This window comes from Lethenteron reissneri, chromosome 26 (genome assembly GCF_015708825.2).
Source record: "Lethenteron reissneri isolate LAM-NWPU_2019-01 chromosome 26, ASM1570882v1, whole genome shotgun sequence".
Taxonomy (NCBI): domain Eukaryota; kingdom Metazoa; phylum Chordata; class Hyperoartia; order Petromyzontiformes; family Petromyzontidae; genus Lethenteron; species Lethenteron reissneri.
Window position 1 is genome coordinate 8777311 of NC_083804.1, and position 112511 is coordinate 8889821.

At 50.9% G+C, this 112511-nt stretch overlaps 2 protein-coding genes across 2 annotated transcripts; one reads left to right on the top strand and one right to left on the bottom strand.

The window, feature by feature from the left end:
• Positions 1 to 42115: 42115 nt before the first annotated feature.
• Positions 42116 to 71551, top strand: LOC133347953 (fibroblast growth factor 4A-like). Its single transcript, XM_061560718.1, has 3 exons — positions 42116 to 42686; positions 54005 to 54108; positions 65206 to 71551. The coding sequence occupies exons 1-3, from the start codon at positions 42116 to 42118 to the stop codon at positions 65407 to 65409; spliced, it is 879 nt and encodes a 292-aa protein (XP_061416702.1). The 3' UTR covers positions 65410 to 71551.
• An 8093-nt stretch (positions 71552 to 79644) lies between these two features.
• On the bottom strand, positions 79645 to 97866 carry LOC133347605 (fibroblast growth factor 19-like). Its single transcript, XM_061560026.1, has 3 exons — positions 95843 to 97866; positions 86415 to 86518; positions 79645 to 83864 (listed from the first exon to the last, which is right to left on the bottom strand). Exons 1-3 carry the CDS (start codon positions 96198 to 96200, stop codon positions 83511 to 83513), a joined length of 816 nt encoding a protein of 271 aa, XP_061416010.1. The 5' UTR covers positions 96201 to 97866; the 3' UTR covers positions 79645 to 83510.
• Between the last annotated feature and the right edge of the window lie 14645 nt (positions 97867 to 112511).

Here is a 112511-nt window from a genome sequence, read left to right on the forward strand (position 1 = left end):
AAACCCACTCGTGCGGGCGGAGGTGGCTGTTCAAGAAGCACCGCTTGCTTGCTTCCACGGGGCTCGCTTCTCTGACGCACGGCAGATTCTTCACCTCGGAAAAGTGGTGATAGTGGCACAGGTAGACTAAGTTGTGGTGGGGAGGGCCCTCTGAAAAAAAATTTCCGGAGAAAAAAAGCAAATTTGATCTTAAATACCGCTGAGCTTTGAACCTGTCTGAGATGACCTTTCACCCCCTCACCCGCCCCACGTATGCAAGGCCGGTTGTTTCCGGATACTCCGGTTACCTCCCGCACGCAAAACACTCATTAAGAAGGATAAACGAACAGACGGACGCTCCGTACCCAAAAACATCTCTCTCTCTCGCTTTTGGCCCATCAGCCTGTGAGTGTTTGGGCCGCATGTTGGGAAAACTCTGGACGGGGTTTCAACATTCTAAATCTCATCAGCAGTCAGAAAGTTAGTTTTTGTTGTTGTTGGAAGTTTTCAAAATAACCTTTAAAAGGAATTGGCCAAACATCCCCGATTCTTGAATTCATCTTGAATGATGCTTTATTTAATGTCGTTGGACAAACATCTCGATGCAGCATCCGCCTGAAATCTAGTCTTGGGACTCCTGAGAGCAGATTTTGGCTAGCCATTGAACAAAGGCGGTCACCACATTGTGCGTGTTCACATGTGCCTTGTGGGGGCCGTTGGCTTCCGGGGTCCCTCCCGCCTGCATCCCCTATTCCGTTTACGTTACCCCACCTCCCTATTACCCGCTACGGTTTCGCCGGCATTCGAACGCGACGCCCCTACTATTACAGCCTCGCGCCGCGCTCCCACGCTGCGAGCATACGTGCGCACATCATCGTCAATCAAACGCCGTGCTCGCAGTATAGCCCTGTGCGGCACGTTACCAATGCGCATCCGTATCCGACACGTAACGAACGTATGCGCACTCCCACACACAGCTCTGCGCGGCACTCACTCAACACTGACCACTCGCGTTAGGATCGCGCACCTGTATTATACACGTCGTGAACGTGCGCGCACACACATACAGCTCCACACGCGATACCCACTCTTGCGCCGCTCTGCGCCGCGCTGGCCGCTCACGTTATGATCGCGCACCTGGGGTACGCCGATTACGCACGCCGAGAGCTTACGCATACACCGTGCCACACGCGTTCACACTTATAACACGAGATCACACGAGGCCACGATCAGCTATTAATGATTTATTATCCGCTACCTGGAACTAGATGTTAAATCAGTGAGTCGACGAGGCTGGCCTACGCTGATACCTCTATACCTATTCCCGATTTATCTGCTATGATTCTAATTCACCTTCTTACTCACTGTTAAGTGTCCACGGCGGTCCGCTGATCCTTGTGCTAACCGCGTGCCTCGGTGCGTCGCACGGACGTCCGGGTCGCTGGCTGGAGCTGCGTCTGGTCGCCTGGCGCTGGAGTAAGAGAGCGATTTCCCCTCTGCGCTCCCCATTTATCCTGATTCCCGGACCCCTACCCCCTTCCCACGCACCGTGCGCCTTCGCTATGCTAATTAATCCTTTGTCCGCGCGGCGTGAACTCCAAACAATGGCACGCGCCCCCCTCGCCCGGGCCAGGCAGCTCCGCGGTGCCTTTGTTCCGCTAATCAATGAGCGACCTGCACGGCGCAAATTCCAATCAATCCTTTTCTCACGCAGGCCCCCATCATCGACGTTCATGCGGCGGTGTCCATCATAAAGGCCCGTCGTGGGAAGCTGTGCATGGCTCCCCGCGCGCCTCCCCTCTCCCGATTATTTATACTAATAGCCTTATCCTTTAACTCCCCTAACAATGGTGCCTGCGTACCCGAGCGTAATTATGCCGTTCCTACGCTGCCGGTGCGGGGGTGCCTGATTATGCAGTTCAGATGCGCTGCGTGTTTTCTAATGATGCTCCTCCATCACAATGCTTATTCCCTCTGCCTGCCCCGTCGATACTGGCGTGTGTGGGGGGAAATGCGCCTCAACCGCGGTGGCCGAATGCCCCATGCCGCGACCACACCATATTAAGGCTGGTCGCAGCGCCGCGGTGCAACGTAGCACGGGGGAGGTCGTCCAATTCCCTGATCGCCGAAACCGTGAGAGTTAACCCCGATAAGGGTTTCTCGGATAAAAACCGGTCGGCCAGGTGACCTCCCCTCGGAGCTCTATGGGGGGGGGGGGGGGGAAATGAGTGCGGGTGTGTTCATGTGAGGTGAGGTGAGGGAGACAAGGGGTCGGCTCCGTTGCTTGGTGGTGGCGAGGTCGGGGATTTGGCGCCTGCCGAACGGCTTCGCGGCGGCGGCATCACATAGCCCCCCGAGGTGCCAGTCCCCGTCCCGGGTTGACTGGAGCACCTCGCTTGGGCCGCGCCCACGAGGAAACGTTGCGGGGTCCGGGGGATCCGTCCGGACCTGGTGGCTGGCCTCGGGGCGGGTGGTTCCGTCCTCTGTAGCTCCTGCGGCGGTCTCCTCCTCCACTCCAGCAGCTCTCCCCGTCCTCCGGCACCTGTGGGCTGGGGCACAAACTCAGCAGCGGAAGGGTTTAGCGGCCGTCGTCCGCGCCGTCTCCGGACTGGATCGGGGCGTCTCGGGGGCCCAGCGGGGCCCATGTAGTGTGCGAGGCCCCCCAACACGAGGGGTGCGGGTACTCCGGGATTTCGGGGCCTTCGGGTGACGGGGTTCTCTCTCGCCGGGGCCGCTTTCCATGGTTTTAAGCGGCGGACATTGACCACCGTCTCTCGACCCCTCTCCCCGCCATCAATTAGTACCGTCCAGGGGGAGATCTGTCGCACCACGGTCCAGGGTCCCCGCCAGTAGGTCGTCAGTTTCCCCACCTGCCCGGCCCCGACGCGAGGGGTGTGTAGCCACACCTTAGCGCCTGTCAGGAATAACGCTCTTCCTTCCGATATTAGGAAGCCACTGAAGCTATGCACTTTTAAAACTAGATTGAAAACTAATTTATTTAGAACTGCTTTTTTCTGTTTAGTTTGTTGTCCTTCCCGCGCATCTCCAATTAGCATGGTTGGCTAAGTACGGTGAGGAAGAAGTTCATCATACAGCTGTAGTGACATAGAACGGTCACTACTGTGTCGGCCCGTACGAGGGCTGGGGGCCCCAAAGGGGGTGCCTGGGGGGTCACGTGGTGGAAGGATCCGGACCTTCCCAGAGGTGGGGGAAGGGAGGCGTGGCCTGGGAAGTGAGGCGTGGCCTGGGAAGTGAGGCGTGGCCTGGGAAGGGAGGCGTGGCCTGGGCGGAGCCGGCCACGCCAGAGAGGAGATATAAGCGTGTTGTGAACGCAGAGCAGGGCTGTTGTACTGTACTCCGAAGTGAAGACACCATCGGTCGTCAAGTCCAGAGTCGTCGTCCTGGGCCAGGCAGGCCGTTGCCTGCCTGGTCCAGTCTGTGTCACGTTCCAGAGTGTTAGTGAGTTGAGGAAGGTGGTCACCACCTCGTGTACCGTGTTATATTAATTACCGTTTAATAAATAGTGTTGCCTCCAAACTGCGTGTGTGTGCACCTAATTCGAACCTACTACACAGCAATGGCTTGTGGACGCCTTAATCCAGCAGGGAATCTATCATGGCTGATGCGTGGTAGGTATTATCCTGCAGGGTTTCCAGTTTCTTCCGGCACGAAGTCAAACGCGCATTTAAAACGGAATGCACCAACCATATAGACGTAGTAGAGCCCTCGTGAAAACTAAAAAGAATCTTGAGGTTTTATTATGTATTTATTAATTCATTCATTCAGGTAAGGCTCACTGAGCAAAAGAGCAATTTTTCAGAAGCGACCTGGCCACATATAATAGCTCAACGAAGTGGCTTATCAGGTGGAAATGTACAGCAGCGTACTACTTTAAACTCGGCGGGGCTATCCCGGCTCTAATGGCAGCGCAGCACAGCTGTAGTTTCAACTGTCCACACTCCTTCTGTGGCACAGTTTATATTCGCCAGCACAAGTCTATCCCGTGACAACATTTGTCAATACGTGGGGTAGCACGTAACTTTGAACCCACCCAAATTCTCTCTCGTCCGTCCCGAACAAGGTCCAGTGTCCTCTTTGTCCGTCTGTTTGTCCCGAACAAGGTCCGTGAGGTTTTTTTTGCTTATCTGTTTGTATTTACCTACGATCAGCTTTTGGTCACTCTCATTGGGCCACGATGAAGCGCAACTTCGCATCGCGCCGGGCCTCCTCCCTCCCTGCGGTCGCATCCTGTGTCCAAGTGGCCGAGGACCAAGAGACGTCTCTGACAACCCTGGGCTTTGTTCGCTGAGAATGAAGTCAATCGCGTTTCCAAATAAAGGGCTCTCTCACAGCCTTCATAAGTGCAGCGTCTTTGTCCCCATTGTTGCGCTCCTTGACCTGGGTAGGACCTCGCCCAGGTTTCCTTCATCACAGGCAGCGATGCTGTTGCGCGCGTGAGTGTGCGTGGGGGTGTTTCTGCTGGTGGTGGCGGTACAATTTTTTTTGTTCCCGAGGCATGCTACGCTGACAGACCTTCTCTCCCCTCGGCTTTGAAGCCGACCTCGCCAATTATCGTGCTCCAGCCAGGTGTGCCAGGTGGCTTGAAATTGGCTTCAGAGTCGGGCTCTCCCCACGAATGCACTACCCCCACAACTCCCACACCCCTCCCCATCCCACCACCGCCCCCCCCCCCCCCCCCCACGTACTCCCCATGCTCGCCGCACACTAAACTAAAACTGAACGTTGCTTTTATTTCAGCAGGTAAGACCCGCTGAGCTACGTAGCTCTCTTTCAGAAGCGACCTGGCTCGCACAAATGATAGCTCAACGAAGTGGCTTCATGGTCACGTGGACATTTATAGCAGCGGCCAAATACTCTGAACGCGTGGTGCTGAGAGAGACACCGTAAACTCCAAACATACAGCAGCAGGCGTCAGGGTCGGCTGAGAACCCGCGACCTCCCGCATGCCAGGCGAGGTAGTTAACATCTCGCCACCACGGCCTATGACAGCGGAGAAGTTGGGGGTTAGCTGTCCGATGATGCACACACCACGTTTTGACGTCCGACGTTCCGCCCCCCCCCCCCCGCGTGCTGGGAGCTTCTTCGTTTCTCGGTTGCGACGCAAAAATCCATGGGGGGGGGGGGTGGGGTGGGGGAGTGCAGCTCGACCACGAAGAGCCATCCCCTCTGCGGATCCCACTTTATACGATCTTCTTATGATTTGCTGTTTATGATCGTGATGTACATGCACATATATACACAATATTTCCTATATAGCTACACACATATATACACAATATATACTATTCAGATACACACATATATACACAACTAGCGGGAAGTACCCGGCGTTGCCCGGGTCTTAAAAATATTTGAAAACTGGCTATTGTTTCTTACTTATACCCCACCGTTGGAGAGCCAAGCACGCGACCACACACAAACACACGATTTTTTTACTTTTATATATTTCGATATTTACGTTATAGATGCACACACGCGAGGTGGATCAATGGTGCAGTGATGAGCGCGCTGTACCGTGTGCTGAAGTATGGTCAGATATCCACCACGATCCGCACGGCGTTATGGGGGTGGCCCTCATCATGCAGCAGTGGGCTGACAAAAAGGCTTTGTGTAGACTTTTGAAAACGCGGCGCTTGGAAGACAGAACTCCGTAGGTCTTTGTAAGCTGCAGGTGCACGGACACGACGCTGTGCTGTCAGCTTTTAGGGTGGACTGATACCAACTAATAATCGGTGAAAACATTGAATGTGTCGTGCGTCGCGGCTGATTGCTGACCGTCGGCTGTCATTTTTTTCTAATAAAATCCTGACCTTTGACCTTTGTACCTGGTGGCTCAGAACAGAGCGAGCGGCTCAGCGATCGGAAATGGTTGCGAGCTCAAATCCTGCTTGAAGGTTGACTCAGCCCATCATCATCATCATCCCTTCATTCTGATGTCGATAAAATGAGGACCACTTTCGGGGGAAGTCACAAGCGGTTGTGCTACGGAGAGATCTTAGGAAGCCATTGGAGCTGTGCGATGAGAAATGCTTTTTGTTTTTTGTCCTTCCCCCCACACCTCCGATTACCACGGTTGGCTACGTACGGTGCCAAAGAAGTTCAACATACATACACGGCAACCCATAGACTCAACACTGCTACCCATAGAGTCCTCAACACCGCTACCCATAGACTCAACACTGCACCTCCGATTATCGCAATTCGCTATGTACGGTGCGAAATAATTGCAACGTACATACGTGGAGACATCTCTGCCATAGAAAGCGTGGAGTTTTACACCACTGGCCCGCGGGTCTGTAAGCAGGAGGTGAGCAGCGATGCCCCGATGCTCGGTTGAGCAGCAAAGTCTCGTTGACTCATTGTCTGCAGCGTCCGCAGGCAGCACTGAGGAGGGCCCATTAAGAGGGCCCTTTGGGACGGGTCCCTTGGGAGGGCCCATTGGTAGGGCACATTTGGAGGACACATTAGTAGGGCACATTGTGAGGGCACATTGTGAGGGCACATTGGGAGGGCCCATTGAGAGGGCACATTGGTAGGGCACATTGAGAGGGCACATTGGGAGGGCACATTGAGAGGGCACTTTGGGAGGGTGCATTGGGAGGGCACATTGGTAGAGCACATTGGTAGGGCCCATTGGGAGGGCACATTGTGAGAGCACATTGGTAGGGCCCATTGGGAGGGCACTTTGGGAGAGTACATTGGGAGGGCACATTGGGGGAGGGCCCCCCATCCCACGAGAGTGACGTCTCCTCTGATTCTCTCAATAGCCTCTTCCCGAACGAGGGAGGATGTGAGCTGCTTCACTCAGTTCATGAAGAAGCTCCCAGCACGTTCTGGAGTGAAACGTCGGGCATCGTGTATCGAACGCAACCCACATTGCGTTCGATACACTTCTGTACATACGGGCGTATGTTAGATTCGGATATGTGGAGCAAAAAAAACCACGTTTAATTACTTACTTCTCGGTGAATTAAAACGAAAAAGTTGGTTTGACCATCGTGCGACGACGGACTTCTCTTCATCAGCAGGGCGTGTGGGTCAGTGCAGCACCCCCAGCGTGTGATTGTGAGATCACCGGGAAGGGCCTCGGAAGTAGTTCTACGATATCTCCTTACGCGGGGTTGTTCTTCGACACACAGGGTGTATACACCGTATCTAACGCGCTGCTGCGCGCGAGGTTCCCAGCGAATAGTTCATCTTATAACGCGACTCCAACGGCGCGATTGGAAGAGACATTTTAAAAAAATCATAAACCAGCAAAAAAAACCGTCACAATTTATTTTGGAACCGAACACCCGCATGCAAGCAGAGGGAGTGCTCAACGGCATTTGGGACATCGCATCATCGCATCATGTACGACCCCCCCACCCGCCCCCCTACCACTCGTCTCCTCTCGCAGTCAAGACACAAAGTGTTCTGTTACAAAGCATCTGCAGATTAGCCTTCTGTCATCACTCACATCGCAAAATAAATTCTAGAGACAAAAGAACTCTATCCCTCCCCCTCCACATCGCCATCTCTCCTCTCTCTCTCTCCTGCCTGCCAGCCCCCACCACCTCTCTCTCCACTCTTACTCTGCTCTCTCAACTCGAAAGAACACGGGCAAGAATAATAATAAATGAAAGGAATGAGAATTAGAGAGGGGGGGGGGGGAATGTTTGGCTCGAATCCATCGCTGGTTACATTCCAAAAAATGTCATCATGATTTAAGCTGGCTGCCTTGCCCCAATGTAGCTCTATTGATTGCCGAATTCTTTAGAAACTCTGCGAACATGCAGACGCACATCCAATAATAATAATAAAAAACGATACTGGGACGAAGCCACATTAGGACTTTCTCATCAGCCCCTCTCTCTGGATCTCATCCCAGATCTCTGTGACTTCGTGCGTGCACGGGTCAAACGAGTTTGTGACACTTCGCTCTTGCAAGCGCTGTCATTGTCACCGGTCCCGTCGCTTGTAGTGTCCCCCCCCCCCCCCCCCCCAAATCGTGTTCTTCCTCCTCCTCGAGTGGTCGGGTGGTTCAAGGGTCATAGGTCAGAGAGACGCTGAGCCGGCATCGTCGAGATCTTCGGTTCAGCCGCCCAACCACCGCGATTGAACTGGGTTCTCAAGGGCAAGCGAGTTGATGGTTTCAGCCTGGTCACAAATTAATTAATTAATCAATGTACAAACAATCCCCATCACGTTGAATTTGAGCTTCGCTTTTTAACTGGCTACTTTTCTGCCGTGAGAATTTTACGAAAAAATACAAGTTTGACCGCCGCGTTATGAACGCCTTTCTGTGTGTGTGTAGTAGTAGTAGGGCGTACGGTAAAGCGTGGCAAGCCGATAGAAAGGACCTCACGAGCAGTTCCGAGATGTCTCCTTCCGCGGGACGTTCTCAAACGCGCAGGGCGAGGCGCTGTGTGTGCCGATGGCACGGCCGGAATAAAATATCGGGGGAGGGGGGCGGAACACAAAATCAATTCCAAACCCGGATTGCACATTGCGATTGACACACTCAGATTTCTGACAAATTGTTGCAATATTAAACGTAACTCAATTTTCGCGAATTTCCCAAAAAGAAACATCACATTTTGTAAAAAAAAACCCATCTGTGTTGACTCGTATTACATCTGCAATATACGTATCGTATTTGTCGACTCCGTAAAGTTGAAATTTGCAAGTTGACTCCAGTGGCGGCTGGTGATATTTATTTTTGGGGGGGCGCATTTTTAAAATTTTATTGAGGGGGGCAAATAAATATAAAGCAGTACCAAAAGCCATTTTGACTACTTGAATATAAATTTTGATGATCTTTATTTACATTTCAGACCAAAAGAAGTACCAAAAAGCATGTTTCCTACTTGAACATAAATGTTTCTCTTTTATATACATTTCAGACCAAAGTACCAAAAAGCATGTTTCCTACTTGAACATAAATGTTTCTCTTTTATATACATTTCAGACCAAAGTACCAAAAAGCATGTTTCCTACTTGAACATAAAAACGTTAGTTTCATGCTATTATCAATATGGCTGCGGCTACTTTCATGACGTTTGCATTTGTCAGAGAGATGTTTGAGGTCTCTTACCCCCGTCGTTGTCCACAAAACTTCAGTGCCGACACTTTGAAATAAAAGACAGGGAAAACAAAAAAGAGAATTGCTAACATCACATCCAGCCAGCCACCTCCGTTTCTCATAACAAGCGCGGGTGAAGCTTCGTGTGTAGCTTCGTCCTCTGTCACTGGCCTGCTGCTGGATTTGTAAATCGGGTTGGTCCGGTCCGAGATCCTTTATCTTTTTTATTTCTTCCAGCGAAAGCCTTGTGAAAGGGTTTTTTTGTAAATAAATTACAGAATTTGGATGAACTGCTGCCATTGTTTACACAAAAAATTTGATCAGCCTAGCAAGTGTCAAAGTGGTGTCGCCTTCGCACTCGCAGTAGTGGCCTACAGCGTAAATTTGAATGACAGGTGACGAGAACCAATCAGATTGGATAAAATAACATGTATCCAATTCTGATTGGCCAGGGACGCAACGACTTGCGCCCCGAGGAGAATCTTTAAGAAACCAATTAGAGACCAGCTTCAGGTCACATGCTGTCCGAAAATGTAAAGTCTCACATAGACATCCATTTGTCCGGCGCCCCGCATAAAACACATTGAAAAACATAGAAAATAGTTGACCGATTAAAGCCAGTTTTTATTAAATGCTGATGCTTTTCTTACTACCAGCCGGCACATCGTATGAAAAAAATATTTTATTTATGTATTTTTATATAAATTTTGTATATGTATATTTCTGGAATATTGATGGGGGCGGCGCCCCTGCGCCCTCTATTGACGAGCCGCCACTGGTTGACTCGTTGATTGACATTCAATAATGTCAAACCACAACGATCCATTCATAGCCCTCCCTCCCTCCCCCGCCACCCCTCCCCTTCCCCCCATCAATCTCTCTTCTCCAACCGATAAAGTAATCTCCGACTTGAACATTGACCACCGTCTCTATGCCTTTCACAGCCTGGAAACTCCCTCCCTTAAGCTATCCGTGCTGTCGACCCCCTTACTTCAGTGCAAGTTCAGGCTCCAAACCTCCGTGTCGTGTGTGTATCTGGAGGTGGGGTCACAGCGCTATATGCATTAACCTCGGGCGCTACGTTGGCGAGATGTGAACTTCCTACGCCTGGTATACAGGAGGTCGTGGGTACGATCCCGACCCTGACGCCTGCTGTATATTTGGAGTTTGCGTGTCTCTCTCCCCGTGGTCGTGGATTTTTCTCCTGGGTCCTCCGGTTTTTTCCCTCCAAAATTTAGAATCAACAACGACACGCGTTCAGAGTATTTGGTTGCGATACATTTCCACGTGATAAGCCACTTGGTTAAGTTATCATTTGTGGCCAAGCCACTTTTGAAAAAAAGCTATACAGCTCAGTGGGCCTTACCTGGTAAAATAAAACATGTTTTAGCTTTAATATAATTGTGCTATTGTATAGACTCGCATTGAAACTCACAGACTCGCATAGAGACCCACAGACTCGCATAGAGACCCACAGACCGACTCTCTTTGGATATACAATAAATGTGCCAGCTACTTATATACAGATTCTAAAGATGCGGTCGTATTTGCACGCCGTATAAATCTACATTGTGTCTGTAGCTTACACTGGTCAACACACTTTTTCTGGCATAAGGTATTCCAACGGTTATAAGGTAATTTTGGGGTGCGGATTCCAAATCTGGCATCAGTTTTCGTCTATCACATCAGGTTATTGAGATATCAAATATTGCATTTTCAATAAAAACTGCAGAAGAAAAATATTAAATAATGTGGATATCTACATAAAATTATATTATAAACACACTATCCTAAAAATACAGCACCATATTTTAACACTAAAGCAGTCACTGACTCGCAACAACTTGCAATCATAAGTGACAGAGTTAATTTCGGGTAAAATCAATGAAAATGGGTTATGCCGATAGCATAGAATGAGATGTGATAGAGCAAATCTGAGATCAGATTTGGAATCAGCACCCTGAAATTAGTCTAAACCAGCTGCAAAAGTCCAGGCCAAAAAAACATGTTTTTTTTTGTTGACCAGTGTTATCGTCTGTGCATACCCATAAACTTTACTTCATCGCAACGTTTTCCTCTGACCGTCAAAGCGATTCTTTTAATTATAACGATTCGTGAGCCAGGATTGGATTCAGGAATTCATTATTTTTAGTCAAATTTTTCTCCCTCTCCTAACCTCGGGTTTCTTCCCCCCCCCCCCATTCACAACCTTAAATGGAACAGAAGTATGTCATGTGCAGATGATTTACATGTATAAAAAATAAGAATCTACTCTAAAACACGATGCGATTCGACTCGAAGCGGAAACAGGCACGTCGGTCAATGCGTCGACGCGTCGTCGGGAACACGCCTCGCTGACGCCGCCCCGTCTAACACTTTTGCGAACATTCTCCACCTGAGTGCCTCCCTGAAGCAGAGGTCCTCGGCGTTGCGTTGGCCCAGAGCGAGGCGTCAAGCCAAGATTTCACCTTCCAGGGCCTTCGATCCAAACACGCAACGCGCAATTGCACGCACGGCGCTTTCCACGAAATCAACCATCACAACACCTTGCCGATGCCGTCGGTGAGCGTGAACCATCACCACGCGAACCCGGTCACCCTGAGCCAAAAAGCCGCTGCTGGCTTTTTGGCTCAGCCGTCACCGCGACACCGCGCTTTCGCATGGCCGCAGCTGCGGGCCGTCTGGAAGGCGCTTCCTTCCGATATTAGGAAGCCCACTGGGAAAAGCCGCGCGCTTTGAAATGTACATTGTAAACTCATTTTTTTAGGACCGCTTTTTTTAGCGTTTGCTTTGATCTCTTTTTCCACCGCACCTCCGAAAATCAGGGTTGGCTATGTATGGCGCGAAAGAATTTCAGCAAGCATTAGATACACGCATGCACCTACAATCATCCGGGTCAGAGCCTCAACCCATACATACATACAGTAGCTCGTCGCTCATCTCCTCCATCCCTCAACCGTGAAAAAAACCCTCGTGCCGCGCACTTAACAAAAGAACATCACTCGCCTCGTCTCTTTCTCTTTTGCCCCGTCACCTCATCGAAACTGCTTACGCAACGCACCTTTCTCCTCGCATCCCCGGCCTCGAGCGGCTGCGACTCTCCGCTGTCGGCTCACCTTGGCTCCCTGCTCCTCCCTACACTCGTGATCTCCTTCAGCCACGAATTCCACCGGGATCGCGGAGATCCTCGGGTTGTGCATTGCTCGCCGTCACGCGGTCGAGGCTTCACGCTCGGGGGTGGCGGTGACTTTTGCGAATTGCGGCACCAACAAATTCTGGAACTCGTTGCTCTTCGAGGTCAGCACCTCCAAGACGGTTACACATCTTCCCATCGCAGACTAAAAATAATATTTGCTTAACATGGCATTGTCTCTTTAGGTATTTTCAAACGTCTTTCTCACTTCTTCTTCTGTCCTTGGTTGATGTTAACTATGTCCGCCTTTTCATGCGTAGCGCCCTGAGAACCATTAGTTTAAAGACGCTTTATACATTGAAAGTAGTATTATTATTGCACAACTGCTAATTAGAAGAGCAGTGGTGTGCAGTCACGGCTCCGGGGGAAAAAACTCACAAGACTCCTTTGCTGCTGCTGCTGCTGCGGCTGTTGCTGCTGCTGTTGCTGCTGCTGCTGCTGATGCTGCGGCTGCTGATGCTGCGGCTGCTGCGGGCATTGGGAAGCCCATGGGCCCCCGCTGCCGCACGGCGGACTACGCGGGCAGAAGTCGTTCCCGTTCGTCAAGAACGAGAGTCGAGCGAATGATGATTTTTTTGCTGAAACACGGCTGCGGTGGGGCCTTTATTGAGAGGCATTTTTGAGTCCCGTGCAGAGAGGGGGTAAGGAGGGCACCGTGTAGTTAGTTGGTGGTGGTGTGCGGTGAGAGGAGGCGCGTGTCGAGGCCGTGACCTCGCACATAGCTCGGCTTTCGCGAGAATTTGACGCGCGCGCGTTGTGTGCGCGTGCGTTGTGTGTGTGCCCGCGTTGTGTGCGCGCATTGTGTACCCACGTGGGGTGCGCGCGTTGTGTGCACGCGCGTTGTGTACCCACGTGGTGTGCGCGCGGTGTGTGCACGTGCGTTGTGTGCGCACGTGGTGTGCGCGCGTTGTGTGCACGTGCGTTGTGTACCCACGTGGTGTGCGTGCGTTGTGTGCACGTGCGTTGTGTACCCACGTGGTGTGCGCGCGGTGTGTGCACGTGCGTTGTGTGCGCACGTGGTGTGCGCGCGTTGTGTGCACGTGCGTTGTGTACTCGCGTTCTGGGTGAACGCGGTTAGCGCGCTGCCCTACTAACCCGGGGTCCCGAGTTCGATTCCCGCTCAAGGTCAACCACCAGTGACGATTATCTGAACCCGGCCCTGAGCCTCCCCTAGGTCGACTAACCCTCAAATGAGTATCTGGTGCGGTGTGTAGTAAAACATCGCCACGAGGGATACAAAGGCGGCCTCGTGCGCCGTGCCGGCCTTCACATGTGCTCACTAAGCAATTGCCCCAACAGTCCGTTAAACAGGCTATAGTTGGGAATCTTTGTTGTTTTTGCGTGAGCGTATTTGTCTATGTTCGCGTGTTTGTGTGTGAGGAGCGGTGAGTGTAGCCGTGAGCGCACTGTGCTTGTGAACCAGGCACACTGCGTTAGATTCCTGGCCACAGCTCACAAACAATCAGTGGCGAGAGATATCTGAACCAGACCTGGGACTACCTAAGATTAGCTAGGCGCTATCCCTTCCCATATACCCTCTCGACAGAGACGTGAATTTGCTTGACAGGCAACGTGACTTTTTAGTATTAATGCTCAGAAAATTACGCGACACACCACGTGTACAATCATTAGTTTTCGTCACCGAGTTCAGAGGTCACCACCACCCGATTTGAGATCATCAGGTCGATGTGTGGCTGAAAATACTGGGAGTTGAACCCATGCGGCTCCAAGGTCAGTGCCTTGAACCGCCCTGAGTAACCCGGTCACTTCTAAACATACTTCTTTTGACCAATGTTTTCTAGAGTTTGGCTCCCTGAAGAACTCTCCGCAACTCCTTTATACAAACCAGGCGTCTGCAACATTTTAAATGTTTTTTGTCATCATGTCCACCCCTCTAATCCCAATTGGGCTGCTCCATCAGCATTTGTGGCAACCGTTTGATCCATTCGAGCTTAAGGCAAATGTATCTTTGCTCACAGCAAATGTGTTGTTGTTGTCATGACTGTTGTTGTTGAAAGATGGATAGCAGGTGGCAACACTGGGAGTGTATTCAAGAGAAACGCTGGACTGTGGGGTTTTATAGAAAGGTTTCCTTGCTGGAGCAGAGAGTGCGTGGACCGGCAGTAGAGTGAGATGAGAAGGGAGAGATAGGAGAGTGCGTGGAGGGGAGTGGAGTGAGATGAGAGGGGAGAGGCAGGAGAGTGCGTGGAGGGGAGTGGAGTGAGATGAGAGGGGAGAGGTAGGAGAGTGCGTGGAGGGGAGTGGAGTGAGATGAGAAGGGAGAGATAGGAGAGTGCGTGGAGGGGAGTAGAGTGAGATGAGAAGGGAGAGGCAGGAGAGTGCGTGGAGGGGGGTGGAGTGAGATGATAGGGGAGAGGTAGGAGAGTGCGTGGAGGGGAGTGGAGTGAGATGAGAGGGGAGAGGCAGGAGAGTGCGTGGAGGGGAGTGGAGTGAGATGAGAGGGGAGAGGTAGGAGAGTGCGTGGAGGGGAGTGGAGTGAGATGAGAAGGGAGAGATAGGAGAGTGCGTGGAGGGGAGTGGAGTGAGATGAGAGGGGAGAGGCAGGAGAGTGCGTGGAGGGGAGTGGAGTGAGATGAGAGGGGAGAGGCAGGAGAGTGCGTGGAGGGGAGTGGAGTGAGATGAGAGGGGAGAGGTAGGAGAGTGCGTGGAGGGGAGTGGAGTGAGATGAGAGGGGAGAGGCAGGAGAGTGCGTGGAGGGGAGTGGAGTGAGATGAGAGGGGAGAGGTCGGAGAGTGCGTGGAGGGGAGTGGAGTGAGATGAGAGGGGAGAGGTAGGAGAGTGCGTGGAGGGGAGTGGAGTGAGATGAGAAGGGAGAGATAGGAGAGTGCGTGGAGGGGAGTGGAGTGAGATGAGAAGGGAGAGGCAGGAGAGTGCATGGAGGGGAGTGGAGTGAGATGAGAGGGGAGAGGTAGGAGAGTGCGTGGACCGGCAGTAGAGTGAGATGAGAAGGGAGAGGTAGGAGAGTGCGTGGAGGGGAGTGGAGTGAGATGAGAGGGGAGAGGTAGGAGAGTGCGTGGAGGGGAGTGGAGTGAGATGAGAAGGGAGAGGTAGGAGAGTGCGTGGAGGGGAGTGGAGTGAGATGAGAAGGGAGAGATAGGAGAGTGCGTGGAGGGGAGTGGAGTGAGATGAGAAGGGAGAGATAGGAGAGTGCGTGGAGGGGAGTGGAGTGAGATGAGAAGGGAGAGATAGGAGAGTGCGTGGAGGGGAGTGGAGTGAGATGAGAAGGGAGAGATAGGAGAGTGCGTGGAGGGGAGTGGAGTGAGATGAGAAGGGAGAGATAGGAGAGTGCGTGGAGGGGAGTGGAGTGAGATGAGAGCGGAGAGGTAGGAGAGTACGTGGCGGGGAGTGGAGTGAGATGAGAGGGGAGAGGTAGGAGAGTACGTGGCGGGGAGTGGAGTGAGATGAGAGGGGAGAGGTAGGAGAGTGCGTGGAGGGGAGTGGAGAGATGAGAGGAGAGAAGTAGGAGAGTGCGTGGAGGGGAATGAAGTGAGATGAGAGGGGAGAGGAAAGAGAGTGTGTGGAGGGGAATGGAGAGGGATGAGAGGGGAGATGAAGGAGAGTACGTGGAGGGGAGTGGAGTGAGATGAGAGGGGAGACGTATACAGAGGGCGAATCTATGGAGGATATTTGAAGAGATGTTAAAATGTATCCCGACTTGGACTGAGGGTCTGTGGAGGGATCGAGTGTTGGGGGTCTCGTGGACGGCTGTGGGTGAGAAGTCTGGCAGAGGCATTGCGGATCATATGGAGTTTAAAGATAAGGATCCTATTTTTGTATGGGTTATCGTAGAAGAGAGAGTCGCAGTAGTTGGGTCGGGATGTGATGCTGATGGCGGCAATGAATTAGACCGAGGGTCCCGATAGCATTTGTGGTAAATAAACTAAACTATTAACATCGTATCTGCCCACACATGAAAGCTCAAAGAAGTGGCCGTTCGTGGTTCTTGTCACCCACCCCCTCGTGTGCTGCTCGCTAACAGCACTCTCCCCAACAGTCTGTTGAGGCTACACGGGGCATCTTTGTCTTTGCGTAGATTTGCCAGCATGCGTTGGGTTCCTGCCTATGGCCGCACGCGCGAAGCGTTGACTTGGGACTCACATAAAACGGTCCGAACATGTTCACGATGAAGGAGCGAGTAGACCCAGGGGAGAGAAAAATAATATATATTTTAGAGGTCATTTTGTTGTTGTTGTTGTTGCAGCGTGCGTTTCGGCTCACAGAGAGATTGCGGGACATTGAGTAAGGGTTGGGTGAGGTGGGTGGGGGGGGTGAGAGAGAAGAGGTGAAGGGGGGGGGGGGGATGGGTGCTCTCGTACATACACACACGTGACGGAGTGGCTGGGCTGGATGGTCGTACACGCACAGAGTGTAATCAAATACTGTGTCACGGTAGGTTGTCAAGCCTCGACCGTGGGTCTCCTCGGTTAACTCAGAAGTTATCGAGCGCGCGAGTGAGCGTCCAGCAGCTGGCGGCGTGATGATGAATTATCCCGCGAGCCGGTGGAGAGCGAGAGAGCGAGAGAGAGAGAGAAAGTGAGAGAGAGAGACACACACACAGAGAGAGAGGGGGAGAAAGAACGAGCGGAGAGAGAGGGGAGAGAAGAGAGAGAGACCGCGCCGAGTAAAATATCTCCTGCGGCACCGTGACCATTTCGCTCGCTCAAAGGATTCCTGCGTTTCGCGCGTGTGTGTAAAGTGTGTGAGTGACTGCGTGTGTGTGCGGTTTGCTAACAGCACTTGCCTCAACAATCTGTCAAGGCTATACGGGGGGATCTTTGTCTTTTGTGTGTGTGGTGAGCCGTGGCGCAGCGGTTAGCGCGCTGCGCTACGAACCCAGGGACCAGGGTTTGATTCCCGCTCAGGGTCAACACCAGTGACGATGATCTCAACCCGTCCTGGGCCTCCCCTAGATCGACTCAGCCTCAAATTAGTACCGGGTGCGGTGTGTAGTAAACATCGTCACAAGAGAGAAAAAAAAGCGGCCAGGGTGGTGCTGGCCACCCATCCCATCGTGTGCCGTGCCGTCGTGGTCGCGAACAGCACTTTCCCAAACAGTCTGTTAAAGGCTATACGGGAATCGTTGTCTTTGTTTGGGTCAGTGGGTCCGTGTCAGATGGGTATGCGTGTAGGTGTATGAGAGAGTGGGTGAGTGAGTGTGCGAGAGAGAGAGTGAATGCGTGTAGGTGTGGGAGTGTGTATGTGTGTGGCTGTGCAGGTGTGTGTGTCTAAGTGTGTGTGTGTGTTGAGATTGTGTATGACGGAGAGTGTGTGTGTAAGTGGGTGTGTGTGTGTGTGTTGAGATTGTGTATGACGGAGCGTGTGTGTGCAAGTGTTTGTTTGTGTTGAGATTGTGTATGACAGAGCGTGTGTGTGTAAGTGGGTGTGTGTGTGTTGAGATTGTGTATGACAGAGCGCGTGTGTGTCTCATTCAGCATCCACGGCACACGATCCGTATTTCGACAGAGGTGGCGTGGGCAGATCGCAGGAGCTCGGCTCGATGTCGTCGCCGCAAGATCTGTCCAGCAGTGGATTGACCATGGCCGATGTTGGTGGAAACACATTTCCTCCCTTCGCACATTTGAGTACATCCACGAGTGGACCCTTTTCTCGCCAACGACAGCCACCTTACCCATCAACCAAGACCCCCCTCCCTCTCCCCAACAACAACAACAATGACACCTCGCACACCAACTCAAGTCCCGATCCTCCCGTCCCCCTCCCCCCAAACCCCACCACCTTCTGCATTGGAGTCGCGCTGCTGTCACCATCCCAGAGTCTCACCCAGATCGGGAAGAACGACGGACAGTCATGAAGAAACCTCCTCGTTCGAGACCCAAACGGCATCGCAAGCACCTCCTCTCTCGCTTCGACATTCCGACTCGTCATCGTCGTCGAGGGCACCGGCTGTGGCACCATCAGCCGCAGCAGAAGATCAACGGCAGGCTGATGCCTAACGTCTCCCTTCGTGACTGACGGCAGTGCCGGATTATCGTAGGAACAAAAGTAGCCACACATGTAGCTACACAAGTAACAATGCGATTAGCTACACAAGCAGCTACACAAGCAGCTACATATGTCGCTACGGGCCCCGCACTTTTCAAGGGCCCCTCGCCAAATGCTTCCAAGCTATCAATTCGGGTTTCATTGATGCTGCACTTGCTCTGTTACTATAGTACTATACCGCCTTCAACTTTACGAACGACCGGGTGTTTAAGGTTAGCGAGTTGTCCTATTATCTGGCTGTATAGCAAATGAAAAAAGAATACAATTACTTTACTATGCAAGTTATACCGTTTTTTATTTATTTAGGGCCCCTTCATAACATATGCTACAGGTCCCGCGCTAACTTCATCCGGCACTGGAGTCATGGGCTCGAGGCGTGGCCACGAGTCGTGCGACTGCGGCCATGCGACCCGAGCTACGGGCCGATTAATCGATTTTAAATCGATTTCAAATCGATTACTCGATTTTAAATCGATTAATCGCAATTTGAAACGATGCGATTAGCAATTCGCAAAGGCTGCGATTTTTTGCGATTTGAAAAGTACTTTTACTTATTGGAATTGTTTTATTATTTTATTATTATAACTTTATTTATTTAACCTAACAATTGTTCTATGTTTGATTGTTCTATTTCAATTAAAACATTTTAATAAATGCATGTTGGAAGGAATTAATATATTTTAAGTTCTCATCCATGCATTAGAATATATAGAGCAGCTCATATTTTGATGGTATCATGTAGTAACGCTCCATCACATGTTTTAAATCTATCACACAGTGAATATTGAACTGAAGCTTGACTTACATGTTTTATCGCAAATCAAATCGCAATATCTGTCAGAAAAATCGCAACGAGATATTTTTTCCCCAAATCGTTGAGCCCTAGCGCAGAGTGCGCCGCTGTCTCCTGCGCTACATCAACGCAGGAGTTGCAACACACCACGAACTCCCTCCTCTCTCTCTCTCCTCTCTCTCTCCTTTCTCTCTCTCTCTCCCCTCTCTCACGAAGCCCTCTCGCCGTGGCTGGCAGCCTGCGGCATTGGCATCTCGCTCCCGAACATCTTGCTGCCAAACGCAAGAAGAGAAAAACCGGCGGCGACAACGCCACGAAAATTTGAGGCGTAGAAAAGAAACGAGGGAGAAGGGAGCGAGAGAGGAGAAGGGGGGGGGGGGTGTGGGGGGGAGGAGTGGTGGGGAGGGGTGGTGGGGTGGGGTGGTGGGGAGGTGTGGTGGGGAGGGGTGGTGGGGAGGGGTGGTGGAGAGGTTTAGTGGGGAGGGGTGGTGGGGAGGGGTGGTGGGGAGGTGTAGTGGTGGGGAGGTGTGGTGGGGTGGAGTGGTGGGGAGGGGTGGTGGGGAGGGGTGGTGGGGTGGTGGCGTGGGGAGGGGTGGTGGGGTGGTGGGGAGGGGTGGTGGGGTGGTGGGGAGGGGTGGTGGGGAGGTGTGGTGGGGAGGTGTGGTTGGGTGGGGTGGGGTGGTGCGGTGGGGAGGTGGGGTGGTGGGGTGGGGTGGTGCGGTGGAGAGGTGGGGTGGTGGGGTGGGGTGGTGCGGTGGGGTGGTGGGGTGGGGTGGTGGGGAGGGGTGGTGGGGTGGTGGGGAGGGGTGGTGGGGTGGTGGGGAGGGGTGGTGGGGAGGTGTGGTGGGGAGGTGTGGTTGGGTGGGGTGGGGTGGTGCGGTGGGGAGGTGGGGTGGTGGGGTGGGGTGGTGGGGTGGGGTGGTGGGGTGGGTGGTGGGTGGTTTAGAATGAATCTGTAATCGCGTGAGTCCAATGGAGCAGGGGGTGGTCTCTGTGATGTCGTCTCCAGAGAGAGGCTGTGAAGGTCTCCGTCACGGTTCTCGCAGGTCACGTGATGTACGTGACCTTCTCTGTGGAGTGCGTGGGGGGCGGGGTTGGTATTCTTGACCAATGTACTTCTCACACAAAGGCAAAAGTTATCTCGTAAAGAATAATATACTCTCGTGATTTTATTGTTATAAAAGGACAAAGATTCCCCCGTGTAGCCTTACAGATATTTTCGCACTCTCTCTCACACACACACAGCTAAATGAGCATCGTTATGACTTAAAGCCTGTTGAGACGTTTCACAAATATTCACAAATATCAATTGTCAAGATATATTTTAGTTTTTTAATTTTACAAGCATTCACACAGAGACAAATGCCCCTCGTTAAGACTGTATACCGTATACTGTTATTTGTTTTACACAAAGACAAATATCTCCCGTATAGCCTTAACAAACTGGAGGGGCAAGTGCTGTTAGCGAGAACCTATGAAGGTCAGAATGGCACACGAGGGGGTGGGTGGCCAACACCACGCCCGGCCGCCTTTGTCTCCCCCGTGACGATTATTTCACACACCGCACCAGGTACTCATTTGAGTCTGAGTCGACCTAGGGGAGGCGCAGTCCCGGTTTAAATAATCGTCACCGGTGTTGACCGTGAGTGGGAGTCGAACTCGGTCCGCTGGGCATGTAGCGCGGCGCGATAACCGTTGCAGTCGTGCTGATGACACAAACACACGAATACTTTTGATTTAAAGCTTTCGTGACTGCAGGGATTCATATTTTTTGGTTCTTTCGGTAAAGTCACGTAGAAGGGAAACAATAAAATAATAAAAATATAAAACATAAAACAATACATTTATTTTTTTATTGTTTCCCTTCTACGTGACTTTACCGAAAGAACCAAGAACACGAATTCTTGTTCTTTTGTAAAGTACGTACACGCCACAGGAAGACAACTCAAGAAGGTGAACTCTCGACTTGATTGCAGTGATTCCTCGCTCAGACTTGTTGGAGCAAGCGCTGCTCGCGAGCAACGCGGATGGAACGTTCTGCCAACGTTGGACCGACGTTGGCACATTTACAGGGATCACAATGCAGACAGCCGTCATTCATATGTGTCGGCCGTCTCTCTCTCTCTCTCTCTGTGTGCCCACTCGGGATGGGTTTATTTGTATTTGAAGTCAGGGGGTTGGTGAGCGAGTGAAGATGGGCTGTAGTAGAAGGGCGCCGGCGGGGGGAGGGGGAGATAGCGAGGACCGGAGTCTGGCAACCCCCGCTGTAGGGTCCGGCTAGTTAGGGTCTATAGGGGAGATTGGGGTCACGGGGCTTAACTCGGTGTTGGGTTGAGAGCGGGGGCAGGGATTGGGGAAGCGGAGAGGGGAGAGAGGTAGAGAGAGGGGGGGGGGGGGAGATTGAAGACAGGGGAGGGAGGGGGGGGAGGAGGGATGGAGATGTGAGAGAGAGGAGAGGGGGGAGAGACGGGGGGAGAGTCATCGCAGCTGCCAATCAGATCTGTGAGCACCTGTCCCCCTGGCTGATGTATGTGCACGCGTGGTGTGTGGCGCTTGTGTTTCAGACCTCAACCTCTCCTGCAGACCACGCGGAGAGGGAGAGGGGGGGAGAAGGGGGGGGGAGAGGGAGGGAGGGGGGGAGACGCGGGCAGATCGCGGGGAAAGCGAACACATTTGATTCGCAGTGCCGATGCTTGAGCGTTTATTTTGGACGAGAGGCGGTCGGATTTGGTTAATTTGGCATCGCTGCCGTGCCGAAGATGAAATCAGCTCGCACGAATTGTTACGGCGTGACACCGTGAGATAGAGTGGTAGCTCGGGGGTGGGAGGGCCTTCATCCAATAAGAGAGCATGGGTGGCATGGGCCCTGGCGATGCAAAGGAACACAACGGGAGCCCCCTGTCCAATCTCCCCCTCTCGTCGTAGCCCGACGCCTGGCGCAGTTGCGCCGCCTGCACCCTCGATGGCTACGCCACTGCGTTTTCTAACCGCTGAACGGCCGTTGAACGTTGTTCATTTTGTCACAATGCGATCGATGTTAAAGAAGAGGAGAGACGCGAGGACGGGGAGATAAGGCAGGACACGGGACAAGAGAGAGAGAAGGGAGAGGGTGAAAGAGTGGGAGGTGGGAGACGACGTAGAGGAATAGAGAGAGAGGGGGGGGGGGAGAGAGAGAGAGAGCCAGGCCACCAACGCTGTTTCCACCACCACCTTCCTCGCCCCAACCCACCCACTCACTCCCCAAACTCTCCCCTCCTCCTTGAGCACAACTCAACACCCGCCACCACCACCATCATCACCACAACCACCACCAGCGCCGAGCCTGCACCCCCCCCCCCCACTCGCCACCCATATCGCAGTCTCGTGCCTGACGCAGACAGAGACGACTCACTGGCGGGCCGCTGCGAGCATTGCGAACAGCGGCTGTCCTGCAAGAGACCCGTCCACGTATTTAGACACCCATAGACTTGTATATATATATTTAAAAAAGCTGAATAGATTTGTATTTAGAAGCCCCCGTAGACTTGCAACGAGATTCACGGATTGACATGGACACCAACCGTAGACTTATAATGAGAGTCACGGACAAAACGCTGATAGGCACAGACTTACAGTAATAAAGGCCAACGCACTTGCATTGTGACCCACAGACTGATACAGAGACCCGCAAATACACAATAACACCCCCATTTACGTCTCCCCTTTTTTAACGTCGTTTCGCAAATACGTTGCCACTTTATCATTATTATTAATACCACGACCCTGAGTTGCGTCGGCTCAACCCCACACTTACGTCGCTGACAGCATCATCGTCCCTCCTTTCTCGTATTCGTCGCCTCTCAGCCTTCGCCTCCACCACCACCACCACCTACCCTGTAAATCGCTTTGATCGACGTCGTTTCGATATACATCGTCGCACCTTTCAGGAACGAATCCCCGACGGAAGACCGGGGTGTTACTGTAAAATGATACACACGCACTGAGATCCACAGATTTTAGAGCACGAGACTGCTCTCAATTTCCACGTGATAAGCCACTTCGTTGAGCCATCATTTGTGGCTAGGTCGCTTCTGAAAAAAAGCTACTTAGCTCAGTGGGCCTGGTAAAATAAAATAAAATGTGTATCGTTTAGTTTTACATAACAAGCCGCATACTTACAGTGAGACCCAGAGATTTACACATCGGATAACCACATGTTGCAATGACACCTGCGGATATAGATCGAGACCATGGGACGTGCACAGACTGACACTCAAAGACTTACATGTATGAGCAATGAGACATGAGAATCATGTAGCGATGGTATGTATAGATGTTGAACTTCGTTTGCGCCGTACGTAGCCAATCGCGCTAATCGGAGGTACGGAGGGAGAACATCCCCACAAAGTGGTACTCATTTATCGACCTCGGAGGGAGGGAGGGAGTGATGATGCGCCGAGTCAACCCACACACACACGCACGTGCGCCAAACCTCGATTTGAACTCGGTGACCTTCCCGAACGCGAACCGTTATGTAACCAAGTCGACGACTCACGTATTTATATTGTTTTAATTACTAATACGGGCACGCACACACACACACGCGGACAAGGTGCGGTGTGCGTGGGAGGGAGGGGGGTCAAGAAATCCTGAAACTGATTCCCCCCTCCCACCCCGACTCAAGTCAGCGGGGTCAATGGTAAGAAAACATTTTTAAATTCACGTTTGTTATGACCGCGGGGGACCTCCACGTGACGGAGAGCCACGGCTTTGTCCAATCAGCCTCGCCACGTAAAAAAACACACCAAACCCCGAAGTCGCTCCCGCAGCTGTTAAGCAGCACGAGTCGCGGGACCCCTCCATGGACCCCCCCCCCGCTCCTCTCCCGCCCCCCGTGTTTACGTAGCTGTGCCGAGCTCGACGTGGGGGGGGGGGGGGACGCGGCGGCTCTGGACGGTGGGGGGGGGCGGGGTTGGGGGGTACGGATTTTTTCGTGTGAAACTTTTACAAACGCACGCGCGCGCGCGCACGTGCGCTCTCGATCCCTCGTGTACGTATCTCCCCATCACCTCCACTTTCCCCCTGATGCATCTCTTTGCCGGTGAGTTTCTTAGAAATCTGCGGAAGCGCCTCGTGTGCATCTCCCCATCACCTCAATGCATTTCTTGCCAGTGGGGTGCAGTATTTGTACTGATAGAAATACGCGGAAGCGCCTCCTGTCATATTCCCACCACGTCCACTCTCCACCTGATGCATCTCTTTGCCGGTGAGTTTTTTTGTTGTAGAAATCTGCGGAAGCGCTTCGAGTGAATCTCCCATCATCTTACTGCATCTCTCCCAATGCTAATTAAGCACTAATTAATTGCCCTCTTCTCCTATAGAGAGGGGGGGGGGGGTGCGGAGAGATGGTCGGTGAGCTTCAATCCACTGCCAAAGACACTCGGTCACTCACATTCACACCCTCCTTCCACTCCCATAGAGGTCTCCTATCACAGTGGCAGAGGAATTATGGGAAATATAATGGTAATTTTGCATGGGGTTAGTGTTCGTGAGGATGTAGGTTTTCTTTGAACCCATCTACGTGACTTTACCGAAAGAGCCAAATAATATGAATTCCTGCAGTCACGAAAGCTTTAAGTCAAGATTTAATTCCGCAGTCAAAATATTCGTCGTGAAATTATTAATCATCATTTGACGAGCCACTGCTGGATGAAGGCTTATTCTGCCAGGTAAGGCCCACTGAGCTATGTAACTCATTTTCCGAAACAATCTGGCCGCAATTTACTGCTCAACGAAGTGGCTTATCATCATGTGGACATTCATCGGGGGCGAGTAACACTGAAGGCACGTTGATCTTAATGTGGAGGGAAAACCCGGAGAACCCGGAGAAAACCCCTACGCCGATCACGGAGAGAGAGAGACACCGCAAACTCTAAATATAAAGGCATCGTCAAGGTCGGGGTCAAACCCACGACCTCCCGTATACCAGGCGAGGTAGTTAACATCTCGTCACCGTGGTGCCCCGCATAAACACATCGCTCGGCTGACACGGATATCTCCTACACTGACGGAGAATTGAGAATGGCTCACAGTGTTGGCTCCGTGCGGTGCGAACGAAGTTCAACGTAGGCACGCGCACGCGGCACGAGCAGGACACGCACCAGAGGACTCATTCATTTCACGAAGTACTCTTAGGTTTTTTCGGTAAAGTCACGTAGGTAAAAATAAATAATAAAAATAATAAAAATAATAGAAATAATAATAGAAATAAAATTATAAATCATAGTGATTTATAAATCATAGTGATTTATAATTTTATTTATAAATGTATTTCTATTATTATTTCTATTATTTTTATTTTTATTATTTATTTTTACCTACGTGACTTTACCGAAAAAACCTAAGAGTATGAATCCTTGCAGTCACGAAAGCTTCAAATCTAGAATTTCACGAAGTGTTCTGACCATCGACAAGGTCGCAATTCTTATCCCCATGTTGCTCGAATCATTGCACCGCTCTCTTCATCTGTCTCTTGAACATCGTTCCGTTTCTCGGGGGTTGTTTTCTTTGTCTTGGTCTTTTGTGAAAAGATGCTGCCCTCGATCGCCTTACCTGCATGCAAGCCGTTCTGTCTCGCTACTTCAAGCCCAAGCAAGATGTTCTTCCTCTCCCCATAACATAGATACACATCGAACGAGTCCACGTTCATCTCCGACCTGACACAGGACCAATGCCCGAAACGTCGCCTATTGTTCTTCTCCGGCCTGACGCAGGACATCGTCTTTTGCTTTTTTAGTTTTTTATCGCCGTCCAACTTATTTTCTTATTCACAGCAGTAAAAACAAAAGTCGGCGAGACTCTTAACTCGACAGGGCGGCGTCGGGGGTCTCTCGTGGGTGCTGACATCCTTCCTGGAAACTAAAAAATAAAATCCGAACGCAACCGGACGGGAACCCACGATCAGTGAGGCCGCCTCGTCTCGGGATTTTCGTTTTTGTAGCGGCGTTAGCAGGAATTTATCAGCCACGCAGGAGCGATTTAAAGGAAATTCGCCGGTGTAAAAAAAAAACATATGCAGATACATTAATTTACGTTGGACCACGTGACAATTGTCGCGGAGCCGTGGTGCCGTGGTGGTCGGCACACCGCACTATGAACCTGGCCGCCCTGAGTTTGAGTCCGGGCCCCAAGTAACGTCAGCGGCGAGTGACATCTGCACTAATCCAGGATGCACCCCCCCCCTCCTCCCCCGCCACACATCTCATCACCAACCCGCGCTGACCAACGTGCAGGAAATTTGGTCAAAACAGTCCCATGGTTAACGCTGCGTGGGGAGGGCGGTGGTGGTGGCTTCGCACGCGGCCTGCAATCCAGCACCGTGGAGGCAGCGAGGGCTTGGTGGATCATCGCATCAGATGATGTGGAACTCCCTTCCCGTGGCCATCGAGGTGCCATGTACCCTGGCTCACCAGGAGAATGCAGTGCAGCAATTGGAGAGGGGATTGAGCGTTGTCCCCTCGCACGCGTGGGGGCTTTCTCCGGGTGCTCTGGTTTTGTCCCGCGTGTCAAACATTGGTTTGAAAACATCTTAAAATAGAAACGCGACGCGGCGTGTCTCTCCCGAAAAAGGGATTCCTTGGACTCGGCGTGGCTTTTCTTGGATAAATAACTAATTCAAAATAATTCTAACACACGTAAATACATAATATTTGTACAAAAAAAGAGCAAGCTAAAAATGGCAGCACACGGTGTGGCCCAAGTCGCTGCTGGCGCCGTCCACGAGAGAGAGAGAGATCGTGGAGAAAGCGAGAGAGGGGGAGAGATCGAGCGGAGAGAGAGGGAGCGAGACTTTCGACTTTTGAACAACTTTTATTGCCGCCAGCAGCAACAGCACTGGAGGCGATTCCGATACGAAACACACAAAGTCACCAGCAAACAAGTAAACAAACACTATACATCCACGCGCTGTGGCGCTAAATGAGCCGAGCACAACACGAAATAAAAGTCACGTAGTGGTGGTGGTGGTGTTCATCGCGCACGCCACGGTGACGAGCGAGCGCTAAAGAAGGTGAACACGAGGGTGCCGTCCACGCTGGTACAGAGGAGGGCTTTCCGGCTCCCCAGCGTTCGAAGACGACGTGTGCATCACCGCCATGTGTGTGGTACGCGTGCTCCAGCCGGAGCCGCGCCTTGAGCAGGCCCCTGAGTGAGAGAGAGAGAGAGATGTAAAATGCCCGAGTGTCAGCCGTTTATTGCGACGTCTGCTTTCGTGGAATTGCGGACGGGGGCTTGTGATCTCAAGCGATTTGTGCGGAATGAGCGGTGGGCAGGGCAAGGCGAGCGAGAGAGAGAGAGAGAGAGAGACAAAGACGCGTGGTGTAAACGCGCGTTGATTGGCTGCGGCCACTGATGCTGCTGCTGATGATGATGATACCCGCGGCGCGCGCGAGCGAAAACAAACTCGGGGCGTGGGCGAATTGTCTCCTCGTGTGTTCACATTCAGAGTAGCTCGCTTTTCTAAAACGAAATCGATTGCTCGTACACGTGACGTTTTATCTACGGGACACCCCCCCCCCCCACACACCTTTTTTTGTGGCCATAATTCGGGTGTGAAGATTTTTTTTTAAACACCAACGAATGGACACCTGTTTGCAAAAGGCGTCAAGTCTGGAATACGTACATTGTGGTACAACATGCAAAACAAATACGCGTTGATAATTATCGATGCATTGTCATTGAAATCGATTAGCCGACAGCAGAGGCATTCTTTCTCGTGGCTTTGACTCACCATCAAGAGGCGAACAGTACAAGGGCGATGCAAACGCCAAAGCTAGAATAGCTCGCGTTAAGCAGTTATATATATATATTTGGGTCCCATAGATATGTGTGGTTAATGCAGAATTGATGCCTTGTAATAATAGGTGTCCACTTGGTGTTTGGACATCTTGACACCTCCTGCATTATTGCCAGACATAGCAAAGCCTTTATTTCTCTTTTAAATCAAGCTAAGTTTTCTTTGTGTGATACGAGTTGAACAATATTTCTTAAGAACCCTTGCTGGATTCGTTCTCTCCAATGTTGATGTCGTTGTCTTTGTTGTTGCTGAAGAAGAATAAGATGATCTTAGCAGTAGCTCTGTAATAGCCACTTCAGTGGGCCGTTCTCTAACAGGGGTTTTTTTTCGCAAAGCATAAGAGAAAAAAAGAAAACTGACGAAAAGAAGCGTGGAGAGATGCACGCTTGGAACCACGTTGAGAGACAGAAAGACGAGCACGTGGTTGAGAGAACACGAGGATGGAGAACGTGCGCAGGTGAGCTACATCATTCAAACTGTTTAAGAAGAGTGTGTGGGTTTTAGGCAGGATGCTTGGTGCCCTTCCCCTCACCTACGATTACCACGGTTGGCTACGAACGGTGCGAAAGAAGTTCAACATACTGACATACAAAGGCTAGAGACGTCGATGGTCAAATTGTATAGAATAATAGACAGTGTTGCAGCCAGGGAATGAGCTAAATAAATATGAACGTGAACACCGCCAAGGAGATGGAACGGTGGAATCAGTAAATGTACAAGGTGCTCGGTTGCATCATTACTTCGCAGGATTGTGACTTGCGGAGGCCTTCATCCAGCAGTGGATCTACCGTGGATGATGATGATGATTGTGACATAACGGCCATCACATCACAGGATAGCACCGCTCGCATTGAATAGGGTCAGGTCGGGTACGATGAGGTCAGGTGAGGTCGGAGAAGGTAGGGTCGCGTTGGGTCAGAATGGGTCATCAGATTTGGGCAAGGTCCGGTCGGCCAGTTCGGGTCAGGTTGCGTGGGGTGGTCTCTGGTCGGCTTGGGCAGAGTTACGGGGTGGAGTTGGGGTTGGGGGGGGGGGCTGGATACGAGAGAGGCTCAGATAGCCACAACAACAGGATATGGAATCTTGCGCCGAATGGAGAGAAGACCGAGGGCTGAGGTTCCATGGAACATCCCAGTGCTGTTTTGCTAAGCGGTGAGAACCGCCTGTGATGTGTAAGTACAGAGCACGTGTGTGTGCGCGTGCAATGTAAACATCCAGCACTGGGGGAGACAAAGGCGGCCGGGTGTGTGTGTGGGATCTGTTCACACACCCAATCGTGCGCCGTTCCGGCCTTAATAGGAGCTCGCCAGTGGCACTTGCCCTTGACACGCGGGGTCTTTGTTGTTGTCCCGTGTGTGTGTGGGTACCTGGGTGTTTTGTGCCACCAAACACTCCACCCCCTTAACTCTCCATTGTTGATGGGGCAGTTGTGGAGAGAGTGGAGAGTTGTCCCATACGTGGGTAGTGTGCTCATGACTAGCTCCGATTTTGCAGCAGAGTTCTCACTACGAATCAGTCGAGCGCCTTATCTTTTCAGCGGCTGCGTAACGCAGTGTGGGAGCTACCTGGTCTATCGCTTCACACGAAGCTCCGGGTCTTCTCGGCCGCGGTCATGCCCTCCCTTCTCTATGCTTGAAAAATGTGGGCCCCACCCCTTATTGAACATCTTCGCCGGTTAGACACATTTAGACTGGCCTGCTTACGAGCCATCCTGGGTTTAACCAGGCTGGATTGTGTGAGGAGCTCAGAAATCATTGAAAGATCTGGACAAAGTCCCATCGGTGAGCTTCTCCGGCAGGCAATGCTACGTTGGTTGGGTCATGTAGCCCACATGCCCAGCTACCGCATGCCTAAACATCTTTTGTTCGGCCGGATAGAGGAAGCTAAACGGGCGAGGCATGGACTAGAGAAGAGATGGAGTGATGTGGTACAGGAGGATGTGGAGCTGAGTGGACTTGCCGATGACTGGTACCAGCGATGATGTTGAGGAGGCTCGTGAAGGACGCTGCTACTGGGCAGTTGGAGTCAGTCGCCCTCCAGCAACAACGGAGGGCAGAGCAGCGACGCTCACAACAACGAGCGGAGTGTCGGGTAGCTAAAACACAGCAAGTTGGCACAATAGGGGGCACACGTGGTGCATCGGTCAGTCATCTCAGTTGGTCAACCCTTGGCACCTGAGTCTGTCCCGTGACGTCCTGCCAGCGTGCGATCGATACTTCACGTGGCCTCAAAGTGCACATAGCTTGGCACGAGCGCCGTGTTGACGTCACTCAGCCTTACATGAGTAGCTGGTGCGGTGTGTAAACATCGCCACTTGGGAGACAAAGGTGGCCGGGCGTGGTTCTGAACACCCCCACCCCCTCGTGTGCCACAGCGCCGGCCTTCAGAGGTGCTACTCAACGATAGCACTTGCCCCAGCATAAAAAATTACAATAGGTTTTTACCCTTTCTGGAAATAAAACTGTTTTATTTGCCATAGAGGGTTAAAACATATTCTTATTTTATTTGCCAGACAGGGTGAAACCTCGACTTAAAGCTTTCGTGACTGCAGGAATTAATATTCTTTGGGTCTCTCAGTAAAATCACGTAGATAGGTTCAAATAAAATAATGTATTGTTTTTTCAAACGGTCGCACTTGCCCCAACAGTCTGTTATGAAGGCCATTACGGGGCGACCTTTGCCTATGGGGGGGGGTTGAAGGAGATTGCACCGTTGTTTAAACCACCGCGCGCAGGAGATAGGATCGTCACCGACCAAACATCAGGTTCGTGGAGTGCGCGCAACCGTTGCGCCGCTTGTGACAGGCATCCCTCGAGTGTAGGAGGGATGTGACCTTCCTGGACAAACATAACAATTACACTTGACAATCAGGCGAGGCCGTTTCTGGGTAGAGATCCCTTCGCGAGATTGCGTTCATATATATTTTTTTTACCGGAAAGTGGGACACATGTTCACACGTCCGTCAAAAGCCACGGTTCGTGGGCTGTGTCACACATTACAGCGCTCAATGCTATTTGCACAGCGATAAGGGGGTTATCTCCGCAGATATTTACTCAGCAATGAGGGCCCCATCGCGTCGTGAATTCTCTCTTTCCTGTGCCAAACTTTTCATTCCGTAAGCAAAAAAAACACCCACCCCCCCATACCACCTCCCCCCCCCACACGCCCCACCCCTCCATCCCCTGTCCCACCACCTCCCACCCTCACCGTCATTGTGTTTACGCTCCTCGAGGTGGAATGAGGGACGTTCCACTTTGCTGAAATGTCAGCCGTGCATCAATGGCTCTGGGTCCTGTTGCGGCAGTGCAGTGGCTAGCGCGCTGCGCTATGAACCCGGAGACCCGAGTTCGATTCCCGCTCACGGCCAACACCGGTGACGATTTTCTGCGCCAGACCCGGGCCTCCACTAGGTCGACTTAGCCTGAAATGAGTAGCTGGTGCGGGGAGACAAAGGCGGTCGGGGGTGGTGCTGGCCACACAACCCCTTCGTGTGCCGTGCCGGCCTTCATAGGTGCTCGCTAACAGCACTTGCCCCAACAGTCTGCTAGCTAACAGCACTTGCCCCAACAGTCTGTTACAGGCTACACGGGGGGTCTTTGGTTGCTAGAGGTGGTGGTGGTCGGGGCGTGGGGGGTGCGTGGGGGGGCGTGGGGGTGCGTGGGGGGGCGTAGGGGGGGGCAGTCTCCCGCCGGTGTCGTGGGTCCCGAGTTACTGTCAGGCTGCGTGATCGTCGTGATTAGAGAGGCGGCCGTCTATCATCGTGTCAACATTGACCATTCGTCATCGCGGTCACGTGCAGATATGATCGCTTCGTCTTCAGGCGCGTGATTAATCATCACTAAGCGATTTGATCAATCGGCAAATGGTACATAATCATTATCATCACCACCATCATCACCACCATCATCATCAGCATCATCGTCTTAATACGATATAGTTCATGGGCCGCAGCAGAAATCGGTAATCACTCAGTAGTACCCATCTAATTATACAGCTCATGACGGTGAATTTATGGGTTTACTACATGGTCCAGAGTTGGAGGTTGCACGACCCCAATCGCACAGGCGGTGCATTATCTCCCATGTATCTCTTGTAGCTCTACAATTATCTGTGTATCTCTACGAGTCTCTGTGTATCTCGATGAGTCTCCATGAATCTCTATGTGTCTCTGTGGGTTTACTACATGGTCCAGAGTTGGGGGTTGCACGACCCCAATCGCACAGCCGGTGCATTCCTAAACGAGATGTCCGCATCGACCTGACGATGTTTACATTGCAACGGCAGACGTAGCAGACGTCGCATTCGCTCTGCAGTAACGTCATGGACGTGACTGTAATGATATGGAGAATGTGCAGCCCCCCTTTGTCAATCCACTGCCCATGACTGGTTTGTCCGAAACGCTCCCCGATCTCCAACCGCCCCCCCCCCCCCCCCCTGAGCAGCAATTTGTTACAACTTAAAGGAGAACAACTTCAGGAGCAGCGATTTATGTATATGTCCAATAAGAGCGAATTACTTTATAAGACAACTAATTAAAAATTATTATTACATAATTAACTGTTATCGGCCAAGTGAGATATCCGCTCTTGGCTCATGCATTAATAAGTGCAATTGTGATTAAATATAACCAGCCGCAATTGTGATCGCGGGATAAGATACATTATCCAATTACGGCAGCATTGTTAGTAGCTACGATCAGCAATGGTTGTGATGATATGATTACGATAGTGATAAACTTATTACAAATAATCATCATCAAAGATCACAAAGCATCATCACGCAATATGGTACACCATAATCATGCAATAATCTAAAGAGTTCGTTCAGTCAATAGCATCGCCATCATCAAACAACGTAAGCATCATCATGGCCACATCGTCAACTTGCTTTTAAGGGATTACATCTTGAATCATTGCCTCACTTGATGCAGCTAATCCGGCTGTGACGGTCCCACCTGATGACGGAGACTTGTGTTGCCTCCGAAACGTCGTGATTTTTTATTTTATTTTATTTTTATTAATTTTGATGTTTTACCTACACGGTGACTTTACCGAAAAAACCTAAGAACGCGAGAGTGTCGTCATCATCGTCTTCGTTCTAACATTGCCTGCTCAATCATCATCATCATCATCATGAAATATGTTCAACTTCCACTTAATATTCATCATACAACAACGTCGTCATCATCATCGCCATTACGTTTCGCGATCAACCATCGGCACTACACATGTTCGTCATCAAATATGATCAAACGTCGTTATCGTCGACGTGAAATATCATCATCAGCATCAGCAGCAGCCGGGGCTGTTCATTGACCCTGGGTGTAAATGTATTTTGTTGTTGTAGTAGTAGGTTTTTACCCTTTAAACTGGTACAAAACTGACACCTTTATACAAGGCATCATGTTTGCAATAACCGCAACACAAGTAGTCAAAATGCAAACAAAAAACAACAACTCTGATGATGATTTTTTGTTTGCATTTTGACTACTTGTGTTGTGATTATTGCAAACATGATGCCTTGTATTAAGGTGTCAGTTTTGTACCAGTTCAAAGGGTAAAAACCTACTACTATATTTTGCCACTGATAAAGGAGATGTCTCATAGTGTATTTTGTTGTTGTTGTTGTTGTTGTCGAATGACGCGCGACGCCGATGGAGCCATTGGAGCAACATTGCAATTGTTGTGAAAACAAAAACCCGCGCCTAGATGTGTGAAATGTGTCTGTGTTGGGCAACTAAAATAGAACAAGGTGCGTGGTTCGATAAATAAAGAAACCCCCGAGACAATTGACACAAACTTGCCAGCTTAAAATATTCACGCAAGAAGAACTAAATACATATACTCTTTGGTTCTTTCGGTAAAGTCACGTAGGTAGAAAAAAATAATAGATCACGACGTTTCGATCGCAACGCAAGCAAAGCAATCGTCATCAGACGTCGTCAGACGATTGCTTGCGTTGCGATCGAAGCGTCGTGATCTATTATTTTTTTCTACCTACGTGACTTTCCTGCGATCACGAAAGCTTCAAATTAAGATTACATAAATATATTTATCAAATTTAACACGCGTAGGCAGGTCACTGCGATTGCTCGGTAAGCCCCACATCCAGCAATAGATCGTGCATGGCTGCTGCTGCTGCCACTGCTACTGCTGATGATGATAAAACATCCTACGGGCGGGGGGAGCGGTGGCGCGGTGGTTAGCGCGCAGCATGCGCTGTGAAACTCGACCGGCTCGCGTTTAATTGTCAGCCACGGTCAAAATCAGTGACGAGCGCTATCTGAGCCCCCCCACCCCACCATCGCCTCCCGCCCCCATTCCACCCACGCCTTCGCCAAGCCCAATCCGTAGCCACCACAGCGCGTTGGCGAACGAAACGAGGCCCCCGTAACGTGACCTGGCCGTGGGGAGGTTTTCATCCAGCAGCGAATTAAAATGATCAACGCGTGCATTTTTACAACTGGCCGGGCCGAGACCCTTGTCGTGTTACCGGCGCGTTGTTTGTGGACGTTCGAACGGAGCAGCGTCTGTCAGTGCGGGGTGAGATGTACAGTGTCCGCACCAACACATTCCTACAATTCCTCCCGCTCTCGGCACCGATAGCCGTAGCCGAGTGTGAGTGAACGGAAATCTAAGAGCCACTCCACCCCGTGTCTCCTCCACGTGTGAACACGGGCCAAGTCCGTCGGCCTATGAGGGTGGTTTTGCGGACCCACGTTCATGCAGCGACAACCACAAAAAAGAACAACCTGTGGAATGAAATAAAAACTCAACGCATTCGCACAACAACGCTGTGGCGTTGAAAAAAACACGATATTATATATACAACGGGCACTCGCCCGTCTTCGTCGTCAATGTGCTACGAAGAAGGGGCATTTCCCAAAACATCTTCGATAAAAAAAATGTAAGGCCTCAATGTTAATGACAATTTTTTTTTTAAAACGGCACCTGTGCACCTGTGCTGCCATCGCAGTAGCAGCAGTAGCAGCAGCAGCGTCACGGAATAATTTGTTAAAATTATCCATCGGCAACGTTCTGTTTACGCAAGCGCACTCTGGACCGGCTTTGACCTTCTTGGGTGTCATCGGCAGAGTCAGACTTGATGAACCCAGAGACAATGATGTATTTACATGGGGAGACAGGATGGAGTTCTGCTTATGTATGCGGGGTGTATTTTGACCCAAAATGCACCACGACAGCGCATAACGAGTTCTTGTACCGGCGCGTGTCACTCAGATGGGGAGCGGTGGTGTAGTGGTTAGCTGCGCTATGAACCCGGCCACCCGGGTTCGATTCCCGCTCACGGCCACCACCAGTGACGATTATCTGAACCGGTCCTGGGCCTGCCCTAGGTCAACTCAGCCTCAAATGAGTACCTGGTGCGGTGCGTAATAAACATCGCCACTGGGGAGACAAAGGCGGTCGGGCGTGGTGCTGGCCACCCACCCCCTCGTGTGCCGTGCCGGCCTTCATAGGTGCTCGCTAACAGCACTTGCCCCAACAATCGATGAAGGCTATACGGGGGATCTTTGTCTTTGTGCCACTCGTTTGGCGCAGTAGAGGGGTCCAACTGGGTGCATCTGCCAGTCATCTCAGTCAGCCAACCGACGGCACCGCCTGGCTCTGTCCCGTGACCTCCCTGTCGGCAGCGGAGCTTTCGACACTTCGCCGTGACCTCAAAAGTGCCACCTAGCCTGGCACAGGCGGCGCCGCGGTGACCTCGGAGTCACTTTTAGTGGCGAGTTGCGGGTATTGGTGTGAGGTTGCCACCCGTCCCGAGTTTTCTCGGGATCGTCCTCCTGTTGAGTTGAGGCAGCTGCCGCCGCCGCTGCTGCCCTCCGGGAAATGTGTCCGTCTTGCCGTGGGGAGACACGACACGTGGCGGCGGCTGCTTCATAGTGACGACGACGACGATGACGACACCGCTCAAGACGACGGCGTTGTTGTTGCCGCATCGCCCGGGTTATAAGACGCTTGGGAAAGTGAGAGTGGCACCGCAGACGTGTGGCCCGGGCTGCCAAGTCCCGCCGATCAGGTCTCGCACAAAGACTTGCCGGATTATAAGACGCACGCCCAACTTTAGTTTAAGTTACAGCGGTTGGGGGGGAGGGTGAAAGTGCGTCGAATCGTGAAAAAAAACGGTGTATCTCCTCACTCAGTTCACAAAGCCTGTTAGAACATCATTAGAATAAACATCACTCAGAACGCGAGCTATTCCAGAGCATCATTAGAAAAAACGTCATTCACTCAGATGTTTTGAGCCTTCTAGACATCACTAGAACTTACATCAGTCGCGCTCACTCGGCTCTCTGGCCCTTCTGAAGCACCATGTTTTTGGTTTTAAATCACGGAACCCACTCACTCTTTAAATCACGTAATCCACTCACTCTTTAAATCACGTAATCCACTCACTCTTTAAATCACGGAACCCACCACACTCCGTACGGTTGTTGGTGGATTGGCAATGCACGTGTGTGGTAGAGTGTGGCGGTTATCGCGTTGCGCTACGAACCTGGCCACCCGGGTTCGATTTCCCGCTCACGGTCAACACCAAGTGACGATTATCTGAACCGGTCCTGGACCTCCCCTAGGTCGACTCAGCCTCAAAATAAGTACCCGGTGCGATGTGTAAACATCGCCGCTAGGGAGACAAAGGCGGCCGGGCGTGGTGTTGGCCACCCACCCCCTCGTGTGCCGTGCCGGCCTTTATAGGTGCTCGCTAACAGCACTTGCCCCTACAGTCTGTTAAGGCTATATGGGGGATCTTTGTCTTTGTAACTCCCACCTCTTAAAAAAAAACCGTCTGGCCAGCTTGTAAGAGTAGGCCAAATACCCACTAGAGGGCGGGGTGGGGGGAGGGCTCTCAAGAACTCCCTCTGACCCTAATCCTTCCGCCAGCGGTGACGTGAGCGAGCAGTTGCAGGCGCTGCGCCTTTGCCATTGTCCTGACTCAGGGCAGGTTGGTCTCGCGCGCGCGTGCACGAATCAGACGCGACCGAGTGTTTTGAGGAATTTCTGAACGATACCACTCGGCCAAAACACACACACACACACGGAGGAGAGAATACGTTCTCTGTAAAAAATAAATCATCTCTCTTCCGACGGCACGTCTCGATATGGTTTGTACTCGAGCGCTGTTGCCCTTGCTGGGCGTAGGGGGCTCATCCATAAGCTGGGTCGACGGTGGCCGTCAAAGCAGAGATAAGACGCCCGAGAAGGGAGACGGAGCGACGGAATCAGCTCTGTGCGGATAGGATTGTGACATCGCGAGTCTTTGAGAAATGTCAGTGGCTCGAACGTGGCTGAAGAGGACGACGACGACGACGTTGATGATGATGATGATGATTACAGGGATGCGTACTTGACTTCCCGGAGCTTCCCATCATCCAGACAGGACTGGCGAAGGCACATTGTCTCGTCTGGTGTCTCATTATCGTCAGCAGCAGCAGCAGCAGCGTCGTCACCACCATTGTTATTGTTACGCGACCGACATCGACCCGGAGGGTTTGTGTCGCCCCGGGGAAGACTGACAGATCGCCCAGGACAGCTGCTGCCAAACTTAATTTAGAGGGCGATCCTGAGAAAACCAGGACAGGTGGCAACCCACGTCTGATCTAGAGACAAAGATCATCCGTATAGCCTTTGACAGACTGTTGGGCCAAGTGCTTTTCGCGAGCGCCAAATTGAGGCCGGAAACGGCGCACAAAAGGGTGGTGGGGCCAGACCCATAACACCCGGTCGTCTTTGTTTCCCTAGTGGCGATATTTACACACCGCACGAGGTACTCATTTGAGGCTGAGTCGGCGACCAGGACCGGTTCAGATAATCGTTGCTGATGTTGGCCGTGAGCTCGAATCGAACTCGGTTCGCCGGATTCGTAGCGCAGCACGCTAACAAAGATCCCCCGTATAGCCTTAACAGACTGTTGGGGCAAGTGCTGTTAGCGAGCACCTATGAAGGCAGGAACGGTACACGAGCGGGTGGGTGACCAGCACCACGCCCGACCGCCTTTGTCCCCCTAGTGGCGATGTTTACTACACAACGCACTAGGTACACGTGCTAACACACACACACACACCTGCACACCTGCACACACATACACGCGCTAACACACACACACACATGCACACCGGTACACACATACACGCGCTAACACACACACGTACCAGTACACACACACACACCTACACACCTGCACACACATACACACGCTAACACACACACACACCTACACACCTGCACACACATACACGCGCTAACACACAAATACACCTGCACACCGGTACACACATGCACACGCTAACACACACCTGCACATCAGTACACACACACACACACACCTACACACACACACCTGCACACACATACACACGCTGACACGCACATACACACACCTGCACACCAGTACACAAATGCACACGCTAACACACACACACACATCTGCACACCGGCACACACATACACACGCTAACACACACACCTGCACACACATACACGCGCTCATTGCGCGTTTGCGTAGAGCCATGATCCTATCCCTTCGCTGCCCCTGAGCCAGAGGCGACAATTTCCACATTCGTATGGCCGGGGCCCGGCCCCTCACCCACTGTGCAGGGAGGATAGGGGCCAACCGCCGAACGAGCGGCAAAGCGAACGACTTGTTGTTGTTGTTTCCACAGGGACAGCGGTAACCCCTCGAGAAAGTGGAAACCCCAGTTTAAAATTCCCAGGCGCCCTCCCCCCGTTTGCCGCACGCTTACACCCAGCTTCCTGGTAGACCCCCGTTTCCTAAGGCTCCTCGCCCTCGTAACAGCCCACGTCTCTCGCTGTAGCCCACGTCTGTCGCTGTAGCCCACGTCTCTCGCTGTAGCCCACGTCTCTCTGTGTAGCCTACGTCTCTCTGTGTAGAGCACGTCTCTCGCTGTAGCCCACGTCTCTCTGTGTAGCCCACGTCTTTCGCTGTAGCCCATGTCTCTCGCTGTAGCCAACGTCTCTCTGTGTAGAGCACGTCTCTCGCTGTAGCCCACGTCTCTCTGTGTAGCCTACGTCTTTCTGTGTAGAGCACGTCTCTCGCTGTAGCCCACGTCTCTCTGTGTAGCCCACGTCTTTCGCTGTAGCCCATGTCTCTCGCTGTAGCCAACGTCTCTCTGTGTAGAGCACGTATCTCGCTGTAGCCCACGTCTCTCTGTGTAGCCTACGTCTTTCTGTGTAGAGCACGTCTCTCGCTGTAGCCCATGTCTCTCGCTGTAGCCCACGTCTCTCTGTGTAGCCCACGTCTTTCGCTGTAGCCCATGTCTCTCGCTGTAGCCAACGTCTCTCTGTGTAGAGCACGTCTCTCGCTGTAGCCCACGTCTCTCTCTCTCTCTGTACCCTCCGTGTGGAGCCGGAAAAGCCCCTCTCTGTACCAGCGTGGACGGCACCCTCGTGTTCACCTTCTAAATCGCTCGCTCGTCACCGTGGCGTGCGCGATGAACAGCTCCACCACCACGTGGCTTTTATTTCGTGTTGTGCGCGCTGCATTTAGCGCCACAGCGCGTTGATTTATATCGTTTATTTGTTTGCTGGTGACTTTGTGTATTTCATATCGGAATCGCCTCCAGTGCTGTTGCTGCTGGCGGCAATAAAAGTTGTTTAAAAGTCAAAAAGTCTGTGGCCCACGTCTTTCTGTACCCACGTGCCGCTCCCTTGGGGTTGGTGTAGGCTTCATTATTATTTTTAGTCAAATTGTTTTTTTAAAATATATATAGGAATCTTCTTCCCTTCACTAACTTCCTGCTGCTGACTGACACACGCCCTCGGAAAGAGAGGCGACAAGTCTTTCCCACACCAGATGGAACAGATGAGGAGGCGCGCCCTCGTGACGCGTGCCCGTGGTTGTCTTGCCGTGTGTGGGGAGCGGTGGCGCAGCGGTTAGCGCTGCGCTACGAACCCGCCTACTCGAGTTCGATTCCCGCTCGCGGGACAACATCGGTGACGAGTGTCTGAACCGGTCCTGGGCCTCCCCTAGGTCGACGCAGCCTCAAATTAGTTGCTGGTGCGATGTGTAAAAAAGACAAAGGCGGTCGGGCGTGGTGCTGGCCACCCACCCCCTCGTGTGCAGTTCCGGCCTTCATAGGTGCTCGCTAACAGCACTTGCCCCAACAGTCTGTTAAGGTTATACGGAGAGGGGAGGGATCTGTGTCTTTGTCTTTGTCTTGCATTGTGGGGAGCGGTATTGTAGTGGGAGTTAGCGCTCTGCGCTCACTTAACCCGACGGCCTACGAAAACCGAGTTCGATTCCCACTCACAGCTAACGTTTGGACGAAGAGCTTTGCAGCTCACCGGATTCCTCCAGGATAAATAAATAGTCTCATTCTGACGTCGGTGACAAATATCTGAAGCGGTCCTGAGCCACCCCCTCCGCCACCCCCCCTATGCCGACTTCGCCTTAAAAGAGCTGTAGCTGATGCGGTGTGTAAAATAATCCGCATGTGGGAAGACAAAGGTGGCCGAGCGTGGTGTTTACCCTCCCCCCCCTCCACCTCGTGCCGTGTGGGCCATCATAGCTGCTCGCCAACAGCGCTTGTCCCAAAACGTCTGTCCAGGCTGTATGGGGGGGGGGGGGGATCTTTGCCAATCGTGTAATTGTTGCTGGGATGCGGTGCCGGTCCCACCAACCCAGTCGTGCGCCGTGCCAGCCTTAATAGGGGCTCGCTAACAGCACTTGCCCCAACACTCCTATAAAGCCCATAAGGGTATCTGTGCATATATGTGCCTACGTCTGTAGGGAGGTGTGAGATGAGTGGCTGCGTGTCTGTCGCGGCTTTCGCGAATGGGCAGGTGGCTGTAGCATTCGCTGCTGCGTGTCTCAGTCCCTGCTGAGTGTCTCTGTCTCTGCTGCGTGTCTCAGTCTCTGCTGGGTGTCTTTGCTGGGTGTCTCTGTCTCTGCTGGGTGTCTCTGTCTCTGCTGCGTGTCTCAGTCTCTGCTGGGTGTCTCTGCTGGGTGTCTCTGTCTCTGCTGGGTGTCTCTGCTGCGTGTCTCTGTCTCTGCTGGGTGTCTCTGCTGCGTGTCTCAGTCTCTGCTGGGTGTCTCTGCTGGGTGTCTCTGCTGGGTGTCTGTCTCTGCTGGGTGTCTCTGCTGGGTGTCTCTGTCTCTGCTGGGTGTCTCTGCTGGGTGTCTCTGTCTCTGCTGGGTGTCTCTGCTGCGTGTCTCAGTCTCTGCTGGGTGTCTCTGCTGGGTGTCTCTGCTGGGTGTCTGTCTCTGCTGGGTGTCTCTGCTGGGTGTCTCTGTCTCTGCTGGGTGTCTCTGCTGGGTGTCTCTGTCTCTGCTGGGTGTCTCTGCTGGGTGTCTCTGCTGGGTGTCTCTGCTGGGTGTCTCTGTCTCTGCTGGGTGTCTCTGCTGGGTGTCTCTGTCTCTGCTGGGTGTCTCTGCTGGGTGTCTCTGCTGGGTGTCTCTGTCTCTGCTGGGTGTCTCTGCTGGGTGTCTCTGTCTCTGCTGGGTGTCTCTGCTGGGTGTCTCTGTCTCTGCTGGATGTCTCTGCTGGGTGTCTCTGCTGGGTGTCTCTGCTGGGTGTCTCTGTCTCTGCTGGGTGTCTCTGCTGGGTGTCTCTGTCTCTGCTGGGTGTCTCTGCTGGGTGTCTCTGTCTCTGCTGGGTGTCTCTGCTGGGTGTCTCTGTCTCTGCTGGGAATGGCGCAGACAAGAAGGTGGGGTTCACAGGGCGGCGGTGATATTGGATGTGGGTGGTGACGAGGCTTAGAGGAGTGGAGAGGGAGGAGGAGGGATGGATAAGTGGAGGAGGATGGATAGAGAAGTGGAGGGGGAGGAGGAGGGATGGAGCAGTGGAGAGGGAGGAGGAGTAGGAGGTGGGATGGAGCAGTAGAGAGGGAGGAGGAGGAGTAGGAGGAGGAGTAGGAGGAGGAGCAGGAGGAGGGAGTGTTGGTGCGCAGGGGAGTAATGATTCAGGACGAGCACCCGGCTGAGTGAGTCAGGTGGGCGGGTCACGGTGATGCGTCAGGCGGCAGGGAGGGGGGCCTCGTGCTTGTGGCATCGGGTTGGATCGAGTAAGTCGTGGTGGCTGGCCTGGTAAGGGAGGAGTGGGGGATGATAGGTGGGTGGGTGGGTGGGGGAGGGGTGGGGGCGTGTTGCTCGTGGGGGGTCGGGTCGCGGGGAGCTGGGGGGGTAGGGCGGAGAGAGGCCACGTGCAAAGCCGCTTTCGCTTGCACAAAAGTTATGCGGGCGCTCGTAGCGAGCGATCTGCCGTTACTGCGGCAGGTACCTTCCCTTCCGCTGCTGCTGCCGCTGGCGCTGCTCCTTAGCCTGCTCGCCTCAACCCCTTCTGCGGCACCGGCAGCGCTCGCCTCGTCCTCATCATCATCCTCCTCGTCATCATCATCCTCATCATCATCATCCTCCTCGTCATCATCATCCTCAGCGGCGGCGGTCGCAGCCGCGGGACAATTGGCTGCAGCGGTGGCAGCAGCGGCCGCGGTGGCCGGAGGACACGCGGCGTCGGACATCTCACAGTCGGACACGGCCTTCTCGACGCACGACCATCATCACCACCACCACCATCATCATCAGCAGCAGCAGCACGCGGACCGCAGGTCCTGGGATACGCTGCTGTCGAGGTCCCGCCAAGGCCGACCGCCGAGCACGGACTCCCTAGCTCGAACCCAGGACAGCGACTACCTGATCGGCATCCGCAGGCTGCGTCGCCTCTACTGCAACATCGGCATCGGATTCCATCTGCAGATTCAGTCGGACGGGAGAGTGACGGGCGAGCACGGCGAGAATCAATACAGTAAGGTCGCCGGCACACGCGGTGGCGATGGGACGGAGCGGCCTGTCTGTCGGTGGTTGCGCTCGTTGTCTGTTAAGGAGTCGCGATAGTCGTGAATTATTCACGTCGGGGCGAGCCTGCAGAACGAAACGCTCCGTCTCAAGCGATGATTCCAGGAGGATTACCCCCGCTGACTTGCGTCTTGGTGTTGTGATGCGCCGGTCTTGTGTTGGGTGCCTGTGTGCGCGTGTGTGTGCGCGCATGTGCGCGTCTTACACGGCATCCTGTATCAAGTCGCACGTGACAGAGCCACTGCCGTGTGTTGTGTAATGGTCTTGTTGTGAGCTTGCATTTGTGAATTAATCGTCATCGTCGTCATCATCGTCGTCGGCAGTCGTTGAGGTCAGATATGACTCAACCACGATTTTGCGTTGTCGATGTTGCGTGTTTTTTAATTCAATGTCATCGTCAGATACGACCTATCGATCATATATCAACTGCCGCGTGATGTGCTGTGCTGCGTTGGTCTCGTGCGTTTGTGAATTCGCCGTTGTCGTCATCATCGCCGTCAGATATGATCTATCCACTGCTGGATGAACACCCCCCCACACCACCGCTACCACCAAGGCGCGTGCAGCAGTCACCGCGGGGAATGCGTCGAGAGCTTTGATCGCGAATCGTGCCGCTCGACTTCAACGCCGCGTTTTGATTTGTCGCGATAACGCGCGGCATTGTACGATCGGTCGATAATGCGGCGATGAGCGCGCACACACACGCGCACACGTTAGCGTTATTTATTCATTTACGTGCCGTAGAGGAAAGGCACCCGTAGCCGAAACGTCGCCTCTTGTGCACTTGTTCTGCCGCGCTCCTCTTGACGAACGCGTCGAGGTTTCTCCGCGCGGAGTGCGCCTCCCCAGGTAGCCCCCCTCCCGGGTAGCCCCCCTCCGGGTAGCCCCCCCCCCCCCGGGTAGCCCCCCCCCCCCCCCGCTGTTCCGCACACACGCGGCGTGATGCGGACATTCCATCGAGCACCTGCGCACGAGCTGTTCTCATCGTTCCTTCTGCCCCCCCCTCTTTATCTGTCTCTCTGTGTTGCGCCCGTTTTCACACAAAAACAAAGACAACGACCCCTCCCCGTGTAGCCTTAACAGGCTGTTGGGGGCAAGAGCTGTTAGCGAGCACCTATGAAGGCCGGCACAGCACACGAGGGGGTGGGTGGCCAGCACCACGCCCGGCCGCCTTTGTTTACACACGGCACCGGGTTACTCATTTGAGGCCGAGTCTACCTAGGTGGGGAGGCCCTGGACCACCTTCAGATAATCGCCACCGGGTGTTGGCCGTGAGCAGGAATCGAACTCGGGTGGCCAGTTTCGCAGCGTGGCGCGCTAACCGCTACTACCCCACCGCTCCCCACGCGCACACACGCACGCACGCACACATGCACGCACACACGCACACATGCACGCACACACGCACGCACACACGCACACACGCACACACGCACGCACACATGCACGCACACACGCACACACGCACGCACGCACACACGCACGCACACACGCACACATGCACGCACACACGCACGCACACACGCACACACGCACGCACACACGCACACACGCACGCACACACGCACGCACGCACTCGCTCGCTCGCTCCTATCACGCAATCTCTTGCTTTGGGTTGCCACCACGTCCGTTCGTCACGGAACATCGTCATTTCTTCGAGCGAACGCGTCTTGCCCAAACCCCACTTTACGTTTTTTCTATATTTTGAATTCTTTCGTCGATGTTTTTTTTTTTGTGCGCTCAGGGTTTTTGGGGATTTCTGGTTCATGAGCGATGGTAAGAAATGCACGCCCGGTGCGGAGTGAGTGGTATTCTGGTGAGAATGTGTGCAAAATGTTGCACGCGTGCGACTGGAGAATCAGACATGCAGCCGAGTTTCATCAGCAGTCAGGCAGCCGAGTTAAGTCACGAACCACTGTGAGTCAGCCAGTCAACTAGTCAACTGCCACTCAGCCAGCCACTTACTCATTCAACTAGCGAGCTAGTTAACGAGTCAGCTAACCACCCAGTCCAGTCACTCCATCGGTCAATCAGCCAAGCAGACGCTCAGCCACTCAGCCAGCAATAATGAATTACCCACTCAGCCAGTCACTTAGCCAGCTCAAAATTCATCCAGCCATCTTCTTGGTTCTTTCGGTAAAGCCACGTAGACTTTACCGAAAGAACCAAGAAGATGAATCCCTGCAGTCACGAAAGCTTTAAATCGAAATTCATTCAGCCAGTCAGACACTCAATCACCCACTCATCGATCCAGCCAGATAACAAGTTGGTTAGCCACTCATTCAGTCACCCAACCAGCCCCCTAACCAGCAATCCAGCCAGCTAAGCAAGTCACTCCGTTCGGCCACCCACTAAAGCAGCCAAGCAGCTCCAACTCCCGTTCAGCGAAACGCCCTGCGCTTTCTACAGGGCGTTCCTATTAAGGCAGAGGTCCACCTCGTCGCGTAACAAAGTCTCGTGTGCCCTGTTGCTCCTGCGGCTACGAACTCCAAACCACGGCTCATCCAACGTTACCCTGCCCCCCACCTCAATACAAATGCGCCGGTTGTGGGCGCACCTGTAATTGACCGACTCTCAGAGAGAGTCGCTGAACGGATCCACTGCTGGCAACAGAATCTCTCTTGGTTGCTCTTCATAGGCCTTACGAAATGAAGATCCTCTTCGATCATTAACTCATGAAACTCATTAACCGTGTGGGTCAACCCGGGACACACAGCCGAGGTGTGGAGCTACAAGATCAGAGCTGCTTGAGAAGAAGTGTAATAGATGAGGGGTGGGAGGGGGGAGTTTGTGGATCACGAAGAGACCAGAAATGGAGGAGCCGCGACATTTGTCAGGAGGATAACCCTATCCGTACGAATTTATGACGGTAAAAAATGTTTTCTATCCCACGTGAGTTGTGTTTCCGTCACTCGCAGTGCCAGGACCCTGCTGCCAAATAGGCCCTGAGACTCATCGAGACTTCCACGGTTAATTAAATGACTCTTGATGGATTGCTGAGTGTGTATGCGCGCGCGCTCGCAAAGATTGGAATTGCCATCATTGTCATCAATTAGCAGCGACAGAATAACCACCATCATCATCAGCAGCAGCAGCAGCGGAATTATAATCACAACGCTCTAGGCTGGGTCAGTCTAAAGTTTATTTTATTGTAATCGCATCTCTTGCTAGACACCAACGACTATGCTCTCCCCATCAGTGAACAAATTAATTGCCCCCCACCCACCCCCGCCACCACAGCGGACTGTGACGCTGAAGCCAATAGAAAGCGGGTGACGGCTGCTGCTGGCCAATGGAGATGCGCTCTCGTCATATAAAGATAAAAAGATTCCGCGTGTTTGCCTTGCAAACTGGTTCGGGGGCAAGTGCTGTGAGCGAGCACACATTAAGGCCGGGCATTGCACTCGAAGTGTTGTGTTCTGGCCAAACACCACGCCCGGCCGCCTTTGTCTCCCCAGTGCTGATATTGCTGTTGCGTCAAGGTGCACCGTACACACGTGCACGTCTTCCACGTGCCTTTTCCCCACGCCGCGTGGGTCATGGGAGTTGTTTGACCATGCTTCACCACCCAGGTCAATGGTAGTTGACTGAAGGGGGCACCCAGAACCAGTTCAGATATCACTCGCCACTGTTGTTAGCCACGACTGGGAATCGAACTCAGGTCGCCGGATTCATTAGCCGGTGTGCTAGCCATAGTGCCACTCACTGCTCCACCAGGTTACGTACATCCAGATTGTTATCACCAAGCGATGGCCCCAATCGAGAGGGAAGTTACTTCTGCAAGGGAGACCTGGTTTTAAATAAGTAGATTTAAACAGCATAGATTTAAATTGAGACCCACATACTTACATAGAGATCCATATAATTCTACAGGCTCACAGACTTATATACAGACGCATAGACTTGCTGTACATAATAGAGACCAAAGACCTGGGTGGACTCAATGTGAAATAAATTTGGAAAAAAGTGCAGAAAGCCTCACTGCTAAAATAAGAATAGGATGTGCTGTTATGTTCCAGAACTCGTGGAGGAAATTCCACATTCCTATGGAGGGGCCCAGTTTTATCCACAAAGATTCCATATTTAAAGAATCCTGAATGGATGATGAGCTGAATTGACCTCTGACCAGGATGTGAATTCATGACTTCATGATTGTGGTTTGAGGATGATGATGATGATGATGGCTTAGGGACGCCGTCGTCCAGCAGTGGATAGACTAAGACTGATAATGATGATGATGCTGAAGCCTTCATCCAGCATTCAACAGACCACGTGTGACAGTGATCATCATAATCATGATGTTGATGATGGCGATGAAAGGCTTTAATACAGCAGTGGGTAAAGCTGCTGCTGATGATGGCTATGATGTTGATGGTATGAGGAGGTCTTCGTCGAAAATGAATGATGATGATGATGATGATACTCATGGTGATAATGATGGTGATGGCATGGGGAGTGTTACTCGTGATGATACGTATGATGATGATAATGATGGTGATGGCATGGGGAGGCGTTAATCGACAACAACAACGATGATGATGATGATGATGGCACGGCGAGAGCTTCGTAGTCGATGGACAATCGTCACGATGAGCGGTGCCGATGGTGGCCGGTATCGACTGAACATTCAAAAAATACAATTATTGGGTCTTTCGGTAAAGTCACGTAGATAGGTTCAAAGAAAATAACAAAAAAAGCGACGACGTTTCGTTCGCAGAGCCGCTTGTGTTGCGATCGAAACGTGACTTTACCGAAAGACCCAAATAATAAGAATCCTGCAGTCACGAAAGCTTTAAGTCAGGAAGATTTTAGTCGAAAGATTCAAATCCCCACGGGAGACGCATTCGAGCGCCTTTATTGCATCCGCCGGTTGTCTTAATTTAAGATGTGGCAACAACAAAACGCCAAACCGATCTGACTCTAAAGGCATTGGCTGTGACATCGTGAGGAATTGGCCAGGTGCACGTGGCGCCTGATGCGCGAGACCGTCAGCTGCCGGCGCGCGACAGCCCGCGCCTTTGTGACGGCGCGCTTGCCGCCAAGGGGCGGGAGAAGTGGACGTCTTCATCGCCAGACGTGGCTCTGCCTTCGCGCCCTGTTGTGCGGCGGTGTGGCAAAACATGCGGATTTTGTTGTTGTTGTTCTACAACGGAAGCAAAGTGGTGTCTCCAGGGTCTCGGCGTGGGGACACCAATAGACCCCGCGCGCGCGCAAAGAAAAATTCCCCCAAGGTGTTCAATTTGGGTTTCCGCACTCGATGTTGGCTCAGCTCCAGCTGTTGAGAATTAAAATATCGGTTCGAGTGTCGTGCCCCACGAACCTCGCGCGTGGACCAGGGGGTCACTTGAAGAAGAAGAAGAAGAAGGGATCTCGGCGGTAGCTCTGCAGTGGCCACTTCTGTGGGCCCGCTATGTGTCGTGACGACGCGACGCAGACTGCGCATTCGGAATGACATTGTACAGGTGGCAGGGGGGGGGAGGGCCAAAACCCACAAACGATACGTAATTAAATAAGCAGACCAGTAGTTACGTAAACAAACTCAATGTCTGGGCACTTTGACAAGCCAACGGCGCTGGCTGTGAGCTGGTGAAATGAACTCATAAACGTTTTATTTATTTGTCGCGAATTGCTCACCTTTGCACTCCTATCGTTGTTTTGTATTGTTTCCTGTTGTATTTTGATGACCCGCCCCTTACTGGACATCTGTGAAAAGAGCTTCATAGCTTATCGGATTTTTACATGATAAGATACATATTCTGATTCTGCTTTGGTGCCACCGTTGCTGCTGCCGGTCAGTGGCATCGACGGGGGCAGTCAGCAGGTGACCCTGTGCTGAAACTATAAGACGATTTAAAATAAGTAATATTTAGAAAAACTTTTTTCTAAACACGCTTTTATGAAATGTACTAGTAATGGAAGAACTCCACGACTCCAGGAAGTGGCCCCGAAGCTTGCCATAACGTAAGGGACCGTGGCCAATTACAGCCAACGTCAGTTGACCGTGGACAATTAGACCCAAGCCGAAAATCATAAATTAAAAGAATGTTCAAAAATATATATTTGTATTTTTTATGATAGAATATAGTATTGACATTAGAATTACATAAGTATATCAAGTTTGCAGTCGATACCACATTGGGAAGTGGGTTAAAATTGAGTTGCAAGATTTGAGGATACAACAACGACAACAACAACAGGCAGAGTGAGTTAAATGAAAGCGTGTAAAACACATTTATTTGACCAGGTAAGGACAACTGAGCTATATAGCTCTTTTAAACAAGTGACCTGGCGACAAATGAGAGCTCAACCAAGTGGCTAGTCATCACGTGGACATTTATAGCAGACCAAATTACCCTCAACGCATTTTGATTCTAAATGTGGAGGGGGGGGAACCGGAGGAGCCGGAGAACAGTTCACGCGACCACGGAGAGAGAGACGCCGCAAACTCCAAATAGACAGCAGCAGGCGTCAGGGTCGGGATCGAACCCACGACCTCCTGCATACCAAGCGAGGTAGCTAACATCTCACCACCCGCGGCGCCCCACCGTTTAGTCCGCTCCGCGGCTGCAGGTGGGACCGCCTTTTATCTTCCACACCGCGAGATAAATAATCCACCGAGCACCTGCCGCACATGAACCGATTTCATCGCTCCATCTCCTTTGTGGTGGTAATCCATTATCCAGCTGCCACGACCCCTTACTCGCCACGTGTCCTCCTCTTCTCGGTCCACTTCTCGCTGACCATTTCAATGACGTCATGCAGCTTGCGTCCATTCTCTCGGTTCACGCGTTCCCCAATTTGGCTCCCGGTGTAAAGCCCAAGCAGCGCTGTCCCTGGGGTACGACGATTGGGGGCGACCGCCCCGGGCCCCGCACTATATGGCGGGGGGGGCGGGGGGGGGCGTGGGGGGGGCGGGCTTCATCGTCACGGTGTCAGATGGAACTCTTTCGGTTTAGTTTGAAGGCGATGGGGGTGGGGTGGGGGCACACGATGGGATTTGCCCCGGACCCCGGACCCCCTATGGACGGCCCCTGAGTCCAAGCGTTATTTTCTCCACCGCTTCTTTTCGCACCTTTTCAGAGGTTTGCCGCGACGGCCGTGCGACGATTCTCCGTGGTCCGGGAGTTTTGCGGGGAAGCGAGAAGCCGGGAGAGGCTTCGGCTTGTTCACGATGAGGGCCGCCCGACGTCCGACGTTTCGCTCTTGCGAGCGTCTGCAGGACTACATAGAAGCAGGGGCTTAATTTCAGCTGGGTCTGTCCGGGTTTGGCGGACCCGATTATATTATTGCCGCACGCGGCACACCACATCCATCACACCTGCTGTGCTGACCGTGCATGCCTTGACACGTCACACCTACTCCACTCTACCGCTGATCAGAAACAAACGATGTCCTGGTAATCCCAATAACAATAGCACTAGAATGCCCTTCATGTAACAAAGAGAAGCTCGTTTTAGGAGGGTTCTGCTTCAGTTTGGATGTTTGGTCATGAATCCCATTACACTGGTCAACAAAAAAAAAACATCATTTTCTGGGCTGGACTTTTGCAGCTGTTTTAGACTAATTTCAGGGTGCTGATTCCAAATCTGATCTCAGATTTGCTCTATCACATCTCATTCTATGCTATCGGCATACCCCATTTTCATTGATTTTACCCGAAATTAACTCTGTCACTTATGATTGCAAGTTGTTGCGAGTCAGTGACTGCTTTAGTGTTAAAATATGGTGCTAGATTTTTAGGATAGTGTGTTTATAATATCATTTTATGTAGATATCCACATTTTTTAAATATTTTTCTTCCGCAGTTTTTATTGAAAATGCAATATTTGATATCTCAAAGACCTCATGTGATAGACAAAAACTGATGCCAGATTTGGAATCAGCACCCCAAAATTACATTAAACCCGTTGGAATACCTTATGCCAGAAAAAGTGTGTTGACCAGTGTGATTATTGAGACTTTAGATTCGTTGGGGGAGGAAATCGTGAACGTGGTTGACACCAAAAGCTGCACAAATGCAGTCAAGAATCAATTGATGTCCTGCCACCATCTGGCTACCTGACAACCTACCCACCCACATACCGACCTTTAAACCCTCTGACAGATCTACCCACCTAACCATCCACCTACCCACTTACCCATCTATCCACCCACCCACATGCCCACCCACATACCTACCAATATAGCCACCCGGCCACCAAGATACCCACATATCTACCCAACTAACCGCCCATCTTCTCACCTATCTACCAATCCATCTACCTGCCTACTCACCAAAATTCCCACCTACCGATTTGCCCAGCAAACCAAAGACCAATGATCCTCCGTATAGCCTCGGTAGACTGTTGTTGCAAGTGCTGTTAGCGAGTAGCAACTATGAAGGCCGGCAAGGCGCACGAGGGGGGTGGGTGGCCAACACTACGCCCGGCCGTCTTTGTCTCCCCAGAGGCGACGTTTGACACACCGCATCAGGTATTCGTTTGAGGCTGAATCGTCCTCACCACCCACTCACCTACCTACCGTGGGGGGGGGGGGGTGCTTGTAGTACCAGGTGTTGTAGTATCAGGTAGGCAATGGGGGGGAGGGGGAGGCAGATAACCATTCCCTAGCAAGCTCTGCCCTGTGCAGCACCTCTTCCCCCACCACACCGCTTGCTCTGTGCAGTTCATCACCGATCTTCACCGGAATATTTCGCTGCGTAATCTTGGCCAGTGCGCGCGTGTAACCCGCCACGGCACGCGGAGCCGCGTAGTCGTGTGGACACCGGCCACGAAGAGGACGAGGCAAGAGGCCTACGGTGCGCGCAGAAGCACGGGGAGACGCGCGCTTGGGATGAAGATTTTGCTGTTTTTTTCCCCGGATTTTTCTGTTTGCGCGTAGTCACTTTAAGATGTTCTTTGTTCATGTTTTTGTTTGTTGCGGTTGCGCCCGAGTCAAGAGCGGCATGGCTCACAGGGCTATACCTAATCAATTAAACTGAAAAATGACACTGAGAGGGGAAGAGCGAGCGGGACACGTGGAGCAGCGAACCTCTGCGGGTTAATGGCGTAATTTGGTGGTTGATCGTGTAGAAGGGTGGGCTTGGGCAGGGATGATGGTCGGTTGGGCAAGACTAAAGAAGGAGCGGTAGCTAAGGGAGGGAACTCGTCCAGGGGATCCGCCTGCTGTGGAGATGGAGCAATGAGCGCGGCCCGTTTGCAGGCGCTCGCGCGGACTGTTGCATCACAGGGTTGTGAAAGATAGCGACAGAGGCCTTCATCCAGCAGTGGATTGATAATGGCTCGTGGTGATGATGATGGTGATGATGATGATGATAAGGAGGTGGAGTTTCTATCTCTCTGCAGTAACATTTCGCTCCGGTGACTAAATCTGTTGCGGCGACGCACGCCTGCGATCCGGTGCTTTTGGAGGCGAGGGTTGGCGGATCGGGCGGAGTTTCTTTTTGAATGTGTGGAACTCCATCACCCGCTCGGGGTGACAAGATGGCGAGGAGAAGGTGGCGGTACGGCAAGCGGGATCGTGAAGCCGTCTGTATTGGGGGCGAGGAGAGGGCGGCGGTACGGCAAGCGGGATCGTGAAGCCGTCTGTATTTGGGGGCGAGGAGAAGGTGGCGGTACGGCAAGCGGGATCGTGAAGCCGTCTGTATTGGGGGGCGAGGAGAGGGCGGCGGTACGGCAAGCGGGATCGTGAAGCCGTCTGTATTGGGGGGCGAGGAGAGGGCGGCGGTACGGCAAGCGGGATCGTGAAGCCGTCTGTATTTGGGGGCGAGGAGAAGGTGGCGGTACGGCAAGCGGGATCGTGAAGCCGTCTGTATTGGGGGGCGAGGAGAGGGGCGGCGTTTCCGCCGTTCCGCTCGGGTTTCTTACCGCTCGAGAACGCTTCGTACGACGTCAAGTGGAACTGGTCTAACGTCCCAGCGCTGCAGGGCCCTCCTGAGAGGGAGTCTCTGAGACTCGGAAGGTCACGAGTTCGACTACTGATTGGGGGTGGGGGGGCGGTCGACTCTGGCCATTCTCCCACTCGGGGTTTATCAAATGAGCTCCACTGATGTGGGAAGTCGTCAGTGGTCATCCTGTGGATATACTCGTCCCCTCGATAGGAATGTGGAATTTCCCCCCCCCCCCCCACCGCTCACTCGCTGTGTTTGTTGAACTTCTTTCGCGCCGTACGTAGCCAACCGTGCTAATCGGGAGACACATTTAAAGGGGGCCACATTTCATCATCTTATAGCCGAGTTCAACCCCATTGGGGTTTGCCCTGGGCCCCGTGAGCGTGAGTGAGTGCGGGGAGGGAGCGAGATGGACCGTGGCGCCACGGAGCCCGCGATGGATGGCGGCCGGCAGGAGACCTTCGCTTAGGGGCCGTCCATAAATGACGTCGCGCACCTAGGGGGGGGGGAGGTCAGACATTTGTGACGATGTGTGACAAGGGGGGGGGGGGGGGGGCTTAAGAAATGTGACGTCACATAAAAATGCGCAACTTTAAATAAATATAGACAACACGTTCTACTTAATTAAATAGACTTTTTAAACAAATGTTTTCTCCTACAACATTGATTGTCCATTTTCCTCATCTACCCCCTCCCCTCCCACTCCTTCCGCGTCCCTCCCCTCTAGCCCTTTCGTGATCCCCAAGTCGCCCCTCTCGCGCTGCTGCCACTCGCTCCTCAACACCTTGCAGCGTGCCCCTCCCCTTGCCAACTACGTCATCCCATTCCGTGTCACGCGCCTTGAGTGAAGACGCTCTATGAATATACAATTAGATGAGACAGACCACGTGTCAAGACAATGACAGGAATGATTGCGATGATGATGACGATGATGATGACGACGACCATGATGAAGATGACGATGATGACTAATGATGATGACGATGATGACGACAATGATGATGACGACAATGATGATGACGATGATGATGAAGATGATGACGACGATGATGATGACAATGATGATGACGACAATGATGATGACTATGATGATGACGACGACGACGATGATGACGACGATGATGAAGATGATGACGACGATGATGACGATGATGACGACGATGAAGACGATGATGATGATGACGACGATGAAGATGACGATGATGACGATGACGATGATGACGATGACGACGACGACGATGATGACGACGATGATGACGATGATGACGACGACGACGATGATGATGACGACGATGGTGATGATGACGATGATGATGACGATGACCCGCGAGCTCACGCCAACCTGCCCCCTGTGCATGACGGTAACGCCGTGGCCGCAGGTCTCCTGGAGATCGCCACGGTGGAGCGAGGGGTCGTGAGCCTCTACGGGGTCAAGGCCGGCCTCTTCATCGCCATGAGTAACAAGGGGAAGCTGTACGCATCGGTGAGTCCGCGGCCTGCTCACCTGGCTCACCCCTCTTGCCCTCCTCACCCCCCTCCCTCGCTGCTGGGCCCCCCTTTAAATTTCTCGGAGTCAAGTCGACACGCGTTGGCGCGACCGAGCGATGCGCGTCACATCCATTCCCGTAGAGCTGCTTTGTTGGCAGTCTCGTCCTTCCCCCGCACGGCCGATTAGCACGGTCGGCTACGTACGGTGCGAAAGAAGCCCAACATAAACACACAAATACACACACACATACATACACACACATACATACACACACACATACATACACACATACATACACACATATACGCACATACATGCACACACATACACACACACATACACACACACGCACACACGCACATACACACACACGCACACACATACACACATACACACGCATACATACACACACATACATACACACATACACACACACATACACACACATACACACACACATACACACATATACACACACACATATACACACACATACACACACACACACATACACACGCACACACATACACACATACACACACATGCACACACATGCACACACACATACATACACACATACACACACACATGCACACGCACACACACAGGCGCGAGCTCCCCGAGCAGAATGCGCGCGACAGGCACAACGCAGGTCGCGTCGTCACTCATTCTGTTCGGGCGGCTAACATTTGTTTAAAGTTTGCTTAACACATTGACCTTGTCGTGTCGTGCCCCCCACCACCACCACCACTCCTCCGCTAAAAACAAGAATGGGGGGGGGGGGGGGGGTGGCGGATGGGGCTGCTTGTACGCCATCCATTGCGCCAAGGGTTGCATTTCTCGCTGAATGTTGTCCGCGACGCTGGAGGAGTGGACGGCACGCGGCTCGTAGCGACAGTCGTGAGCGAGGCGCCTCTTGGTCGATGCGGTCTGCCGGGCGCGGAAATATTTTCCGGGCCAGCAAGGCCGGACACGCGCCGTGCGTATGGACGTCTGTGAAGAAAGAGCTTTGATGGCTCATGGGATTCATCCCGTCTAATTGAAGATGTAGTCCATTTCGATTTAAAGCTTTCGTGACTGCAGGGATTCACCTTCTTGGTTCTTTCGGTAAAGTCACGTAGAATGGAAACAATAAAAATGATAAAATAAAACATAATAAAATAATTCTCACGACGTTTCGGCCACAACGCAAGCAGCCGTCATCAGGTGAAGACCAGGTCTGTCGGGGAGAGAGACCTGGTCTGCTAGCGTTGTGGCCGAAACGTCGTGAGAATTATTTTATTATGTTTTAGTTTATTATTTTAATTGTTTCCATTTTACGTGACTTTACCGAAAGAACCAAGAAGATGTAGTCCATTCATTGGGAGCGCTCACAGAAAGAAGAGAATCTCCGTCGGTGTCGCGGAGCACGTTGCGCGGAAGGAGATCTCACAGAGCTGCTCATGAGATCACATCCAGTGACGGCTCTAATCCGCACACGATGGGGTTGAGGTTTCCCATCACACGCTCCCCGGCACAGAGAAATGATTCTCGCGCGGCAGTCAAACTAGTTTCTTTATTATTCTATTCTCTCAGTCAAATTAATGTATACAAATTCGGTGGAAAGTCAAATTATAATTTAGTTTTGTTTTTATTCTGACAAGGGCCCGACACAGAACGCTAGCAATTAGCCGAGAAGGGGGCACCGAAATTCCGCAGGCAGGAGCCCGAAGCGCCGTGCTCACAAATTATTCTGTTTTAAAACCTCACATTACGCGGGGGTGGGGGTGGCAGCAGTGGGGGCTGGGGTGCAGTCATTGGTGACCGCGCTGAGACCATTAAATCGCTCCACTCAAGAACCCCGTTTCATCACGGGCGGCTGAAACTCGGATTCAAACCGGTTGTCCCTGACCCCCCTGAAACCGCCCGGCCAGCTCAGGTTCCAAAAACACCCGCACAGCCAACGTATCCCACACACAGCGTCGGTGTGCGTCGACAGGACACGAGAGAGGTCCGCTTTACGAGCTGTTTCCCTGCGTAAGGCAGCGACGACGATTGCGGTTGTAAATCAGGTCGTGCAAAGAGCCGACACAAGCTGCCGGGGGGGCAAGGGATCGCGAGCGAGGTGCGCTTACAAAGGTCGAAACAGCGGAAGGTTTGGGCCGGAGCCGCGCCGTCTTTGTCTTTCACCCCCGCGCCGGCGTTTTCACACACGGCGTCGGGTTTACTCGTTCGAGGCTGTGCCGACCTAGGGGAGGCCCAGGACAGGGTTCAGGCATTCGCCACTGATGTTCTCTCCCACCCCCAACGTATAGCCTAAACATAATGTAGGGGCAAGTCCTATTCGCGAGCATCTATGAAGGCCGGCACAGCACACGAGGGGTTGGGTGGCCAGAACCATTACCAGTCACCTTTGTCTCCCGAGTCGACCTAGGGGAGGCCCAGGATAGGGTTCAGGCATTCGCCACTGATGTTCTAACCCACCCCCCACGTATAGCCTAAACATAATGTAGGGGCAAGTCCTATTCGCGAGCACCTATGAAGGCCGGCACAGCACACGAGGGGTTGGGTGGCCAGCACCACTACCAGTCACCTTTGTCTCCCGAGTCGACCTAGGGAAGGCCCAGACCCGGTTCAGATAATCGTCATCAGGTGTTGGCCGTGAGCGGGAATCGAACTCGGGTCGCCGGGTTCGTAGCGCAGCGCGCTAACCACCGCACTACCGCTCCACGCACATACACGCACGCCCTTACACGCTGATTTTCACCTGTAATTGTGCCCTAATAATAACCTGTGTCTCCACCGCGTTGCGCAAATACGCGGCTTCAGCCCTTGCCTGCCACATGCGAGCAAAGCACTCGGGCTAAACCTCGTCATTACCGCCCGTCTCACTCTCTGTGCGTCTGCGCGATGCCTCTCTGCCTGCCTGCGTGTCGCCACACGTTCTTAATGCTGCCATGTGCGTATTTAATAACCATTGCGTGCGTGATGTAATTTAAATAGGTTATACATATACGTGCGTGCATGCACGTGTGTGTGTTGGGGGGGGGGGTCGGTGGAGGAGGGGGAGCAGTGGCGCAACGGTTAGATCACTGCAGCACCAACCCAGCGACCAGATTTTGAGTCTAGGCCACACGGCTAACGTCAGTGGCGAGTTAATAGCTACACCTCTCCCGAACAGTGTGGCGACAAACACCCTCGAGTGGGGCTCTCCAAGATCTGTCTCCCGTTAAGGCCCTATCGCCAGCAGTGGCGAGAGCCAAGGCATTGCAGGGCTGCACCTTGACAGCTATCTGCCCCCCTCTCTCTATTTAAGGCCTCGACACAGAGGCGTCGTTTTTCTGTGTGACTATGTGTTTGTCTCTCTCTGTGTCTCTGTGTTATCTCTGTCTGCTTACGTGTCTGTCTATGTGTCTCCTGTTCTGTGTTTAATCTCTCTCTTAAATTTAGCAATCTTTGGAAGAACGTAATCAACCAGGTAGGGTGCTAACTGTTATGTTAGCCGACTGTCTGTGTTGTATTACATTATATTGCTAAGTTTACTAGGTTTTGTTTTCTCTTTCATTTGTACCTGATGATGATTGCTTGTGTTGCAATCGAAACGTCGTATACTATTATTTCTTATTTTCTCTTTCTACGTGACTTTACCGAAAGAACCAAAGAGTAGCTCTGTGTATGTTTGCAAATATCAGCCTCTTTGCAATTCCCTCCATGAAGCAAGCCAGTAAAGCATCCACTCAGTAACTTACCAGGCCACCCAGTCACACTCAGCCACACGCTCGTCGACAAAAAAAAAGGAATTTTGCAAGCAAGATCAGACACCGTTTGCCTCTTTGTGATGTGCGTGACCAGGAATTGAACCGAGGCGGCTGTGATTTTAGAGCCAGTATAGACGGGTGACCTCGGGCATCAGGAAACTTGCGCTGACACAGCTGAGGACCTGGGTTCGAGGCCGGGTTTTCAGCCGCGCTTGTTCGCGCCCGGGCTCCTCAAGGGGTAGCGAGCTGATGGTCTCAGCTCAGTCACGAATGCCTGCACACACGGCAAAAAAAAAACCCCAACAAATTATAATTGGATTTTCATGAGTAAGATTTTATAATTTTCATTTGATTGGCATACGAGGGACACTCTAGGCAGTGCGCTTAAAAGGTGTGACCGTATTGTGGTGAAATAAGCAGTTCTGTGATGCCATCTTCCAGGGCCAATTCTGGCGCATTGGCCATTCTTCACAGCGCGTGTATATATTGGAGATTGGCAGACTCGTCTCTTGCATTGTGTAACTGTGCAAAAAGCAAACACAGACAGAGCGACAGGTGGACGAACGGCTGTCTAACGGGGCCTCCATTGGACGGGCGGACTGGCTGATTAGTTTACCTTTCTTGTACTGTGCACCACTGTCCTGTGTCTGTATTGTTTGTTTTTGTAATGTTCCTACCCGCCCACACTGGACATGTGTACAAGAAAATAGCTTCATAGCTCATCGGATTCCTCGAGTAGCAACACATATTCTGATTCTGTAATCGCCTGATGAGGTCTGCAGACAATGAACTGACAAACCGGCCTCTGATCATTTCTTTAAGAGAGCAGATCGACAGAGCAGCCTCTCGAATGCGTCGTTACACAATACCAGAGAGAGAGGGAGAGGGAGCCAGACAGACAGACAAAGCGTTCGCTGATGGGGGGGGTGGGGGGTGGGGGGAGGTCTCCGGATGGTGACAGCTTGAGAGAGAAAGAGAGAGCGAAAGAGAGACGCCGTCCGTCCGATCTCATCGTCGCCACCGCCACGTACGCGGGCGCAACATCTCCCGCGTTGACCTCGCCCTCGGTGAACGCGCTGCGGTCACTCACCCGTACGAGAGAGGCACGGAACGCGCGCCTGTCGCTTCGCCCCAGCGTCACGACGGGCGCACGCTCGTAGTAGTAGTCGTAGTAGTAGTCGTAGTAGTAATAATGAGTGAATGGCAGAACAGAATTGCTCGCGAGCAAACGGCGGCTGAACGCGCGGCACTCCACTCCCGCGTGCACGCGGAGTGAGCGATCCGGTTTCTTCTGGGAGCACGAGAGAGTGCGTGCGAGTGTGAGTGTTGTGAGTGTGTGTTAGTGAGCGAGTCGGGAGCGGTGGTGGAGCGGTGAGCGCGCTGCGAACCCGATTACCGCTCGTGGCCAACACGCGGTGACGATTATCTGAGCCGATCGTGGGCCTCCCCTAGGTTGACTCAGCCTCAAATTAGCACCTGGTGCGGTGTGTTAAACATCGCCACTGGGGAGACAAAGGCGACCGGGCGTGGTGTTGACCACCAACCCCCGTGTGTGCCTTTCCGGCCTTCATAGGTGCTCGCTAACAGCACTTGCCCCAACAGTCTGTTACAGGATATATGGGGGATCTTTGTCTTTGAGTGTGTTTGTGAGCGTGCGGAGGGCTATTGTAGCAGATAGCCCGCTACGCTTGTGAACATCGCGACCCGAGTAGGATTCCCGCTCACAGTCAACACCAGTGACGATGATCTGAGCCTCCTCTAGGTCGACTCAGCCTTAAATAAGTACCTGGTGCCATTTTTACGTGAACATCGCCACTGGGGTGACAGAAGTGGCCTGGAGTGGAGCTGGCCACCCACCCTCTCGTATCCCAGTCGGCCTTCAGAGGTGCTCGCTAAGCACTCGCCCGAACAGTCTGTTAAGGCTATGAGGTGGGGTGGGGGTGGGTCTTTGTATGTGAGCGTGACAATGTCCGTCACTGTGAGTGAGGTTGTTTCTGAGTGACAGTGCATTTGTGTTTAGGTGTGAGCGTGAGTTCAAGTGTGCCACTTTGTAAATATAAAACTTCCCCGTAGAAGTGGTTCAATCTTAATTTTAGAACTTTCGTGACTGCAGGAATTATTCTTTGGTTCTTTCGGTTAAGTCACGTCTAAAGATAAAATAATAAATTAAATTAAATAACCACTTCTACGGGGAAGTTTTAAGCTTATCATTTTTTTTCTCTCTTCTCTCTGCCTGTGTCCTCTCTTTGGAATGTTCACACTTAAATTCTAACTTAGCAATCTTTGAAATATGTAATCAACCAGGCTATGCGTTACTTGTGTGTTGACCGACCCTCTGTGTTGTTTTACATTACATTTCGATATTTTACTAGGTTATTGAATTTTAGTTTGTCCTTCTCCTGATTTTCAGGCTTGCTTGCCGTGTCATCGCACTTGCAGCACCTTGTTTTCGGTTGTCCACTCATTGATATGCAAATGTTTTCTCTAACCCCCTCCCTCTCTTTGCCTCCTCCCCCCTCTGTCTATTTAAGGCCACCCCACAGAGATGATCACTCCTCTTTGTTACCTGTGTTGCCCTCTCTATGTATCTTGGTGATATCTGTCTGCTAATATGTCTGTCTATAGTTTTCTGGTTAGATTTTATGTCGCTATTTCATTATACCTGATGATGATTGCTTGTGTTGCAATCGAAACGTCGTATGCTATTATTTAATTTAATTTATTATTTTATCTTTAGACGTGACTTAACCGACAGAACCAAATAATATGTATGTTGAACTTCTATCGCGCCGCACGTAGCCAACCGTGTTAATCGGAGATGCAGGTTCAACGTCTGCCACGTCTGCCGTTGCGATGTAAACATCGCCAGGCCGATGCGCACATCTCCTTCATGAATGTAAAATGAGAGACACAATCCGCAGTGGTGTCGTGCGAGTGGGGCCATGCAACAACTCTGGACCACGTAGGACACCCATGGAGACACACAGAGATACATGGAGACTCATAGAGATACGTAGAGAAGCATAGAGATACAAGAGATACATTAAAGACAACCCACAGTGGGGCGATTGTGGCCATGCACCCGAAACTATGTTGCTGAGGAACAGCAACACGACACGAACTCCACGACACGAACTCCACGACACGAACTCCACGACACGAACTCCACGACACGAACTCCACGACACGAACTCCACGACACGAACTCCACGACACGAACTCCACGACACGAACTCCACGACACGAACTCCACGACACGAACTCCACGACACGAACTCCACGACACGAACTCCACGACACGAACTCCACGACACGAACTCCACGACACGAACTCCACGACACGAACTCCACGACACGAACTCCACTACACAAACTCCACGACACGAACTCCACGACACGAACTCCACGACACGAACTCCACGACACAAACTCCACGACACGAACTCCACGACACGAACTCCACTACACAAACTCCACGACACGAACTCCACGACACAAACTCCACTACACAAACTCCACGACACAAACTCCACGACACAAACTCCACTACACAAACTCCACGACACAAACTCCACGACACGAACTCCACGACACAAACTCCACGACACGAACTCCACGACACAAACTCCACGACACGAACTCCCCTACACAAACTCCACGACACGAACGATTCTAGATTTGAAGCTTTCGTGACTGCAAGGATTCATACTCTTAGTTTTTTCGGTAAAGTCACGTAGGTAAAATTTTTAAATTAAAATTAATAAAAGTCAAATAATAAAATTCACGACGTTTCGGAGGCAACACAAGTCTCCCTCATCAGGTGGGACCGTCACAGCCAGATTTGCTGTATCACTTGATACAGCAAATCCACGACACGAACTCTTCTCTACAGAAGCCCTCTTGGTCGTGGCGAGCAGCAGACCTCGACACTGCCATTCAGCCGCTGGATGTGTTTGCCACCATCGTTCGCAAGACTCGAATCGCTGGCCACTAGTGCCGGATTAAGTTAGTGCGGGGCCTGTAGCATATGTTATATAGGGGCCCTAAATAAAATAAAAAACACGTAAATATTAAAACACAATTTTTTAACTTGCATAGTAAAGTAATTGTAGTTTTTCATTTGCGACACAGCCAGGTAATACGACAAATCGCTAACCTTGAACACCCAGTCGTTCATAAAAGTCGAAGGCACTATAGTGCTATAGTAATGGAGCAAGTGCAGAATCACTGAACTGGAATTGATAGCTTGAAAGCATTTAGCGCGGGGCCCTTGAAAGTGCGGGGCCCGTAGCTACATATGTAGCTACTTGTGTAGCTACTTGTGTAGCTACTCGTGCTACTAGGATAGTCGGGCACTGCTGGCCACCCCTGCTCCGGTGTCGAACCCTTCAGAATTGTCTCACAGCGTGCGGACGCTGCTGTGGAATCGTCGTTCACGCATCACGCCAAGACCCCTCTCTCTCTCTCTTCCCACCGCTGATTCACCTCCCCCCCCACCCCCAATCCTCTCCCCCGACTCCGCTTTCTCACGTCAGCGATCGGGTTTCCTACAGTGCACCCTGGCCGCATGCCTGTTTAATTGAGCGTTCGTTAATTGGCTGCCGCACAATGAATGGCACACGCGGTTGGCGGCCGACCGCGACTCCATCGTGACCAAATGAACGTTTTAGAAGTTGCATTCGCTTTGTTTCGCGAGCCGACGGTCGTGATGAATTAAAAAAAAGATAACACCGTGAATCACGTTCATTCATCCCTTGGTCAATCCACCGCTAGATGAAGGCCTGTCGCCGCGCAGCGTCGGTCGTGCGTGGAGGTTTACTCGGCGTCCGGGAGAGGCGCGCACATCACTCGCCACGGAAGTTTGTTCGCGTCCTCTTCGTTCGCACGGCTGCTGATGTAAGATTGTAAGATTGCAGATCAACAGCGACAACCTTCACGTCCAGGTGGCGCACGGGAGATGGGAAACAACCGGCGCCAGGAGCAGCGTGATGTCTCGCATCGTCTATTTGTGGAATCGGACATTGCGTCGTTACGTGTCGTTAGCTCAGTGGTGAGTGATACGTGGTGGGGAGTGGGGTGAGGGGAGATTAGGGGGGTTAGGTTGGTCGTGGGGGGGGGGGGGGGAGATTTAGGGTGGTTAGGTTGGTGGTGGTGGGGGGAGTTGAAGGGGGGTTTGGTTGGTGGTGGTGGTGGTGGGGGGGAGATTTGGGGTGGATAGGTTGGTGGGGGGTCCGGGGGAGATTTGGGGGTGGTTTGGTTCGTGACATGAGTTCGAGTCCTGATCACGGCTAACATCGGTGGCGAGTCATATCTGAACCGGTCCCAGGCTTCACTTCGTCACTTTCACCAACACACACTGACGGGCCTAGTGAAGTAAGGTGGGGTGGGTGGGGGAACGTTGTGTGTGTATGTTGAACTTTTTTTGCACCGTACGTAGCCAACCGCGCCAATCGGAGGTGCGGGGTATGGACAACAAACTCCAAACTAAAAACCAGTTCTAAAGAAATTAGTTTTCAATACAGATGATTTAAAAGCTCCAGTGGCTTCCTAATATCGGAAGCGAGAGCGTTCCAGACGGCCACAGACGCTCATCTGGAAGCGCGCGATGCAGTGAAACCTTCATTCAGCAGTGCATTGACAAAGGCACCGGTGCTTGTGCTTGAGAATTGAGAAGGACAAGATAGGGAGAGAGGGGATGGGCGGTTGGGCGGGTGGGTGGACGGGTTGGTGAGAGTGAGCGTTTAGGGGGTCAGCCTTGTGAGCCGTCGCTCCCGGGCATGACCTTTGCCGACCCTCGCTAGCCCCGCACCTCTCGACTCGCAACACGAGCGCTAATGTCGAGGCATTCATCCTCAAGTGCTTACACGCGGCCCCGGGCGACAGACACAACCATGTGTAGCGGCGGCGGCGGCGGCGGTGAGCCGTTGTCGCCGTGCGGTGATGTTCAAGGCAAACACCTGAAGCACCATCAGACGGGCGGTGACCTTTGCAGTTGAGAGTGGGGGGTGTGCGCGCTGCGTCACAGGCATCCCGCAACACGTGTCCGCACACGCTCGCTCCCGACCGCTCCGCCTCATCACCCCGTCTCTTCCTCGCTTTGCCGCCTCCACTGCCATGCATACAACAAAGATCCCCTAACCGTATAGACTCTAACAGGCTGTCGCGACAAGCGCTGGACGCGAGAACCTATTAAGGCTGGCAGGGCACACGAGGGAGTTGGTGGCCAGCACCACGCCCGGCTGATTTTGTATCCCGTCGCACCAGGCACGCATTTGATGCGGAGTCGACGTAGGGGAGGGACAGATAATGCGCACTGGTGTCAGTGGCCATGAGTGGGAGTCCAACTTGGGTGGCTAGGTTCGTAACGCAGTGCGCTCACCGCTGTGCCAGCACTCCCCAAATGTATATTATCAACAAGCCAAGGACAAAGATCCCCGTGTAGCCTTAACATGCTTTTGGGGCAAGTGAAGTGGTGGGTCTCCAGCACCACGTCTTTGTCTCCCTAAGTGGTCGTGAGCGGGAATCGAACACGGGTGTCCGAGTGGCGGCAGCAATTTGCCAAGCGTAAGGATGATTGACGTGACATTTGGGGCATTGAGAAATGAGGATTGCTCCGAATGTGAGTGTCATACTTGTGATCTCTCCCGCCGCCAGAAGGCAATTGCGTAAATATCCTGATTCGCAAAGTTGTGTGTTCATGACGAGCCGCAGGACGGAGGCACGACTCAAGCCATGTACCCCTCCCTACGTGTCGCTCGCTCAAGGGGCAGGCTGGGTTCCCGTCGTGTGCAGCGGCGTCCTCGTGTCAAGCGGTTGATGCGTATCCTGAAAAGTGCCGCGTGAAGCAAAAAGGCGCGTGAAGCGAAAACAATTTCGCCGTGAATGATACTGAAATAAGTTTGACGATGTACGCACACACGCACGGTATGATGGCGGGTCAAATATCTGAGGGTATGCCGCTGCGTTACTGTATTATTCCATGCACTGTATCGACTCGGCCGTGCAGCACAAGAAAGTAGTTCGTCATCGACCTAAACTACGTTATATAACAGGCGCGTTTCGCGTTATAAAGGGCCGTTCCGTGTTATAATGGAACACGTTCCGCGTTATAATGGGACGCGTTCCGCGTTATAATAACGGTGTGTGTTACGCGAAAAGCGTTCCCTGACGGAAGAACCGCGTCATAGCGAAGACGCGTTGTGTGAACACTGCACGTAAAGCGAGGACTTGCGGTACAGATACAGAGGGGGGTGGGGGGGGGTGTGGCGGGGGATCGTTGTCTCCGAAAGACGGGAGGTTGAAAGAATTTGACGCGGCCGGTCGCACGTTTTTTCGTTGTCTCTCTCGCTCGCAGTCCAACTTCAGCGACGAGTGCAAGTTCCGCGAGATCCTGCTGCCCAACAACTACAACGCCTACGAGTCGTGGGAGCACGCTGGGATGTACATCGGCCTCAGCAAGGGGGGTCGCAGCAAGAGAGGCGGCCGGGTGTCCCTGGCTCTGACCGTGACGCACTTCCTGCCCAGACGCATCGGCGGCGAGAACGAGCACCCGGCGTAGGCGCGACGGCCCCCTTCACGGAACGCGAACGAGGGACGCCGTCGCTCTTTTGACTGTTCGAGGCAACGCTGAGGTGTGGGCTTTGGTGGGACTTCGCCGTCGCAAGCAGGGGTGGTGATGGTCGTGGTGAGGATGATGATAATGTCCGGTGGATGAGACTGGTGATGGAATGGCAGCCAAAGGGAGAGGAGAAGAGAGGGGGGGGGGAATACCCGAGAAGTCAACCAGCGCGGATGTTGCGATGGAGCGATGAGATCAAAGCCCACGTGTTAAACTGAGATCAGAGAGGTGGGATGCATAAGCGTTGACGTTGATTGTGGTGGCATCGCGGAACCAGCGTGGTGAACAACAACAAAGATCGCAATCACTCACATGGCATGGGGAGGACTTCATCCAGCAATAGATAGACCAAAGTTCATGATAGTGATTGGGAGTTGATGATGATGCCACCAGCAATGGGACGAGATGGTGGAGTATGCGTGTGTGTGTGTGTGTGTTTGCGTTTGGGTTCTCACAGCTTCATTGGACTATGAAGTTTTGGCTTAGGGAGGCCTGGATGTGGTGAGAAGACATCAGCCAGAGTCACCCCCAGCTCCAAACGATGAAGATTACAATCCTACGATGAAGGTCCACTTCTCTGATGAAGAACATCGACCACCCAATCGCAGCCATCGACTTGACAACTGTCGCCAAATCATCACGTGGTTGCTCATGAATCGGTGATTCCATTTCGCTGCAATTTGTCCGCGATGATCTGGAGGAGAAGAATATGACGATGATGATGATGATGACGACAACAAACGTGAGGATTGGAAGACTTCGAGAGACAGACAGAGAGACACCTTTAAGGTGACGGGCTGGGGCGGTGGTGGCGATGGGTGGAGTGGACTTGCCTCGGTTATGTTGATGTGGCAAGATGCGAGGGCACTTATAATGGGACACGGCAGTTCTTAGATACGAGCCGAATGAGGCTTGTGAAGGACAAGACGACCGACCGCCACTTGTCCCCAATGGTAACGAACAACGCATGTCAGGTGACTGCTACTGACCGATCATTTTGGGTTGTCCACGTGTCGCTTAAAATCAAAAAAAACATTATTGATGTTCTTTATTTTTTGCTTCTCCTGAGTGGAACCCGATCGGGATTTCAGTAGCGAGTTGTCGTGAGATGTAGATATTCCTTTTTCGGAATTCTAGCATCGAGCAGTGTAGCGTCACCTCGTGTCGGGGAACGGCCCTGGATGAGGATCTTTGACGACGACGATGACAACGATGATGATTATGATGTCATAGAACTACTGCCCTTCTGAGGTCACTGCGGTCCCCTCTTTGTTCTCAAGAGAGGGGCATTGCAATGCCTCACGTGCCCTGCTACTATAGACGCGTTCCTTGCCGCATGGCAATCAAATCAAAAATATTTAATTTCAAAGTGAGAATTTTGGCAAATTATTTCCCCCCCCCCCCCCCCCCGCCAAATGTAACACGATGGGAAAAAATCTCATTTTTCAGTCATCGGTGGTGACTGGACTGACACCATCATTAATTCGCTATGCTTGAGAAACCAATTTAATCACAACTTTGTCTTTGCAAACGAAACAAAAAACGATGAATTTAAAAATGTTTTACCAGGTATGGCCCACTGAGCTGTATAGCTATTTTCAGGAGCCACAAATGAAAGCTCAACGAAGTGGCTTATCACGTGGAAATGTATCGCAGCCAAATACTCTCAACGCGTGTTGATTCTAAATCTGGAGGGAAAAACTGGTGGACACGGAGAAAAATCCACGAGGCCACGGGGAAAGGTAGTTAACATCGGGGCACCACCGTAGCGAGTCGACTGGCCTCTTTGTGACTCGATCGGTCTCTCCAGCTGAGAGATCGAGTCTCTCTGCGAGTCTATGGGTGGGTCTCGATCTCACACTGATCGGTCTCCGCTCGAGAATCTCGGTTGAATCATGGTCGGGCGGCTGAAACCTGGATCCGAACACAGGCTCTGAGCGGTTCCGGCTCAGTGACTCCGACACGGTTATTATAGCCGCTCATATTTCTATAATGCAAGAGGATTTGGAAAATACGCTGGATTTTTGGCTGCCCGAACCCGCCGTCTGTCGGGGTTTTGATTTTGTATGGGGCGATAGGACATATAGACAGACAGACACGCACGGATATACGCATGTACAAATACGTACAGGATAAGCACACACGGCACATTCACATGTAAAACGCACAGACTTAGTGACACGTGCACATTTACACATATACTCATGCAAAGACAAACATCCCATATAGCCTTTAACAGACTGTTGGGGAAAGTGCTGTTCACGATCACCTATGAAGGCCGGAACCGCATACGAGGGGGTGAGTGGCCAGCATCACGCACGGCCACCTTTGTCTCCCAAACGGTGATGTTTACACATCGCACCAGGTACTAACTTGAGGCTGAGTCGACCTAGGGGAGGCCCAGGACCGGTTCAGATAATCGTCACTGGTGTTGGCCGTGAGTGGGAATCGAACTCGGGTGGCCGGGTTCGTAGCGCGGCGCGCTAACCGCTACACTACCACTCCCCACCACACGCACGCGCACATTCATACATACGGAATACAGACGCAGATGCGCACAGACACACACTGACACGACCACACACACAGCTCCGGTCTGCACAGAAGCCCCGCTAAGCCCAGAGACGCATTCTTATCCAACACCACCCAAGTCTGGCGTGGTGGGGCACGCCCGTGAGACATCGCATTGGAGGCCGAGGTTTGGTGTATCACGCAGAGCTCCGTGCGAGATTCCCCAAAGCCGGCCATCGATATACTCAAGTTGCCCCGCCGGGCGGTTTGCAGTGCAGCAAGTGGGTGGCATTCGTGGATCCGTCTGTGTTAGACGTTCGAGGGTGATGCCCTCCTCGTGCGTGGTGGTGGTGGTGGGGTTTCGCCCAGGACTCCCGGTTTTCCTCCCACACCAATTGATTCTTAAAAGTCGTCATATAAAAAAAACAATGACTTGGCTAAACATCCCAATGTAAAGCAGGACCCGGCTCAAAAATGTCTTGAGGTTCTCGGTAAACACGTGAACATTATTTTAATTAGTATTTATTCTACTCATCCTGATTGACTCTACATCCCACTGTTCAGGGTTCCATTGCAGCCCATCATTTTTTCGAGGCCGTTAAAACGATCACCACTTCGTGGCAAGTCAAGTGGTGGGTTCTATGATCAGTCTGGCTCTCGCCATGAAAATATGGAATTTCCATCGCTTTTCCCCCCCACTCATCCTGTTGCTGTACCTAAAAAAAAGATTTAACAACAGAAGAATTGGTCAAACCCGGTGCTGTATAAACTCAAGCGCCCATGTCAATTAAACGGTACCACGAAAGTTTATCGACCACGAGTGGTTGGTAGGTTCGGTAGCCTCAGTGGCAAGTTAAACATTTGGACTGCGTTCGCGTTCACCGACTTTCGTGCACGTGACTCCCGTCTGCGGGTCTCTAGCGCCCCCCAGTGGAATATTTATCATACTTCAATGGGCACGAAACGATTAATCGATTTATCAATTGAAATATATTTTTTCAAAAAATTTTACGGTTCATTCGCTCCCGACACATGCATATGTAATCATTACGTGTGAAAATAGATTGCGTGCGATCGATGCCTATTCCATGAAAAAATGTCATGCTCACGTTCATTCAGGCTAAATGTGACAAATGTAAGAGTCCAGGCCAATACCAACGAATGAGCCAACGCGAACGAGATGGGAACAAATTCGGCAGAGGCATTTTCTTTTTTAACAAACGAATCAAATCACGATTCGATTCAAGAACCGATGATTTGTCACGTCTCGTTTGGTACTGCCTCATTTGTATCGTTTGTCTCTCTGCCTCGCTCGCCACCGTCGCCATGTGTCCAGCTGAAATCATCGATTCTCACGCCGCGCAATCCGATCAATGCACGCTGTTGCAATCGCGAGCGCTCGATTAATCGAAACGTGCCTGGTGATCAGTGAGCACCAGAGACCCACTCATCGTTCCACCAACCCTTTTATCCAAACCATCTCCTTCAGCAACCACTTCTTTACAAATGATGAATGCACTTTTTAAATGCGGTTAAGTATGCAGTACAGTACTTACTATGAGTAGTGTGTGTGTATACAGTATATATACAGTATAGAATTATAAAAAATGGCTATGTGTATATTTTGATCATTTTAATTATAAGTTATATGCGGTGGCTATTTGTAAAAAAAAAACATTTGAAAAACACAACAAAATCATTTCGTTTGAAAGGTATTCTGTACAGCACTTATATTTCCAAATATTTATTAGTCATCCTAGCTTAGAACTCTGTTGTTAAAGTTGTCCTGTTTGTTTTCGGCGTTGTCGATGTTGATCACTGTTGGCTGTCGTTACCGTATTCTCTGTAAAAGTAAGACGCACCCACAAACCTCGTGCCCCAGGTGGTAATAAAGTGCCACAAATATGGTCTCTACACACACACAGTGACACAGCTAACGGATTACAAGACGCACCTATAAAGTTTTATTTTTTAATTAGAATAGGGAAAAAAGTGCGTCTTTTATTTCGGAGAATATGGTATTACTAAGACATTTTTTTTTGTTTAAAAAAGTTTACAGAGTGTTACATGTACAAAGTGGAAATCTGAAAAAAAACACTAGAGTTGTGCAAATTGACATTCAATGACAATCGGCTTGCCGCAAAAAAAAAACAAGTTTCGCGTAATTGCTTGCAAGACACACTGCGATCCGTCTGTAGATAACCCACTAAAGCAATTCATAGTCTCCTCTTGCGCTTGGCAGCAGCGAAATGTCCAGAAGCTCGATGCCAATGTCGAGGTCCGCCGGCCACGACGAGAGGGCTTCATGAGAGAGAGGGAGGGAGGGAGAGGGAGGGAGTTCGTGTAGTTTCGCCGCTCCTCCTCCTCCTCCTCGCCCGCTGAAGGAGCGCAGACTGCAGTGGTGAACTTTCATTGTCCGTAGTTTGACTTGCACGGCCATACTCGTCCTGCCGTGGCCACGCCTGTGTCTTAAATTGACTGAAACATCGTGGAGGGTGCGTCAAAGCCTCTCTACATTTCCCCCCACCCCACCCCACCTCCACCAATCCTCAAGAAACACGTAATTCGAAGTCTTAACTCTCTTTGGACAGCATCGCGCGCAGTGATTGGCCTGCAACGTGAGTTTAACTTCTTTCGCACCGTACGTAGCCACAACAACAATAAAAACAATCAGCGCATTCGTCAATAACACTGCCTTTAAGGGCGGGGGGGACCCCATGCAGTAAGAGAAGGTTCGGGCAATCGCTCTCCGTAGCGTATTATAAATACGAGGTTTTTTCCCTCTTCAAATCAGTGAGATATCTATAATCGATGGATCATCCTGTATAGTCCCAGGCACCTTTGCTTTTAAGATGTCTTAAAGACGCAGTTTTGTTTCCCGCGTTGCGTACACTGCTGTTCAAAAGCTCTCTGGTCTTGTCGCTGCTCGAGGGATTGGTTTGCGATGCAGGGTCTCGTTTCTCTGAGTAGGAGCGCCGTAGTGCAGCGTTGTGGGGCACGGGTTAAATCGATTATCCGACGTTCCGCACGCACAGAGAGTATACCCACGTGCCGTAGATACAAAGTCAAAAGTAGCTTAGTCCATGGGCCCATTGGCCATCCGGTCTTCAGTTATTATTATATAACCACAGCAGCATTTGGTTAAGGAGGCAAAGACCGGACCGACCGATTTCACCCTTTGCTGACTTCATCAGCAGAGTCAGGTGAATGATTTACAAACAGTGCTGCTGGATTTCCAGGTATTATTTCGTAAACATTCGATGACGGGTTAAACCAAATCGCCGTGAGGTCGAACGGGGGAGGGGGGAGATGGGGTGAGGGATAAATCGTCGAACGTCCAGATAAAGACGTTCAAATGACGTTGGGTCATGCCGGAGTGACGTCACGGCCGGGTCACTTTCCCACTCTCTGTCCACTCCCCTGCAGTGGCCGTCAGGACAGCACCCGTGTCTGGTGACAGTCGCTTGCAAGTGACGCCACGTGTCGGGCAGCCAGGGGACAACTCAGCCTGTCGGTGTGTAGCGACAAGAGAAGAGCTGTCTAGATTCTTGGTTCTTTCGGTTAAGTCACGGAGATAAAAAAATAAAATAAAATTAAAATAATAAATAATAAAAACCACGACGTTTCGATCGCAACACAAGCGGTCTCCGCCTGATGAAGACCGCTTGTGTTGCGATCGAAACGTCGTGGTTTCTTTGCTTTTATTTACACTTTGAATTTATTTTTTTATTTTAATTTTATTTTCTATCTACATGACTTTACCGAATGAACCAAGAATATGAATTTCTGTAGTCGCGAAAGTTTTAAGTCAAGAAGAGCTGTTTGTTTGTTTGTTTTTGGAGGGGGGAGGGGGCGGAGGAGCGGGGGGTGTTGCGCCTGAAAATATATATAGCATCGGGGTGATGATGTGTACTTAATATTTCGTAACGTCTGCTTTCATAAATGTTAACAATTTAGTAATCGCCGCGTCACCCACACACCCACACGCACGCCGCTGCCGTGTCACGCGACGTTATTGAACTCGCGTAATACCTCTCGAGATGTACCACGGATGATTGATGATGATGGAGGAGGAGGAGGAGGGAAAAAAATAAAATGCGTGAGGTTGACGATGACAGTGGCGAGCGAGCAGGCGGTCTAACACCACCGCTTGTAAATTCACGACCAGCAACAACAATAACAACAACGACAACAACAACAACAAGATGAAACCAAGACTAGCGGGACTGTGCAGTGTATCGTGTCCATCAACCGCGTTGTGAGTGTTCTCAGTCGTCGTAATGTACCACGCGCACGCACGCGCCTTCTCCCGGTGCGCCTGGGAGATGATGGGTTTTGGAAGCTACTCCAGCCGACTGCGAGAGGTGGCCATTGGCCAAACACCCTGGGACATGAGATGGGTGACGATGGGGGGGAGGGGGGTGCGGGCGGGGTGCAGGGTAGAGGGAGACGAGAGCGCACCAGCCGATCACACGGGATCCCCGCACCCCCTAAATCAGCTCGCCGACCAGCCCCGAGAGTACGAAGACCTTCCCCATGACCCTGACCAACGATCTGGCCAGCCACGACTACGAGATCAACCCATACAAATACACATGGGCGGAGGAGGCGGGTGGGGGGCGCACGGAGGGGCAATGCACCTCCCAAACTGGACACCTTCATAAATGTATTTTCAATAATTTATAATGAAAACTAGATTAATTATATGCACCCGCAAATTCCTAATGTGAGGGACAAAGCGACCCCCCCCCCCCAAATATAGAAATCAAACTCCACCTATGCGACGACGTTTAACCGTCATGGGACCTCCTTTGCCAGAACCAAAATATGATAATAGGGTTTTCCCCTTTTTTCTGGCAACAAAACAGGTGTCAAGATGTTAGAACACCAAACTGAAACCTCTTACAAGGAATCATGTCTGCGTTAACCACAATGCTTGTGGTCAGAATGCAAACCAGCCAGCCAACCTATCGATCGCCCAGTCCTTACAGGTGGCCCTCTCCTTAACCAACGAGCCAACTGGGCAAGATTACTAACCCGTGTCTAACTAGCTAACCAGGCACGAATACAGCATCAGAAGACGTCTTTATCCTGGAGAAATCGGTACAAGTCCTCGTCCGAAACCTTAACCCAATAAATTTCGATTTAAAGCTTTCGTGACTGCAGGGATTCATCTTCTTGGTTCTTTCGGAAAAGTCACGTAGAAGGGAAATAATAAAATAATAAAAATTTAACATAATAAAATACACTTCTCACGACGTTTCGGCCACAACGCAAGCAGCCGTCCTCAGGTGAAGAACAGGTCTGTCGGAAAGACAGCGTCTGAATGAACACCACCAAGCTTGGCAGCGTTAACCCAATAGCCAAACCAGGCATGGGCACGACCCCACACCAACTTCGCCACCCACCCAGCCACGGACAACTCTCCTGCCTCTCTCGCGAGCCAGTCGACAGTGGGCCTGCCCTGCCGGTCTGCAGGCACCGTCCGAACGACACCCGGCCACGTCGCCTTTCTTCACTGACGCGGCAGGGGTTGGTTGTGCGCCCGGCGAATCGTGGCGTCAGGGCTGCTTTGCTATCCAGCCTGACGTGTGTCGGGGGGGCGGGGAGCTGCGGTGCGTCTGGTTTGACGTCTGTTTTAGTGTGTCCGGTCTGCCGCTGCGCGTCTGCTGTGTCTCTGTGGTTGCTGTGTGTCTGTGGTTGCTGTGTGTCTGTGCTGTGTTTGTGGTTGCTGTGTGTCTGTGCTGTGCTGTGTGTCTGTGCTGTGTGTCTGTGCTGTGCTGTGTGTCTCTGTGCTGTGTCTGTGCTGTGTCTCTGTGCTGTGTGTCTGTGCTGTGTGTCTGTGCTGTGTTGTGTGTCTGTGCTGTGTGTCTGTGCTGTGCTGTGTGTCTGTGCTGTGTGTCTGTGCTGTGTGTCTGTGCTGTGCTGTGTGTCTGTGCTGTGTGTCTGTGGTCTGTATCTGTGCTGTGTCTGTGCTGTGCTGCTGTGTCTCTGTGGTTGCTGTGTCTGTGCTGTGCTGTGTGTCTGTGGTGTGCTGTGTCTGTGCTGTGTGTCTGTGGTGTGCTGTGTCTGTGCTGTGCTGTGTCTGTGCTGTCTGTGCTGTGTCTGTGCTGTGTCTGTGGTGTGCTGTGTTTGTGCTGTGCTGTGTGTCTGTGCTGTGCTGTGTCTGCGGGCTGCTGTGTCTGTGTCTGTGCTGTGTCTGCGGGCTGCTGTGCTGTGACTGTGCTGTGTGTCTGTGCTGTGCTGTGTCTGCGGGCTGCTGTGCTGTGTCTGTGCTGTGCTGTGTCTGTGGTCTGCTAAGTGTCTGTGGGCTGCCGCGCGTCTTGGTGGCTGTGTCCGGTTGCCCGCGCGGCGTCTGGACACGCGGCTGTGTGCCGGCCGTCTCGGCGCCTCCCACGTGGCGGCTGGACGCGCTTCGAGTCGCGAACACAGAGAGCGGCGTTCGCGACGTCTTCCGTGCCCCCCCCCCCCACCGAGAATCCTTCTCCAGCTCCTCCACCCTCGAGCCCCCCCCCCCCCCCCACATTGGGATAGAGACCACGTGGCGATAATGAATTCGCTTAAACACCACCAACACAATAAAATAACAAAAATATTACACATCGTATTTATCCTGAGCGACGCCATTGTGGCCAAAATGTCGAGTGTATTTTTGCATAAACGGAAAAAACAATAAACATTTCTCGTGTTTGGGGTTGTCCAAAAACTCCCATCGTCGCGATACACCGCGGGACATCTTTGCGCGCTTGGCAGTCCTCATACGCCGCACGCACCAGATGATTGGTGAACACGGCTCCCACGTGGTGAAGGGAGAAGCCGGTTCAAATGAACGTGGAGATTCTGCGTGTTTCTGTACATTTCTGTCGTGGTTAGCGCTCTGTGGTTGGCGCTGCGCCACGGAACCGACCACCCGAGTTCGATTCCCGCCCACGGCCACCCGCACCAGTGACGATTATCTGACCCGGTGCTGGGCCTCCCCTAGGTCGACTCAGCCTCAAATGAGTAACGGGTGCGGTGTGTAAGCATCGTCACGAAAGAGAAAAAGGTGGCCGATCGTGGTGCTGGCCACCCACCCACTCGTGTGCCCATATCGACCTTCATAGGCGCTCGCTAACTTGCCAAACAAGTCTATTCACGCTATACGGGGGGGGGGGGGGGGTCTTTGTCTCTGTCTCCGTGATTCTGTGCGTGTTTATCTCAGCCTCTCTCTCCATGGCAGAGGTCGCAAACGGGTTTTGATTCCTTACCCGTACCCGTACCCGGCCGCACCTAGGGTCGCAAATGGGTACCCGTACCTGGCCGGGTACGGGTACCCGTTCCGTACCCTACCCTAAATGAGTGACAAACGGTTACTCACCAGTGACTCACGGCCTACCCGTACCCGTATCCGGCCGCACCAGGGTCGCAAACGGCCACCCGTACCCGGGTACGGGTAGCCAGGTATCGGGTAGGGTACGGGTATCGGGTACCCGGTTGCGACCTCTGCTCCAAGGCTGTCACAGAAGTCGGCCTTTTAGTTACCGTCGAGCAGCGATCACAAAGTTCAGTTGGTTAATGCTGAGAACACAGAAGCACCCGAGCTACGTCGTTGTGGGTGTAATGCGCTCCCTGGCGGGGAATCTCTTGTAGTACAACATCTCTGATGCAGTGAAACGTCTCTCACGTGTCACAAACTCCTCGTCGAAGACCCGAGGCGGAAGGCCTCCCTCCCTGTCTTGTATCTTCCGCAAAAGCTTCCAGGCAGCAATCCTAAACCGCATCGAGATGTTAACTAACTCGCTCGGTATACAGGAGGTCGTGGATTCGATCCCAACCCTGGCGCCTCTCTATTTCGAGGTTGCGTGTTCACCCCGTGGTCGCGTGGATTTTGATCCGGGTCCTCCGGTTTTTCCCTCCACGTTTAGAAACAGTCGTTTAGAATATTCGGCTGCTATACCCTTCCACGTGATGATAAGCCACTTCGTTGAGCTGTCATTTGTGGCCAGGTCGCTTCTGAAAAAGAGCTATATAGCTCAGTGGGCCTTACTTGGTAAAATAAAAAAACAAGTAAATTTTTTTTTTCTACCTACGTGACTTTACCGAAAGAACCAAATAGTATGGATTCCTGCAGTCACGAAAGCTTAAAATCAAGATTAAAAAAATGGTTTTAACTTGATGATGATGATAAATATGATGAACAAAATGGAAAATTAAAAACTCTCCAGCATCGTGCAGAGGCTGTGATCACCCAGGACAGATCCATTGAACTTAGAAGAACGGAGGAGGAGGCATCATCACAGCCACGATGCACCACTCCGCTAATCCTGAAGCAATCGTCTGGCTCCACCGCCTCAATGTGCAATGACAGTATATATATAGACACTAGCTGTACTACCCGGCTTCGCCCGGGACTTGTATCCACCACGGCCGGCCGCCTTTGTCTCCCCAGTGGCGATGTTAATACGCCACAGCAGTTACTCGTTTGAGGCAGAGTCGACCTAGGGGAGGTTCAAATAATCGTCACCGGTGGTGGCCGTGAGCGGGAATCGAACTGGGTTCGCCGGGTTGGTAGCGCAGCGTAGCGTTAAGCACTACACCCACCGCTCCTCACACAGCACACACGCACAGACACACACACAGACACACACAGACAGACACACACACAGACACCACGCTAACCACTACACTACCGCTCCCCACACACCACACAGACACACACACAGACACACACACACAGACACACACACAGACACACGCAGACACACACAGACAGACACACACACAGACACACAGACAGCACGCTAACCACTACACTACCGCTCCCCACACACCACTCACGCACACACACAGACACACACACAGACACACACACACAGACACACACACAGACACAGACAGCACGCTAACCACTACACTACCGTTCCCCCTACACAACACACGCGCGCGCGTCCATAGGTACACATACACGCGCTTGCTGCAGACACACACATACACACACATACATACACGCAGACACACACATACACACAAACACACATACATACACACAAACACATACACAGTGACATGCGTATTCCCATCGCGGGGCACGGGACGTGCCTCCCGGCAAATCCCTCGCAAGTGATCGTACACAGATGGACAGACAACTGAACAGTACGACGTTTGGCTGGTAATTGCATCCAGCATCAGCGAAAGGACGTACTCTGAAATGGGAATTGTTGTGGTTTTACGCTTGTACACACCGGTGGGCCAAAGCAGAGACTTATGAGTGTTTTATCAACGGGACACTTTTTGACTGATTGGCCGTGTGGGGTGGTGGAGGGTTACAACACATTAATAATTAAGGCGAGCGAAAGGCAATAAAGTTATTTTTGAAGAATGGTTGCGAAAGCGTACGTGTTACAAAAAGACTCACTTTACTTAAGAAGCAGGCTAATGTGTACATGATAGACTGTCAGTACAGCCACCCAGAAATATAACCAGGCTACACTGTACATTCTAGAGTGGCAGTACGCTCAGCCAGCTTAATGAGTATTTGTTGAGTGAACATTTAAACAAATCCATTATTGGCGCGTGTGGTTTAAACATAATTATACAGTAGTTTTTTCATGAGAAATGGTAATTGTTGTGGTTTTCCGCTTGAACACACCGGTGGGCTAAAGCAGTCAAGTCTTAGTCTTTTATGAACGTGACAATTTTGTGCAGATTGGGCGTGTCGGGTGGTGGATAAGGGTGACAACACCTTAATAAATAAGGCGATCTAAACGCAATAACGTTGTTTATGAATAATGTTTGCGAAAGCGTACGTGTTACAAATTGACTAACTTTACTTCCTAACCAGGCTAATGTGTACATGATAGACTGGCAGTACACCCAGCCAGCTGAATAAGCAAGCAGCAGTCTACATAATAGACGGGCAGTACGCTAAAGCAGCTTAATGACTATTTGTACAAAGAACATTTAAAGAATCGATTATAATAACCAGGCTACAGTCTACATTATAGACTGCCAGTACACCCACTCAGCTTCATAAGCAGGCTAGAGTCTACATGATAGAGTGGCAGTACGCTGACAGAGCTTAATAAGCAGGCTACAGGGTACATAATAGACTGTCAGTACGCTCACCCAGCTTAATGAGTATTTGTACAGTGAACATTAAAGTAATCGATTGTTGGCGCGTTGGGTTTAAAAGTAATATTAATAGCACACATTGTGGTGGGGGTGTAGTGAAAAGTAGGAAAAACTTTGATGAATTTACCTCAGAGTGGCGTGGTGGGTGTCGGGGCCTAGTAGCGTGCAAAGCCTGCGGCCTCGCCTAAAATTGTCGACTTGGAAGAGGCAGGGTACGGGTGGCGTTCGTCCCCCCCCTAGCGCGCCAACAACACTGTGTAATGGCTATTATTTAATTAATTACGGAGCTTATGAAAGTGGCGAAGGCGTGGCTAGCGGTTGGCAGGGGCAACCGCCGTCCAATGAAACTGCAGCCCTTGGCGAAGGCGTCGCTAGCCGTTGCCAGGTCCAATGAAAGCGGCGAAGGCGTCGCTAGCCGTTGCCAGGGGCAACCGCCGTCCAATGAAAGTGCGTATGTTCCGGAGACACACAGACACACAGACAGACAGACAGATTCACGATTTTATATATATAGATTGCTGTCCATCAACATCAAGGACGGGTAACTTGCTGAGCTGCCCCTGCTAGACATCTGTGGAAAAGAGCTTCATAGCTCGTCGGATTCCTCCAGGATAAATAAAGATTCTGAGTCTGCCATCAGCCACACGAAGACCTTCAATTTGAATGAATCATTAGCGCCGTTGTTGAGAATATAAGTAACAAAATAAGCAGTCTATCTCCATACATCTGTTCCTCTACATCATTCCCTAATTTATCCAGGAAGCCCCACCGAGTCATAGCAGTCTTTTGCAGGAGGGTCCCAGCATTGTTTTATTTTAAGATGTCTTCAATTCATCAATGAGTGGTTGTGTTTATTATACGTGTGGGAGGAAACCGGAGCACCCGAAGAGAACCCATGGGTGCGAGGCTGGCAACACTATTATCATCTTACGGATGGAAACGGATGGCGATTCGTCCACTTGCCGTACCGCCTTCTCCCGGCGAGCGAGGGTACGGCACCTCATCGGCGCCCGCGGGAGGGGAGTTTCACAACAACTGTGCGACGATCCACCGACCCTCGCTGCCTCCGCAGCAGAGGTCGCAAACGGGTTTTGATTCCTTACCCGTACCCGGCCGCACCAGGGTCGCAGATGGGTACCCGTACCCGTACCCTACCCGAAATGAGTGACAAACGGTGACTCACCAGTGACTCACGGCCTACCCATACCCGGCCGCACCAAGGTCGCAAACGGCTACTCATACCCGTACCCGGCCGGGTACAGGTAGCCGGGTATCAAGTAGGGTACGGGTATCGGGTACCCAGTTGCGACCTCTGCTCCACAGTGCTGGAGTCCAGGCCATGTGCCACCACCGCCCGGCATACAAATTTAAAGTGTAATTTACACTCCAAGTTTGTAATTTACAAATAAATTTTGTAATTTAGACTTCCCGTCAACCACTAGGCCTTCTTGGGAGTGCACAATGTGAGCAGCAGACGTTGCTGACAAACAGTAAATAAACGCAGATCGCCAACATTGTAAAAATACACTTTATTTTCGTACAAACTGATGTCCAAAATATAAATTATTACAAAAGTGTGCGCGCGCCCACACACGACCGTCCATAGCTCGCGAGGAGCGACGGCGCGGATAACTCAAATCATTTGAGTTCGCCTCATTGATTAGTTTCATCTCATCATCTCCACCGCAGCTGTTTCACAAAGTATGCATGATAGGGTTCTTGAACAGGGTGGCTTGCGGCCCAAAATGTGACCCGCGAAGGCTCTTGGAGTGGCCTGCCCACCAAGAGTCGTGGCCCACCGAGATGAGACACAGAGAGAGATGCAAATTCGTGAGATATGAGAGAGATAACCAAGAGATAAGAGATACAGATTAGCGGTCACACGTACAGACATCGTGACCTTTACAATGCCACCGCACGAGATCAAAACGTCCGTGCACGTGACATTGTGACGTCAATCAAACAAAAACATATGACGCGTGATGTCACGTGGCCCACCCAATGGCCATCGGGAAAACACAGCTGAGCAAACTTGTATTACACGATTAAACCAAGTCCCCTTTCTTCATACCCCACGAGCGTACTCCTCCATCACCTCCGACCGCCCTTGAGAGCCCGCTAAAGCTAAAACGTGCGCAGCATGCGGGCCGCCACGGACGTCGACCTGGCGGCGGTGTTCAAGGTTGTTTCTTCACCTCCAGCCACTCCTGGCAAGCTCTCCACTCGGAGCTGCCTATCGATGACGACGTGTGCGCTGGGCTGTCCCGTTGGCTGGGATTCCGGCTTCAAGCGAGCTCCGTTTGGTGAGCTTGAGAGAGCTCCGGCGAGGACATCACTTCGAGAGTGGGCCCCATGACGCCAGCTTGGGCTGGACACCTTTGGGAAAGATCTCCGCAGCTCGTCGGGTTCCTCCAGCTTCAATCAAACGCCCGTGTCTGTGCGTGATGCGTGTTGCATGTGGGAGTCAACTCAAAGTACGTTCCCTCGTTATCGCAGCTTCAAACTTGTGTGGGGGAGGTGGAGGACAGTCTGGGCCCGTGGCCTAGGTGAGTCGCCACGAATTGTTAGGTTTTTTTTTATGTTGGTAGCATCTTTTCATAAATCCACAAACGTTAGTCCCTCACTCAAAAACCACTCCCATCCCTCCCACGAATAACAACAACATCAACAATAGTGATCGCAATGGACAACAACGGTCAATTCAGACATAGGTATTTGCAACTAAGCACACTTAAAAGAGTCCACGGTACGTACAATATTACCACTTTTAGGCGATGGCAAACGGTTGGTATCTGTTTCCAGTTGCCGTGTCGGACCGGCACACGTGGTGGAGGTGGGCGGGACTCTGAGCTCTCACTCCACACCTCCCGAGTTCGCGATCGAACATCGCCTTCGATTCGTGAAACACGCACGCCTTATAAATTGTGTTCATCACGAATGTCGTCGCGCTACGCTCGAGATTACGACCATATCGATGTATGACCAACTTTGTCTGAATGAACCCAGTCTCGTTAGTTATTTTCTTGGATGTAGAGACCGCCTGGGAATGTCAAGGTGTCCTAGGCGTGGGCTGCTGGGTAACCACGAGATGGAGGCGCATACCCAGGGAGTGTCACCCTCCTGCTATGCTTGCTGGGGTTTCTCACCGGTTTCTTTCCAACTGCAGCCACTCACGGTACTGGCCAAACGTCTGACATATTGCAACCGAACCCTCCCGACAACGGGTCTTTTGAGGCTCCGCGATGCTGTCCTGGGTAAATAATTTGCCATTGTTATTAACACAATGGGCACGTTTTGGAAACGACGCTGCTGAGGTTTTTTTGCGCTCATATTCCAGTGAACCGTGCACATTCCCGGTCGATAATAACAACAACAAGAACCGAAGTCCAGAAAAAACTATCCACGATGACTGCTCTAAGGCTATCCATCTCTCCAGATTCCAACTGCCTGCCACTGGCAAACATTCTCAAAACGAGACCGACCGACCCAATCGCTCTTTGTGTGCTCCATCCCACGAGGTGGGGTATGTAAGAACAAAGATTGTCAAAAAATACACAAATGTACACAGGCCATTCGGTAGAACACGGTAACACAATGGCCTCCTCGTATTTCACAATTAACAACGCGAGCCCGTGAAAGGGGGCAATCTTGTGCGGATAAGCGTTTGTTGCGGCCGGTAAAAATACTAAAAAAAACAACAAAGGAGATCACGATGGACGGGGGTTGTAGGAGGGATGCAGGATGGGGAGAAATGTAATGAAGAGAAGTGGGGGAGCAAGAGAGGAGTGACATGGAGAGCAGACGGTGGACGAGTGGGCATTTCCACACCCAAACCCAGGGCTTAAATTATCGCCGAATATTTTCCAGGGCGGCTGGTGGCACGCGACGAGCAACCCACAGCCAGAGGGAGAGGTACGGTGCACGTGATGCGATGGACGCGGAATTGTTATTCGCAGGTCACAGACCTGGACGAGCCCGGACAAAATTAATCAACGACTAAGCCCATGAACACGGAACACGTGCCCAAGAGCGCGCGCGCGAAAACGCTCGCCAACATCGCAACATCACGATGCCGTGCCGCGATGACCGGAGCGCAGCTTTCATTTATAGCCACGTCCATAAAAAGATGTGCCGTCATTCTTCGTCTCTGTGCGTCAGTAGAAAAATAAAAAATAAAAAAAGAATCGGTTATCCCGAGTGCAATCAGGGCTGCTCAAGTAGCGGAGGGATGCAGAGAAGCTACGGCCCTCGCTGATTTCTGCAACCCTCCAGTGGTGCGGTCGCGCCGAAACGGGTCGCAAACCATCGCCGCGCAAATCCCTGGCGGATCACAGTGAGAGAGCTTCCTCCTCTTAAAGGAAGACACAACTCAGAAAACATAACCGGCTCTCGCCGTGTCGATATTATTGATAAATACCAAGCGCACCCGCGTCCTGGGCTGTCTGCCTCGACTTTTATGTTTAACCTAAGCAGCTAAAAGACTTTAAACGTTGCGTACGTTCCGCCGTGCCGTTGCGGCACCGTTGGAGACGCCACTACGACGACGATGACGACGCGTTGCAAAATGTGCGGGAGGAATGTCGCAGCGACGTCACCGCCGTGGTGCCAGAACGGCGACCCTTGACCTTTGAGCTTGAATCGTCGAATTAGATATTGACGCGAATGCGTAAATCCTCCGCTCTCGTCGCCAATACTATGATCGAACATTTCAAATATATACGGGGAAGTAAGTCTGATAGGAGACGGTAAATGCCCTCGGGGGAACAGAGCTAGGATTTGCTACAAATTAAATTAGCATTCAGCAAGAAGGTGGATGAGCAGGGAGTGGACGAAGAGAAGAAAATGAAGGCCCTTAGTGTGGAGCACTGAAGTGCGTGGAGCGTTACACTCGGCAGACATGGATACCAGGAAGGTCTTGAGAGACGGGGAGCGGCGCCAAATGCAGAAAATCGGCTGTAGGGGGAAATAAAAATAAATAAGCGCTCACGTGAGTTAACGAGCAGTCTAAGAGGAACCTATTGGAGAAGGCAAAAGGCCGAGACTGAGCAGTACTGGTAGAGGGGAAGGCTCGTGAAAGGAAGCTCTTCAAGAGCCTTGGGGGGGAGGGGGGAGGTAGAAATGGGAAAAGAAAAGAGGTTCCATGAAAATGAAGAAATGCAAGTTTAGACAGGATGGAGGAAACGTAACCCTTTTACGATGAGAACTCAAAAAAGAATATGATGGAAATAAATATATTTACATAAGACTGACTCTTTGGGCAATGGCCCTGGGGGACACACACCCTGGGCGCGTTATCGTCAAGACCAACGAGAGCCGCGGGTTTCCTTTGCTGCGCATCGACCTTCCGCTTCCCGGGCCCGCATCCCCCCCACCCCGCCCCCCAAGAGCCGTCGCTTGCGAGGCCTCCCGGGCCGCTCCCGCTAGCGGAGGAGGCCCAGCGGCTCGGCCCGCCACGCCGCGTCCATTCCCAACGGATCGTCGACGTCCAACTGGCCCTCGGATCCACCGCCGCCGTCATCTCCGGGGGGCTCCGCCAAGTCGGCGTAGGCCAGCACGTGGTGAAGCGGCACGGCGTTGACGGTGGCCAGGAACTGCGAGAGCGGCGGCAGGAGGTGGTGGTGCCTCCCCGGCGAGCTGGAGGAAGAGGAGGAGCGCAGGCGGCCCTGCCCGGGGCTGAGCGTGACGACGGCGTGGCGGTGCGCCGAGTAGAAGACGGTGTAGCCGTCGGGCAGGGTGCGCTCGCGAAAGGCGCACTCGCGCGCCCGGTACTCGGTCTGGGGGAACGCACGGGAACGCGCGCGTCAGTTCGCACAACGTGGGTTTCCTTTTTCATCTCGCGATTTTATCTCGCGATCAACTTCGTCTCTCCAGTGAGGCAACGGTCATCCCCGGGTCCTCCGCTGTTTCCCTCCACGTTCAGGAACATGCGCTTAGAGCGTTTGGCTGCTATAAATGTTTTTGTGGTAAGCCACTTCGTTGAGCTATCATTTGTGGCCAGGTCGCTTCTGAAAAAAAGAGGTGTATAACTCAGTGGGCCTTATCCGTTAAAACTAAAAATTGTTTAGTTTTAAATAGATTGTGCTAAGTCGACCTAGAGGAGATCCAGCAGCAGTTAAGACAGTCGCGACTCATGTTGGCCGTGAGCGGGAATCAAATTCGGGTCCTCGAGTTCGTAGAGCAGTGCGCTAACCACTGTACTGCCACTCCCCACCCCGTTCCCACACGTGTGTGTATATGCACCGAGCATCTGGTTCTGGGCGGTTGCAACTTTGGCGGAAGCAGGAAGAGAAATAGTTGCTCAGCTCTTCTTGCCTAGGAATGAAAGTGCGTTGTGTGCGATCGCGTCAGTCCAAGCAAAACAAAGACAATGTCTCGCGCGTAATCGCAGCGGTGTCGTGTGGTTGGCATGCGCCCTGGTGGAGCAAGGGATCAAATGGGGGCTCCCTGTCCAATTTCCACCCCCTCCTTCGTGACTTGGTGCCTGGGCCCCTCCGGCCCCTCCGGCCCACAGGCACCGGTTGCAGTTGCACCGCCTGCACACTCCTTAGCTACGCCGCCTTGTCATTGTTGATTAGCAGATTTTAATTGTTGTAGGTGTTCAAATTGTGAGGTGTCAGAGTGTTATGGGGGTTTTTTTTCTGCTGAGCCACAATGGCCGACACTGGACACCAGGAAATACCTTTCTAACGTGAAAAAAAATGAATGCTATTTCCATCTGTCATCACCATTATCTTACGATGCATCTCATGCGCGCGCGCATTCACTGGCAAGACACACCTCCCCCAGGGTCACACAAAGTCAAGGATCCCTCGCACAGAGCCATGCGGACTGCTGGGGCCAGTGCAGTTGGCGTTCCGCACGAATGAGTGATGGGAGCCAGCGCCACACAAAGCCCGCCCTCCACTGAGGTTTCCCCCACACGACCTCATTAGCAGATCACGGTTGTTAATAATCGTAATTTACATTCATTCATTCATCACGCATAGTCAGCGAAGGACAGTTACGCCAAACGCGTGGGCTCGTGCGACAGCATTCGCATCAACTGCTCTTTGCTGCCTTACACCGGCAGCAAAGTGTTTGCTCTACGGATCACTGGGGGGGGAGGGCGGCCATGGCGGGCGGCGCCATTAACTTTGAGGGTCGCAGTTCTCACTCGGAACGTCGACCGCCACCCGAAGTTGCGCAATTTGCTGCAGGAGTTTGCCCGGCAAGACGGGGCGACATGTCCACAAAGTGGCAGCCGTCATTTACGGTCCTCTGTCGATCCATCTGCTGGATGAAAGGCTCCCCACGCCACGTCGCTTGTGCGGGTTGTTTGACCCCACTTCAGCCTGCTGATTTGTGCAGGTTGGTGCCCAGGACCGTTTCAGCTATCACTCGCCACTAATATGTTGGCCGTGGCCGGGAAGTGAATTCGGGTCGCTGGGTTCATAGCGCAGTGCACGGAACGCTGTGTTCACTGCTCCACACCCCACACACACAATCGCTGACAGAGCAGTAACGATTCAAGCCCTGCCACCCCACTGCTGCATAACAAAGAACGCTTACACTGCACGAACCTTCGATGTGTTTTTTCTACGCCGCCATTCATATTTTACCCCGCGATTCTCTGCAACAACGCATAATGAGGTTTTACAATGTTGCTGTTTGGTGTTGAATGGGTGCCATTGCTTACGGGCGGTGCTCTTTCGAGTAATATTTGGTAACACATCCTGCAAGCACTGAATGTGCGAGTCGAAAAATTGTGATATGCCGCGTTACAAATTACATTTTTATGTAAATCTGTGAGCATTGATTTGTAATGTCTGCCCAAAGACGTTTCCAATGATCTGCGTTATAAGAGATTTCATTCGTTGGTCTGTCACAATTAATCGAGTCGAGAATTGGCTCATTCTGACTGCAAAGTGAGCCTTGAGACTGATGGTATTGAAGGGTGACATATGGACCTCGGAGCTTGGCCCATGTGTCATAAAAACCATGACCCGAAACTTTCTCCTCACTAAACTTAGGAACATTCTAAGCTCTCTTTCCCTTCTTGTGATAGTTTAAAGCTAACAGCTAGAAACGAGTTTTGTAAACTTCTTTCGCACCGTACGTAGCCAACCGTGCTCATCGTAGGTGTGGAGGGAAGAAGACAAACGACTGCGCGGCCTCTCGTCGCTCATCGGGAAAATCGAAGCGCTCCACCGTGTCCACCGGACACCCGACTAGCGGCTTGCCCCGTGGTATACTTGCATGCGTGAATGTGATTTTGGTTGGGCCTGCCCCAATGCCCAGCCGGCGCTCCTCTACCACCAATTCGGGGGGGCACCGCTGTTCCTCACCGAGCCGTGCAGGCCGCCGTGGTCGTCCATGCACAGGTACCGCTGGCTGCTCACGCCCTTGATGGCTACGACGCCCCTGTCCACCCAGCGCATCTCCAGCAAACCTGCAGCGCCGCGGCACACGCGAAGGGGCGAGCGAGCGACCGTCAGTACGGCAAGCTGGCACGCCGGTCCGTCTGTTAAGAGAGCCTCCGTCGAATTTTCAGGAGGGTTTAATAAAAGAGACGTATTCTTGGTTTTTTCGGTAAAGTCACGTAGAAGGGAAATAATAAAATGATAAATACAAAATAAAATAAATAGCGATAATTGTATTTTATAATGTTTAATTTATTTTATTTTATTATTTCCCTTCTACGTGACTTTACCGAAAGAACCAAGAATATGAATCTCTGCAGTCACAAAAGCTTTACATCGAAATAGAGACGCACATTTGTAAAGTGGCTCAATTCATTCCGTGAGACGCTAACGCGCCCCGTGTGTATTGACAGCAGGACATCAACAGAACCGAGGTAGACGGAGAGAACTATGGAGTAAAGGCTAATTTGACGAGGTGAGTTTTCAAGACCGACTTAAATGGCTTTAACGACTATTAGCAAAGGCAAAGCATATCACAGTCTGGGGGCTGCAGTGGGAAAAGCCCTGGGGTACCACACCAGGAAAGGGAGCCTTGACCTCGGAGTGCTTAGAAGGAGGCGATGCGATGATCTCCGGCACCTCGTTGGAGAGTGAACGTGGATCAGTTCAAAAATCCGTGAGCGCGGAAACTCGCTTACGGGCGCACGCGTAGCCCGTGCTGCAACAGCCGCGATCGCGTTCTCACGCAGAGCGCGATTCACGCTGGTACGTAGCAACGCACCACTCTCTTCTTCTCTTATCAACGATTACTTTGTCATTTTTGAACCAAATCCAACCCCATAGTGCTCTCGGTGCCATATCAGGAGACAGTGTTTCCATTCGGATTTATCGCAGGGCATTGTAACCCTTTGAGTGAAAACTCATCCACAGAAGCGAATATCACATAAGTACGTCTGATTTCTCTTGAAGATACCTCTGGTCCACACAGTGAGTGGCAGCACTTTCCCACCAGCTCTGCCACAGGCAGTGATATTCAACACGTGACAGTCAAAACAATATGTTGAGTTCTCAGAGTGTGTTCTGTTTTGGTGTGGGGTCATTGGCTGTGTCGGGTGGTGGCGGGTTTTATCGACACATTTACATATGTACGCAATCTAACCCAAAAAATCTCTATTATTGGGGTCATTGGTTACTGGGATGAGACCATCAGCTCACTGCCATTGAGTATCCAGTTTAATCAAAGACACGACAATGGTGATGACTGCCTCAATTCAAACGCAGGATCTTAGCAGTGCCGACTCAGCGCTCTGACCTCTGATCCACCCTACCATCTCCCCCCCCCCCCCCACCGTAAAAAAGTAAATAAATAAAATACCTCGAGAACATTATTTTGTTGCCTATATTGCCAAAATAATATAGATAGATGCGCATTGCTGCTACACTAGATTTTTTTAGTTTTTTTTCTGGCTTGCGGGCACACCTGCGTGATGACGTCACCTGCATCCCTCAGCGTTGAGCCGGGTTCATGCGTTGTGCTGATGTGACCCCTCCCTCACCCAACCCTCCACCCCGATCGTGTAATTAATCTTGATTTGAAGCTTTCGTGACTGCAGGAATCCATACTCTTTGGTTTATTCGGTAAAGTCACGTAGATAAAAAAAATAGATCACGACGTTTCGATCGCGGAAAAAATAATCCAGCAGTGCAACTGCTGAACCAGCGAGAGAGCTGTTACAACAAGGTTATATATGTGGCGATGGGCAAGCAAGCAGGGTCTGCTTGCTTGCCTGAGGACGACCGCTTGTGTTAGTGTAATTAATCAGCTGCATGTTAAGTTACGTAGCAACTGGTTCAGCTGTTCATGCGAAGTGTCCAAAGATAAAGATCCCCTTTATAGCCTTAACATACTGTTGGGGCAAGTGCTGTTAGCGAGCATTTATAAAAACAAACCGACGCGGCACACGAGTGGATGGGTGACCAGCACCACGGCTGGCTACTTTTGTTTCCCGAGTGGCAAAGCTAGTCGTTGGCTAATGCCTTGAATTCACATTTGCTGGTGTTGTGAGTGAATTTAATTCGCAGTGCCCAGGGAAATAAAGCCATTATGAGGAGAGCACCAAGAAAGCATCCGCATGGTATGGAGCAGCAAACTACTGGACGTACTGCCACATACAGGCGCCACTCAGCCCCTCCTGCTGAGTGTCTATGAAAATGATTGTTTGCGATCCAGCAACCCCACACACATGCATTTGATTACAGATGTGTACGGCCACATATCTTATGCTCTATCTTCAGCAGAAACCTTAAATTATCTCTATATCTGTTGCGCCATGCAACACATTCACATTATCCTGCACCTCCGATTAGCACAGTCCCGCACTCCCCGATTAGCACGGTTGGCTACGTACAGTGCGAAAGAAGTTCGACATACATACAAGACGTGTGCAAATCTATGAATGCCCTTCATCCATGAAAGCATCAACGAGTCTCCAGACAATTTTTCAAGAGAGTATTGCGATATTGGGGCGTTGGCCAATTCTATTCATGAGAGTTTGGCTTCACGTGGCAGGAATCCTGAGAAAACCCACCATGCATATGAGGAGGTAACACTCAAAGCTCTGCACAGAGAGAATCAAAATCTCTTTTCCGTGTTACCCATCTCCTGGCCACCTCGTAGCCCTAGCAGATAACACCTGGAATTCCGATAGGCCGTCTCCTATGCAAGTACTAGCCAGTCTCAAACCTTCTTAGCCTCCAAGATCAGATGAGATTGGGCACATTGAGGGGCATTTGGACGTCGCTGTGTCAAGATAAATGCTTCCTATAAACTTCCAATTAAACTAACAATTTCCGCGTCACCTTCAGTTTCGCTCTTACCCACTGTTCTAAAGTACAGACTGCACAGGGGATTTTACGACAGCTGAGGGCACACGCAGACATTATCAACAAGGGCCCAACAGGGTTGTCGAGGTCCAACACAAGAAGTCAGATAAACGTGGCTTTTTCCCAGTTGCGTGACGCGAAGCGCTTTGACGCTTCTATGTGGAGGTGGCAGGCGCACCGGGAGGCTCATAATTGCCGTGTTAGTGACACCGTGCCAGCAAGATGACAACATGGGTTCGGATTGGTGACTCGGCCAGCCGCCCGTGATTTAAACCGAGTTCTCGAGCGTAGCGAGCTGACGGTGGTATCGCGAATCTTTCACAGTCGATTGAAATTTGCAGATGACAGCATTCATCGTGTTGGGTTTAACAGCCATCCACGGCGTGCGCTTAATGTGAGAACGTATGTTGAACTTCTTTGTCGCCAACCATGTTAATCGGAGGTGCGGGGGTAGGACAACAAATTGAACGCAAAAAGCAGTTATAAAGAAATGACTTTTCAATCTATATTTAAAAGTACATAGGTCCAGTGGCTTCCAAATATCTGAAGAAAGAGCGTTCCAGCCGTCCGCAGAAGCGCATCTGAAAGTGCTCGATGCGGTGACTGTCTTTGTTCGATGGCCAGCCAAACGCCGCTGCGAGGAAGAACCGGAGTTTGTGTGATGGTTTATGCTCCTTGGCGAGATCGTCAGCAAGGTGTTGTGGTTCGTATGCGGCAAGGACGTTGTGTGTGTAATGATGACAACGAACACTGGCTTAGAGCAGGGAGGGGCTGCAGAGATCGGAATCAGGACATTTATTTATACCGGAGGAATCTGATGAGCTATGAAGCTCTTTTTCACAGACATCCAAATCAAAGTTTTACAATCAGGCCCCCCCCCCTCCACTCTATGTGCTGTGTCCTTTCTCAACGACGTCAGCGATCGTGGTCTTCCGTCCACTAGGCGCTGCACAAAATATTGCTCAGGAACTTTGCATTGGATACTCCTCCCAGATGCATCAAATTGTTCTAATTGCTTCTTAATTAAATATCCTGTCTTCTCCGGCTTGTTGTACCTATAACTTAGTTTTTCTTTAATATTATGTCCCCAATTGTACCTATACTTAATAATGAAGTTTGTTGGGTTACAATGAGACCCTTATATGTATTTACACGATCTAAGCTAAACACGGTTATTCTAAATAATAAAGCCTACGTGTTAAATTGTACCTATACAATCAGGCAGATAATAGAAAAGAGCTGTATCAGTAAGATGTCGGTATTTGTTTTGCAAACTTGAATCAATCACGGGATTCTGCCTGGAGGAAAGAGCTATGGATGGAAACGTCTATTTTGTTGTTGTGGTGTTTGGGCCTGCTTAATAACTTGTGTGATGGAATTTAGGTTTGTGTGTGACGAGTAGCCAGGGACATCAGAGTCGTTGAAGGTGAGGACACGTGATTTGACAGGGGTGTATTTTGTAATTATAATTATAACCCTTGGTATTTGCGTCGTCCGTACGGCACAAGGCGAAAATAAGGCACTATGTTTCACAGACGAATGTAGACATATCAGTAGGGTGTGATGTTGCTCGCTGGTATTACCAAATTAAGAACGTTATTTTTTAAACTCAAATTGTGTGAAGTCGTACTCGACCGCGCGTTCACTAAAATCATGACCAGCGTAGAGACAGCAAAACATGCAGGGATTAACTATGGATCATTTACAAGTGAGAGGCTTGGACGTGCAGGTTGGATATGTAACGTCTCTCGAAACAGTAGTTCTCAACCTGGGGTGCACGTAGCCCCCTGGGGGTGCGAGATGCCCTTTCTGAGAACCCAAGTGGTGCAGGCTGCAGTGAAGGTTAAGAACCACTGCTCTAGAATATAAGCTTCTGGCCCCTGTGTACAGGATCAAGTCGAATGTGGAGGGAATTTCATGGCAGGATGGGGTAAACAAGGTATAAGTTTAGGAATAGAACATGGCAGGAAATGTACCATGTTCTATTCTGAGTTTGCCATGGGAGGGTGGGTCACATGTGCAGGATGGAGGAGGGCAGGTTACAGAGTCAGAGGTTGACTTCGAAGGGGAATACCTGAAGCCTGGTGGTGGTGGTGATGATGATGATGATAATCAGAATCTTTATTCAGACTGGAGGAATCCGATGAGCTATGAAGCTCTATTTCAAAAACGTCCAGTCGGGGCGGATCAGCAAGTTACAACAAATAGAGAAAAAGGTAAGAAAGGTAAATATAAATAAAGTATACGTCCGATTTTTCAACACTTTATGCAAGCTTTGGGCAAGGCAGCAAAACAACAACAAAAACAGTCCAAGACCACACCAACGCAACACATTTGCACCTCAATAAAATGGCACATTGAAATTGAACTCTCATTACAAAGTTATGGATAAAAGTTACAAATCAAATTGGCAAATGCGACTGTATTAAGCACTCATCTTCTGCATCAGGATATGGTTTGAAACTGTGATAAAAAAAAAGCCCTTGGTGGTTAGGTGTGGACTTTGCAACAACAGGGGGATCTAGCATGAGGACGTGATGGCGAGGTGTGGTGGAATCGTGATGAACTCTTGACCTGAACCAGAAGGGTGATCGTAATCCTACCAACTAGAGGTGGGGTTGATGGATCAAACAGAGATGCAGTCTATGTATGTATGTATGTTGACCTTCTTTCCCAGCGTACGTAGCCCAACCGTGCTAATCGGAGGTGTGGGGGAAGGACAACAAACTAAACCCTAAAAAAACAGTTCTAAAGAAATGCGTTTTCAACGTAGATTTAAAAGTGCATAGCCCAAAGCGAGATCACCCCGACAGGACAACCATGACAGCGATGGAGCGATGAGATCGGCTCCGGTACAGGAGCGAGATGCACTTTGGCATTGGCGTGTCACAAGGGATAACGACGACACGGGGAAGCTTTCATCCAGCAGTGACTCGACCATGGATGATGACAATGATGTACAGCGCAAGAGTTTAAGACATCTTCTAAGAGACACCTCGCGACGTATCTCAGAGAAAATCCATGCGCACACACAACTAGATGCTCACTCTGCAGGTGAATGTCAGTCGCCATCTCTAGGCGATCACGAACCCTGCCTTTAAGTTGTTTAATCGCATCGTGATCTTTATATCGCTATAGTGGTAATAATATAGCAGCAGTGATTGAGGAGTCTGGGCTGAGACGAGGAAGCGATTCATTAAATAGTAGAAGTAGGTTTTTACCCTTTCAACTGGTACAAAAACTGACACCTTTATACAAGGCATCATGTTTGCAATAACCACAACACAAGCAGTCAAAATGCAAACAAAAAGAAACAACTCTGATGATGATAATGATATGCACTGTCCTTGAAGTTGATTGGTCCACACCCGAGACAGCTTTTCTTAGAGCCTAGTCTCCATTGGCGTTGGACCAGATGACGTCAAAAGGCGTACAACTCAAAAACAGCGCACTATCAGAATATTGAGAGCTCGGGTAAGCATTTACAATATGAGACCTCCTTTACCAGTGGCAAAATATAGTGATAGGTCATCATTATCAGAGTTGTTTCTTTTTGTTTGCATTTTGACTGCTTGTGTTGTGGTGATTGCAAACATGATGCCTTGTATAAAGGTGTCAGTTTTTGTACCAGTTGAAAGGGTAAAAAACTATTACTATATTTTGCCACTGGTAAAGAAGGTCTCATAGTGATTCATTAAATCATACTATTTAATTATAGTATAGTCCTCGAGTTTACTGGCAAGCTGCTGGCTCCTCTGCACCCCAAAAACTAATTAATGTGTTCGTGGTTGTGGGCCGCTGCCACCGAAGCTAGCTGGGTAACTGGCTAAACGGGATTTTTTTTTCCACGTAAACAAATAAACGTTCAACAGATTTGAAACGGCGGAAAACGTTCGGGAAGGCATTTATTAGTGACACTGCAGAGGTGGGAGGAGCCAACACAGAAGACTGACACGGTTTATTTAAAATTGCTCGAACATTCCAATTTGTGCATCTATAAATGTAAATTATTTTTCGCCAGAATATTTTTGTTTTAATCCTAAAGAATATAACAGACACAAACCTCACAGCTCACAGTACGTATTATCTTGGCATTTTGTAAAAAAAAAAATCAGATAACTTTAAAGGGGCCATCCATAAATGACGTCACGCGATTTTGGACAATTTTTTACCCCCCCCCCATTGTCACGCGGCGTCACAAAAAGTCAGACCCCCCCCTCAAATATGACGTCACCAAGCTCTGCCTCCCCCCCCCCCAAAAAAAACATGCTTCAAATCGCTTTAAACTATTGTCATTGTAGTGTGTATTTAATGTGGCGCTGCACTCTGATGTTGTTGGAGAAAACATTTATTAAAAAGTCTATTTAATTAAGTAGAACGTGTTGTCTATATTTATTTAAAGTTGCGCATTTTTATGTGACGTCACATTTCTCAACCCCCCCCCCCCCCCTCGTCACACATCGTCACAAATGTCTGACCCCCCCACCCCCCCAAGGTGCGTGACGTCATTTATGGACGGCCCCAAAGTGCTAAGAGTACAGGACGATCGAGTATGAAAAAGACAGCTCTTATTTTCTATTTCAGAGCAACGGGTTCTTTACTGGGATGTTGGCAATCAACAACAAGGCAACTCCTATGACTAATTGGGAATGGGACGCAAGCGTAGGGTTGATCACCCTGTCGCTGGCCGCCTTTGGGGAGGGTGTATAGTATGAAAGGCCGAAACACTCTAGGAACCAAAGGTACACTATTGACGATGCGCTCCCCAAATTTCACCAGGCTCACTGTTCATGAACTCTTGGAAGTGCTTGCACAAAGGATAGTAACATCTCATCCTGTGTTCTTGGAATCTGGTGGTCTTAAAAAAATGTACGTACACGAGTCGAATAGTCGACTTAAAGTAATTACGCGATGAATCACACTTCATGAGTTCAGTAGACTCGAGGGCTTTTCTCGTCCCTGCGAAGCGCCACGTGCTTCATTGTTACGGAAGGAGCCGAGTTATTGTTATCGGTGCCAATTCAAGGGCACCGCACTTTAAAGGGACCCACGGCAGCGCCGTCAAGGCCACTCACGCTGCCTTTTGTGGCAGTACAGAATTTTTCTTGGCAGCGTCCCGCAGAGATGAAAACTTGAAATACAAACGAAAGTGCAATGTATCATTCGTAATGACACTCATAACGTCATCAATATGTCGCGAAAGCCCGAGACTCGAGATTTGCATCGGGAGAGTTCCATGCATTTATTTGGGGGTTTGCCCAATACAATGAATGAGCGCTCGCTCTCGATGTGGGACAAAATCAGAGAATCTCTGGAGTGAACCCAGCATGCTTACGAAGCGGGGGAAACACTCTAAAAGGGTTTGCCAGAGCGATGCGCTCTACTTAACCAAATTGCTGCACTGTGACCTCCTACCCACCACCACCACCACAACCTAGCAGCGGAGTTTGAGGGAATCTCACACAAATGACTGCGTGACCCCCCCCCCGTCCCCCCCCGTTGGCTGCGTTTAAAGCCTGAAAACTAAAGAAGAATGGAAGAGGGTGCGTGTGGGAGAGCCGGCACAGGGAGGATGACTAGAGATCAAGTGGTGAAAGGTGGAGGGGGGGTTACAGTAGTGGGTGTGCTAGCCCATTCCCACCACCACCCCGCCTCCCCTTTCAATGAATACAAGTCTGGTGAGGTGACAGACGTGATGTCGACAAGAGCTGCGATGTGCGGCGAGACGAATGAACTGTGGACAAAAGATTCAGGTGTAAACATGAGACGAGAGAAGAGCTAAACGCGAGACCGGGAACGTCGTGAAATGAGATGCGGACACGAGAGAGCACGTGTCGTGAGATGTGAGAATAGCAACTGCAGACAATATTTGAGACGACGAGAGATTAATTAGCTTACGTCAATGCGTATGTAATGCCCATTAGGATGTGCATTCGGGCTCATGTTCGGTGCCACCTCGATTGTTTTCTAAACATTAAGGAGCACTTGAGCTACTTGGGACGCTCGGTTTTTTTCCTAGATTACCTTAGCGCAGCGCCTACATTTTGAAAGCGAAATTTGCGGGTGCGTCTTATCATCCACGAGGTGTACCTCTGCCCAGATTTGTATAACTTCATCAACACCGGGCACAACGTTTGAGGCTGCGTCCGACTTTCCGGAGCGTCCTGTGATTCGAAGAAGACGGCGCATGATGATAAAAACAAAAACGTGCTGTTCTTAGGTTTTTTCGGTAAAGTCACGTAGGTAAAAAAATAAAAATTAATAAAAGTTAAATAAAAATAAAATAAAAATCAAGACGTTTCGGAGGCAACACAAGCTTCCGTCTTCAGGTGGAACCGTCACAGCACAATTTTTATTTTATATTTATTTTATTAATTTTTATTTTTTACCTACGTGACTTTACCGAAAAAACCTAAGAATATGAATCCTTGCAGTCACGAAAGCTTCAAATCTAAAAACGTGATACGTACTTTGCTTACTCTGCTGGGCCGCTCCGTCCACCGTGCCGTCGTCTCTAAGATGCAAATGCTGCCCTCCTGACCCGCGGCTCTCCGGGCTGTACAGGTGCCTTAGACGAACGGGTCCCGCCGCATGAACGTGCCTTGGACTCCTGTGGGCTGCCGGCAGCGAAGAGGAGGACGCCGCCGACGACGACGACGACGAAGATGACAACGCCGATGATGATGATGATGACGACGATGATGCAGCAGCGGCGGGAGCCGCAAGAGAGTGTCGCACAAAGTCGAAGTGCAGAGCGGCGATGAGCGCGGTCACAATCACCGACGGGAAGAAGAGACCATCCGAATCCCTCCGCGAGCCCATTCTCATCCTCTGGCAGCGCGGCCCGCCGCACACGAACGCGTGCCCCGTGACACTTGGGAGTCTTGGTCAGTCACGCCAGAGGCCCTCTCTGTGTGTCTTTCACGCCCTCGGTTCTGGCTTTCTGCAAATCCTCCTGCATGCAGGACGAGCTCGCTGATGGCAAGGCTGGTTGGTGCTGGCGAGGATAAGTATGCTCTTGGTGATGATGATGATTATGGTGGTGGTGGTAATGGTGATGATGCTGGTGATAATGATGCTGCTGTTAACGATGGTAATGCTGGTGGTAATGATGCTGTTGGTGGTGATGATGCTGCTGGTAACGATGGTAATGCTGGTGGTAATGATGCTGTTGGTGGTGATGATGCTGCTGGTAACGATGGTAATGCTGGTGGTAATGATGCTGTTGGTGGTGATGATAACGCCGGTGGTAATGATCCTTGGACGCACCAATCAGGCTACGACCGATGCATCCATCGTATCTCCCTCCATCTCCTCCCCCTTCTCTCTCTCTCACCAACTCTTGCACGTCTTCAAGTCTCCTTCCTTAATTGTTCAACTTGTTTGACGCGACATGACGTCTCGCCGCGCACTGCCTGTCACGAATAGTCGTGTCATCACCTCCCTTGCAACCCAAAGGCGTCGCGACGACTTTGGTAAATCCCCTGTTATTATAGCTCACACACTATTAATATTTAGCCCTATTTTTGTGTTGTTGTCGTTTATAAATTGGAGTCACTTCGTCGTTCGAATTGTCATCGCGCACCTATCTCTCTCTGTCCCGTTAGCCGACAACGGCGTCCTCCGTGTGTCCTGCCTCAGGCTTGGACTGGTCCGACCTTTGATGTCACCGTGGCACCTCCGTTTCCTAAATACCCACGCGGGTGAGGAGACGCTTTCAAAAAGTGGCCCAATTTCAACTCCGCCTCTGTGTCTCTCTCTCGTCGCACGGACACAAACCACGCGGCACCACCCCCAGTCAGCCTGCAGACACTTTCAACAACCGGCCAATTCCAAGTCTGTGTCTCTCTCGTCGCAAAGACACAGAAGACACGCAGCCACCCCCAGTCAGTCTCCAGACACTTTCAACAACCGGACAATTCCAAGTCTCTGTGTCTCTCTCGTCGCACGGACACAAACCACACGCAACCACCCCCAGTCAGTCTCCCTGCAGACACTTTCAACAACACACCAATTCCAAGTCTGTGTCTCTCGTCGCACGGACACAGAACACACGGCACCACCCCCAGTCAGTCTCTCTGCAGACACTTTCAACAACACACCAATTCCAAGTCTGTGTGTCCCTCTCGTCTCACGGACACAAACCACACGGCACCACCCCCAGTCAGTCTCTCTGCAGACACTTTCAACAACACACCAATTCCAAGTCTCTGTGTCTATCTCGTCTCACGGACACAGAAGACACGCAACCACCCCCAGTCAGTCTCCGGACACTTTCAACAACCGGCCAATTCCAAGTCTGTGTCTCTCTCTCGTCGCACGGACACAGAACACACGGCACCACCCCCAGTCAGTCTCTCTCCAGCCGCCCTAAAAGTGGTCACCAGCGCCGGCGAGTCGGATTACAGCTCAAAACGAGAGCGACTTCCCAAGACGGGCAAGCTTCTCTCTCTCTATTCCCTCTCTCCATGTCTCTCTCCCTGTCTCTGTTCTCTCCCCGGCACGCTCGCTCGCTCTCTCTCTCCCGGTCTATGCTTGGCGTGCTTTTATTGATGGATTCGATATCGTGTGCCGATCCACCCTCGGCTGGTTTAAACCAGCCACGAGCGGAGCGAGTACACACGGGGGGCAGCCTGCGTGTGTATGTGTCTGTCTGTGCGTGTACAGTATGTGTGTGTTTACAATCGACACGTATGCAGACACACACACAAGGACAAAGATCCCCCATCACAAGTCTGTCGCAGGCTGTTAGGAGCGAGCGCTGTTTGGCTCGCTACGTGACGAGTGGCGTGTGTCTAGTGGCAGCACCACGCCCGGCCGCCTTTGTCTCCCTAGTGCGGATGTATTATTGTTAAAACACGCAGCACCAGGGTGACCCATTTCAGTCTGGGAGGGTTACCCAGGAACCGGTCTCTGATGTTTTCCATGAGCGGGAATCGAACTTAGGCGTGGCCGGGTTCGTCGCGCAGCGCATCGCTTACGACTCACTGCACCAGCGCGTTTGCACACAGACACACTCACACACACACAGACACACTCACACACAGACACACTCACACACACACAGACACACTCACACACAGACACACAGACACACTCACACACACACAGACACACTCACACACACACACAGACACACTCACACACACACACAGACACACTCACACGCACACAGACACACTCACACACACACAGACACACTCACACACTCACACACACACTCACACACACAGACACACTCACACACTCACACACACAGACACACTCACACACAGACACACTCACACACTCACACACACAGACACACTCACACACAGACACACTCACACACTCAGACACACTCACACACAGACACACTCACACACTCACACACACAGACACACTCACACAGACACACACACTCACACACAGCCACACTCACACACAGACACACTCACTCACACAGACACACTCACACACACACAGACACACTCACACACACACACACACACTCACACACAGACACACTCACACACACACAGACACACTCACACACACAGACACACTCACACACACACACAGACACACTCACACGCACACAGACACACTCACACACACACAGACACACTCACACACAGACACACTCACACACTCACACACACAGACACACACAGACACACTCACACACTCAGACACACTCACACACAGACACACTCACACACTCACACACACAGACACACTCACACACAGACACACTCACACACTGACACACACACTCACACACAGACACACTCACACACAGACACACTCACACACACAGACACACTCACACACACACAGACACACTCACACAAACACAGACACACTCACACACAGACACACTCACACACAGACACACTCACACACAGACACACTCACACACAGACACACTCACACACAGACACACTCACACACTCACACACACACAGACACACGCACACACAGACACACTCACACACACACAGACACACTCACACAAACACAGACACACTCACACACTCACACACACACACAGACACACTCACACACAGACACACTCACACACAGACACACACACAGACACACTCACACACACAGACACACTCACACACACACAGACACACTCACACACTCACACACACACACAATCATTCTCAGACACACTCACACACAGACACACTCACACACACACTCACACACAGACACACTCACACACAGACACACTCACACACTCACACAGACAGACACACTCACTCACACACTCATACAGACAGACACACTCACACAGACACACAGACACTCACACACAGACACACACACACACACAGACACACTCACACACAGACACACTCACACACAGACACACTCACACACTCACACACACACACAGACACACTCACACACAGACACACTCACACACACACAGACACACTCACACACACAGACACACTCACACACAGACACTCTCACACACACACAGACACACTCACACACAGACACACTCACACACACACACAGACACACTCACACACAGACACACTCACACACAGACACACTCACACACAGACACACTCACACACAGACACACTCACACACACACAGACACACTCACACACAGACACACTCACACACTCACACACACACACACAGACACACTCACACACAGACACACTCACACACAGACACACACACAGACACACTCACACACACAGACACACTCACACACAGACACACTCACACACTCACACACACACAGACACTCACACACAGACACACTCACACACACTCATACAGACACACTCACACACAGACACACTCACACACTCACACACACACACAGACACACTCACACACAGACACACTCACTCACACAGACACACTCACTCACACACACAGACACACTCACACACAGACACACTCACACACTCACACACACAGACACACTCACACACAGACACACTCACACACAGACACACTCACACACAGACACACTCACACACTCACACACACACACAGACACACTCACACACAGACACACTCACACACACACAGACACACTCACACACAGACACACTCACACACTCACACACACACACAGACACACTCACACACAGACACACTCACACACAGACACACACACAGACACACTCACACACACAGACACACTCACACACAGACACACACACAGACACACTCACACACTCACACACACACACAGACACACACACACAGACATACTCACACTGTCACACACACACTCATACAGACACACACACACAGACACACTCACACACAGACACACTCACACTAACAGACACACACACACAGACACACTCACACAGACACACACAGACACACTCACACAGACACACTCACACAGACATACTCACACACAGACACACTCACACACTCACACACACACACAGACACACTCACACACAGACACACTCACACACACACAGACACACTCACACACAGACACACTCACACACACACACAGACACACTCACACACAGACACACTCACACACAGACACACACACAGACACACTCACACACACAGACACACTCACACACAGACACACTCACACACAGACACACTCACACACTCACAGACACACACACACAGACATATTCACACTGTCACACACACACTCATACAGACACACACACACAGACACACTCACACACAGACACACTCACACTAACAGACACACACACACAGACACACTCACACAGACACACACACAGACACACTCACACAGACACACTCACACACAGACACACACACAGACACACTCACACACACAGACACTCACACACACAGACACACACACACAGACATGCTCACACACACACACAGACATACTCACACACACAGACACACACACAGACATACTCACACACACATACACACACAGTCACACACTCACACAGACACACAGACACACTCACACACACTCACACACACAGACACACACACAGACACAATCACATAGACACACAGACACACTCACACAGACACACTCACACAGACACACTCACACACAGACACACACACAGACACACACAGACACACTCACACACACAGACACACACACAGCCACACACAGACACACACACACAGACATACTCACACACAGACATACTCACACACACATACACACACAGTCACACACTCACACAGACACACACACAGACACACTCACACACACTCACACACACAGACACACTCACACACACAGACACAATCACATAGACACACAGACACACTCACACAGACACACTCACACAGACACACTCACACACAGACACACACACAGACACACACAGACACACTCACACACACAGACACACACACAGACACACACAGACACACACACAGACATACTCACACACACAGACACACACAGCTCTAGATTTCACACACTCACACAGACACACACACAGACACACTCACACACACAGACACACACACTCACACAGACTCACACACACAGACACACACACACAGACACACTCACACACAGACACACGGATACACTCACACACACAGACACACAGACACACGGACACACAGACACACACAGACACACTCACACAGACTCACATACACAGACACACACACACAGACACACAGACACACATACACACTCACACACAGACACACCTCACACACACAGACACGCCTCACACACACAGACACACTCACGCACAGACACACAGACACACCTCACACAGACACACTCACACACAGACACACACACGCACAGAAACCCTCACACAGACACACTCACACACAGACACACTCACGTACAGACACACACGCGCTGGCTTGCACGGTAACAGCAGCTGCGGCGAGGCAAAGGTCGCGTGTCTTGGACGAGGTGCCCCTCGACTCTTCCCTTAGAAGATGTGCCCCTCGACTCTTCCCCCTCGACTCTTCCCCCTCGACTCTTCCCCCTCGACTCTTCCCCCTCGACTCTTCCCCTACAAGAGGTGCCCCTCGACTCTTCCCCTACAAGAGGTGCCCCTCGACTCTTCCCCTACAAGAGGTGCCCCTCGACTCTTCCCCTATAAGAGGTGACCCTCGACTCTTCCCCTACAAGAGGTGCCCCTCGACTCTTCCCTTAGAAGAGGTGCCCCTCGACTCTTCCCCTACAAGAGGTGCCCCTCGACTCTTCCCCTACAAGAGGTGCCCCTCGACTCTTCCCATATAAGAGGTGACCCTCGACTCTTCCCCTACAAGAGGTGCCCCTCGACTCTTCCCCTACAAGAGGTGCCTCTCGACTCTTCCCCTACAAGAGGTGCCCCTCGACTCTTCCCCTATAAGAGGAGCCCCTCGACTCTTCCCTTAGAAGAGGTGCCCCTCGACTCTTCCCCTATAAGAGGTGACCCTCGACTCTTCCCCTATAAGAGGTGCCTCTCGACTCTTCCCCTACAAGAGGTGCCTCTCGACTCTTCCCTTAGAAGAGGTGCCCCTCGACTCTTCCCCTATAAGAGGAGCCCCTCGACTCTTCCCCTACAAGAGGTGCCTCTCGACTCTTCCCCTACAAGAGGTGCCCCTCGACTCTTCCCCTATAAGAGGAGCCCCTCGACTCTTCCCCTAGAAGAGGTGCCTCTCGACTCTTCCCCTACAAGAGGTGCCCCTCGACTCTTCCCCTACAAGAGGTGCCCCTCGACTCTTCCCTTAGAAGAGGTGCCCCTCGACTCTTCCCCTATAAGAAGAGCCCCTCGACTCTTCCCCTAGAAGAGGTGCCTCTCGACTCTTCCCCTACAAGAGGTGCCTCTCGACTCTTCCCCTACAAGAGGTGCCCCTCGACTCTTCCCTTAGAAGAGGTGCCCCTCGACTCTTCCCCTACAAGAGGTGCCTCTCGACTCTTCCCCTGTAAGAGGTGCCTCTCGACTCTTCCCCTACAAGAGGTGCCTCTCGACTCTTCCCTTAGAAGAGGTGCCCCTCGACTCTTCCCCTATAAGAGGAGCCCCTCGACTCTTCCCCTACAAGAGGTGCCTCTCGACTCTTCCCCTAGAAGAGGTGCCCCTCGACTCTTCCCCTATAAGAGGAGCCCCTCGACTCTTCCCCTGGAAGAGGTGCCTCTCGACTCTTCCCCTACAAGAGGTGCCCCTCGACTCTTCCCCTACAAGAGGTGCCCCTCGACTCTTCCCTTAGAAGAGGTGCCCCTCGACTCTTCCCCTACAAGAGGTGCCCCTCGACTCTTCCCCTGTAAGAGTTGCCTCTCGATTCTTCCCCTATAAGAGGAGCCCCTCGACTCTTCCCCTACAAGAGGTGCCCCTCGACTCTTCCCCTACAAGAGGTGCCTCTCGACTCTTCCCCTGTAAGAGGTGCCTCTCGACTCTTCCCCTACAAGAGGTGCCCCTCGACTCTTCCCCTACAAGAGGTGCCCCTCGACTCTTCCCCTGCAAGAGGTGCCTCTCGACTCTTCCCCTACAAGAGGTGCCCCTCGACTCTTCCCGTAGAAGAGGAGCCTCTCGACTCTTCCCCTACAAGAGGTGCCCCTCGACTCTTCCCGTAGAAGAGGAGCCTCTCGACTCTTCCCTTGACGCGGCACTCAACAAGAGCGTCCCTCCAGCCTCTGTTGTGGTCGGCGTGGCCTGAGTGCTCGTGGTCACACTGGGACACGCACGAACCGCCTCGTGCCAACACTGCCGCTACTGCTTGCTGCAGCACGTGTTACGAGCGCGGTAGAATTTGGGCGTAGTGTAGAGGAGTAGCAGCTGCAGCAGATGCAGATTTGTGGGGCGAACGCTAAGATAGCAACGACGTCTGGCTGTCATTTGCGCGTGTACTGTGTGTGTCTGTGTGTGCTTGTGTGTGTGTCTGTGTGTGTGTGTCTGTCTGTGTGTCTGTGTGTGTATGTGTCTGTGTGTGTGGGGAGCGGTAGTGTAGCGGTTAGCGCGCTGTGCTATGAACCCGGCAACCCGGGTTCGGCCAACATTAGTGACGATTATCTGAACCGGTCCCGGGCATCCACTAGGTCGACTCAGCCTCAAATGAGTACCTGGTGCGGTGTGTAAACATTGCCACTAGGGAGACAAAGGCGGTCGGGCGTGGTGCTGGCCACCCACCCCCTCGTGTACCGTTCCGGCCTTCATAGGTGCTCGCTAACAGCACTTGCCCCAAAGTTGTGTTAAAGGCTACGCTGGGGATCTTTGTATATATTGCATTCGTCAGTGTATCTGACTGGGTATATGAATGCGTATGCTTTGTGTGTGTGTGTGGCGGACTGTATCTGCCTGTGTATATGTGTCGAACTGGGTGTAAGTGTGTTTGAACGTGTATCTGCCTGAAAATATGTGTTTGAATGTATGTACAGCATGTTGAACTTTTTTCGCACCGTATGTAGCCAACCGTGCTAATCGGAGGTGCGGGGGGGGCTTGTGGGGACCGATCGTGTAGCGGTTATCGCCCCACCAAGGCCGTAGCCATGGAGTCAACATTGGGGGGGGGGGCAAATCTTCCAGGGGGTCTGGGGGTCCCCCCCCCCCCCAGAAAAATCTAAATTTGAAAACTAATTTCCTGCCTAAAATATAAAAAAATTCACTGCGCTACGAACCCAGCAACCCGAGTTCTTGTATATTAATCTATGTTATTAATTTAACTTATACACTTTATATATTGTATTTATTTTTAGTAAATGTGTCTCACCTTTCCTATACTTTGCACGGATATAGTTTTTTATTGTTTGCTGTTGTAACTTTCTGACCCTCTCCCTCTGGCCATCCGTTAAAAACAAGCTTCATAGCTCATCGGATTTCTCCAGGATAAATAAAGATTCTGATTCCCGCTCTGACTCATAATATTTTTTTATATATTTAATGGGCCGTACCACCGAAACAAATGGTTTTACTCAGTGTTCTGTTCTGCATAACCATTGCGGGAAAGTGTTTCCTCACTGAGTAAAGACAATTCTGAAAATCCCTTTGTTACAGATGTCATTGGTGCGACCCAGGTCACTCATGCAAATGGAACTACATGAACTCCTCTACTTACGAACATTCGACTAACAAAAATTCAGAGATACAAACAAACCTGTCCATATGTCATGTAGCTGTTGCACGAAGAACTAGTGGCATCTACATCTGCAGAATGTGAAGAACCAGTGGCATCTACATCTGCAGAACATGAAGAACCAGTGGCATCTACATCTGCAGAACATGAAGAACCAGTGGCATCTACATCTGCAGAGCGTGAAGAACCAGTGGCATCTACATCTGCAGAATGTGAAGAACCAGTGGCATCTACATTTGCAGAACGTGAAGAACCAGTGGCATCTACATCTGCAGAGCATGAAGAACTAGTGGCATCTACATCTGCAGAACATGAAGAACCAGAGGCATCTACATCTGCAGAACATGAAGAACCAGTGGCATCTACATCTGCAGAACATGAAGAACCAGTGGAATCTACATCTACAGAACATGAAGAACCAGTGGCATCTACATCTGCAGAACATGAAGAACCAGAGGCATCTACATCTGCAGAACATGAAGAACCAGTGGCATCTACATCTGCAGAACATGAAGAACTAGTGGCATCTACATCTGCAGAACATGAAGAACCAGTGGCATCTACATCTGCAGAACATGAAGAACCAGTGGCATCTACAGGAAATTTTTCAACAAGTAAAGCCATTCCCCGTGTTTAGTGTACATGCCGTACAACGTGTTTGGACTTACGAACAAATCGACTTATGAACAAACTCCTGGAACCTAACTCGTTCGTAAATAGAGGAGCCCCTGTATCCGTGTCTCTTGAGTTATCACCTTGGAAGGGTTACGTGGTGGTGATATTTTTGGAGTGGGTGGGGCTTTCTAATGGGCGTGGCTGCCAATAGCCAATTGCATCCAAGTGGGCGAGGCCGTAGTGTATTCACACAATCAAACGGCCTTCCGACATCTTCTTGGTTCTTTCGGTAAAGTCACGTAGAATGGAAATAATAAAATAATAAAATAAAACATCATAATTCTCACGACGTTTCGGCCACAACGCAAGCAGCCGTCCTCAGGTGAAGACCAGGTCTGTCGGGGAGACAGCGTCTGAATGAAACAGCACCATGCTTGGAGCGTATTTTTAAGCTGGGTTGGAAGGGGGGAATGGCGCCTTGACAAAAGAATTTGCATATCAAGAGGAATTTAGCATATTTATGGGACATGCAGGTATGTGATTAGTACTACTTATGCCCGTGCATTATGCAGGATTAGCAGCATCAAAGGGAGGGGACAGGGGCAGCATTAATAAAGGGAAGGAGTGTTAATAGTATGTAGCTGCAGTAACTAAAACCACCACGTAAACAACTAAAGTATAAACTACATAGTGTCATCAGTATACTAAATATACTCTACAATAAGCTGAGTTACTAACAGTAAGTAATACATTACAATTCTACGTCGCAAAAAATATAATATGCTTCCATCTAAACTTTATTCTCTGCTGACAGCGAATCATTTCAGTGGTTGCACAAAGCGATCAAATAAACTCTGGACCGGCTTTGACACTGAGTGTATCATCAGTCGAGTCAGGCTTGCTTGAATCAATGCTGCTGAACTGCCAGATGTTGAAGGCGAGGGCCCTCTTGAAGATATGGGGTCAAAGTTCGACGCAAAATGGTCTAATACATAACATAATAATCAACGTCGTTTTGGAGCACATAAATAACAATAGATATGCAGACACTATGTCTTATGTCGCTCGACTGAGCTGGGAACGCCTGGGAATTCCCCAGGAAGAGCTAGAGTCTGTGTATAGTAGTGTATAGTGTAGTGTATAGTAGTGTAGTGTATAGTGTAGTAGTGTTTAGTAATGTAGTGCTAGAGTCTGTCGCCAGGGAAAGGGAGGTCCGGACCGCCCTACTCAACACGCTGTCACCGCGACCCCCACCAGGACAAGCGGACTGGGAAACGAACGAACGCACAATATGTCAACTTCATATATATATTTATATTGTACATATACAATATTAAAGTATTTTCACAACCCATCGGCCCCACGCTCTTCTGGGAGCTAATGATTATTTTGAGTTGTACGGTATAATAATTAATTCTGTGGCTTCTTGCTTGGCTCCGCACCATTCATTCCAACACTGTTTGACGGAGTTAAAGCCGATGCAATTCATTACAAAAAAGGTGATTAGCATACGTTTTAACATCTAAATTCATGTACACCGTTTTTGAATAAACTTTTTGTCAAACGAATCGCCCGATTTTCAGATAAATTCATGATATTTATGCATATTTATGATTGGGGGAGCTGTAATGCAATGGTTAACACACACCTGTTTTTTCACGTAAGTTCGACTCTCATCCACGATTGACCACCAGTGGCGAGTGACAGCTGAACCAGTTTTGGGTGCCTGCCCTTGCCCTACCAGCAATAAAAAAAACCGTGGTGAAGTATGGTCAAAACAATCCCCATGACCGACACAACAGACAACAACAGTCATTTGAGATGCGCCCAAAAATATAACAGTAATAACACACATCTTAACCACGTCACCCCAGAATGTGCCTGATTTCATCAGATCCTGAACGCTAAGGTGGCTTATTACCTGTATAAACCATCCACGAATCTGCGCTGACAGGAATATTAAATATCGTCAAACAAACCCCTCGACCCGCACAACATGGAGAGGCCCTCATTCATCCAACAGTGGTTGCACAAAGCGATCAAAAGTGAAGTAATGGATCATTTTACATGTGATACCGCATGATAATTGATAGTTGCTGGCGAAGAGTGGATGGTTTTTGTAAGTTTTCATGTATTTTTGTGTGTGTTAATTGCGTTCGAAGGAACCTCGTTATGTCATATTGCATAATATTGGCTATAAATGCGTGTAGTACTCAAGTCCATACCGCAGGAAGCCAGGTCTGTCAGCAGGGCAGGAACATCTTTCATGAGGGCACTGCTGGTATGGGGCATTCATATCTTCTTATTGATCACACACAAGCACAAAGACTAAAATTCCACTCACAGCCGATTACAATTAAAGGTGGCAAACGCTGTTAGCAAGCACTTATTAAGGCTCTGCATGGCACACGAGGGGTTAGTGTGGCCAGCTAAGGTGCCCGACCACATTTGTCTCCCCAGTGCTGAAGATCACACACTCTGCCGGGTTGTATTTTTAATATTGTATTGCAGCATACACATTTTAGGCTGAGTCCACTTACAGAGGAGGTCCAGGTCAGGCGCATATGAACATGCCACTCGTGTTTGTCCGTGGTTGAGAATCGATCGAATACACAGCTTGCAGGGATTTTAGCGCAGTGCACCAACCACTTTGAAATGAGTATGCTTGTGGCTTTGGAATTTGCAGCTTACTATTGCAACACTCTAATTCTCGGTGTCATGACGCCCCCAGGTAATCTTGCATTGTCTTCCGTGTGTCTCCACTCTGTGTTAGAGGTGGACATTGGAACGAACCAACCAGACACTCATACACTATCCCTCCCACCGAGCATAAGTTTAACCCTTGACTGCACTTCTGACACTTTGCCAAGAGCACCCTCCTCATTTGTTGTTTGTATTTTATGTTTTGGTGTTCACGTCGCTCAACGTGGCTTGATGTTGAAACCTACAAATGACAAAACAGCACTACTAGTCCGAGAATCGAAATGTCATTTTTTTGTAATCTCGTAAAAGCCACTTCAAGAACACAAAATGTTGCAAAAGGATCTACACAGCCCTTTTAAACATCTAATACAGGATGAGGACCTCCTTGTGCTGTGCGGGTCAACGGGGTTGCGTGACCATACTTCACAATACTGATCAGTGCGGGTCGGTGTAGACCTATACAGACTTAAACCTGCTTAGCTTCCAATATCTCACGAGTTCGGGTACATTCTGGGTGATTTAATCAATGACTTGCATGCTAGAACGATTATTAACCTTCATTTAAACCGTGTGAGAGTGAATTTATACTCAGTCTCTTTGTCAAGGGAGACCTGGGCGGAAGGCCAATTTTTGTTATGTTTGTGGTGTGTACAGGGCTGCATAGAAACTTGCTGCCAAATGCAAAAAGCAGCGTTCTGAGGCGTAGAGACAGAGAGAGACTGGCAGAGACCGGGGAAAACTGCCTGGGGCCAGTGGGAGGAGCATGGGGGTGGGGGGGAGACGGGCGGGCTTGTCACCTTGAATATATTCAGCAGCATCATTGTCACTATCAGCATTGTGACTAACACCATCATTGCCATTGTCGCCGTTTTTTGTCTTTTGTTTAACACAATTACCGTCATTGTCATCCTTGTCATCGTAATCATCACTCTGGTCATTGTCGCCATCATGGTGTTTGTATGCCATCTTGGTCGTCATCATTATCGTCATCAGCAGCAGTATTATGTTATCTTAAGCATTATTATTAATACTATGAATCTTAACTATTATTGTGACCATTGTTACCATCACCATTATCACTATCTCCATCATTATCACACGTCATACAGTATTTATAATTGACATAATAATTGTGATTATCGTCATAATAAAATGTCATAATCTTCATCATTGTCATCGCTATAATTGCCATTCACCCTCATAATTGTTGTCAACATCATAACCATCAGCACAGTCACCATCATTTTATAAATTGTTACCGTCATCGTCAAGTATACCCCATCATAATCGTCATCACCATCTCCTTCAGGACCATCATCGTTATCATTACTGTATCATCACGATCGTCAGTTCACTATCATCATCAATCCCATACTGGCAGATGTATGTGGGCTGAATATGTTTTTTCTCATGACACAGTCAATCTTAAATCAACGTTTCATACATTTTTACCTCCTAGAGAGAATGAATAACGATATGATCTGCTGTTGTCCATCATGCATTCTGCTACAGCTCTCACCCACGATTTATCTGAGGAAATGCTGCAATCCCTATCTCTTAATTGCCAATGGTATTAAATATTTTGCCAGCAATGTTTGGCTCAACTAAAACAATTTAAATGGGGGCTGAGCCAGTAGGAAGGGGCAGGAGGGGTCGGCAACCTTTCAAATAATAAGACGTTTTTTTTGTCTTTGACCAAAATAGTTCGAGAGCCGCATCACACGCAGAGAGAGCCACTTGTACACAAACACAGCAGCAGGTATACAGCAGATGACGAACAAATTTTGACTTAAACACAATAGGTGATGGAATAAACTTTTTCTTTTTTTCGATTTAAAGCTTTCGTGACTGCAGGGATTCATCTTCTTGGTTCTTTCGATAAAGTCACGTAGAAGGGAAATAATAGCACTGTTCTTCACCTGAGGAATAAACTTTGTCTGTTTAGTTGTTGTCCCCCTTCGTTATTCTTTAACAATATAGTTGGACTGTGCATCTTGTTGTCACCAATACATTCCAGTGACCCATTGTCATATTTAATAAATTGCTTATGACCTTTACGTTAAGTTACGTTTCAGATTTGAGGGTTTTTTTTTTCTTCAAGCCAAAGAGCCACCGCATGCGGCCCCGCAGGTTTACCTTCCCCTGGGCTAGGGGTGATGTTACAATGCACAGGGCACGGTCTGATATCTCACGCCGCGATGTTCCAGTGTAAAGAGGCGTGATTAAAACAAAATCGCAGTATTTTCCTGCTCAAGTGAGCATTAAGGCAGCGTTCAACCCATGGCCACGTACAGCACTGGTGACATGATCCTCTCTCCACTGGGTCTTCATTAAATAATGTACAAATGCAAGATTACAAGATTACAATCATTCGGAATTACTTGATTGCCTTGAAACGCCACCTGAATGGGAACGTGACCAAATGTGTTATTTTTACGAGCGCCAATTCTGCTCCAGCTCAGAACCATTGCACTTTGTCCAGAACTACTCTATGCAGAATCACAATTGAAAATGTTTCCTCATACACGTATATTGGCATCTGGCTGGATTCTCATCTCAACTTCAAACCTCGGGGAATTAATTATACTATTGGACATTGATTCACGTCTGTGCAACATTTTCGATTGCTCATGTGACAGTTGTCACTGCTTTGATTTCTATTTGATTCCATTGCTGAACTTTATTGTATTTTTTTGTTTTTTTGCATTCTGGTGACACAGGTCACTTTTGCAAATGAGATTGTCTGGTCTGTCTAGTTATCGTCCTGTTAAACAGATGCACTTGCAATTTGAGAGGTGTGAATTCCACGTCCCTATGTCGGTGACAGGCTTCTCCAAAGGAAAACCATCGATTATTTTATGAAAACTCATCTTATCGATTCCGGAGGGAGTGATCGGCTGTGTCAACCATGCCAGACGGTGTGGCATGGTGACCAAGGTTAAAGTGCTTGTCTGCTGTTGATGTGGTTTCTATCCACAAGGGGGCAGCATCGCTCTGTTAGGCCGCGGTGAAACGCTTTAAATTCCCAGCACCTTGACACATCCAAATAGTCTTAGTTAATAACTGAAATAGAGACATCCATGAGCTTCTCAAAATTCAAAGTGCTGTACATGTGCCAATGTCTGGAGCAAATGCACACTTCATATTTTGGGTGAAATTAATTCAGCCCAGGACTCTCCTGCCTCAATTGCCTTTTATTAGAATAATTATCGTCTGCTTGTCTTGCTCTGGGCAAGCCACAGCCGCTTCACAAGCATCAGTGTGGAGCTGGTAAGGCCCTGAGACCAACGTGAGGTCCAGCCAGGGGGCACTGTTCGACATCGTGTGCGATTGACAAGACTCATCACTATTAATCCCGCGATGACAGTCCAAACACCGTTCAGCAAAGATAACACACTCCTCTGACATGAAGAAGGGCCATCACCCGAAACGTCGCCAATTGTTTCCTCTTAACGCCACACCGGTATCGACGAAGGTGTCGAGTCAGTGTGTGTTAGGGGCCGTCCATAAATGACGTCACGAACCTGGGGGGGGGGGGTCAGATATTTGTGACGATGTGTGACGAGGGGGGGGGGGGTGAGAAATGTGACGTCACATCAAAATGCGCAACTTTAAATAAATATAGAATTGTTAGAACACTAATTGTTATAACACTCTTACAACATCAGAGTGCAACGCCACATTAAATACGCACTACAATGACAATAGTTTAGAGCGATTTGAAGCATGTTCTATTTTCAAAATGGAAATATTGTTTTTGGGGGGGGGGGCAGAGCTTTGTGACGTCATATTTGA

What these genes read in the sequence shown, in the direction of transcription:
- LOC133347953 (XM_061560718.1), top strand. Translation starts at nt 42,116, where the DNA reads ATGCGGGCGCTCGTAGCGAGCGATCTGCCGTTACTGCGGCAGGTACCT. An exon ending in GCACGGCGAGAATCAATACA is followed by an intron (nt 42,687 to 54,004) that starts GTAAGGTCGCCG and finishes CCGTGGCCGCAG; the next exon opens with GTCTCCTGGAGATCGCCACG. An exon ending in AGGGGAAGCTGTACGCATCG is followed by an intron (nt 54,109 to 65,205) that starts GTGAGTCCGCGG and finishes TCTCGCTCGCAG; the next exon opens with TCCAACTTCAGCGACGAGTG.
- LOC133347605 (XM_061560026.1), bottom strand. Translation starts at nt 96,200, where the DNA reads ATGAGAATGGGCTCGCGGAGGGATTCGGATGGTCTCTTCTTCCCGTCG. An exon ending in GGCCCAGCAGAGTAAGCAAA is followed by an intron (nt 86,519 to 95,842) that starts GTACGTATCACG and finishes GCGGCGCTGCAG; the next exon opens with GTTTGCTGGAGATGCGCTGG. An exon ending in ACGGCGGCCTGCACGGCTCG is followed by an intron (nt 83,865 to 86,414) that starts GTGAGGAACAGC and finishes GCGTTCCCCCAG; the next exon opens with ACCGAGTACCGGGCGCGCGA.